General features: G+C 39.6%; 4 protein-coding genes across 10 annotated transcripts in view; 2 read left to right on the top strand and 2 right to left on the bottom strand.

Moving 5' to 3' along the window:
• Positions 1-29,933, bottom strand: part of znf423 (zinc finger protein 423) — a 401,236-nt gene extending 371,303 nt beyond the window's left edge. For 4 of the 7 annotated variants that reach the window (XM_063066903.1, XM_063066904.1, XM_063066905.1 and 1 more), the window contains exon 1: positions 26,942-29,933. In XM_063066903.1, the coding sequence (XP_062922973.1) occupies positions 26,942-26,981 (40 nt within the window). In that variant the 5' untranslated portion in view covers positions 26,982-29,933. Of the gene's footprint in view, positions 1-2,388; positions 2,471-4,354; positions 4,424-26,941 lie in introns of those variants that run through there. The other 3 variants (XM_063066908.1, XM_063066909.1, XM_063066910.1) reach the window with 1 other exon arrangement.
• A 14,144-nt stretch (positions 29,934-44,077) lies between these two features.
• Positions 44,078-63,498, bottom strand: LOC134356186 (nuclear receptor coactivator 5-like). The gene is made up of 10 exons (XM_063066901.1): positions 63,424-63,498; positions 59,770-59,834; positions 59,333-59,380; positions 55,214-55,290; positions 51,324-51,450; positions 49,703-49,902; positions 47,851-48,132; positions 47,015-47,080; positions 46,553-46,744; positions 44,078-44,790 (listed from the first exon to the last, which is right to left on the bottom strand). The coding sequence occupies exons 2-10, from the start codon at positions 59,826-59,828 to the stop codon at positions 44,750-44,752; spliced, it is 1,092 nt and encodes a 363-aa protein (XP_062922971.1). The 5' UTR covers positions 59,829-59,834; positions 63,424-63,498; the 3' UTR covers positions 44,078-44,749.
• Positions 63,499-63,556: 58 nt separating this feature from the next.
• On the top strand, positions 63,557-73,649 carry cnep1r1 (CTD nuclear envelope phosphatase 1 regulatory subunit 1). The gene is made up of 6 exons (XM_063066902.1): positions 63,557-63,671; positions 63,772-63,843; positions 67,441-67,514; positions 68,350-68,459; positions 68,827-68,881; positions 72,494-73,649. The coding sequence occupies exons 1-6, from the start codon at positions 63,647-63,649 to the stop codon at positions 72,533-72,535; spliced, it is 378 nt and encodes a 125-aa protein (XP_062922972.1). The 5' UTR covers positions 63,557-63,646; the 3' UTR covers positions 72,536-73,649.
• Positions 73,650-76,101: 2,452 nt separating this feature from the next.
• heatr3 (HEAT repeat containing 3) lies at positions 76,102-136,412 on the top strand. Its single transcript, XM_063066900.1, has 16 exons — positions 76,102-76,150; positions 76,246-76,519; positions 83,351-83,523; positions 83,845-83,932; positions 84,548-84,660; positions 85,935-86,044; positions 106,831-106,971; positions 107,745-108,037; positions 110,410-110,500; positions 115,040-115,185; positions 122,622-122,704; positions 122,784-122,920; positions 134,180-134,268; positions 134,880-135,026; positions 135,573-135,749; positions 135,927-136,412. The coding sequence occupies exons 2-16, from the start codon at positions 76,382-76,384 to the stop codon at positions 136,038-136,040; spliced, it is 2,040 nt and encodes a 679-aa protein (XP_062922970.1). The 5' UTR covers positions 76,102-76,150; positions 76,246-76,381; the 3' UTR covers positions 136,041-136,412.
• Positions 136,413-144,179: the final 7,767 nt, after the last annotated feature.

Raw genomic sequence — 144,179 nt, 5'->3', positions numbered from 1 at the left:
AGTGTTAAAGGTTTATTGGAATGTGGGGACAGTGATCAGGGGAAGAAATGGTTGTTTAGTTTTTTAAGGGCGACGGGACTGGAAAGACAGCTTTAACGTGAATGGACAATGAAGGGCAATAAATTCTGAAGATGGCAGTAATGCAACAGTGTGGATGCCAACTGCCGTAGAAACTCAAAGAAGAAGAAGAAGAAGAAGGGTGTGGAGACGACATTCCGGGCAAACAGGAGGGATCTGACTGGGAAGGCCCCTCTCAGCGCCAGCCAGGCAAGGTCTTTGTGCCTGTTGGTGAGATCTGGCAATGGGGCATTTTGCCAGATGAACTGGACGGTCTGCTCAGAGGAACCACCCCACTGTGTCCATCTCGTCCTTCTCCTGTAGCACCTGCAGGACCTGCAGGACATTACGTGCTAACCACTGTCTGATAGCCCTGTGGTCAAAAGCGTTGATCTGGAAGAATGTTTCTACGAAGGACAGGTATGGCGGCAATGACCAGCTGACGGGGGTGTTGCGCAGGAAAGGGGCCAGACCCATCCTTCATAGCCAGGGCGACAGGTAGAACCTGGGCACACAGTGGTACTTTGTGCCTATGTATCTGGGATCCACGCACAACCTAATGCAGCCACACACGAAGCTGGCCATCAGGGTGAGGGCGACATTGGGGACGTTCTTGTCCCCATTGTCCAAGGACTTGTGCATGGTGGTCCGTCTGACCCGCTCTATCTTGGATCCCCAGACGAATCTGAAGACGGCGCGGGTGATTTCCGAGCTGCAGGAGCGGGGGACGGGCCACACTTGCGCCAAGTACAACAGACCTGAGAGCACCTCACACCTGATGACCAGGTTCTTGCCCGTTATCGATAGGGAGCGCCCTCCCCACAGTCCCAGTTTCTGGTTCACCTTGGCAGTCCGCTCCTGCCAGTTCTTCCTGCAGGCCTTGGTCCCTCGGATTCAATTGTGATGTGGGGAGGAAATCTCATCGCTGATTGGTCACGTGGCAAACTTCGTGTGTTGTGGTCTGGAACTTTGCCACGCAACCAATCAGCAATCATTCTCCTTCCCACATCACAACTGAGTTTCCAAAATGATAACCAATCAGCTGACTGATAAGTATATGAAGGCAAAGCATTCAGAGGATATACTACAATTAACAGTGCACTGATGATGTCTTCTCGTAAGGTGACGAAACGTTTGCAAGTAAATTGTCAAGGTCGGAGAACAATGCAATCCAACCACAAACAGAAATAGAACGCAAGTTCAATATTAAAGAAAAGTAGAATGAAGATACCCAAAGAAAACCATTTGCTATTATTTGCTGAACTAATCATTCCAAAACAGAGTTTAATCCTTGGCGTCTCCTCAACAATCTCACCTAAAATAGTATTGAGTGCCCTGCACCTACCTTCAGATGAGACACATGTAAAGCCCTCCTGCAGGCAAACAGTTTGAAGGCAATTACTGTCTAGGTTCAGACTTCAAAACTATTCTGAAGAGCTATTACCCCTCCACAATGAAAATAATCTCCAGAAAGATTTAAAATAACCTCCCACTAAGAAATATGACTGCAACACTAAATTCATGCTAATTTTGATTATTAATCAAATTTTTCACAATAGTCCTGTTACTTATGGACAATTTAAGCTAACCTGAAATATAGTAATCAAAAGATTACAAGTGGTCACCTCCAGAATGACACATAGTAGAACTTCACTTTCAAGGTTAAACAGATGTTTCTGTTATTTGAGACACTATTTCAGGAAACAATGATAAACTGAAAAGTGTAGAGAAGTAATTTACTCTCATTTAAAAAAAGAAAACCAGACTGCTTTCACATTGTTAACTGTAACACATGTCCTATGATGGTTTTTTGGAAGTTTTAGGTGGAAATCCTAATATTGAATAGTTTATTCCAAAAGATGACCAATGATTCCTGGCATCTTAAAGTGATAAAATTATTGCTTTATCAATGACTACAATAAAAGGGTGGCATTAGTTTTAGATTCACTCTGGTCTTCCAAAACCCAATTCGGAGCTCCATTTAAACCCAATACCAATCCTGCACCACATGTTAAGCACCAAATTTTCAACATGGCAAAAAGGGATGAGTGAGCCAGCCATGGTTCAGGTGAATTCAACACACTGTCAGAGTTGAAATTAATCTCATCTATGTAGTTAGAAGCTAAATGGGAAAAACAAGCTTGTCAGCAACATCCTTCCAGTGATCTGGGTTTATATTAATCTTTTAGACCGGTTTGCCATATTTTCAGAAAATGCAAATTAAATTCAGTAGAAATTCAGTTTTTAATCATTCTGGTACCACACTCAACTCCAAAGGCAAGCAAGCAACTATAGCCAAATAACCTACACAAGTTTATAAGCTGATCTTACCTGCTGGCAGCATGGTTCAGCTCAGATTTAGCTATAGTATGAAGACACCCCTGAGAAGACTGTTGGTTGTACCCTGAAACGACTATACGTGTGAACACTGTATTAGTAACCCACAGTAATCCGTTCCAGATTCAGCACAAGAAATTCAATAATAATTTATTAGTGGCAAACAAATAAGTTCATAAGTGTGTCAAATGGAATTTAGTAAACTGTACCATCCCAATTCTAAATGAGTAAAATATGAACACAGAAGAATGGCTGTCATATTATGAGGTTTACCATGGCTATCATGGAACAAAAATGCTTCCTGACTTTTGCAATTATTCTAAAACTTCAAACTTAAAGCAAAAGCTTCTAAGAACACTGAATCTTGAAGCAATTATACACAAGCTATTATGTACAATGCCACTGATTGTAAATCCAAATTACCTTTACTGATGCCATCAGATTAACATTAATAATTTAAATCCAAGGTTACAATAATTATATCCATATTTACTTCAAAGTTATTGGTAATAATGAAACCAAAACTTTAGATTAAAACCAAGTAAGAATCCTACAAAGATCAGCCAAAAATCTATGTATTTTGTATAGTAGCCATCAGTAGCAAAACGTGAAGCACAATATAAAACAAAACTAAAATTAAAAATCGGAAAGCTCACCTGCTGAGTCTCTCTAGCACTTTCTACATTTAGTCTAGATATTTAGTATCTGTGGCATTTTCTTTTGCTTTTTAATGGAAGAATACCATTACATGTAGTATGGCTTTTACAAGATAGCTTTAATTTGTTTCTGCATCAGTGTTTCAGATAAAGGAAAGGGGCAGGGAGAACACCCCTGCTGATTGAGTTTCTCCATTCTTGCGTTTACAAAGGATCACCCTCCATGGCTACTCAAACTTCCACACGGCTATTCCACTTAAGAGTTATTGAGCAATGCATGCACGTGCCAATGGGAAAGGGATTGCTTTACACAATGTCCTTTTATCCTTAGGAACATTAAATGGATTCCAGAAGGTTGGAAATAAAAGCTTCCATTCTCTGATCCCTTTAAGATTTTAATGTGAAATTAAGTTTGAAGAGCTTGAACCAGTTCTTTTTGGGCACATACCAAAAGTACAAAACCAGCAATAACTAGACAGCAACAGAAACCGGTGAAATTTGAAGCAAGGCTGAAAGAGTGTGCAGGTGTCCTTTCCTTAGTTTGACTAAGCTCCAGAACCCATTCTCATTTCCATTGTCTTGTCTGACCCAAAGACAAGAAGGTAATAAAGCATTTATTTCTCAGTCAGCAAATAACCTATAAGTTATTTATATGCAAGAATGAGAGACTGAAAATGCTATTCGACACAGATTTGGTCAGTAAGTTGCTCATATGGTATAATAATCAGTGTATTTTAAATCAAGTGAGAATATAACTTCGGGCATTTTAAAATGCTGTAATTTAACTGAAATTCTGGTATCAATCGACTCAAAGGGTGAGGCTTAAATCATGCAATGACAACTCATGAGATCACATTAGCCCAACAGTACACTCATCTTTTCATTTATTTTTGTTTACATCATGACTTCCATTCATCCAACTTCAAATTCTGCACTACCCTTTACAGTATTTCTATTTTCCATACTATCTTTCAGCACTTAGAATAAATTTGCTATCATGCATGTTAAACATGAAAAATCCAGTTTTGTTGGTGTTTTATTTACTGGATTCTAACAGTAAAAATAAACAAATTTACATCAAATTTCACTAGAATGTTTACTGTATTGCCAGTCATGAAGCAGGCTTTTCCTTCAGTGTTAAGCTAGCATTCCAATTAAACAGAGAAAAAATGATTGTCTCCGAACCCTTGAAATGGTTTTAACTTCACAATGTTGGATAAAAATTTTGATGTAGATCTGTTATACAACCAGCAATGTTGCACTTCAGTTTATGACTGCTTTCATTTTAGTCACATTTAATTCACCTGTTCAAGCCAACTTTTCCTGCCGTGCTCCATACTGTGCGTAATTCAGACAACAGGCCTTTTAGTAATGGAAAGTGTTTTCCCTCAGGAAGTTATTCTCGGTTGCATTGTGCAATTGAGATTGATGTCCTGAGGGAAACATTTTCCATTCCAAATTTACCTACACTAAACTGTTTTTTTTAATCAAACGTACCTGAAAATATAACAAAGGGGGAAAAATAATAAAGATTTGGAAGAGCCAAGAATTTCCCTGACTTCTCAACCAGTTTATTCGGCAAGTTACAGAATCAGGAAGATGTTATGTTCAACCACCGACAATAACATTAATTAATCACAGTGAAGGCAGTGAAGATGGTCAGGAAGAACTCTGACAAGTTTGATAATTTGTCATATTAGCACAACGAATCCCTGCAAGGAATCAATGAGGTGTGCAAATGAGGAAGATTCACCGTAAAAGGAAACACGAGATTACTTAGGATATATAGCATACAAACAAGTAACTCAATTCAACCAGTCCACACCTGTGCTCCACTCAAACCACGTCCTGCGTTTGCTCGTCCTAGTTTACCATCGGCATGACTCTCTTTCACCTTATTTGCTTGTCCAACTACCGATGTAACATTCGTTCGAACCATTAATTACAGTAGCAAATTTCACATTCTCATCAGTCTGCGGACAGAAGATTATTCTGAACGCTACACTTCGTGACTATCCCATATTAATTTCTTCTAGTTGTGCACTTCCACACAAGTGGAAACATTCCCTCCATATTCACATTGTGTAAAACTATCAATTCTAAAAGTTTCTATTAGGTCAATCCACATCTTTCTTTTCTAAAGAGGAGAGAGACAGTCTGTTGAACATCTCGTGATGATTATATATTACTTCGCATCTCCGGCATCTTGGTAAAGCTTCTCAACACTCTCCCTCACGTCTGCATATTATATGCTAACAACCACCAACGTTTCATAACAGATTTGGTCTAACTTCCCTTCCTTTCAAATCTATCTGTCCAGAAATTAAGTCTGGCATACTTGCCTCTCCCTCCTCGCTTTCTCCCCCTCTCTCTCCCCTACACGTTGCTTCACACCTTCTCCCTGTCTCACCCACCTCTTTTACCCTCTGTCTTCCCCATTCGCTCTATCTGTCTGCACCCCCACCATTCTTCATTTTCCATCTCATCTCTGTCTCTATCCTGTACAGCGACATTTTAAATAACATACTTCTCCAAATGAACTCCTAGATATTTGCTGCCAAGTGTTGCGAAAGGGCGACTTGGCTGAGAATGACAATGTAAATCAAAAATTCAAGTATGCAGTATCACCTTATTTACCATTACTGGACAGGTCTGACAGCAAAAATATGAGATACCTTTTATTCTTTTAGTTCCTCAGCATGTGTGATTTTGAGTTGCAAGACTATCATTTAAAAGAACACAAAAAGCAGGTATTTTGTTAAGCACTGAATGTTTTTGTCGATGGCTTGCATTACAAACTTAAACAAAATGTTTATATTTTGCCAAAGGTGTTCTAAATATTTCACAAGGAAGGTTAAGCCTAGTTTATGTAATTGGACACTTTCCAAACCCAAGGTCAGAGCTTGTTTATAAAATAGCCCCAGCTTTCAATCATATGCTTCCACTTTTAAACTAGTTTCTGAGAAGTGATTTGACATGGAAGATAGTTGATAAAATGAATTAATTTGCATAATGACAGCAAAATAGCAAATGTAATGGGTGATTAAAACAAACAACATATTTACATATTGTATTTGTTGCAGTACGACTTTTGATACTTTGAAGAAAAAAAATCTTTTTGCTCGAAGTCACTTGACTATCTTCAGTTTTCCAAGGTTTGACTTAAAACTCTTAACTGGTTACCCACTATATGGTATTAAAGTAAATATAATTAAAGATAATTTCGGTAAGCACAATAGGTATTACCTTTTCCAATTGATTGATTTTGCACAGCATTTAAACATTCTCTCCTATGGGTTTTTCTTTCTAACTAGAATTTATATATTTATCCCAATTGGAAGCAGGAGAAAAATTACTTGTGATCATAACTTCACTGTCAGTAAAGATGGAAAAAGCACATTAAGTCGTTATGTTCAAAAGAGAACTGGACAAATACTTGAAGGGGCAAAAATACAAGGCTAAAGGGAATGGGACCAATTGGAGTATAGCACTGAAGCAGTGTCACAGAGTGGTACCTAAGTATTTAAATGCCTTTTCTCTACGTTGTACTATTTATTCAGGTTTCTGAGATGATACTCAAATCCTTGGATTAGCTAGAAGTTAGAATGGTAAATAATACTCAGAAAAACATTCCGCATCTTCCTCAACCAGAAACACTAAATGAACAAGAGATTCACAATCTACTGAGGGCAAGATCTGTGACATTTAGGGCTGGCAATTCAGAGTGATAAAAGTAGTCCAGGTATGGCCTCTGGAAGGTCACTGCAAGAGCAGAGAGGCAGTTCTTACTAAACTGGAATCACCGACAAACGCTCAACAGCATGCCGGGGTTTGCACAATAATACTTCTACAAGGCAAGATCAGTTAGCAGAAGTGACAATGACCCATCACTCCCAGATGAGTTCTATGTCTTTTATGTATGTTTAGATAGAGAGAACTATGACACACCCACACAAGTCTCCACATTTCCTGACGACCCTGTAATCTGCAACTGGATCTTTAGCTTCCTCCTCGGCAGACTTCAATCAGTGGTCTCACCTCACGGACCATTAACTCTGGTGCACATTAAGGCTCAGTGCTTAGCCGCTCCTCTACTCCCTCTACACACAACTGTGTATCTAAGCACTGCTCCAAAAGTATACACAAATTTGACGACAACATCATTCTTGTTGAACAAATCATAGGTGGTGATCAATTGGAATTGGTTTATGTGTCACACATACTGAGATGTAGTGAAAAGCTCGTCTCACATATTGTTCATACAGATCAAACCATAACATGGTGCATTGAGGTAGAATAATGTAAAACAATTAACAGAATGCAGAAAACAAAATGTAACAACTATAGAAAAACTGCAATGCAGGTAGACAATAAGGTGCAAGATCAGAATGAGGTATACCGGGAGATCAAGTATCCATCTTGTCATACTAGGGAAACATCTAATAGTCTTCTTGCAGTGGAGTAGAAGCTATCCCTGGACTTGGTATGTATATTCAGGTTTTTGTATCTTCTGCCCAATGGGAGAATGGAGAAGAGAATGTGTTCTGGGTGAGTGGGATCTTTGATTATATGAGCTGCTTTACTGAGGCAGCAAGAAGCATCGACAGTGTCCCTGGAGAGGAGGCTGGTTTCCCTGATGTGCTAAGCTGTGTTCACAACCCTCTGCAGTTTCTTGCAGTCAAGTGCAGAGAAGTTGCCATACCAAGCCGTTATGCATCCAGATGGGTTACTTTCTATGATGCATATGAGTCAGCGTACAGAAGCACCTGATTGAGTGCTGCCACAACAACAACCTCATAGTCACCATCAGTAAAAGTAAAGAAATGATTGTTGGCTTCAGGAAGGGGAACATGCACCAGTCTGTTTTGGGGGATTGGTGGTGGAGAGGGTAAGCTGCTTTAAATTCCTGGGTGTTAACATATTGGATGACGTATCCTGTGCCAAGCATATCACAAGGATGCAACCACAAGGAAGATGCACCAGTGCCTTCACTTCCTTAGAAAGTTAATGTCACCGAATATTCTTCTACAGATTTGAAAGAATCTTCATGGGCTGCATTGTGGTCTATTATGACAATTCAAATGCATTGGAAAACAAGTAACTGCAAAAAGTGGACTCAGTCGAATATATCAGTTGGATCCCTCCTACCAATGAAAGTATCTCCCTCAAATAGCAACATCTATCATCAAAGATCCCCAGGATCCAGGCCATGCCATCTTCACACAGCTGCCATAATGCAGGAGGTATACAAGCCTGAAGTCTCCATACCACCAGGCTCAAGCAGAGCTACTTCCCTTCAATCATTTGCTTCTTGAACCAACCTGCACAAAGTGAATCATAACCTCAGCAGGCACCATTATGACCACTTTAAAGCCTTTGGGGTTTCTTTTTGCTCAATTTTGCTTTCTTTTATAATCTCGTATAAGATATGTTTAATTTCAGTTTTCCTTGTGAATGCTGTGACATGCTGCAGTAAGTTTCCATTGAACTTGTGCAATTGACAACAAAAGCAACTTTGACTTTGTACAACCTCAAAGGTCCACTTGCCTCTGCTCTGCCCTGTCTCTCTCTCTCTCTCTCTCTCTGTCTATCTCTCTCATACTCTCTCTCACTCACTAACCATACCAAACAACCACTTTGGAGGGAGAAGGGAAAAGGAAAAAGACAAATTATGGAAATTAGGTGCAGCTGAATCTCAGCCAGCATTGACAGTCACAGTGCAGCATCTGAGGGAGCAGGTTTCTGTTTCCATTAAGGCACAAACAGAAGACATCCAAATTCTCAGCAGGGCCTCAAGCTAGTGTTATCAAAGCCTTCCTTCTGTCACCCAGAAGCAAAATGGCATACCTCTACAAAAGAGGTATGCCACTAACAATTCAGCTCCAGAAGAACAAAATACCAGTTAGATTTATAGATTTATACAGTAGGGAAACTATTTTGTTTATTATGTAGTTCACTATTTAATACATTGTGATAAACACTAGAAATACATTTGCATTTCCTTTCCATAAGTTTATGGAACAGGTGCAGGGGTGAACTGAGCTTTTTTGGCAGATATGTACGAGATCGTCAGTATCAAACGATTTTACCAATGTCAGTTACTCATAATGTCAGGTTATCTCAGTTAATGCAATTTCTGCACTTTGATTTTCCTCTGGAGCCGACTCCTTAACGTCACTCAGAGGGTGCACGTGTTGCAGCATCTTTCCTTCACTCACAGCTGCTTTCTGGGTAAGTCAGATAGTCAATAAGGGAGGTCTTGGAATGAAGCCATCCTCATGGTCAGGTGATCAGCAGCATGCCTCAGAGCAACTGGAAAGTATAATCATTTGCATTATGCTAAGCACACATTTTTAGACTTTCTTACTACTCAAAGGTCAAGTCATCATTTCAGTCACACATTAAGAGATCTCTCAAGTGGGTGTTTCAAAGGAAAGAGAAGGCTTCTTTAGCTTTAGTGCAATCTTTGGACCTTTAATTAAAATAAGAAGAGCAATTTCCAAAGCCAGCCCGATATTTGCAAAGTACACTGCAAAAATGGTCTACAGCTTGAAACTCTTTGTCACTCCTTCGACTATTGAAGGCCAAGGTTTTGCCCACTTTCTTATATAATAAACCACAAGTCTATAATATTGCCTTTTATCAAAATGTATCAATTCAATTTTACAATGATAACCAATTAATACAAAATCTCATTCATTTCAAAATAGGGATTTCTCTGGACTCAAAATTATGTCCCTGTGCTAGGAAAATAACATGCAAAAGCAACAGCAGAATCTGTCTTGAAGTCTTAGTGCTTTCATGGCTTGACCAGTACTGAGATAAGACAGTTGTCAGGTTGCACGATAGTCAACCTAATATGGAGACTTCAGTGAGAGTACTTCTCTGTAAGAATCCTCATGGGTACCAGATGAAAGGATTAAATAATTCTTATGGATGTGCTGAGAAATCTTCAGAGACAGAGTTGTTAATTAGATAGGGAAAGGATGCCTTGTTTGTTGCTTTGTTGATGCTTGATGGGTGCCTTGTGAACAATTTATCCTTTTTTAAAAAAGCTGGTCAGCTGTTAGATCCAGACAATGGTCTGGCTTTCAGAAACAATAGTAGGTAAGGTCTATAATAGCTTAAGTATTAAGTCACACTGTAATTATTAGCATCAGACTTTGGTAAATTCAATATAACGGCAAGATAATGTGGAAACTGCCCAATACTTCCCCACTTATTCCATCCACGTCAGGCCACAAAACTTACAGTAACACACACAAAATGCTGGAGGAATGCAGCATGCCAGGCAGCATCAGGCAGGATGGATTTCCAGCATCTGTAGATTTTCTCATCTTTGTGACAAAACTTAAGGTGCAGGAGTCCCAAGAAAATCTCACGGCCCTGTGGTATGTGACTAAATCTCAGCAAATGTGTTTCACCACAATTACCAAGATTTAGTCACATACCACAGGGATCAGTGGTTGATCTCAGCTGTTTACATTACAGCATGTATCGAGATTTGGTAACATGAAAATAGTGGAAATACGAGCAATGAGGATGATGCAAAGAGACTTCAACAATTTAAACAAGATGACTATGGGGACAATTAAATGGCAGATGCAGTATAACACGAGCAATCATTTGTCCAACTTGCTCAGCCTCCACAAACACCAGCTAGAAGACTTCAGGATTGATGACAAAAGTAATGGAAGACAATGAAAAAGTATTCAGTGTTCTCAGGAAAGTACTTCAGGATGCTGCCCAAGTGGTGCTTTGCTATGTTTACCAATATGTCAATTTTAACTGTTTGCTGCACCAATTAGTTTGCTTTCAGTGACTAATTCACAAGGAAACCAAGATCTCTTTGTAAATCAACATTTGACAATCAATGACTATTTAGATAACTCTCCCTTTCTGCTTTCCTACCAAAGTGAATAAATTCCCATTTATCCATGTTATGCAACATCTTCCATACATTTGTCCCTTGAACAACTCATTTAACTTGCCTTGAAATCTCTTTGTATCTTCCTCACAACTCACGATCCTACTAGCTTCAGGCTTCCAGCAAACTGAGAAATACTGTATTCAGTTCTTTCACTGAAATAACATAAATATTATGAATAGCCGGGACCCAAGCATCAGGCCCTGTGGTACTGGGCCAGTTACTACCTGTCACATTAAGAAAGTCCCATTTATTCCTGCTCTATTTCCTGTCAAGCAATGTTCATTCAATGCCATTGTAATACCAGCAATCCTACATACTTTAATTTTGCAAACTAACTTCTAATGTAGTACTTTATGAAAGGGCTTCAGAAAATCCAAATACACTACATTCACAAATGTTCCTCTTCTTTGAGGCTCCGTTGGTCAGTTGCATCCCAGCTGTCTTCATGATACACAAGCTAGGGCAGTTGGAGGGGCAAGCTGTTGCACATGGTGCAGGCTCCACCTTTCCACGCAGCTGACGAAAAGTTTGAAGTTCAAAGTAGAATTTATTCTCAGAGTATGCGGCCATACTTAGCAGCAAATCTATAGAACTGTAACTGTAAATGTCAGGAACTATAAACTGTAAACAAACTGTGCAAATGCAGAACATAAATAAATAGCAACAAATAACAAGAATGAAATAACAATATAACAGTTTTGAAATGAGTCCTGAAATGAGTGTAGCTATCCCCTTTTGTCCAAAAGCTTGGTGGTTGAGGAGTAGTAACTGTTCTTGAACCTAGTGGTGTGAGACCTGAGGCACCTCTACCTTCAAACTGATCGCAATGGCAAGAAAAGAGCATGGCCTGGGTGATGAGGATCTTTGATGACAGATGCTGCTTTTCTATGGCAACCTTTCATACAGATGTGCTGAATGGTTGGGGGAGCTTGACCCACTACCTTTTGCACGATTTTCCACTCAAAAGCATTGGTATTCCCATACCAGGCAGTAATGCAGTCAGTCAGCACACTTTCTACCATACATCTACAGAAGTATTGCAGAGACCAATACAGCTTGGCACCAGTAGCGTCGCAGAGGTTGCCAGCTGGCATTGAACTTAATGTAGGACTGCCTTAGGAACTCCAGCTCCGGATTTTTCCTCAGGGTTTACTCCCGAAGCCTTCCCCATGAGTGCATATAGTCACAAGGCAGCAGAGATTTGAGATCAGAATTGTTCTTCTCCCAGATGAGCTGCCAGCCATGGCTGACAAGCCCCATACACCCAAACTGCTCTTTTTCTCTTGTACAACTTACAGTACATTCTCAAATAACTCCAGAGTTTTGCCTAATATATTTATCAAACAAAATTAATCTATTGCAAGTCAACATTAACTTTCCTTGACATCAGAAAATCTGCAAATGCTGGAAATCCTAAGCAATACACACAAAATGCTGGAGGAACTGAGCAAGCCAAGAGGCATCTATGGAAAAGAGTTAACAGTCGATGTTTTGTTCTTCATCAGGATTCTACTACTACACTGCGAAGTCTCTTCCAGGGATGCCTGCCCTGAAAAAGTTAAATCTTCCCTTCAACGGGAGTTCAGTATACTCTCTCTCACTGCTCTCCCTCAGTGATCTCTGTAGCCCTCCAACTCTTCGACCACGTGCTCACCCAGACCCATTTCTGTCCAGATGAAGGGTCTCGGGCCGAAATGTCACCTGTTTCCTCTTTTCCATAGATGCTGCCAGGCCTGCTGAGATCCCCCAGCATTTTGTGTGTGTTGCTTTTGACTTTCAGTATCTTGTCGATATTGTTTAAGTGTCTAGTTATTAAATCCTTCATAAGGGGGAAAAGCAGTTTTCTTGGTAGTTAGTCCTATCTTACGTGTTTCCTCTCACTTCCCATTTAAATACAGACCATCTTCAGGTCACAAATGTACAATTTATAGACATTTGCACATGCAAACAATTTCCCTATTACCATACTCCAAAGTTCAACACATGTAAATACTTCCAATCCTATGAACTGCACGAGTTTCCTCTCTGTCTCTCTCCACTTTTAGTTACTGCTTTTTTCTAACTCAACCTTATAAGTTTTTGATGTCATTTATTATACTACTATGAAGGTATGGTTAGAAAATATCAAGTGATTTTCATATACTTTCTGATTTAAAAGCCAAAATCACCTTAAAGGCATCCGTCAATATGGAACCTATTTGTTATCCTGGGATGGCTTGTAATGTGGTTACATTTGACACCCTCCAATCTGCGAAGAACATTCCATATCTATGTAATTTTGGAAGAAGACAACCAAAGCCTTTTCTGTATCCATAGCTACCTCTTTTAGTACTCTGGGATACAGATTATAAAACCCTGGGGATATATCAGGTTTCAGTCCTATTAATTTTTTCAACACTATTTTTGTTCTAATATTAATTTTCTTTAATTCCTCCCTTCATTACAACCTTGGTTCCCTGACACTTCTGGGAAGTTATTTTTTCGTCTTTCATGAAAGAGAACAAAAATATCGCTTAATTATTCAGCCATTTCTTTGCTCCCCATTATCCTTTTTCTTACTGTAAAGAACCTACACTTTGGGTCCAATCTTCTTCCTTATACTTGTCAAACTTCAACAGTTCACTTTTATGTTCCTTTTAAATTACTCTTATATTCTATTCTCACTCTCTTAGTCAATCTCCTGGTCCCTTTTGTTGAATTCTAAAGTGCTACTAATCCTGATCCATGTTCATTTTACTTGGAATTAATTATTATTTTTCTATAGATCTAATAGTATCCCTATTAGCCATGGTTGGATTCCTTCCCTTTTAGTGTTTTACCCCAAAAACGACTGTATAACTTCTGCAGCTTTCGCTTTTATTCCTTTAACTCTTTCAGCAAGATTGCATTTTTCATTAGTTCATTAGTTCCTATGGAAACCACAATAAAAAGAATCCTCCTCTTGCAACTAATCGTAAAATGTCCTTAACCTTAGTAGTTTGCAGGGAAGATTTTCAGGGTTCACCTTCATGACAGCAAAAAAAATAAAGGAATATCTGAAATTCCAGAGTTTGTACACACATGTGAATAAGATGTTTCACACATTAGGACAGAGCCAGATGTAGCAGTTCATTTAAGGTAGTGGATGAAATGTTTGTCAGGAAAACATTGGAATAAATACAATTTATCTCTTCATTCTCAAGTTAGCTACCTTCTTAATAAACTCATACACTCCGTGGCCACTTTACTAGATACACCTGTACACATGCTCATTAATGCAAATATCTGATCAGCTAGTCATATGCCAGCAACTCAGTGCAGGTATGGTCAACAGGCTCAGTGTTGCTCAGAATGGGGAAGAAATCTAATCTGAGTGGCATTGACCATGGTGCCAGGGTGGTTTGAGTATCTCAGAAACTGCTGCTCTCTTGGGATTTTCATGCACAGTTTCTAGAATTTACAGAGAATAGCACGAGAAACAAAACATATCCAATGAGTGGCAGTTCTCCGGACAATAAAAACTTGTTAATAAGAAAGATCAGAGTAGAAATACCAAACTGGTTCAAACTGACAGGAAGACAACTGTAACTCAAATAACCACACATTACAACAAAGGTGTGCAGAAAAGCATCTCTGAACACACATCATGTCAAAGCTTGAAGTGGATGGACTACAGCTGAGGAAGCCCACACTGGATTCCACTTCTGCCCCTAATAAAGTGGACAGTGAGGGTATATTCCATGTGATGAAAGTTCTACCACAGTTTTAAGACATGTAGTTTCAAATTGTGAACAACAATAATAAAGAGATGGCAATATGTGTCCAAATCTCAGTGTAAGGAATATTTCAACGTGGTCTTGCTTTGTGCCCCTCAGTCTTTCTCTGCCTGAATTGTACAAATGAAGAATCTGGGAGGTGCATTGTAATTTGGAGGGGTCTTGATATGTGGATGTTACAACAACAGTGCAAAACAGTAGATGGAATAAATATTTAACATGTTTTTTTTGGAGAAAACAGCCATTCACTCAGGACACCCTGCCTCTGACATACACACATCATCACTATAACCGAAATGCTTGGTCCAATTTCAGGTTTCTGATCATTGATAACCTGCAAGTTGTTGAGGATGGGGGGGGAAATACTGTAACTACACTGAACATAAAGTCTGTTTTGATCCCCAGAGATGGACTGCCACTCCCAGTATAAATGTTAGTTACTTGGCACTTATCTGCCCAAGACTGGATGATATTCACATCTTACTCTCCAGTTATCTGGGTGACTCAAATAGTTATGGACACCGTACAACATCAGACAATCTTTATTTCTGACTTTTAAACTAGATAAAATATAATAAATGACACATGGAAAGATAGTGCACTGGACACTCTCCTCACGACCTCATACAGAAATATCCTGGAGCTGAGAAATGGTCTCACATTGTCTTCCTTTCTGTCAAGTTTCAGAGCTTTCTGTCATAAATCCCACTGATGTCAGTTTTACTGGAGTTCTTTTATTCAATAGAAATTTAAAATGCTGAGGTGTTGTCATGATCTTTGCTAGAAGAGAGTTTGTCTCCAATTCAAGACCAAGTTCCCCCAGTACAATAAAAATGCAGCTCCAGGTCAACAACTCCTTGACTGAAGAACATGAAAGCACAGCCCTTATACTAAACATACTAACTAAAGATTATACTGATTGATCTAAGTGGTAAAATAATGGATAGATCTAATATAGGTACCCCAAAGGATGTTGCATTTATGGACTTTCAAAGACAAATCATGAAAGTATGTCATGACAATTTAATTCATTAAATAGGAAAGTATTTGCATTATAATAATGAAAAGAAAGAAACACTGCAGATATTGGAATATTGAAATAGAAAACAAAAACTACTGTTAATATTCTACAGGTCAGGCAGCATTTGTGGAAAGAGAAATGCAGTCAATACTTCAATTGCCAACCTGAAACATTAACTCTGTTTCTCTGTCCACAGATGCCACCTGACCTGCTGAGCATTTCCAATATTTTCCACACTAATAGCTGGAACTTAACATACAAAATTGACTGAGGTATAGGAGGAGCAAAACTATCATAGATATCTGTTGTTCTGATGGGAGAGAATGAGGCAGTGGGATCCCAGTAGTGGGTATTAGGACCATTGCTTTCCTCGTTGCATACAATAATCCTTCGTTATCAGTTTGCCAATGCAGTAAATAGTGAACAGGATAATAGCAGGCAAGCGGGATAAAGACAACCAATGTAATGAATTGACATGTAGGACATATAGGAGATGCTTAATAATGCATATAGACACTAGGTAATGCACTTTGGTAGATATAACATGCATGGCTGCACAATCTAAGACAAAATGATTGTGCTGGCATAGGGTGGGGGGAGTTGGATACAAGAACAGAAGGATCAGAGGAAGCAAGTTCACAGATGTTTGATTGTGGCATGACAAGTTATTAAGATAACAAAGGGGATTTTTGGAAAATAGCAAATTTGAACACAGACGTTAGTCTGTCACTATGGCTCTTTGTAAAGCTTTAGCTAAGCTTATGCTACACTTTTGCACCTGATTCTGGGCACGAACATCAGAGTATACCAAGATCCCTCAACAGAGTACAGAATGACTAATATAAGGACAGAATTAGGCCATTCAACCTATTCCAATCTATTCAGCCATTCCATCACGATGGCTGTTTTAAATCCCATTCACTCACCTTCTCTGCATAACTTTTAACTCCTCCTCCCACCCACCTTAGCAATCAAGAAATTAATATCTCTGCCTTAAACACACCCAATGCCTCCACAGTCCTCCAGGGCAATGAATTCCACAGATTCACCACTCTTTGAAGAAACTCCTCCTCACCTCAATTTTAAAGTGCCATTGTATCCTAGACTCTCCTATGAAAGGAAACTTCCTCTACACGCCCACTCTAGCCAGGTTTTTCAGTGTTCAGTAGGTTTGAATGAGATTCCTCCCTCATCTTTCTGAGCTCCATTGAGTTCAAGCCCAAAGACATCAAGCACTTATCATGTTAGGCCTTTCATTGATGAGAACATTTTTGTGAATCTCCTCTCAACCTTCTCCAAGGTCAGCACATTTTTCCTTAGACATAGGGCTCAAAATTACTCACTATATTCCAAATGTGGTCCTGACCCATGCTAAATCTACATCTTCACTTATATCTTCTAGTCCTCCTGAAATGAATGCGAACATTGCATTTGCTGCCTTCACTACCTACCTGTTCTGAAACCAGGGATAATGGAAGAACTACGATTAGATAGGGATTCCTTTTACATAAGAAAATCAGGAAACAAGAGAGGAGTAGGCCATTTGGCCTTCTGCCATTTAATATGAGCATGTCTTATCTGCCCTATGCTTTACCTCCTCTTCTGGACCAGTCCCATTGCCATCAATTTCCCCCAACTTCCAAAGATTCTCTTCTTCCTCTTTAAATACTCCCAATGATTTAGCCTCAATAATCCTCCAGGGTAGAAAAATCTTAGGATTCTCCACCTTCTCAGAATTGATCCTGTGTAGTTCAAGCTTAAAACTCCCACCCCCTAATCATCAAACTCCTGTCTACTCATTTAAGACTGTCCCATTAATGGAAGTGTCATGCCCCTTTCCCAAATACCTTGAAGCCAAGAAGTTCAAGAGGGAATCAATAAAGCTACATGAATTATAAAGTGTTGACAAAAGCAGAAGAAAACAATTTGCTTTTGCATATGGGTCAGTAACTATGAATCGGAGATCTTAGAGCCTCCCAAATTATTTTACAATTGACCAAGAATCCTTGGAGCATCTTCACATTTACAATTTAGTAAACAGCTAGTAAAGGAACAGAAGTGAAAATGAGGAGAAAGTATTTCACACAGTTACTCAGATCTGGACATTACAACCTGAAAGCGTAGTTCAATGAAATCTCTTAACTTTCAAAAGACAAGTAGATACAAAGAAGACTCATTTGTAAAATAGGGGTGAAGAAAAGCTGGCAACTCAAATTAATTAGAATGGATTTTCAAACCGCTGCCAGGGGTGTGATGAGCCAAATGAGCAACAACATTCCATGATATATATACACAACAGTACTGGAGCTTCATAGGTTGCTCTGTCATTTTCATCTACATTTGTTAAACCAAAACTTGTTTCATGATAGTAGCAATGCTGTAGGTAGATCAGTCTACCAAGGCAGGTTGTTGTTTCCCAGTAAATGGATGCAAAAGGTAAAATCACATTAACAAGCCACCATCTCAACCTCACTTTTCATGAAAACTGAGTGGAAAGAGTACAGGAAGTTTGGCAAATGTCAAATAACCAGTGGATTCAGGATTCTTCAGAGCAGTCCAGTGCACAAGACACATATCTTAGGGCTCATTCTGTTAAGAGTCAGAGCCCACTTCAAAGGCCCCTGTCCACAATTTCATTTCATAGCCAACTATCCAGTTCATCCTCACTCCTAACCCTGACTAACAAAGTCAAAAAGACCATATGCCAGTTACAAAATAAGATGACAGTGGCAGACAGCATCCCTGCTGGAATTCTCAACTTGTTGGTTGTAAGTTCACAACCTCATTTTCCACATCTGAGAAGAGGACATGTAAGAGAATCTCTGGGACACCATAAATATAACAATCTTCATAAAATCCTCCAAATCCATGAGGAAGATACATCTTAGCACGCAGTCCTAGGCCAAGATCCCTAAATACACTCAACTACTAGTCTACCCTCAGATTACCAAAATATACGTTCTACTCTGAGCTTCATTTTCAAAACATTTTATCAGGTAGACAGAGGAAATAGATAAAGAAGGCCTCATTTGAAGAGTAACATCCCCATCAACACATGGAAATGTTTGGTCCTGACAACTCAAAACGGAGCAGCTTTCTGATTTTCCTTGAGAATCCTAGTTTCCCCAGAACCCCAGAATAAATAGCAGAAATAGCACATCTCCCAAATGTCATACTTAGCTGCTCCAGGTAGACTCTACAGATCCCATGGTGACTGTATCAGCCACTTCAGAACCATCACAACTCAAGTACAAAGCAGTCATCATGCATTCTAGGGATTGCCTAAGGGAAGAAGAGCACAGCAGTGGGTATATAATGGACCACAGGTTTGCAGATTCTGGGGATTTATAATCTTGCTGTTGCTGATGGCCCATTGCCTTGTATGATTGCCCAGATTTAAATGTTAAGTGTTATGTGGTGGCAGTACCATATAACAAAACAACGTATTTAATATACTGTATTTTTATGATCTACTGAAAGTAAATTGATACCAAATATGAGGCCTCTCAATCTATTGTTGCTGATAGCTCTTTGGAAGATCTATACAATTAGGCCATCACCTCACTTCTCTTGGAGCATGGTATATGTTTTACCTCCATGTACCAATCCCACTTAAAGAGTAGATACTTGCCACCTAACATATCTTCCTTGTGTCATCTTCTTTGCAATTTACATACAGTAGAACACAGAAAATTATAGCACAGTAAAGGCCCTTCAAACCACAATGTTGTGCCGACGTTTTAAACTAAAAGATAAACCCAACCCTTCCCTCCTACATAGTTCTCCATTTTTCTATCATCCATGCACTTATCTAAGAGTTTCTTAAATGTCCCTAATATAATTGCCTCTACCACCATCTGTGGTAGGGTATTCCAAGTGCTCACCACTGTGCAAAAAAAAACTTACCTCTGACACTCCTCCAAACACCCTTAAAGTTATGCCCCCATTCCATTTCTACCCTGGAAAAAGAGACTCTGGCTATCCACTCAATCTATACCTCTTATTATCTTGTACATTTCTATCAAGTCACTTCTCATCCTCCTCCACTCCAAGGAGAAAAGCCCTAGCTCACTCAACTAAGACATGCTGTCTAATCTAGGCATCATCCTGGTAATTTCCTCTGCACCCTCTTTAAAGCTTCCACATCCTTCCAATAATGAGGCGACCAGAACTGAACACAATATTCCAAGTGCGGTCTAACTCGGGTTTCATAGAGCTGCAACATTACCCCGTGCTCTTGAACTTGAATCCTCTGACTAATGAAAGCCAACACACCATACCTTTCTCAACAACTCTATCAACTTGCATAGTTTGTTCCAAGTCTCCTCAGCCAGGCGAAACATCGTCCCTTCATTTACTGTCAAACCTTTTAATAATTTTGCAAATTTCGACAAGATTTCATCTCATTTTTCCAAACTCTAGAGCAGGGGTTCCCAACCTTTTTAATGCCATGACCTTTCCAGGAATCAAGGGTCCCTGGATCCCAGGTTTGGAACCCCTGCCTGAGAGCAGTGGTCCCCACCCACCAGGCCGCGGACCAGTACCGGGCCGCGAGGAAACGATATGAGTCAGCTGCACCTTTCCTCATTCCCTGTCACGCACTGTTGAACTTGAACATAGGGTTGCCAACTGTCCCATATTTACCGGGACATCCCGTATATTGGGCTAAATTGGTTTGTCCCATACAAGACCGCCCTTATCCCATATTTCCCCCGCTAAGGTACAGCGTTCCTATGAAACCTTTCATGCCGAAATGGCATAAAGCGAAGAAGCAATTACCATTAATTTATATGGGAAAAATTTTTCAGCATGCCCAGACCCAAAAATTAACCTACCAAATCATACCAAATAACACATAAAACCTAAAGTAACACTAATATGTAGTAAAAGCAGAAGTGATATGATAAATACACAGCCTATATAAAGTAGAAATAATGTATGTACAGTGTAGTCTGGAAGATTAAGCCAAAACCAATTTGTGGAAAAAAAATCGGCACGTACACACATGCGCACACAGGTGCCCACACAAGACTTCATGGTCATGGTAGTCTTTCTCGGGGTAAACACAAGTGTCCCGTGTTTGACTGCTACTTTTGTCCCTTATTTGGGAGTGAGAAAGTTGGCAACCCTAACTGTAAAAGACATGTTGAGGTGAGTTTAACCCTACTTGAACCCCCTCCACCCCCCCCGCCCGGTCGGCTGGTCCACAAGAATATTGTCAATATTAAACCGGTCCGTGGTGGAAAAAAGGTTGGGGACCCCTGCCCTAGAGGATACAGTTCCAGCCTAACAGAGAAAATCTGCAGAACTCAGCAGACGAGGCAGCATCTATGGAAGGGTTTTGGCCCGAAACATCAACTGTTCCTCCAGCATTTTGTGTGTTGCTCCTCACAGTTTCAGCCTACTCTATCTCTTTTCACGTGGCAAACTTGCCATCTCTGGAACCAGTTTAATGCCTTTTTGCTGCATTTCTCTCCATGATAGTTATTATCTTAATTAGGTAAAGAGACAAAATGTATACAATATACCACGTATGGTGTCACCAAACTTTTCAGCCCTGGAAAAATTCTAAAATATTGGTCAGCACCATCTATCTCATGGAGGAATGTTACGGCCTCAAACTATGATGGCCATGATTTGGACTTTGCATGTTCAGCAAAGTTTTAGCAAACTTGCTTGCTTTTGTACTCTATCAATCTAACTTGAATATTAATTTACAGAGATAAAATTTAAGCAATGCATATGGTATCATGCTTACTGTAAAACACAAATGTGGTAGCAATCTATTGCAATTTGGTAAAAGATAGGGTAGCTTAATGGACATACAAATGGCAGATGGAATTAATTAAAGAGAAATGTGAGTTGAAGCATTTTGGCAGAAGGGAGAGACAATACAATTTCAAAGAGATGTACAAGATTATGACAGGTTTAAACATAGTGGATAAAGAAAGGCTGTTTCCATCAGCTGCTAATTCAAAGACTAGGGGACAGAGATTTAACATCTTGGCTTAAAGACACAGAGCTAATGTGAGGGAAAAAAAACATCTTTTCTCTGTAGATATTAATAATCCAAAACTTACTGCTTACAAAGAAGTGGAGAAAATTGATGAGTTTACTGGAACAAACATCTGAGGGAAATAAACTTGCACTGACAAAGGAAAGCTGAAGATTGCTGCTAACAGAGCTTCACGGGTCTTGGTGGCCAGAATGCCTATAGATAAAGCTATGTCTTCTCAACTTGTCCCGTCACCTTATAAGATCTGTGCATATGCATCATCCCTCAGGTCCCTCTCTTGCTAAATCTTGGTAATTTACTATCACAATGATACATGTAATCACAGACATGTCATATACAAGTTGGTTATGGTATATTCTATTTCATCACTGCATATAGTTCAGAAGTACTTCATCGATTATAAACCTGCAGTTATGAAAAGCAAAGAATATTAGTCACCTACTAGGTAAATTTCATGTTCAGCAAGTCTGTTCTTTTCATCTGATCATGCTTTACTGCCCTCCTCATCATCTACTGCACTTCTGAGTTTAACTTCACATGAATCAGAGAAGTGGTCAGCGAACTGGTAAAATGTGCCTACTTCTTGAACCAGGTGCTTCAGTGCAGCCATGATAACTGTGTCTGGCTTATAATTTGAAGGCCCACACAGTAAACAGACTAACTGAAGCAGAACCTTGAAAAAGTGCACCCCGTCAACTTCTTCTCAGTCACCAGTTGAATGAGAAAACTTTAAATACTGAGAATACTTGGTAGATCCAGAATTCTGAAGTGAAAAGTAACTTAATGTTTCAGGTCAGCGACATTTCATCAAAACATAAAAGGTTAAGTTGGCTTCTCTTTTCAGAAATGCACTTAATTTGCTAAATCCTACATTTTAAAGCACCAGATCCTTTTCAGATTTTCAGTGTCTACAATGCTGTTTTTGAGTAAGCAGAAAGATGACAAATATTTGCAACTATTCCGAAAGACAACTCTTTCACAGAGCTTCAGATCTCTTGTTGGTCCTACAAAGAGGTGAAGTGGAAACCACTTCTCTAAGGCTGCAACTGACACATCACACCACTGCCAACTTACATAACTTAAAGCTATAGTAAATTAATTCAATAACAACAAACAACTGTAATGACAGTGCAAATAAAACCAAAAATAGATCTTCTGTCAGGGTTGAAAATGTTATCAGGTCACCAAATAAACTGTGTAGTGACAACACTGCATCAGAATGAACACTGTGCAAGAGTTGTGGTGTTGATGGGAGCATTGTTCAGACCACACATCTATACTGGATGAAAAATCCTTCAGATTTTCTCTTTAAAGATGTCACCAGACATTGAGAAATCAACCAGCTACCTACCATTCATGGTCAGGAATATGATCCACATCCGGGAGTGTGTTAATGGAGAGGATAATATGGTGTATTTGTAATAGGGAAATTAGATACCTTTTCTGCGTCAGGTACTACATGGACAGTATGCCATCTTCAAAAAGTTGCCATCTTCAAAATCTTCTCTCCTTGCCTATCATGATCGAACAGACCAGGTCCACAGCCATGCAATCTTCCACCATTTAAATAAAGTGCTTCTTTTTATCCCTGATAAAAGGACAATCTCAGTTTCCAACATTATGCTACATTTCACAGATCTTTCCAAACTCACTTAGCTTATTGATATCTTTTCATTGCCTCAGCTCCTCTTTACAACACATTTTCAAGCCTCTCTGTGTGTTTTCAGCAAATGCTTGAATCTTTTTATTTTAGTACCTACCAACAAGTAATTTATACAAATTGAAAAACATTGACACCTCAGCATTGATCCCTGTGGCACACTATATTATACATCTTGCCACCAGAAAAAGTCTCATTGATACCAACTCTGTTTCCTGTTTCCCAGTCTTCTACCCAGACCAATATAGTACTTCCTACATCATGGGCTTTTATCTTCCGCAATAACCTTTGATGGGGTATCTTATCAAGTGCCTCACGGAAATCCAAGTGTATCACATTCTTTATCAAAGAACTACAACAAATTGATCAAACATGACTTTTTGTTCACAAAAGCAATGCTGACCTTGCCTAATTACGTTCAATATTTCTAAGTGCCTTGCTATAATGAGTCATATTTTCTCATTCAATGGAATTATCTTTGAACCTTCCCCAAATCCTACTTGTTCAATATATACTTATGCCACTGGTTAGGCACATTGAGTTTGTTTGTATGTCTGGAAAAAATTTACCTGCTATTTTATTAAGAATAAAATTTCACTGCTGTATATTGTGACTCTAAATCAATTATATTAGAAACAGAAAAAAAATCAGCAAGCATTGCACTTTAAAGTAAAGAAAATTGTAGAAATTAACCAAAAGACTATAATCTAATGTACATATTTCTTCATCTCCTCCTGATCCTGAGATCATGACATCTAATTCTACCACTCAGAGACATAATGGCCATCATCTATACCTTTAAGCTCTTCAATTAATTTACCTCTCATTCTTCTAATTTCAGGGAAATTAGGCCCATCTTTAGCAGACAATTTCACTGCTACATTTTGTAGTTTTTAAAATTCATGACATTATGTACAAATAATATTCTACACACACTGTATTTTCCTATGGTTAATGTATGAAGTTTTTAATATAGGACAATAAACTAGTAGGCATACTGTACATGAGTTATCCTTACAGTAAACTTAGCAAATTTCAATTTCTCCCTCCTTGTCAGGCAAGTATAACTTACCTGAGGTAAAAAGACCCCAGACTTCAGATATCAAGGACATGATTTTGATTGGTTCAAAAGCAAGGCAGATAATGTCCCATACAGAGAAACATGAGGCAACACATCAGGAATAATTTAAAAATTTGAAAACAGCATAGTATAAATGATTTACAAGGATGTTGCTGGGTCTGGAGAACCTTAGTTACATGGAAATATTGAATAAGTTAGGACTTTATTCCTTGAAACATAGAACATTGAGAGGAGATTTGATAGAGCTATACAAAATAATGAGCGGTGTAGATAGGGTAAATGCAAACAGGTTTTTGCTTCTGAGGTTGGATGGGGCTACAACCAGAGATCATGGGTTAAGGGTGAAAGGTGAAAAGTTTAAAGGGAACAAGAGGGTCATGTTATTATTGCACGAACTGCCAGCACAAGTGGTGCATGCAAGCTCGATTTCATCCATTTAAGCGAAATTTGGATAAGTACATGAATGGTAGGGGTATGGAGGGCTCTGGTCCCAAAGTAGGCCGATGGGAGTAGCCAGCTTAAATGGTTCAACATGGACTAGATGGGCCAAAGGGCCTGTTTCTGTGCTATAACTATGATTTTTTTTAAAAGTATGTGTATTGTGATACTGATGCCCATATGCAGAAATTTTCAAAGCATAGAAAGTTAATAACAAAGCACATGGGTTATTGGGGTCGTAAATGAAAGAACAAAATAGAAAAGTAAAGGCATTGTGTCAGAAGTTTACAAATCATTTGTTCAGCTCACAAAAAACAACCCCAAGTATGACACATCTGGAAAGAGGTAAAGACTTTCAGAAAAGTGCAGAAGACATCCAGCTGGAGGAACCAGAGTGAAGAACTTCACACATGAGCAGTAGAGAGAAAAACTATGATGTCATCCCATGCAGGGAAAGCCCCGACTATTGCAGCATTCTTCTTAAATTTAACATTACTTAAGACACTCTCATATAAATTAAATAATTGTTGAAATTTGGTTGAATATATTCCAATTATTTTGCTAGTCAAAAGAAATAAATTTAACTCTTGAAAAATTACACTGTAAGTACACATATATGCATCGAAAAGTCAAGTGAATACCAGTTCAAATAAACCCAGCTCAGGATCTAAATGGCTGTGAAGCAAACTGTAAACTGGTGGGTTACATGATATTTCATACAGATTGCTTTCTCAATTACAAGCCCAACATTTTCATATTTTATTTAATTCCAATTTCCTTAACAGCTTGATGGAAGTATTGTCCCCAAGACATCCTGTTGATCCAACACCAACATGAAACCAAATGTGGACCACTCAGCTTAATTCAAGATTTGATTGTTCCTTCATTTATTATTAATAGTGGAATTCTCTAAAAGTTAATACCATGTATACCAGGGACTGATGTGATTCAATCTTGCTATGGCCTATCATCACCACCTTCTTTTGGCATTTCTTTTTGTGCAGCTTTTCCAGAATCACTGACAAGACGAATAAGAATAGAGTTCAGGAAATGTAGTCAAAATATTCTACTGACATTACTAAGAAACCTTGTCTTCCAATATTAGCATACTGCAAAATTATTCGCTTTATCTGCAACTTGCAGAGGAATTGATTGAAGACGTTTATCATATGAATTAAACACCTATTTCCCTACTGTCCATTTAACCTGTCCAGTTTGGGCAAACTGAAATGTGTCCATTTTCCTTAAAAGTGTAGTCTGGTTCTTACTAAAATATATTATTTAGATACACTGTATAACGTGGCAGTAACAGGTGGATGGGATTCTGCCGCTCAATTTCAACTGTTGATGTGTTCCCAGTCAATTACCTGCCTAGTTAAATACACTGTAATTGGCATGAAGCTAAACTACATAAGACACTCATTAGATCCTGCAGCGTCTGTGGAGATAGGAGCAAAGTTATCGTTTCAGGTCCACAGCCTTTCAGTTGTGATGAAAAGTCGCGGACCTGAAGTTCGCACTTCAGAATTCAAGCAAAAATGTGTGGTGGGCATAGTTTATAATGGCCAGTGGTGTGAAGCGCCAACTTACTCTGTAGAAAGGGGGTTTGCGGACACCTGGGGCCGCTCCCGGGCCTCCCACCCCCGCGCGCAGCCACTGCTGCCTCCCTTTCTTCAGTTAAAACTGCACATTTCAAAGGTGCCGGCACCTGGGCTTCGCGCCTCCAGCCCCGCCCTTGGCCGCGTGCGTGCATGCGCGCGGATCCCCACACCGCCCCTGCTGGTTGGCGGGCAGTGCGCGCGCACTCTCTTCCCCGCCGCCGCGAGCCTCCTCCAACTGGGCAGCAGCGAAGAGAGCGGCACGGTACGCGCGGAAAAGTCCGTTAACCGCGGCTGTTCCCGCTCCTCCGATTTAAAAATCACTTGCCCCCTTCGTCCCTTCCTCTCTCCCCCTTTCCCCTACCTGTAAAAAAAAACAAGGAGAGGCTCACCTTTAACAGCCCGAGGCTTGGATTGTTTTCGCCTGGACATGTCCAGTCCCTCGCTCTCCTGGAAGAAGCTACTGCCTGGGCGCCGCTGTCCGGGCCAGTGACCGGAGCTCCAAACATCAATCTCCTGTTTCTCTCTCTCTCTCCCTCCTCCTGCCCGTTGCAATGCGGCAACTTCAACCTCTCGGAGTGGACTACGTGTGACGTCTCCTTCGTACTTTTTTTTGTTCGCGGTGGTGCTAAAACTAGATTTCAGTCAAGTGTTTATTCCCCCCCCCCCTTCCTCTTGTTTCCAACACACACACACACACCCACACACAACTTCTTTGCAACTGGTGGATTTGGATGCAGGATCCAGGCTGCCCGCACGAAGACAAGTGATTATTTACGGGACCCGAGAGGAGGAGGGGGCGGAGGTGGAAGGAAGGAGGGAGAGACGGGGGGCTGCTTTTTTTTTTGCAAAAGGCTTATTGCTCGCTGGTGGGGGGTGTGTGAAATGTGCCGCTGCCCTTTTTCCTATTGTTGCGCGAAATCCAGTAAATGATGAAAGCTCCGGCTTTCGAGCAACGCTGGCGACCTCGAGGACTGAGCGAAGAGCACGCAGTATCCTTAGAAACAACCGAAAAGAAAGGAGAAAAGTGAACAAAACAAAACAAGACGCCCGCAAAACCAACAGCCAGCCTGACGTGCAACTCCCTCCGCCACAGCGGCGGCAAAAACTTGGCGGCGGGATCACCTGTTTAGCCAGAAATGTGGTAACGGCGCGGCCAGGCGCCCCTTGTTTTTCTTGCCCCGAGAGTGGCCCGTTCCGCTCTTGCTCGGCACACACATAGAAACAACAAGGTGGCTGTTTGCTTCAGGGGGGCACCGGGCTGCCAGAGGGTGCCGCAGATGTTCAGCAGGGTGTCGGTGGCGGCGGGCAGCAGCTGCCGCCGCTTTGTGCCATGACCGCCGTCCGGCTTTGGCGCCCGGCAGCAGAGCCGGCTCTTTGTGGCGGGAGCGGACGAGCTGGCTTCCTAGGAACTGCGTTAGCGCGCAGTGCAGACACATAATAAGCTGGGAAATTCAAGTAAGGCCCAAACCCATCAGGACCTCTCCACGGGGGAGCTTTCCCGCAGGGAGACGCGCCACACGTAATCACGGAGGAAATCGCTGTCCAAGTGCAGAGCACGCATGGTGAATAATGAAAAATCTGAGTGTGCGATCGTGCCCAAAGCATGGAGCTCTGGACAAACCTGGATTGGACTGCGCACACAATGCCGCTCTCATTGTGCCTCTTCTTACTTATCCTTTAAGCTAAAAGTGCTGCAAACAGCTTTTTCAAGCTTGCAAATACAAGCTTGAAACACTCTCTGAAATTAGCACCCTTGGATCGACTTTATGCAAAATGTTATTTATTTTTCGTTAATATTCTTTTTCCCTTCTTAAAAGAACGGAACAACTACAGCAAACTATTACAGAGCTCCTGAGAGAAACTAATTGGTTTTACAACACACAGATCAACGTTATACGGAAAAGATGGGCGTCATTTATTTAAATAATACAACTTAACAGTCGCCTGCAAACTCCGCTTTTATTTGAGAACAGCTATTTCAAGTCACTGCACTGTTCGCCTAAATATTTAAGTAAATATGAAAATAAAACAAAAACCGAGTCAAAACCATAATACACTGTTGGTGAAAACGGTAATGGCAGTGGAAGGCGCCAGACTCTTGTCCATTTAAGCAAGTCGCTCCAGCTGAACCACAAACTGCTTTAATGTTGCCATTACTGTACATCTCCTTTGATTCGCAGAAGCAATCTCGCACTCAGTTTTTAATAACCTAATTCCTACCGAACAATGGAAATTCTTTAGCTTCCAGCACGTAACTCCCTGCAGGGCACAGTGAATTTCAAAAATATCCGTAATGATACAGTGGAATTAAAAGGGTATTAGTGTTAGTAATTCGTTTACATCTAATTATAAACTGATGGAATTATGCCTATGTGGCTAACAAATATAATCGGTTTGAATTTATTTATGTGAATGTGTGTGTGCTGAGACGTTGTTAGACCACCTCAGTGATTTTAAATACAATTTTGAAATGGGGAGGGGGGAATGAATGAGCAAAGGACAGGTTGGAAGTCTGGCAGATTTTTGAGAAAGGTAATAAATTAGCTCCATTAATTAATAATAACGTTTTCCGATTTATGTGTTGTTTATCTGGGATAAATGTTACGAGTGAACATGAAACCATGCCGAATTTGACATCAAAAATGCAGTAAGTAATGAAAATGTTTCGTTTTAATTTGGCGATTTTATAATCAAATTGTTTTTTGTGTTGGATATTGCGGAGAGCTATTAAATAGTTTTTGTTCTTGCATTCAATATAATGTCGAGCAGAGCTAAATTTTCGTCCCTTTCCCTACTACACGGTTCCTTTTGTCTGGCCAGGAGACTTGCGCCCCCTCCTGGAATTATCTCAAAACTCTAATTATTTCTAATTCGGTAAAACATTGTCGTTTCGTTGCATTCACAATTATTTCGATAATTCCTGTTGACCATGGGGAACATGCTGTAAATACATAATATTTGCTTTTGTTCCAATATGTTCAAAATAGGAATTCTTAACCAAAAACATGCCATATTTTCACAACTAATATTTTTATTTCCAACACTGCCAATTGCAAAACCTGTCTGGAGGATCATCAAAAGTTAAATGCAAAATTATCCAAAAAATATTAATGATTCGCTGCATTAAACAGGCAAAGATGAATTGTCCTTAGTAATAAGTTTGAATCTTCCCATTCGTTTTGAGTCTTTTGTTCATGAAATGATGTCCAGCGGTGTTGGATTGATTTCTGCTACCACTTGCAGTTTAAAGACAGCTTTGAGAAAACCATTTCAATACACTGTTGTTTTTTATATTCAACATTAAACTCAAATGTTTAAGAACCGTATTACTGATTTAAAAAAAATAAATCTTAAAGCAATCTCTGTCATACTCGTTTTCTTTTCAAATGCAGGTGAGCACCGACCTCCGCATCCACAAATTTAAAATGTTCGACAAACTATGTAGCAACATGTAAATATCTACTGGATTCCAAGTATGACGATACATTGATAGGTTTGAGTAAAAATGAACATATTCGACCCATAGAGCGAGAAATAATTACTCTTGATAACTATTTAGTCGTCATTTTTTCTAATATATGGTACGCGACTTTAGTTAAATAATAGATGACCAGTTCTGAATGAAGGAAACGTTTATTTACATCCACATTCAGAAACCTGATATTACCGAATTTACAACATACGAAAAGGTCAAGTAGGAATGCAGTTGATTATGATAGCTTTTACTGCGATTCATACTTCAAAGTGTTGAAAGTTAATTGATGAAAATCAAAATACTTAACAAACTTGGAGAAAGCATATCTTGGCTCTTAGAAAACAAAATCAGTGGTGTTTACATATTGTCAGGTATGGACGCATATGATTTAATCTCGCTTTTTGTTTAGAACTATTTCGATTAGGAACTGATGTGTGTAGTATGGATGAGTTCTCTGAATTGAAAATGTATTAAATTATAGACCCCATCATCTCATTTTACTGTGAACGCTAGCATGTTCAGAAATACTTATGTGGATAAAAAAGAACACTGAATTTTTATATGGTACAGAAACAAAATCCTTCATTCCTACTGCAAAAACAGCTCTCGTTTGGTATGTTTGTCTCTTCACAATGCTGCATGGCCTGCCGAGTATTTCCAGCATTTCCTTGCTGATATTCATGTCATGATTGGTTACAAATGTTCCACATGAAACTTCAACAACAAAATAAAAACGCACTAGCAGCAATACAAATACTGTTGCTGGAAAAAGATGTTTATTCCATGATCCCTAGAAAATAGGACTGATGTTTAATTCAGTGTAATACAGTTCTTTCACTTTTTCCAGACAAAATAAATTAAATCCTCTCTGATGATGCAGCGCACTATATGGAATACTGTATGCTGCTGAGGTTAGCGATTGTATTGAAAAAAAACTCATTTGAATTTGTTAGAATACTGCCATGTATAAAAGTTTGTGAATTTCCATTAAATTGAGTTTATTTTTCAAAGTTAATCTATTAAAATAGGCTGGAATTTTTTAAACTTTCTTTGTGCAACGGGTGATAAAGCGGACGCTGCTCTGTTAATAAACGGACGAATGTTGGATGTGCTCTTTGTAGGGCCAGTTGTGTAAACACAGAACAACCTGTCCAGGAAAATATCGGGATTGGAGTGTACAACCAGAAAGTTTTGCAGTTTATTACATGTCAAAATCTGAATTCAAAGCAAATTTAAACTCAACTAGCTACAAATAATAAATTTATTCTTGACTTTTAGTAATCAGAAGACCATGACAGGGTCTCATCATTCTTACCACAAGAGAAGATTTAAAGAGTTGAAAATATTTTGCAAAACATGACACTTGCCTTTTAGCTGGTCAATATGCTTTCATCAGTTAATTAAAATATTCATTTTTGTAAGTTTTGAAGAGAATACATTTAATTCCATCTGGTTTTCTATAAACAATAAGGCAAAATATTGATCCTGATGTTCACTGCTGTTCCCACAGTCTTATTTTGCAGTTGCCAGTCTTTTACCTCCCCCCCCCCCTCCACTGTGCAAGATCTCAAAACACACTTTGTTCTTATTTAGCTTCCTGGACTTGCTATACCAAATGAGTAATGGGGAAACCAAACATAGAAAGGGTGATCCTTTTTGTGGATCAGCTCTGTTCAGCAACCAAACATGATCCTAAGCTTCCAGTTATTCTTCATGTTCATTTTTGATCTCATTCCCCTGTTTGAATCACTCTGATAACTCTGTTCTTAGCCTCCTACATTCTTTCACTGAAGATCAGTGTTAGCTCAAGGAATATCTACTGACTAAATAATTTATTCATTCCACACTCAAATTTTAGTATTGCAATGTCAGATAATAAGCACTTCATCGATTTTTATTTGACATTTCCAAAACTTACCTGACCTTAGTATTATCTGCATTATACCTTCACCAGACTAATGTTTCATTCTCTAATTTCACCTTCCTTCATCATGCACTATTACCCTCTCCTACATTACATTCTGTTGCATGCCTTTTTTATTCTCTCTTCCTCTCTCCTTTCCCTGCACATTGAAGTTAAATTGCTCCTCGTTCTGATTGAAGGTTGATGACCTGAAATGTTAATATTGCTTCTCTCTCCACAGATGCTGCTTTTGTTTTCCTTTCACTTTGTAATTATACTGCACATTGTAATTTCTCTGCCTGTTTGACTCTGATGATAAGTATTGTACTCTTAATTTGTTAGATATATAATTGAAATTGTGTTTATGTGTGTAATTTCTAATATAGAATTCTACAATTTTTAGATTCATTGTTAATTTGATCACAGTAAAATGCAAAAATTGCAGGCATGTGAGAGGCAAGATATGCTCAGAGATAGCATTGCATAATTGTTAAAAGAGAAAAGTTGGTTTAAAAAAGCTGCATCAAAACACTTATATTTTCCAGTTTTCCACACGATCACGATAAATGCTATTTATGTACTTATCATGTGCATTTTATTGGTTATCCATTGTTATGATGGTCGAACTGTGACATTGTTCAGGGTATGTCATCTCAAGTTCCTCAAACATTCCCTCAGGAACAAAGATGACCTACTTTCATTCCAGATTTGTAGAGTCTAGGGTGACCTATGAGGTCAAGGTGAGAACCACAGAGTCTTGCACAAGTAGGACAGGAAATGCCTGATTGGCAGATGGATGGGTAGTTTGTCAAGTAGTGCACTCTTTCCACTGTACATACAGGCTTATGTGTGTTGCTGGTGCAAGAACTCAATACTATTCTTAACATTTTTTCCACTGTGAACTGTCATAGACCAAAAGCTCACAGGAGTTAGTGGGAATATTACAATTTTACAAGCAGGTTCTCAATACATTTCTGAACAATTTCCTCAGTCTACCCAGTAACTCTAACTGTAACCCTACACAAACCCATTTCATTCTTCCTATATTCCATCAATTTTCTGTAATTCACCCACACACTAGGGACAACTCAGTGATTAATTAGCCTACCAATGTGAACATGCTGTCTATACTTAGAGATCAGAAATGAATCCAGGTTGGTGGATCTGTGAGGCAGCAGCTCCACAGGTTGCATCACTGTGCCTCCCAAACCAGTTCTTTTGCCTTCTTTTGAGGCCTTAAATGCCTTGGAAATACCATGAGTGGATCCTTTCTTTCTTACCTCATGACAACTTGACGACCTCCTTATTTCATGCTGGACCAATTCATCAAACCTGAGGATTTACTCCTTCAATTAAATAACTATCATCTATCCCATCTTATATACTTCTGAGGCTTTCAAAGAATGTAGAGATCATTAACTACCTTTCTATGTCATAATTTCCAAAGGTTAGTTCTAACTGAAAACTGTCCATTATTCTGTTCTCAGATGGTTGTTTTTAACTCTATGACTATCACAGATGACCAAATGTAATTAAAATCTCAATGCTGCAATGTTGGCTTGGGACACCACAATGACATTGGTTGGCTTTGTGTTTTTGTGAATTTAGAGGTTATTGTGGAGATTCTATTGGTAGTATCTTTCCAGTGCCTCGGGGTATTTAGTGTAGGCGATCCAGCTCTCAGAGGCATTGAGGAAGGCATGGAGCACTGCTGCACAATAAACTCCAAGTACCAAAGCAATCACTGACTTGTTCATTAAAACGTATGAAAGTTTGAGCTCACATTAAACACCTGCAGGTCAATGATGCTCAACTACCTTGTTGTACCTCATACCCCCAAAATTAAAGCTTCATGGCAAGGACAGCTTCACATACCTTCTGACAACAAAGGCAGGTACTAATGATCAAATTCACTATTGTCTTTACAGTCTTTGTCAGTTCATGAAGAGTGTATCTGAAAGTTAAGAACTCATGAAATGGTATTTGTAAGACAACAAATAATGATTTGCTGAGATAAGGAACTGACATCGAATGGCAATATAACTAAGTGGATAGTCCAAAAGCTCTAACGTTTAAATTGGTTAGTAACTTATAATGAACAAGAAGATAGAAAACACAGGTCAAGTATGCCATTCAATGTTTCCCCAATATAGCATTCATCAGTTAGCTAACTTAGATAGTTTACTTAGTCAGTTCTTGTAATATTTTGCTTCTTGATGCAAATGAAGATAAATAATTACAAATAACATCTGGGCTAGAATCAAAGTGGAGAAAAAGATGATTCTAATGAGACAGACTTTATCCATTAAATAACAATTAATATTATAAATTTCCCTTAAATATATTTGCAGTTGATTTGGAAATTTTACCTAGGCATGGTATTCTTCGGGAAGGGTCTTGGCCCAAAACGTCAACTGTTTACTCTTTTCCATTGATGTTGCCTGGCCTGCTGAGTTCCTCAATCATTTTGTGTGTTGCTTTTGATTTCCAACATCAGCAGGTTTTTTCATGTTTGTGATTCTACATTGGTGAGTCAGTAATCATAGAGGGTCTGAGCAGCAAAGGACAGTGCAAAGTGGTACACATTTTCTGGGGTCCCATTGTGGATCTTAATTGTAATGGAGTAGTATCAGGATAGGTTGGTAATGCACCTTTGCTTATATTTGTTAGAGCAAAACTGTCCTCCTTTATGGTTTATGGAGTCAATGGTGGTCTACAGCTTAACCTCTAAATATGTATTTTGTCTCAATAATGCAACTTAATTGGAATAATATTGTTTATGGTGTGGAGGTGATCCATTAACACTATAGATTAGCTTCGCTCCAGTGGGAAATACGTGGAAGGCAAGTTACATTGTTGCAGCAAAGAGATCTTGAGAAGAGCCTTAGATGAGTTGAGATTGGCATCCATTGGATAAAAAATGACCATAAGACATAGAAGCAGAGTTAAGCTATTTGGTCCATCAAATCTGCTCTGCCTTCCAACAATGGCTGATTTATTTTCCCTCTCAAACCCATTTTTCTGCCTTTTTCCTGTAACCTTTGATGCCCATACTAATCAAGAATCTATCAACTGTTGCTTTAAACATATCCAATGTCTCAGCCTCAATAGCCACCTGTGGCAATGAATTCTACTGATTCACTGACCTTTGTTCTAAAAAGGTGTCCTTCTGTTCTGGGGCTGTACCCTCCGGTCCTACACTCTCCCACTTTGAAAACATCTTCTCCAAGTCCATTCTATCCAGGCCTTTCAATATTCAGTAGGTTTAATTGAGATTCCACCCCCCCAACCCCACACACGCCTTTTCTGAACTCCAGCAAGTATAGTCCCAGAGCCATCAAATGCTCCTCAAACACTCACCCTTTCACTCCAAGGATCATTCTTGTAAACCTCATCTGCTCCCTCTTCAATACTAGCACATTCATCCTCAGGTATATGGCCGAAAATTGCTCACAATAGTCCAACTGTGGTCAGAACAATGCCCTTTAAATCCTCAGCATTAAATTCTTGCTCTTACATTCCAGTCCTCTCAAAATGAGTGCTAGCATTGCACTTACCTACCTGCTGACTAAACCTACAAGTGAATCTCGAGGGAATCCTGCACAAATTTGCATAAACAGTCTATGCTTTACTCCTTCTACCAAAATGTGTGACCATACTCTTCCTATGCTGTATTCTATTTTCCATTTCTTTGCCTATTCTCCTAATATATCCAATCATTCTACAGACTCCCTGATTCCTCAACACCACCCACTCCTCCATCTATCTTAGTATCATCTACAAACTTGGCCATAAAGTCATCAATTTTATCTTCCAGATCATGAAACTATATCATGAAGAGTAGCAGACCCAACATCGACCCTTGCCAAACACCGATAGTCACTGGCAGCCAACCATAACAGACCCTCTTTATTCCCACTCTTTGACTTCTATCCATTGACTTGCATACTACCATCAAGTAGAAAGCAAAAAAACAAAGGGAACATAGTGATGCCAGCCAGATTTGAAAAGGATTCTCTACAGTGCTTCCTGATTGTTGGCGTCAAAGGCTTCTGCAAGGTTGAAAAAAAACAATGTACAGTTATAGCCTATCTTAGCATTTTTTTTTGCATGATAAAGATCAAGCCCACCATAAGTTTTCCTTCTCCAAGATGAGTTGCCAACCATGGCTGATGAGCCCCATCTGCCCAAAGCGACTGGTTTTAAAGTGCCAGTATCCTGCCTTGGCCTCTCCTCCTGTCCTTAGAAATGGTTCTGCTGGGCTTAGTAGCTGAGCCCCATATGAAGACCAGGAGCTGGACTTTGTTGTCAGAAGCTATTTTTAGAGGCACAACACTGGGAGCATTTCATAGGTAGTGGGAGCTTATCCTTACAACCACCCCCAGCTAGGTCAACCCTAATGAACTGCCATAATAAATACCACCTTCATACATGTAAAACAGATCTAACATAGTAATTGCAAAGAGGCTTACTTCTTGCCTGCTATAATGAAGGTTTTCATCAATGATCTCCTCAACCGGCTTTTCTCAGCGGCTGGAGGGCTGCCGCCTGAATCACAGCATGGATTCCAATCCTCCAGAAACTAAGTGGACAATCTAAGTTAGAGTAGACAATCTACCTCAGAGAATCAAGGGAAGAGAGGACATGAATAGTGCTGTGTGTGTTTATTAATTCATTAGAAAAGACTTTGTGCCAGAAGACTGGCAAATGACTAATGTGACAAGGAGAATAGAACAAGCCCAAGCTATTATTGACCAGTCAGCACAACAGCACTGCCAGGAAAGCTTTATGGAATCCCTTCAAAATAATAGAAAACCTCTAGAGATGTAAAGTGTAACGACGTGATTTTTCAAAACAGAAAATCTTGCCTGGTAAAACTTATTGAATCCAGAAACATTTTGATCTGATACCCCATGATAGACTAACAGATATAGAAAAATGCAGAATCATGGGATGAACAGCAAATAGAATTGATAACTAGCTTAAAGTTGAAAACAAAGTGGGAGCGAAGTAGTTATTCACAGCAGAAATGGTGATCTGCAAAGATCAGTGTTGGGACCTCTGCTGTTCACAAGTTACATCAACACTTTACTGTTTGCAATCAAAAATACATAAAATGGCAAAGTACTTCAGGGTACTGCAACAAATTACAGGAAGATATCATTTGCAGAATGAGAAAATAATTGGTAAATAAAATGACTGATATAGATGCAGATAATACAGATTTCTTATTGTAATTTATAGTTTTTTATTTTCAATGGACTACTGCTGCAGCTGCAAAACATTATACTGTACATCATGACATATGCCAGATATATTAAAACTGATTCTGAATGTGAGGAAAAACTCTGCAGGTCAGGCAACATAGGCATACAGTTATACAGCACAGAAACGGGCCTTCTGTCCCGACAGGTCCATGTTCCTACTTCCTACTAGGACGTCGTAGTTTTTCTGTGTTTAGCCCATAACTCTCCAAGCTCTTCCCCTCCATGTACCTGTCCAAAAGCTTCTTAAATGTGCAATAGTACTCACCTCACTCACTTCATCTGGCAGCTCATTCCAGGTGCTCACTACTCCCTGTGTAAAGCAGTTACCTTTCTAGTCTTCTAAATCTCTCCCATTTTATCTTGTATCTGTGCCCCCTAGTTTTCGGTTCCCCAATGGTGGGAAAATGACTATCACTCTCCACCTTATCCAAACCTTTTGTGATTTTATAAACTTCTATGTCTTTCCAATAGCAGGCTGATCAAAACTGTACACAATACTCCAAATGCAGTCTCACCAGCAATTTATATAACTGTAACATTAAAAAACCTAAACCCAGAGCCCTGACTGATGAAGGCCAGCATGTTGAACACCTTTTTCACCACCCTGTCTACTCATGCAGGCATTTTCTGTGAACTGTGCACTTGCACTGCCAGGCTCCTCTGTTCCACAATGCTTGTCGCTGCCATGCCATTCACTGTAAAAGTCCTACTTTGATTTGAATGTCCAAAATGCATCAGCTCACACAAAGTTGAAATCCTTTTCCCATTTGTCAGCCCAGCTCCCTAAATGATCAAGATTCTTTTGCTTCATAGATTCCTCTTCCACAAAACCATCCTTTCTCTTTTTATATTTTTTCCAAGTGTCCTACTGTAACATCTTTAAATAACAGCTTCTGACATTTTCTCTGTGTCACTGTAGAGGGAATACATGTTGGTAGTAAGAAAGGAAAGAACAAGGGAGATCACAATACTAGGAGAGGTACAGGAACTAAAGGAATCCCATAATGTAAATACTTCAGTGCTCTGCTACAGGTTAGCAAGTCTGGAAGATAAAAACAAACTGAAATTATATCATTCTGGAGGGATAGAACTGAAAACCAGGGAAGTTACACTAATCCTGTATTAAACATTGGCTAGACTACATTTAGGAGAACTGCATGCGGAAATAGCAACACACAAAATTAGATTAGATTATGAGGACACTCAGTCCTCGTTTATTGTCATTTAGAAATGCATGCATTAAGATGCTGGGGAACTCGACGGGTCAAGCAGCATCTATGGAGGGAAATAGACGGTCAACAATTCAGACTGAGACTCTTCATCAGAATTATATAATGATATAGAGGTATGAATAGGAAACAACAACTTCTCCCAGGCCACGAGACAACTGAACTCCTGTCACTATCCAAGTCTCATCATGATTGAAGTGCCAGAAGTGTTAATGCTTACTTTTAACTTGTGTCATAAATAGACCTTATTATTTAAGTTCTTTCTGGTAATATTACTTTGTGTTAGTGTAAGTTACATGTACTGTGTTCTGCACCTTGGTCCGGAGGAACATTGATTTGTTTGGCGGCACAGTTAATGATTGAATGACAATAAACTTGAACTTGTAGCAGAAGGTATGCAGAGATTTATGAGCTGATACTGGAAGTGTATCTTTTTTAAAGACTAAATAATCATTTAAATCGATAAGTACAGACTAAAAGACCCAAACCTTAAAATGCATTGCAAATACAGTATTATATTTGGGGTTCTAACATTTAACTGTCATTCATTCTTTGGGGCATCCCTCTGTTTTCGTGGATGGTTGCAAAGGAAAAGAATTTCAGGATGTATATGGTATACATTTCTCAGACACTAAATGTACCTTTGAAACCTTCGAACTGAACTGAAAGCAAAATTTGAAGCATCATAAGATCAGAAAGTACTATTCACCACTAAAAGGAACATTTTGTTTATGCAACAGGCAAATCATTTAGTTTTTATTTTAATTATTTCCCACTTTTAATAGTCATTGAACACCACAGAACAGAAACACTCCCTTCAGCCCATGCTAAACTATTAATCTGCCTTGTCCCATTGACCTGCACCCAGACCATAGCCCTCCCATCCATGTACCTGTCCAACTTTCTCTTAAATGTTGAAATCAAACCCGCATCCACCACTTCCGCTGGCAGCTCATTCCACACTATCACCTCTTCTGAGTGAAGAGGTTCCCCCTTGTTCCCCTTAAACATTTTACTTTTCACCCATAACTCATGACCTCTAGTTCTAGTCTCAGCCAGGGGAAAAAGCCTGCGTGCATTTACCCTTTCTATACTCCTAATAATTTTGTATCTCTCTTTCATAATCTCTTCATTTTTCTATGCTTTAGGGGATAAAAGACCTAACCTATTCAATCTTTCCATATAGCTCAGGTCCACCACTCCTGGCAATATCCTTGTAAATTTTCTCTGCCCTCTTTCAATCTTATTGACATCTTTCCTGTAGGTTTGTGACCAAAACTGCACATAATACTCCAGATTAGGCTTCGCCAACATCTTAAACAACTTCAATTTAATAACCCAACTCCTGTACTCAGTACTCTGATTTATGAAGGTCAATGTGCCAAAAGCTTTATGACCCTATCTACCTGTGATACCACTTTCAAGGAATTATCGATCTGTATTCCCAGATGCCTCTGTTCTACTGCACTCCTCAGTGCCCTATCACTCACCATGTACATCCTACCCTGGTTTGTCCTCCAAAAGTGCAACACCTGACTCCTGTTTGCAGTAAATCTCTTCTGCCATTTTTCCAGCTGCAAGGTTTGATAATCTTTCTCGCTGTCCACTCCACCCCCAATCTTAGTGTCAGCTGCAGATTTGCCAATCCAGTTTACCATATTATCATCCAGATGCTTGATATAGATGACAAACAATGGACCCGGTGCTGAGCCCTGCGGCACATCACTAGTCACGGGCCTCCAGTCAGAGAATAAACTGTACACTACCACTCTGGCTTCTCACACAGTATGAATGTCTAATCCATTTATTACCTCATCTTGAATGCCAATGAATAAACCTTGATATTTCAGATTTTGCACTTTATCTTTTTAGAAGGGCTTGGAGAGAAATAAAATTTAACGCACACTTTAAGTCCTTAAGTTTTAACTTTCTTACTGGCCTTGAAAGAATTAAAACATGGTTCAGTCAATAAATCAATAACATGGGCTGAGGATTCTCTGAAGCACTAAAACTGTTTAAATAAAATTGTTTAAATATTGCACCCAGCCTTTGTATGCAACTATTTTGTATACACATAGGTATTTTACAAAATCTGTCATCTGGTAACAAAATGGGCTGGATAATGCTCACCATTGGCTATGTCTTCCTCATGGGCCAGCTGGTATCTGACTAAAATGTTTCAATATGTGGGTGCTGAAGTTAAAAGGATCGAATAAGTTCACTAACCTTAAGTAAAAAAGTAAAAAAGTTCCTTACACTTGTTATTAATGTTTGTAATTAATCTCCAGAAGCCCAATAAGTTTACTATTACCCTATGACTTTTTAAATTAAAAAAGTTCTGATAAAGGATTTTGTCCCAAAATGTCTATAAATGCTGCCTGATCTTGTGAGTTCCTCCAGCACTTTGTATGTGTTCCTCAAAATTTCCAGCATCTGCAGAATATCTTATGCTTATCATGAAAAAAATCTTGTTATTTTAAAAAAGGCTATTTACAACTTGTTATCAAACAGACAGTGCATTCATAAAAGACTCCATGCAATCTGGATAAAACATTGGCTAAATACAGAGAGCAATGAATTAAAGACGTGTTTTTGAATTGGTGGTAAATTGAAGAGTCCCCAGATATCAGCATTAGGATCACTACTTTATTAATGATTTTGACTTAGCTATGCAGGGTATGGTTTCCAAATAAGCACTCAGCACATTTCTTGGAAGATGCATGGAAATGTAGACTTCTAGGAAATGTAATAAGCAGGTGGGATGGTTAACAGCCAAAATTTAAAACAGAGAAATGCAGTTTATGTTTTCAACTGAAAGCATAATTCTAAGAACAATGCATAAGCAGAGACCTTTGGGAATAGAGGTGTAAATTTACTGAAAGTGAGAGCAGAATTCATGAACTTTCACAAAGCACTGTTTATACTATAGCCAAAATACTGTGTTTAGTTGCGTTTTTCACAAGATGTGAAGGCTTTGGAAATGGTCAGAAGAGATTTATCATGAAGGATTTTAAGAATTGCAGGGCTTCAATAGCGCAAATTTAAGTTAGTTGGTCATTGTAAATTATCCTGAGATTAGGCTAGGATTAAATCGGGGAATTGAACTAAAAGAGTGTATTCCACACTGTATCTCAATAAAATAAAATAAAAAGACAAAACTGGAGTTCATGTAAGTTGATGTTACTAGGAAATCTCACAGAGGTACTTAAAATTATGAATGGTATGGACAGAATTGATAGCGAGATATTTGTATGTTTTGGAAGAATCAGGTATAAGGATGAATGAAGACAATCAGCACAAAGACCATCTAGTGATCTGAGGCATTTAAAAAAAAACATCGTAATAAACGGCACAGATTAAACTACAACATTCAAAAGACCGCTGACAATTATCTGCAGAAGAATTTGTAGGGCCCTATAGGTCAGAGAATTAGAAGTAAATGGATTGCTCTTGCAAGGACTCTCATGGATGTAGCTTACTAAATAGTCTCCTTTCATGTTCTTATAATTCTGGGGTTCCACATCCTAGAGTTGGGCCTCATAAGTTGGAGGACATTTGAACATGGAAACTTAGTTCACGTCTGGACCACCAAATATCAAACCACACTTCAGTCTTCTTCAGACAATTACTTTAAAGTATCTTTTGCTTCTCTTGACAACAAACAAAATTGAGGTCTTCTGATATGACTAAAATGCAAGATTATTTTAATACATTTGCCCAGTATTTTATCCATTATGTTTATATTTTTTAAAGAGAACTTTGATACTGAGCGATAAATACAATAATCTAATTCCCCATTTCATCTTTTAAGCATGAATTGCAATCATAAACAAGAAATCCTGCAAATGCTGGAAATGCAAAGCAAAACACACAGAATTGTGGAGGAACTCAGCAGGTCTGACAGCATCCAAGGAAATGAACAAGCAGTGAACATTTCAGGCCAAAACCCTTCTTCAGGACTTTCTTATCAGTTAGAATTGCAGTCACACTGGTAAGGAACTTAAGAGTTTTGAAAATTTTCCAATCTCCTATGAATTAAAAAAACTGTACTTGGACACCAGTATTCAAATTATTATCAAAGTTAAGAGCACCTCCGTACTCCTTTAAAGCAATATTTTACAAAATTATGCTTGTCCTTGCTGAAACTTCATTATGATTTCATATTGATCACACAGTGATACAATGGATGGCAACAGTAATTCAAATGTCCTTAATATTTTCTTAACTTTAGGAGTATGGCAAAAAACTATTTTGCTAGTTGATATGTAAACTCTGACATTGTCCTTTTTTTAATTATTGCTGGACAACAACAAAAATTCTAACCACCCAACTTTTATACAGTATATAACAGAATATAGTCATTTACCCATAGGGGTTAAAGCATTCAGTTTGGACAATGATTTTAGCTTTATATTTGTTTAATCCAAGGGGAAAGGATGTTACTTACCTCACTGAAAGGATTTCCTAAAAAACATTGGATCCATATTTTTAAGCATCGAGATTGAGAGTCAGGTGAAAAACCATAAAATGGGACAAGTGGTTAGATAATGTTTAAAAGGAAATTATTTGAAACATGAGAAGCTCAATAATTATGACCAAATAGTATTAAATAGCAGTGAGATAGTACAGTGAGTTTTTAACCACATACTGTATAGGTAACACAGATGGAGCATTTAATGAAACGGGGCTTCCCTTCCACCACCATCAATGCTGCCCTCACCCACGTCTTCATTCTCACACATCGGCATCACCGGCACAACATGGATAGGGTATTCCTTGTCCTTACATATGAGGGGTGATTGATAAGTTCCTGGCCTAAAGTAGAAGCAGTCAATTTTAGAAAACCTAGCATTTATTTTTCCTACATTTACACACTTAGTGCAGTGGTCGTGGGGCATACTTATTCCTTCTTTGTAGAAGTCGGTGTCTTGGACCTCCAGAAGTGGTCCACAGCAGGGGTGATTAATAAGTTCGTGGCCTAAGGTGGAAGGAGACGAGTTATTAACTTCAAACTTTCTGCATTTTCACTCAGAGTTGAACTGCACATGCATGTAACGAGAGCTGTATAACTCATCTGGAAGTCCAAGACACTCTCGTTACCTGCCAGCCTGTACTCCTTCCGCTCCTATCCACCCACCTTCTTATTCTGAAGTCTGCCCCATTTCTTTTGAGTCCTGAATGAGGGTCATGATGCAAAACTTCGACAGTTTATTTCTCTCCGTAGATGCTGCCTGACCTGCTGAGTTCCTCCAGCATTTTGCGTATGTTGCTGCATTAAATACTTAAGCACGTTTGCAACTTTAGAACTCAGGGGAAGAATTTAAAGGATCAACAAAATATTGTTTGTTAATAAAGTGCAAGTGCAAGAAAACAAGAACCAACAGCACTGGATTACAAAAAGATTTTCTTCCTGCTTTAAATAAAACCTCAATGTGTGGCACCAAATAACTTACAGGTTTAAATAAAAGCATTAGGAAGAAAAGTGGAACCTTTATTCCATTTAAATAATGACTTTTTCTTCAGTTGTTACAAAAGACATCCCTTTAAAATAGTCTCACATTGTAACTCTGAAAACTCTGGTTTCTGAAATGGTTCTCTAGTTTCCCCTCTCCAGCAGCCCTTGAAAATAATTAGCAACTTCATTTAAGAGGTGTATTTCAATACATTAAATAAATTTAATTACTTTAATTGGAATCTACTGAACATATTGTTTCTCATCAAATTAATGCAGCACTGTTACAATGCTCAGTACAAAAAAGCAGTCAAGTTAACAGTTGTACAAATCTGGCCAAGATAATATTGTATGGTGATACTTGATCAATTTACTTTCATAGACATACTCACATGGAAGGAGTTTGTGTCCAAAGGCATTGTAGAGTACATTTTATGTCGCCATTTAAAAAAAATCACCATACAATAAAACTTTGTAAAAAGAGATTTTTAACAGAAGGGAAATTTTTGAACAAGCAATCCAACAAATGAAATAATAAACAACCATTGCAAAAGATACATTTATCAAAGGGATTTTCCCAACCTTTTCAAAACTATTCATGGCGACGTTGATAAATTACAAAAAAAATGGTCCTTGTACATGACATTGGCATACACCTTTAAAAGAAATTTGAACTTACAATGGGATCGTTCTAAAATGCTAAAATACTACAGTTTACAATTCACAGTCTGTGACTATTCATCAAAGTATCCCATGGTATTAGTACGGTATGGTGCTGTATACTTCTGGTGCTCTTCAAATAATGTTGTATTGAACATACAAACTCTATTCCAATGCAGTGTGCATTCCAATGCTTTCAAGTCGTTATTCTTTACTGCAACTGGAGTCTAGCACCTAATTTTAATGGATGACCTACAACAGAACAAAAGATGGTGCAAATTACATTAAATCAGTGATTTTCATTTAATCATTAATATGCGATTATAATTTTTTGAGACCCAAGTCTGATCCCTGTAGCATCTATGTCTTGCAATTGCTAACCAGAATATGATTACTGACAATCCTTTTAAACTGAACTCTTACTGTCAGGGAATTTTCTTTAAACTTCTGTAATAATGCTTTCCACTAGATACCTATTGGTTTTCTGTTCATTATTTTAACCTGTTCTTTTTCATATTCCTCTATCCATCCCAAAGAACCAATTTCATTTTAGAATTTTCCCCTGGTTTCACTTCTAATTTTTTAAATTAATCTGATCATAGTCACATCTGTTTAACTATACATTAGTCTTCGGATTTGTATTTGCCTGCGCCCTCTGTCTAACTTCAAAAAAAGCATTGAAAATTTGAAATATGGCTCTTGGCACATGAAGAAACATTCATGTAGTATCTCTAATCACAAGTTATCTGGTCAGTACCACAAACAAGATGGAGTGCAAAAGTAGAGATAGCTGGTGATGACTGTATAGCACTTCTCGTGACAACATATCTGAAGTACTACATGTAGTTAAGGAGACATACACTTGCATTGGAAGCAATTCAGAGAAATTCACTGCATTGTTTTTGGGAATGAAGGTACTGTCTTAGGAAGGAGGTTTATTGGGCTGGGTTTATTTTTGGAATTCAGAGAGACAAGTTGTGGGAATCTGATAAAAGTAGATACTGAAAAGACACTTCCCTTTATGGAGGACATCAGAAAATCTAGAACTAAGCATGCAGATTTGGATAATGGGATACGCCACTTAAAAAAAAAGTTGAAGAAGAACTTATTCTCAGGAGATTTATGAATCTTCAGAATTCCCTACCCCAAAAGTAATAGTGCAGCCCAAGACATTAAATTAAAAATCAAAGCAAAGAGATAGAGATTATTGGCAATTCGAAAGGTAAAAGGGAACAGCAAGAAAATTAAGCTGAAGCCAAAATCAAGTCAGCCACAATCCTTTTCAATAGTAAGCACATCTGAGGGTTTGTTTGGCCTACTTCTGCTTCTCTTAATACTTTTAGTCCAAAGTGTTTAATGATGTACTTGTGAGGAATGCTAGCACATACAGCCATGTATTCATCACAAGACAATTTTCTTTTTGTAAAATCAATTGAGGACCGAGTTTTGGGTACAACACCAGGGGTTTCTCCAGTGGTTTTTAAAGATGCCATGCCAGTATTTAGATGCTCAACAGAGACAAGAGGAGACTGCTTTAAAAATCTCATCTGAATCTGCAGCTGTGCAGTATCAGCAGTACCACAATGGAGTCTCAGCCTACATTTTTATCCTCAAATTTCTGAAGTGGGATGTGGACCCAAAACCTTCTGATTCAGGCTAGTATGCCGCAAAATGAACTGCAAAACTGACTGCAAAAGGGCATTGGTAGAGGAGACATTTCTTATAGAACTGTCTTTAAAAAGAGCTACATATTACAGAGGATATTGCAAAATACAAGAAATTTCACTGTTCCTGAATAAAATTAGCTTTTATTTAACATGCAACCATGAAAGTCATCTCTGCAATGCAAAGTTCAATAACCTGAGAAGTTGTGCTTAGAAAGAGAGATAACAAAGATGAAGCATTTTGAACTCATTTAAAGCTTTTTTTTTTACCATTTTGCAGGCAACTGAGCATTACAAAATAATGAGTGGCAGACTGCTGAATGCATTAAGTTTTGGGGAAAAGTGCTAACCTGGAGCAGGCAGAAGAGCCCTAATTGGACGATCACCCAAAAGAGGCGTTTTTTTCTGAGAAAGAGGAGCATGGCCCAAAAGGGGAGGCCTGACTGGTGTTGGAAGGAGGGGCTTGGGCTTGCTGGAAGTTTGTGAAACACTGCCTACGTCATAGTAACTCTCAGTTCCAGTAGCTTGTTGAACAAGAGATGCTGGAAAATAAAGAAAACAACTTTAAAGCACAAAAATAAGACATACACTTAATTAAATTTTTAACCGCTAAAATTCTACTTCCTATCATCATGATCTTATTTATTCACAATTTCTTTCTTTGTGCACAGACTTCTTTTTGGAATTACTGGCAACACCTGAAGGCAAAGGCCAGTAATTTTATTTATATGTGATAAACAGATAATTTATCACTTGAATAAAATTTGTTAGGGTAGAACACAATATTGAAATCTTGAACTTTGCTCATTTACCTTCATGTGGCCATTGATAGGCTTCAGTTCTCTCTTCTTGATAGTTTTGCCAAGTATTGTTCACCTCTGTCAAGACAAATATATCAGATTAAGAAAGTTACAACTTTAGAGTGCAGGTAAAAAAAAAAGCACAAATCAAGCTCTAGATCACAAAGTAAATGGATTCTTCTGTGTTGCACTACAAATAGAATGTTTAAACTCTGGCCCTGAGGCTACATGTGGTTAAACACTTTGGCATTGACTTCCAAAGATGACAAAACTGAGTATTATTTGTGTTTATATTTCCTGGTTTGTCTGGCTTTATTTTTTTAGACTAGTGTTTTGGTTAAGCACGTCTTTTCATTAAGTAAAATATTAATGTTTAATTAGTTAACAAAACCAACTATCAACTTTAGATGATCCTCGTACAAAATTAATATGTCTTTGACCTGCATGAAAAACCAGATGTTTCATCCGCAGCATTTCACCAATCTCCAATTCACAAGCATGCCTTCACATATAGCAATCTTTTATGCTGATTATGTGTAATGAAACTGAATAAGGAGACCAGAACAACATAAATATTTAATGATATGAACCACAAAGATAGAGGAAGATTTTGAATCTTTTCATACATAAAAATGCAGAATTAGGCAAAAGAGAAGGCATCAAGTTATCCACGTGAGTCATCTATGGAATATTTCCATTAATACCACAATATTAAAAATAAAATAGTTTAAGCTAAGCCATCTTCAACATTAAAACACCCACAGTAAATACTAATTTTAAAAAAGGAAAATTGCTTCTTCAATTACTTCATCAAAATGTCCCATGAAAACAGAAAATAATGAACCAACCAGCTTCAACATCCTCTTTTCGTTTGCTCAAGTACTCAATAACTGCTTGCAGCTCCTCGGCATAAAGATGTTTTCCATCACCAAGCAGAAATAGAAGATGTCGGATGGTGCTTGGCACAACATGACTTTCAGAGTAAGATTCACGATGAAGATAATCATCTGCCAAATTAGCCGCTTTGTGTGCAATTTCAAGTCGTTCTTTTTCCAAAGTTTCACCAAATATACGTTGATGTTCACGTGAAATCAGGTCCAAAGCGTCTTCCAAGGGCATATTACGATGTTCTGTTGAATAGAGGCAACTTTATTTTTGATCAAATATCTTTCTCTTCAGTGTACTTAGTAATAATGCACAACTAAGTTTTCAAGAATAGGCTCAGTTAGGTACAATTAACCACATACCATGACACAGATCATAAGACTCTTACCTAATTGACCATTATCTCATTTGACAAACCTTGCATAAATTATTTTTGAATTTCAGATCATTCATTGTGTGACACTGACTAACCCTAAAGTCAGTTGGCTCTGATCCGTTTACAGAATCCCTACATGGCCTGCAAAGTCACTTCACCTGACTACCAATATCAAGCAAACTTTCAATTACCTGGAACCAGGTTCAACTGATTCATTGGCCTTGCAGTGTTTGTAGTCTCCAGCTCAATAAGTTGCACCAACAAAACAGTCAGCATTTGTCAAAACTGTAGTATGAAATCAAGCAATCTCTTACATATACACTTCAACATGGAGATCTAGATTTCACTGCTGCCTTGCTATTCCACAAATGCAATGATAAAGGTCTTTACTGATCATGGTGAGAATATCCATTGTGAAATGTAGGTCTGCCTGTCTCACCATTAAAATATTTCAAAAACTTTGCTACAATTATATGAAATTAAGGAAATTAAGAATTAGAATACAGGCACTTCAATATTTCAATTTTTAGATATGATGTAAAAATTTAAACTGATTAAAGTCAAACTCATCTTAAAATCTAACTTTAAAAAGACAAACAAAACAGCATATTGACTGTCCTAATTTTTTTACATCCTTTTAGAGCTGCTCGATATGAACGTAATAATTGAACAAATCAATTCATACTCATCTCTCAGGTGAAGTAAATTCCACTAAAATTTTCACCCTGTACCTGGAGAACAATTTCCCACCCTCAAAATAAAAATAAAATATCCATTACTAATCTTAATTCCATCATCAGGTAACCACCTGATTTGACAGTGCACCAAACTCTGGTGACTTGTGACTTGCTAGTTGTGTGCATGTACACAAAAATAAAATACAAGGGATAGAGAATATTATATGGATTTATATCATGTTAGGTGATACGAATTTTCTGGCACTTAGAACCAGCATAGGAAAAGCAAGCCTGTTAATTTGGCTGGAGAAGAACTGCTCTAAAGGTGCAGCATGTATAAGACGATCTACATTCCCCCTCTGTACCCCCACCACAATCATTTGAATTTAGTTTAGTGCTTTGTTTATATTTGTGAATGGTTTAAATAATTTACTTATTAAAATAATTATGACATTCTAAAAAATATTAATTATTTAAATAATTTGTTTTGGATTACCTCTGCAGTTGGTCAATTTTTTTTTAATAAGCATAGCAGATGCACCACCAACAGCAAGCTCTGAGCCAATAGCTTTATGAGAAACTTTGCAACATGGCCCTTTAAAAATATTGGCAATGGACACAACAATTGGATCAAGGGTAAAGCAATCCAGATTAAGAACATCAAGTCACATATGACAAGATTTCAATATAATTTGGCGGCATCACTGGAAATGTACATCTCATGAATGCTAAGTGCATTATTTATAGAAGCTGAAAATGTACCTTTGTGGCCAGCATACAAAATAATCACTGTGCAAGATGAAAGAGTCTGATGTTCTCCACTCACAACAACACAAAACGGGGAACCTTCTTCACGAACATCTTTCAGTGCAGTATCAAGGGCCAACTCTAACTTAAGATATAACAAATCCACGAGAAGGCCCAGTTCTTGTACTCGTCGTCCTACTAGTTTGGCATAATCCCTTAAAAATGAAACAAAATTAATATTTTCTGGTTGGCTAGTCAAACAATGTAATATTGTAGTCTGAAGATGCTATGACTTCTCACACACAAGGTTTGGAAAAGACAGGCATAATCTAATTTTTCACATAATAGATGCAAAAAAAAAAGGATAACTTTAGCACCTACGCAGCAATCTGGATCTTATTCTATGACTAACTAATGAAAAACTGAGAATGAAGAATCCGAGTTTAAAAAAATAAAGCAGAATTTATCAGTTGTGTTAAATAGACACAAAAAATGGAACATTTGTGATAACAATCTTTGTACACCTTTAGAAAAAAGGAGATTTCAATTTTCCACAGAGGATTTTTTTACAATTTTGATCTTGTACACCTGAAACTGGAAAAGATCAGGCTCTACAATTATGCATTTTCACCAACTAACATTCTGCCACCCCACTATCCAATTCAAACCACAAAGCCTCTGGGAAATGTGTGAAGGAAAGAATTGAAATAAATTGAGCTTTGATTTATTTTAATACCTTAAAAGGCTGAAACAATGTATCAAGAATTCTATCCCTTAAAATGGCATGGTGATTTTATTTTGGTGCTCTAATATTCTTACAATCTTAAGACACATATATATAGCTAGAGCGACTAAGACTTTTGCACTACTGTATTTGTCAACAGGGAGTGTGGAACAAGTTTGTAAACCTGGCAGAAGCAAAGGTTGCTGGGCGAGGGTGGAGCACCACAGGAGGGTTGTGGAACAGGTGGCAGAGTGCCAGGGGTGGGGTTGGTGCCAGTGCACACACCCAGCCCTGAAATACCAGGCCGGGTCACTTGATTCCAAACAATTAGTTTATTGATCATTACAGAATGCCTCTCTGGTGCTTCCTGCTCCTTTCCCTCTCCCATCCATGATTTCCCTCTGCCTGCCCCTTGCCCCTCTCAGTCCACAATAGAGACCCACATTAGAATCATGTTTATGGTCACTCATATGTCATGAAATTTGTTTTTTTTTAAGAAACAGCAGCAGTACAGAGCAATACATAAAATCACTACAGTATATGGAAATTTTTATTCATACTCTTTTAGGTTATACCAGTGGTCCCCAACCACCGGGCCACAAGGAAACAAAATGATTTGGCGATATGCACTGATATGAGTCAGCTGCACCTTTCCTCATTCCCTGTCACGCCCACTGTTGAACTTGAATGTACGTGACATCCGCAAGAATATTGTCAATATTAAACCGGTCCACGGTGCGCAAAAGGTTGGGGACCCCTGGGTTATACAATATAATTTGCTCTTAACATGCACATTAAGTTAGCTACATAAACTGCAACCAAGCATGAACTGTATGATGGGTTTGTAATTATTTTTGCCCTTCATCCAACAAAAATGTAAACAAAAGTAAAAAAATTCTGATAAAAAGTTACCCCTGTTGCTTGCTTAAGGCTATGACAACACAGTCAGCATGTTTTTCTTTATTGTAGTCATCTTCTAATTCTTTATAGAACTGTTGATAAAGCTCTTCTCGACGCCCATCATCTGGTCTGCAGGCTTCTTCAATGACCAAGAAAACACAATTACTTATTTTGAATGAGGGATTAAATCATTTTTATTCTATCCAACAATGCTTTAAATATGCTTGCTTACCTCCTGGAGGGAAAAAATAAACTTAGCTTAAATTACTGCCATATTTAATAGTTTGTTATATATTACCTTTGAATAATGTGCTGCATTATTTGTTCAATTTAATTTCATATATAAATCATGAAAAATGTTTCTTCACTAACCTTTTTCAAGCAACTTTAAAGTAACGGTTAATTTCAAAACAACTTGCAATTTATCCGGTCATACATCCTAATGCATTTTCTTCCCAACACAGTCAAGAAGTTTTAATAGAAATATTTAAAACTATGCATAGTCAATCTAAACATATATTGTAATTACATGACTGGACCACCAGGTGGCTCAGTGCGCAGCTTAACAAACCAAAAATTTTTCAGAGAATCAGAACTTTATACAGGCACCTCTGATATAACACCTTTCCACATTATTTACAGAACACAGAACAAGCCCTTCTGAGCCAGAAAGCTGAACCACCCAGTAACACACCTATTTAAAACTAACTTAATCACAGGACAATATACATTGACCAATTAACCTACTAACCAGTAGGTCTTTGGACTGTAGGAGGAAACCAGAGCACCCAGAGGAAACCCATGCACTCATGGGGAGAACATACAAACTCGTTGCAAATGGCACCAGAATCGAACTCCAAATTCTGGAGCTATGATAGCGTTGTGCTAACCACTATGGTACTGTGGCAACTACCTGTATTGCTCTTTGCTTGGGTTCCATTTTTCTTTCATTTTTAATTTTCATATATTTTGTTAAATTAATTTTAACCATTTGTTTGAATTTCCTCAAATAAATTCTTCTCTAAATACTCACTCAAACCATTATTTCTAATTTTATTCGCTGTGAAAAGCCAACACTTGCATCTGCACAGAACACTGTACATATTTCATATTCATGTGCTATCCAACATAAGTATAGCCTTTTCATAGAAAAATAATTTTAAGCAGCATGTAGCAGTGTATAGCTGCTGCATTTAGCTCTAGCGACCCAAGCTCAATTCCAATCTCCATTATGTCCATGTGGACTTTCAGCTTGTGACTGCTGGGGAAGTGATGTGAATATGGGGAGACCAGGTTAAGAGACTGGGTAAGTGAGCTAACCCTGTCTGAAAAGGAGCCATTCAGCTCTTCATAAGGAGATTGAAATAAGGAGGCTCAGCAATCTCAACCAATAGATAAAATGATATCTGCCCCCACCACACTAAATCTTGACTGATAGTGGTGGGACAGTAAAAAGCCACCAGGAGACAGAGGAATTGACACATTCCAACCTCTCTCCCACTCCTGCACCCACAATCCCCAATTGTTGTTTTGGTCAAGATGATTTACTTCGTATGACATCAAGAGTAGCTGAGAAAACTGGATAAAGCTAGACTATGTAATGCCCCAAATGACACCTCACATGCAGAACTCAAGACATTCACTGCAGAGCTAGCCATGCCTCCAGCCAATTCAGTGCAGTTACAACATTGTTACTGTGGAGGATTTTGGTCAACTGGGGGCAGGTGAATACCTCTGTGAGACTACAGAATTGTGTGTCTGTATTGCTTAATGCCTGAATCAGCAGAAAATCCTGGTGCCGCCCTCTAGCCTACTGCTGTAGACATAAGTAACCGTGATGTTGGCTGCTCGGTGTACACCTGTACACCACAAGGCGATGTGACTTCAGTGTTTTCCCTCTAGCTTGCTTAGAGCAGTACCAAATATGGAAAAGTTGAACAAACCATACCCTTCAGAATCAACCATAAAGAGGGTGCGTACACTGATTGTAAGCGGTGTCGCTCTCTCCAGAGGGACTGCTCCCTGTGTCACATAAATAGAGTCTCCTATAACAAATACCTGGGTCTGAGTCTTGTGTGGAAAAGGAAATTCCCAACAGTTACCAACCCAACCAACTGTTCACTAAAGATCAAGAAAAAATTGAATCTAGCCACTTACCACACATTACCACAAAAAAATGAAAGGCGGCAGAGTTATCAAGTAGTATTTATCTATAATTTTCTCAATACGCCCAGCTTAGCTTTTGCAGAACAACTCAGCTGACCTCAAGATAATCCAAGTTCAAAAATGTGCCAGAGCTGAATTCCAGAAGAGAGGCAAGAGCAACTGCCCTTGACATGAGAGCAGCACTTGACAAGTGTGGGAATAAGTCATCTCAAATCTGCATTCAATGTACATCAAGGCAAAAAAAACACCATGGCCGAACTCATGTCTCACCTGAAAGTAAGTTTGGTTGTTGAATGTCCATTCTCTCAGTCTCAGGACTGAGTCTCAGCCTAACCACATGCAGTCGCTTCATTAATGGCTTCTTTTTCCATTACAAGGTCAGAACTGCAGACGTACAGTGCAGATTGTGCATCTCCCCGGCAATGATACAGTACATGCATTCTTACAGCAAGAATTTTGGCAGGGGTTAAAAAGAAGTAATGTTTATGCCAGAAATGTACCAGTCAATTAACTTTATGTGGGTTTCCTTCAGGTGCTCAAGTTTCCTTTCATTGCAAAGATGTACAGGTTAGGATTAGTAAGTTGTAAACATGCTATGTTGGAGTTGGTAGCATGGCGACACTTGACGACTGCCCAAGATTTGTTTTAATGCAAATGATGCATTTCACTGTATGTTTCAAGGCACATGTGACAAATGAAGCTAATCTTTAACCTTTACCCCTGACATTCGATGGCAGTACCAGCAATTCCCCCCACCAATATCCTGAAGGCCACTAGTACCACAGAAACAGGTCAGATGTTTGGAAACCTGGAGCAAATCACTCACCATCTGACAACACAGGGCCTTTACACCATTTATAAGACTCAAGTCAAACGTCTAATGACACTCTCTGAAAAAGGTCAGCTCCAACAATTATGATCAACACCACCCAAAAAACAGCAGCCTGCTCAAACAAAAAATACAACCCACTCTAAACATTCATTCCTTTCATCAACAGCACGGTGTCTATAGAATGTGCCACATACACAGTGCACTGCTGTTACTTGTCTGCATGATTCTGAATGCACTATTTACAATAGTGGAAATGCTTTTGACACGTGGGAATACTAACATATGCAGGCTCACTTTCAAATGACACACTACTCTGACTTCACAATTGTTATTGACTATAAACTTATCCAAGAGTACTTTGGGAGCATCCTCCCCCACCCCATATGAAAAACCATAGTGGTTCAAGGAACACAACTACCATAGTCTCAATGACAGTTAAGTTTTACTAGCAAAACCCAGATTCCGAGAGCAAAATAACTGAATTTCACCTGATCTCTCAAACCCTGAACTTGTATTCAGCCACTAGGTGAATACAGCTTCTGCCATAGCACATCTTTCACCATAATAGGAATACAGTATTAGTACTCTGACCCAAGGTTAATACTTGGCATATTAAAATCTTCTATCTGTAATTATATAACTACTCAAATGCACGTGACCAAGCAGATAAGTGAACACAGAAGATGAGGAGTGGTTACATGGAGAAATTATGAGAGAACATTGGTTTAAGGTGGGGTGTGTTAAATGTAGTAGTAGTATTGATTCCTACATCTTGTTTAAACTACCACCCGACCCTTTCCATCATCCTAATGCCTCCTCCAATTATTCCTTTGCTAATTATTAATTTTCCATCCAATACTTTTAGCATGCTACAAATAGGTAGATGCATAATAGTTAATCGTACCACTCCAGGTGTAGTTGTAATCCTCCGCAGTGTAACCTTCAGGATAACCACCATAATATTCCACAACTTCATTCGTTCTAAAAGAGGACAGAAGTAGGATAAATTCCAGCGCTATAAAATGAGGTTACACTTATCTAATGAAATCAAAAATATGCACAACCTTTTAAGTTAACTAATGATATTGCAAGAAAGCCAATGTAAATAAGAAAGCTGTCAATGCAAGCTTTTCAACAATCTCTAAAGCATTTCCATTCTCTTCAGCAACAAGTGCTTACCATACAGATGAATCTGAAAATTTGAGAGATCAAGGGGGTCAAACATTTGTTTAACTTTTGGATATTTTAAGACTGGAAATGGGTGAAGAGCAGCAGCAAAGAGCAAATACGTTGATCACTATATCTGGGTCCAGAGAAAATCAACCGCAACATACTACAATCAAGAGGGGATATCAATCACATGGCTGTGCACTTCCTCGAACAATTAATCAGAATGAAGAATAATCTCCACAAGTGTTACCTAATCCAGCTGGCATTTCCAGCATTATCTGTTTTATTTTGATTTCCAGAACCTGCAGCTTTTTGTTTTTGAAACCATGAAGTACAAGTTCGTACAGAAAGGGGCATGTGAAACTTTGAGCCAAGAGATAAACAAAATAGCAAATTTACAAAGAATTGGAATGAGTAATGATTCATACAGGGTCATCTGCCAAGTCAACATTTGTCAGGCACCAAGACTTACCAAGTTGTTAAGCGTTAACATGCTACAACAACCTGTGGAGAATTGTGTACAGATCTATGGCATATAAGACCAGTGATCCAGAGCCATTCAAGAAGCCCAGGGACAACCTATTGAAGACTGTCGTGATGGCACAAAGGCAATTCCATGTGAAGTTAGAAGCACAATTGTATGCATGCCAGCTGTGGCAGGGTTTGCATGCCATTACTTCCTACAAGGTAAAACCTAACAATATAATTGGCAGTAATGCTTCTCTAAAGTATGAGCTCAATGCTTTCAGTGCATGCTTTGTATTGGAGAATAAAACTACACTTGTGCAAATGCCTACAGTATCTGGTGATCTCTGTCTCGCAGGAGGAAGTCAAAGCATCCTTCAAGGGGGTGAATCCTCACAAGCCGGTCAGCAGTGGAGAGAGTGAGCGTTTTCAAGTTCCTTGGTGCCAACTTCTCAGAGGATCTATTCCGGACTCACTATATTGTTGCAATGACAATGAAGGCATTCCAGCAGCTGTACTTCACAAGGTGTTTGTGGAGATCTGGTATGTCACATCAAAGATGCTAGCAAATTTCTAAAGATGTACAGTGGAGAGTATTCTGATTGACTCCATCACTGCCTGGTAGAGGTGCCAATCCACAAGATCATATGGGGCTTCAGAGGTTTTTGACAACAACCACAAGCCTCCCCACCATCAAGGATATTTTTCAAAGGCTGTACCTCAAGAAGGTGGCACCAATCATTAAAGACCCAGGACATGCATTTCTCATTGCTACCAACAGGGAGAGGTGCATGAAGCTGAAGACCCCAACTCAACATTTTAGTAACAGCTTCTTTCCCTCTGCCATCAGTCAATGAACACGACCTCACGTTCCTCTTGCAAGCTATATTTATTTTGATTGTAACTTATAGTAATTTGTAATGCCTGCACTGTACTGCTGCCTCAAACAAATTTTGTGCAGTACAGCGCAGGCATAACAATAAGTTTCGCAACTTATTCAGGGACAATAATTCTGCTTCGAGACAATTAAGTTGTAACTTCACCTGACAACCTTGGGAAGCATGATTAGCAATTTCACATTTCATGACTGAGAAAACAACTACACTTAGAGGATCAAGGAAAGTATGACTGTAACCTCATGACTCTATTTATCCCAATGTTGCAATAGCAACCTCAGCTTTAGTTTTAATTAAGGGATAAATTATGGAAAAGATATATTAAGACAAAGACAGTCAGTTCAAACCTGTAAGTATCAACTCAATCAAAGGTAATTGTCTCTTTCTGGATTGTGCTGATGTTGAGAGGGTGCTTTGAAAAACAAACCCTACTTCTTAGGTCAACTGTTTCCATTATTTTAAGTAAGACCAACTGCATGGCAAGTATTAAAAAAAATCTGCTGATGGTGACGTTTTGCCTAACCTAGATAGAAATGATTTGATAATTTTGTTGTCGACCAGTATCTATGCTGTTTTAAGTGCCTGAAACGGATTCTGTCCACAATTTTATAACTGTTATTTCATTTTCTTGCAGAAATTATACTATATTTATTGAAAGATGCTTCAGTTTCTTAACATATCATTAATGGGTTAAACTGCCTTGTTTTATACCAAAAGATAATTGGCTGACAGTGCTAATAATTGAGTAAAACACTAATTATGGATTGCATTGCTTCAGCCACTATTGTGTAAGGGAGGAAAAATGACTCACAGCAATATACTGTAAAGCAGAGTCTGAGAAAACAGTCTATTCAACAAAGCATAGAAAACAGCAGCTACAGCAATTACTCTGAGAGCAAGAGAACTCCATCAAAATGCAGTGAGCAGCAGTTTGCCATGAATTAATTAATATGCATTTTACAAGCTTTAGTCATTTTAGAACAGGGTGTTTATCAATTTTAGATGATGTGAATATTCCAATATTCCCAAACTGATTCAGAATCAGAATAAAGTTTATTCTGACTGTCTTATATGATGTGAAAAATTGCTTTTCATCAGCAATACAATACAAAGACACAAAACTATAAATTTACAAATTAAGTAAGTGCAAGAAAATGAATAGTGAGAGTGTTCATACACCATTCAGAAATCTGATTGTAGAGGGAAAGAAGCTGTTCTTAAATTGTTGAGTATGAGTCTTCACGCTCCTGTATATCTCAAAGTGTTGATACTAATACCAGATCCCTTCGATAAGTATTCATAATGAAGAAATGTCTGGAATTCATGGTATTAATGATATAAAACTATCAACAGTGATCATTATTACTCTGTGAAACTGACATAAGCTTCCAACATGTGTAGAAATTCACATTGCTGAAAAGTTGTCACAACAATGTGCATTACTTCGATTGTTGTTAAGGCAAGCAACACAGAATCAGCGAATAGATGTGAATTTTTTTGTTAAGTTGCCATCCTTGATGTTAAAAGCAAAATGCAATGTTCATGAGGTTACTTGTGATTTTAACAGCATTCTTCAATTAGTAAGCTGTGCTCTCAGACCTGAAAAACTAACATTATATGTGTGGGAATCCCAACTCCTTCCGAACAATAATCTCGATGAGCACACCCCCCCCACACTAGTGCGTCATGCAAGAATGCTTTGATCTGATTGTCTGATCATAGCTTCCACAAAAGGTAACTAACAGTTACATGCAGCAGAAAAGGGAAAATTCATGCCACTCAAGATTGCTGTCCAGATTTTCCTAAGCTTATGGCAAATGTCGTCTCTTTATCAATTGAAAAATCATGGCCAAGATGGCTCTTCACTCCTGATTATTAGGCAGTTTCAGTAGTGATTGACATATTTGCAGGCGTGACAAGCCACAGATTTCTAGCAAAGCACCTGGCATTATTAAAATCAAGTTGTTGAGACTGGAAAATACACAAGGCTTTCCTAACAGGTGCTTACAGAAACAAAATATAATTTGCAGTGCTGTCAAAACTGACTAGAATACAGAAAAAGACTATCTTTTTAGTACCACAATTAGATAAAAATGGATAAACTTTTTGTTAAGCATGAAACTGCAGATTCAAGAAATCCAAAATTAAAAAAAGAAAATATTGGAAATTTCAGGTAGGACTATATTTGGAGTAGGCGTACTCAACCTTTTGTTATGCCATTGACCATACCATTAAGGCCAACCAGTGTATGGAAACAGGGTCAGCAACAAGGTTATTGTTTGGATATTGTTGCAACAATTAGTTATGATGTTCTTATTTGCAGCCAGCACTAATACAAAGGCTCTGGCAAGAAAGAGAAAGATTCACATTCTACTTAGTGGAAATTCAAGATGCCAATTTGATGCAGGAAACCTGTTCTTCCATTTCTACCCCTTGTGTTCCAAATTCAAAATAATCTTTATCCCATTATTTCTTAAGTTGTTTTCACATACCTTTGCAAAGCTTCTCTGGGAACATTGTATTCTGCAGCTACATATGTACTGAGGGAGAGAAGGAAAACAAAATGAGTCAATTTCCAGGACTTGGTCTGAAACGATCTTAATATTCTACGCACTGCCTAAAGGTGTAAAACAAGGGATATGTAAACAACAAAAACTATGCTAAAAATGGTCAATATTTATTTGTCTCTACCCAGTGGATCAGTGGTTTTCAGTCAGAACATCTAATGTACACTTTTACTCCAAAGGAAACTGGCAACATTTTAAATGGTGGGATTTCTATTTTAGGTTGTTCAAGCAACAAGAAGTTTCATTAACTTCTAAAAACTGAAGCAAATAGGCAATTGAAAAAAAACTCCAAAACTAAAGGAATGCAGACTTTTATACACATTTCTCAGGAAAAGTAGGTAATATTTTTAAACCTTCCTTACGTTCCATCTGCGCTGAGTTTGTGTGTTGGGGCCACCCTAGGCTTTATCCAAGTAGCCATCTTAACCTACAAAAAGAAATATCGAGGAAGCATTACTTAAATGTCTTTACTTTAATAGCATCAAGTAATAAATTACCTGTTTGCATATTTTGGTTGGAATTTTTCAGAGTCCCAGATCTTTCCTTTGCCCCTTTACATTCCATCAACACTACAATTCTAAAGAAGAGGTATTTTAAATCAAAAGGAAATGGAGCCATTAGTAGGATGTTAAACAGCGCAATGTTCTCACAAATTTTACAAATTAAACAATACAAAGAAAATTAATTAGCATCACACAAGCTAATCTTCAACACTAACTACAAAAATATAGTAACTGGACTAGCTGATGCTAAAATTTTACAACTCCAAACAGCGCTTTTCAAATAAAAAACTCCATAATTTTGTTACTACAAAGAAAAGCTGAATATCACCGTGCAAATGTTCTGTAACTGTATTCAAATCTGTGAATAATAAATTAATTAAAATTTTCGGTTCCAACTCATCCAGTTGCATTGCTCCAATTTCACACAAAAAAGCCTTGTGCCACATTTCAGCTGGACTATCATTTAAGTTGCCACAGTTCTCTTTAATTACTGACCAAAATTCTTTCCTATTCCAAGTAAATGGAATTTTTTAATATAGGAACAGATTGCTTCTACAACAATGTTGCAAATTCAGTTAGTGACTTTATATGTTGAGCTGACCATATATGATGGAGAAACTGCCTCAGAGCTCCAGGAACTAGGGTTTGATTGGCATTTGTGTGGAGCTTGCACGTCCACCTTGCGATTGTGGATTTCCTGCAGGTGCACCAATTTCTTCCCACATCGTACAGACTAATGGAATGTTTCTGCACAGACTAGAAGGGCTGAATGGCCTGATTTCTGTGCTGTAGTTTTCTGGTTGTATGGTTCTATATGCTGCTCTGGCTACAATAAATACCCTGTAATGTAAGTTCATGGCAAAAGGAATCAAAGGGGAGTTGTGGGCAATTAAAGACTAAAGGGACAAATATGAGCACATGGCCAACAATATTCCAAATCTGTTCCAACTATACCTGTACTCCTTTCAATAATTTTGAAAAGTCTTTCGTTCACCACCTGGTATGATTACTATTTGTTCATGTTCTATGCGTTGCCTGAACCCACGTGTCTGTGATGCTAATATTAGCAAGTTTTTACTGTACCTAACCTCAGCATTCCTGTGCATTTGACAAACTAAACTTGACTTGAAGCAGAGTTCAATTATGTTACAGATGTTGAAATATCTAATGTTCAAGCTAATTTCTTTCATGAACTTGCTGCATATTCCTTCCACTTTCCCAACTTTTATTCCCATTACGCTGCTCCGCACATGAACTCATTGAAGGGTTAGCTGTCAAAAGAGTGAGCAGCTTCAAGTTCCTGGCACTAACATCTCAAATGATCTATCCTGGACCCAACATATCAATAAGAGTGCACATCAGCAGCTGTTCTTCATCAGGAGTATTTGGAGATTTGGTATATCACTAAAGACTCTAAGAAATATGTACAATGGAGAGCATTTTGACTGGTTACGTCACCGCACAGTATGGAGGCTCCAATGCACAGGATCAGAAGAGGTTCCAGAGGGCTGGAGACTCAGCCAGTTCCATCCCGGGCACCAGCCCCCCCACCATCAAGGAAATCCTTCAAAGACCGTGGCTCAGGAACATGGCATCCATGATTAAACATTCAGGGACATGCCCTCTTCTCATTCTTACCATCAGGGAGGTGGTACAGGAGCTCAAATTCATACACTTAACATTTTAGAAACAGCTTCTTTCCCTTTGCCAGATTTCAGAATGATCCATGTACCCACCATTCCTCTTTTGCAGAACTTACTAGTCACAGAAGGATCCTCTTCTTTTTTAGAAGCTTTAGCACGAGACATCATAATACGCCAAGAGTAAGTTTTCAAAGCAGATTGGATTCAGTAATATAAAAAGAATGGAGCTGTTCAAGAAACACGTCTACTCCATGCAATGCCAGTAGGAGGACATTTCTTATTGTAATTTAATATTATTGTACTTTTTATGTCTTGCACTGTAATTTAATATTATTGTACTTTTTATGTCTTGCACTGTACTGCTGCCACAAAACAAATTTCACAACATATGTCAGCGAAAACGAACGTAATTCTGATTTTGTATTTAAATACATATGCGAACATACCACACATATTAGAAGTGGAAGCTATTTTTAAATTAGATGAATAGATCCATTTTAAAAAAGCCCACTAACTGTATAGTAGACCCCATCCAATGTCACAATCCAGTTACTTTGAATGACACAAATGCACAATGGCCACATACAGTCTTCTAAATGATTACTCTCCTCATGCACCTGGGCAGCAAGTGGTGAAGGGGATCCAGCTGCACCCTCATTCCGTTCCCTACCAAAAGACTACCTAGACAATCTATAACGACTCCACAAAAGCAAATAAGAAGATGCAGTAAATCTAAAATAAAAATGGAAAACATTGCAGTACTCAGAACAAATGAAACATTGTAACATCTAGAAAATTACCTCTAAAAGTTTCTCTTCAAAAATGGAAAACCAACAAACTGACATAACAATGTCACGTATACAATATGGTGATTGTGAAATTTGACTCAACAGCACAACTCCAAGGCTGCAAAGTACACTGTCGAAATAAAGTTATGCAACAGCAAATAAAATAACTGCATCCACAAGAGCTCACCTTCTAAAAACCTGAATATGATAACCTTCCCAATCAGTACCCTCAACTCTTCTTAATACTGCTCATAGTGACTTGAGACGATTAAAAGTGATGACAGACAGCTTACCCGTTCTGGCAAATCTGACTGTCCTACTGAAAAGCTAACCATTTTTATTTTAATGACTGTAAATTTTACAGCTATAAAACTCGAAGCATTAGATGGTGCATAATGGGGCCAGCATAGATCAGTATAAACGGTGGGGGCAGGTTTGATGTCCTAGTCATCCTGCAGAACTTCAAAACAATTGCTCCTATTTCACCTGATTTAGTAACTATTCCGGATTTGGTCTCCCAAAGAAAAGTCCCGAACTTGGGAACCTGTTGATATTTATATAAACACTGTCATAAATAGTCTTAAGAAAACCTATTTTTCTAATCCATCTTGATAAAAACAACTAGTTCTAGTTAAGTTTAAAAATGACAGCGGCTGAAAATCGCTATCTCACAACACGGGTTTAGGAAGAGCGACATGTCGCTTGCAGTGAGCAAATTCACTAACATTGAATTAGAGGTCTGACGAAGCAACAAACACCGACGTTGGATAAAGGGCCACGAACAGACTGTGGGGACAGTTTGTGGGCGAGGAAAAGCTGGCCGATCCGACCCGGCGACGTGGGGCCGGGGAGAGTGGGATGCCTCCTACGACGACAAACGATAACAGCAACTAGGCCGCGCCGCCATGTAAAGCAACAAAGGGAGATTCACGGCCCAAGCACAGGTCGAGATCGCGCACAACGAGCCGTGAAGGAACCTAAGCACCCACAGTTCATCAGGTAGGAGGCGGCGACTCCATCCCACGGGCGCTGTTGAAGTAGAAAAGTCCGGAGAGGAGAAGGAAAACCAAACCACAACTCACCTCTCTGAGCTGCCTTTCCCTCGCTGCTAACCTGCACCGGAACCAGAAACACAAGCACGCACTGGCGCTCTCCGCCAATCAGGCTGCCCCTTCCATCGTGGACGCTGCCGCTGCGAGCGACCAATCAGCCGTGGCGTCTGGGAACGAGGAGCGAGGCGAGAGCGGCAGCGGGGCGTGTGGAAGTCGGCGGCGGGTTGAGGGCTGTGAGCGGCCGATTCTGACCATGAACTCCCTGGAGCAAGCGGAAGGTAAGCTGGTGGCGCTCAGCAGGCGGCGAGCTCGGGCTGCGGTCATGTTGTTGCGGCGGAACAGGTGCGACTTGTGCTTGTTTTTTTTTGTGTGTTGCAGACCTGAAAGCTTTCGAGAGGCGACTGACCGAGTACATCTCCTGCTTGCAGCCGGCGACCGGGCGGTGGCGAAGTGAGTGTCCGGGCTCGGGGAGGTGCTTGGTCTTTGTGGGGTTCTGAAAGGGAGGTCACACTTCAAATATCTGGCTGTCCCTAGAACATACCCTGGGACCACAGCAACGGGACCCAGTCTGCCCTGTACTTTTTTTTATTATCTGTGTTAAACTGTCAAAGCCGTATCACCAGGTGAACACTGATCCTGTACAAGTAATTTGTTTTAATTAATGTACAACATCTGAAATACTAGGTCAGTAAGGCAACTGTAAGAAAACGCAAAGCATCAAAAAATTAAGAGGTTACAGTACATGTAACTAGGAGTCTGTAAACACGAGGAATTCTGCAGATGCTGGAAATTCAAGCAACACACATCAAAGTTGCTGGTGAACGCAGCAGGCCAGGCAGCATCTGAGAGATGCTGCCTGGCCTGCTGCATTCACCAGCAACTTTGATCTGTGTAACTAGGAGTCTGAATTTTTTTTATTGTCTATCGTTCTGTTGTGAATATGTTTTTTTGTGTGTGCGAGTTAACTGTATCAATATCGCTAATGATGTCTAAATGCATCACCAAGCGTTAAAGAATTGGTCGCTGTGTACATACATCTACTGATGCTTCTGGACACATCTTCAGTGGTGTTCTTGGAATCATCGGGTATTTCGGGTCTTTCAACATCATACACCCTCCTCCAGGTGACCCAGCCAGGGCTGATCAGACGCCAGTTTGTGTCCAGATGGCTAGCTACTTATGATTCCATGGCTCCCCTCTTTTGAGCCACAGCCGTCTTGACAATCGCTAATAAATTATCCGATTTGAAGATGTCACTGTCGAAATTCTATTTCAGAATCAGGTTTATTATCATTGGCAAGTTGTGAAATTTATTATTTTTCGACAGCAGTACAGTGCCGTTTAAAAGCGGTGCTTTAATTATTGCACAATTAGATTGGCATAATAAGTCATTCAAACATAGTTACAAGTTTCAAAAACTTCTCATGCAGATCATCACATTATAAAGCTACGTTTACACTCATGAACATTTTCCTCACACCTACCCTTCTATTTGCATTCAGTATTTCCCGTCTGCAGTTTAATGTGGAATCTGGCTGCTGTGCCCAATGCAAGGACTTAAAAGCTAACTATAAGAATATAAATTTGTACAATGTTAATATTTTAGACTGTACATATCAGGTGTTTTTTCAATTTTTATAAGTATTTGTATTTTAGTATTTTTTATTTAAAGAAGTACAAAATTTGCCAGTGATTTAGAGAGAGAGAGAGCAATATAATCAGGAAGTACATAAAATAACAGAAATATTGATAAACAGAAGAAATGGAATTTCAGTGTAAATATGTGTAAGATCATCTGTTTTAGATTTGAGAAAGACAGAACACTGCCATTCACTTCATAACTGGGAAAGAGAGACTTTATCTCTACATTGTAATGATCAACAAATCAGAAAATATTTAAAAAAAAAATAGAACAGGGGCTATTGTATGTAAGGAATACAAGGTAAAGGTAAATCTGCGGTTATATGAATTTGACTGGCACCCAATCCAACAGCATCACTATCCAATCACAAACAAGAGAAAATCAGCAGATGCTGGAGATCCAAGCAACACACAAAAAATGCTGGAGGAACAGCAGGCATCAATGGAAAAGAGTACAGCTGGCGTTTCAGGAGTCCTGCCAAAGGGTTTCGGCCCACAATGTCAACTGTAGTCTTTTCCATAGATGCTGCTTGGCCTGCTGAGTTCCTCCAGCATGTTGTGTCTGTTGCCTGTCACTATGGGGGAAGTCCAGAACCAGAGGCCACAGTTTGAGAATAAGGGGTAGGCCATTTAAAACAGAGTTGAGGAAAAACCTTTTCACCCAGAGAGTTGTGGATCTGTGGAATGCTCTGCCTCAGAAGGCAGTGGAGGCCAATTCTCTGGATGCTTTCAAGAAAGAGTTAGATAGAGCTCTTAATGATAGAGGAGTCAAGGGATATGGGGAGAAGGCAGGAACGGGGTACTGATTGTGGATGATCAGTGAATAGCGGTGCTGGCTTGAAGTACCGAATGGCCTACTCCTGCATCTATTGTCTATCCACATTGTGACGAAAAAGAAGGCTCATAGTTTTAAATAATGCATAAAAATAGATCTGGAGTACTGAGGGCCCCTTTGAGATCATCTTCTGTTGTCTTTGAAGTGAGTGCATTTACCAAAATTACTCCTGGATTCAAAGGATTAAATGAAAGGGTAATCAACCTTGAGTTATGTCCTAGAATGCATATGTTTGGAGTATCATTTAATTAAAGTTATCAAATTACAATGGGGAAATAATCAGAGATAATCTATTTAAACTGATTGACTGGATGGCATAATCTAAAAGGTAGATGTGTTTTTTTTCAGGAATAAATTTGGAAATCACTGTCATAGTGGCTAGCAAAGATTAGAGGGGAATTTAGTGGAGAGCTTCTGATGAATTATCTCTCAATCTGTGAATTATCTCTTTTTATGTACACAAGAAAATTGTTTATAAGATCAGTCAGGACAGCATCAGTTTTATCAGACATATTAAAGACCTACTTACTCTGCACACATCTCCCACGAAGAAACTTGCATTTTTTTTGTTATCCCTGAATTGAGGCCTTGTGAAGTAAATTAAAACTTGATTACGTACAATGTATATCTACACTGTTTCAAACAATGAACCTTCTTTTGGGTCATGTTAGAAATAGTATTGCATGAGCCAAACTGGAACAAAACATTTGATTGCAATGTTGTGTTTTGGAGTAGGTACATCTTGCAGGTGGATGATGTGGATAGTGATGGTGTTGGATTGGGTGTTAGCCAAATCCAATGTTTGGATTTTGTCAAGTCTCTTGCATTTTGCAAGAACTGCATTCATCCGATCAATCAGAGATCATCGTTTCACATTCCTGGCCTATTTTTGTGTTGGAATAGCTTTGGGAAGTTAGTCAAGACAGAGACTCGGATCTACTTTTGTAGACACGTAAAAACTATTAATGTGCAATTTTCCCCTTCCCTCCCCCACCCCCAACTATATACAACTATCAACAACACTTTCTAACACAATGGTAATATTGAGGGTAGACTAATAGAGCAGCGCTTACAACACACACACAATGCTGGAGGAACTCCAAAGCCCAGGCAGCATCTATCGAAAAAGTACAGTCGATGTTTTGGGCCAAAAGTCCTGAAGGGTTTCAGCCCGAAATGTCAACAGTACTTTTTTCTATAGATGCTGCCTGGCCTGCTGAGTTCCTCCAGTATTTTGTGTGTGTTGCTTGGATTTCCAGCATCTGCAGATTTTCTCTTGTTAGAGCAGTGCTTAGCCAGAATTGAACAGCTTGGTTGGGATAGAATTACTACAGACGTGATGTTGTCAAAACACACTGACTTTATTGTATTCTGTGCTCTTGCTCTTGCCCTTTCCCTGATCATGTATGGACTGAATTGAATTCACTGAAAGCTGGACTCTAATATGTTTTGAGGTGTATTGAAATAGCTAATGCACATTTCTAAATTTACTCTCTTCATATACATTAATCATTTTTGTGAATCATTTCCATTTAAAATTCAGTAATTTGTATTCTACCCTTTACTTGCAGTGATTCTTATAGTAGTTTCAGTATGTACAGCCACAGGTGCTTGGAACTGGTTAATCGATCCTGAAACACAAAAGGTAATTTTAAGCTTTTACTTTTATATAATTCTCAAAACATTTTGTAGAGAGCAATTGCTTTCCTTTCCTACCATGCTTTAGTGAATTCATTATCAAAAAATGCAGGAAAGCTATTTTCTACCTAGCATTCCTGCATAACTGACACATGAATGGCTTAATGGTGAGGAGAATCTCTTCAAAAGTTGTAGCTGAATCCACCCAAAATGGACAAATTAAAATTCAAATAATTTTTATGAAATGCTATTATCAAAATATTGAGAGGTGATTGTTCAGGTTTTAAAAATACCAGTAACTTGTAGGTAACTCTGTTATGGCAGGATTGAGATTGCAAAGCTATGAACATTGATTTCAGACAGAATTTAGAAATTGCCTTGTGCTCAATGTCATGAAAATTTTAATGCCCTCATTATAAATTTGCAATTAGACTCAAGAAAATGCACCTATTTAGGGAATTGTATTTGAAATATGATTCTAAACTGATGATCAAGCAATTTTCACATTTTACTGGGCTTGAACCTGACAATTAACTTGCTTACTGGCTGTTCCTATGATTTAAGATTATGCAGTAAAGAATTAAAGCTGATTATTTCAAAGAAAATTTGCAACCAGACAGTTATTCCACTTGAGCCTTATTATAAAACATTTTGAAAGGTCAGTCTTTCTCTTCCCAATCACAGCAAAATTTTAAAATGAAGTTAATATGTAGGTGAGTTGTTTTTCATTGATATTTATGTTGCTGACAATTCAGAAAATTGGGGTCTTTTTAACACATGTTAGTTAATTTTTATCTGCTCAAATAGTTTAAAATTATTCAGTTGTTTCTTTGTCATTTTAGGTATCATTTTTCACATCACTATGGAATCATCCATTCTTCACAATCAGCTGTATAACTCTAATTGGTTTATTCTTTGCTGGAATACATAAAAGAGTGGTTGCACCGTCAATGTATCCTTTGTGTGAACTGTTCAAATTGTTAGTGATAAGATTTGCAGAAACAAGAAGGTGTTTGATATATGTAATTAAAACTTACCTTTTTAAATTGATTTTTTTGTGAAAATAAGCCTCATCTTTTTTGAGCATCAATATTTTGTAATATTAAGGGTGTGCAATTATTTAACCAATACAGAACATACTAGAAGTTAACAGTCTTTGCGGTTGTATTAATTAGACTTTACTATACTTTTGGATGAGTTGAGAACATTATCTGCAGTATTTGTACTTTTTGCATGGTACTTCCCAAGGAATGTGAACTATTCTGTAACTAACTAATTTTGATTGGAATTGTTATTTCTTTTACCACATTTGCTTTCAGCATTGCCGCAAGATGTCGAACTGTTTTGGCAGAATACAATATGTCTTGTGATGATGTGAGTATCTGTTTTCAGATACAGAAAACCAAGAAAAAGTGCATAACTAATTCTTGGATTTTAAATGTTGTTCTAAATCAAGTACAGCTATCCACGGGTAATGAATGGGTTCCATTTTCACAGATGTCCATCAGTTGCTTCTGTCTTTATGTGAAAAAATACACAAATTCTCAATTTGGTATGCATAGCTATGGTACCAGCCTTCTGAGTTTTGCGGAAATGTGCCTAAACTGATGCTTATAATGAATTAGACACTGATTAGAAAATCACTTAAGCAACAGGTGAATGACTGAAAATTGGAATTAGAAGTATTGCAGCTTTTCAACACTATATCAGATCATGATTTATGCTTTTGCATCATCCCCTTTTGTAAATGATCCCACCATATCCTCTGATTTCCCCTAATATCCGTAAAAATATCTTTCTGATCTTGCATAGACTCTATGAATGAGAAACAAAAGCCATCTTGGGTGGAAAGTTTTGCAGAATTCTCATTCCCTGTTTAAAAACTATTGCCTCATCTTTCCCGTGAATGGCTGATCAATTACCCTGAGACCATTCCCTTATTTGTAGATTTTTCAGATAAAGTAAATGAGTCTCCTGCCATCCATTGTCAGATTCTCTCAGGATAGAAACATAGAAAACCTACAGCACTATACAGGCCCTTTGGCCCATAATGCTGTGCCGAACATCTACTTTAGAAATTACCTAGGGTTACCCATAGTCCTCTATTTTTCTAAGATCCATGTACCTATCCAAGAGCATCTTAAAAGGCCCTATTATATCTGTCTCCATCACCGTCGCTGGCAACCCATTCCATCCACTCACAACTCTCTGCATTAAAAAGAAACATACCTCTGATATGTCTGTACCTACTTCCAAACACCTTAAAACCGTGCCCTCTCGTGTTAGCCAATTCAGCCCTGGGAAAAAGCCTCTGACTATCCACACAATCAATGCCTCTAATCATCTTATACACCTCTTATCAGGTCACCTGTCATCCTCGGTCGCTCCAAGGAGAAAAGGCCAGGTTCATTCAACCTATTCTCATAAAGCATGCTTGCCAATCCAGGCAACATCCTTGTAAGTCTCCTCTGCACCCTTTCCATAGTTTCCAGGTCCTTTCTGCAGTGAGGTGACCAGAACTGAGCACAGTACGGGTTTCCCCCGCCATCCGAAACTAGAGCGTTCCTATGAAACGGTTCGTAAGCCGGAATGTTGTAAAGTGAAGAAGCAATTACCATTTATTTATATGGGAAAAATTCGTGAGCGTTCGCAGACCCAAAAAGTAACCTACGAAATCATGCCAAATAACACATAAAACCTAAAATAACAGTAACATATAGTAAAAGCGGGAATGATATGATAAATACACAGCCTATATAAAGTAGAAATACATTTCTACAATCATTGCCGCACTGTCCACCATAGTGAAAATCTCACGCAAGCGCTCTTGGCAAAAACTCTCTCCAGTAACCTTTAAGCTATGAAGCTGCCAAATCATACCAAATAACACATAAAAATACACAGCCTATATAAAGTAGAAATAACATATGTACAGTGTAGTATCACTTACCAGAATCGGGAAGACAGCGCCGAGCACACTGATGATGGTGAGTTCGGCTGAGTTGTCGGAGGTTGGGGTGGTGCAGTGGTCCCCGACCGATACCGATCCGCGAAGAATGCAGCGGTGTAGCGGTGGCTGGAACGCACCCAGCACATCTTTAAGAAAAAAGCCGAAATAAACAAGCTAATTAATTAGGTGCCGCCCGGCACGTAAATATCGGCCCAGTCCAAATCACCTCTGATCTGGGCCGATATTTACATGCCGGCGGCACCTAATTAATTAGCTTGTTTATTTCGGCTTTTTTTTTAAAAGATGTGCTGGGTGCGTCCCGGCTACCGCTGCATGCTTCGCAGTCCGGTATCGGTCTGCGGCCCGGAGGTTGGGGTGGTGGGATACTGGGGTGTCATCTCATCGTCGTCTGTTTCCATCAGGGCAGGCAGGTCATCTTCTTCTATGTCTGCCTGCCTCGATGTCAAAGCTCGAGGTTCGTCGTCTGCTGTGGCTTGAAAACCAACAGTATGCTTGACTGTTTAGCCTTGCGCATTTTTATATCATACAGTTCTTTGTAAGCACTCAAATCATCCTGCAAATATGCCCTAAAGCTACGTACCCTTCCAAAATTAAAGTCCTACTTTTCTGCAATCATTGCAGCGAAAATCTCACGCAGTTGCTTCACATTCAGTTCCTGGACGACTTCACTTTCGGTCCGTTCGCTACTGCATTCGGTTTCGATTGTTATCCTTTCCTCTTCCATTTGCATCAGCTCTTCATCTATCAGTTCTTGGTCATGGAATGCCAAAACCTCTTCAACATCATCTTCGTCAACCTCCATAAGCCAAACTCACTTTGTCCTTACTTCGTTCACCAGGATCGAAATGCTTAATTATGTCCAGTTTTATGCTAAGTGTAACACCCTTACGAGCTCTTTTAGGCTTTTCCGATACCTTAGAACTCATCTTGGTAACGGATGCTCAAAATAAATCGAGGTAAAGCACAGATGCTCACAGGCATGTGTTTAAGCAATGTCGGCTAGAATGCAGTTCCGGGGGAGGAGCTTGGCCGCTCGGGGCGCGCGGTCTTTTTTCGTAACAGTGAAAACACCTTCTGTTAGCGAAAACAGGTAACTAATGTAAGTCTTTCATAACAGTGAGATTTCGTAAAGTGAATGTTCGAAAAGCAGGACACAGCTGTACTCCAAGTGGAGTATGACCAGGGTCCTCTATAGCTGTATCATTACCTTTCAGCTCTTGAACCTCTCAGAATCTTAAACATTGCTGAGATTACCTGTCAGTATTTTAGTTCAAGTCATAGGAATTAAACTAGTGAATCAACAACTGCTGACTTTCCATAGTACTCCAAATGAACTTTTACCAAAGGCATGTACGATCTCAGCAAGACATTTTACTCTTGTACTCCTAATCCCTCAAAGAATTCCACTGTAGCATTGCTTTTTATATGATCAGTGATGTTTACTGTCTCTGTCACTTTATTGCAGGATAATAAGTCTATTCCTTAGATTGAAGAAAGGAAGCAGTTTTATCCTTTCCTCTTGATGTTGTCTGTGTTGTGGTTTTTACGTAGATTTATTTTATTTCAAGTCCTGTGAAATCAGCACCCAAAAACTTGGCAAGCAACAACTGAATATTTGGTCATGTCTAGCAAGAGGAGCTTGAGATATTGAGAGTTGTTGGGTTCCATTCAAATAAGTTTAAAAAAATTAAATGAATCCACAAGTTTTTTTACATTTATTGTGGACAGTTTAAGCAACCTTTGAGTAAATATGACAGATATGCTTCTGGCATTTTCATGTGAGTGTAGCATCAGTTGATTTCAGACTTTTTTTATAAAGTTTTTTTTACTGTATGATGACATAGACCTGCATTAACTAGGTATTGAGTCCATGTCCTGTTTTAAATTTTCATTCTGCAGTAAATGTTATATATTTTTACAGTATATACTGTACAAGTGCATGGCACTTTTTTCTGGAAATCCAATTCATTGTTTTTCACTTTAATCATTTTTATCTTTTTTTTCCCCCTTTCTAGACTGGGAAACTAATATTGAAGCCCAGACCTCATGTTCAATGACACCCTACTGACTCCAGTGAAAATACAATGTCTCTGTGAAAAGGTGAAAGTACCCTCAAATGCACAAATTCATGAAAGCAGTGCTTCTTCTGGGGTCAACATCAATATTTCACCTCAAAGTTCCCTAGACAGAAAAATGCTCAGCAACAAAGGTGGATTTTATGAATCTAGCATTGCAGCTGGCAGGTAGTTTTAGGTAACTCGATAGAAAATTCTATTTGGGAAGTATTTAAATATTGCTTAGTCACTTTAATTTATTAAGAAGTTACAGATTTTTGTATCATTTATAAGTTGAATTGCTCATTTTATCACCGATATTCATATAATTAACATCAACGATGTAAAAGCTATGGACTGTTCTCACAGAGAATTGGGCTGAACTGTATCAGGAACTATTCTGATGTGATTGCTAAATTATTGTTGCACACCTTTATGCTTCCAGTCTGTTGTTTTTGCTCTGCAGATATTTCTTTCATATAAGTTATGTGAATATTGCTTTTTATGTTTCATTATTATGATGTATTATGAAACATCAGACTTCTTATTCCATTCAGACTGGAGACAAATTATAAATGGACTACCAGTACTTTGGGTGGCTTTTTGATGTGTTAAATTGTGTAATATTCATAGGAAGAGACTAATGTTTGGCAAACTATTGCATATGAAGATTCAAATTTTACTTAATTGTGAAAAATTGTATAAAATAGGTAGAAATGAACTCTTTCATACTTGCATTTGTTCATTTTCTCTTGTTTTGCTATTCTAAAATGTGTGTTCTACAGTTACCACGTTGCATTTTAAATAACTTGAAGATATAAATTTTTACATTTTAAAAGCATCACAACTTTGTAAGACCATTTTGGCCCACGAGTTTTGTAGGCCTCTGTACATAGCAATAAACAATTTGTATGGAATTTTTTGGAAACATGTTGTGAGTAGTGTGAGTTGATCATGCATCTAATATGTCAGATACCAAGGGATAGGATTTGAATATTTTAAGATGTAAAATGGCAAGTAGCTTGCCTAATACTTTTGTGGAAAAGACAGACTTGTCTCCCATTGGGCATGAAGAATGGCATGCCACTTGCTCTAAAATGTTGACCTCTTACTTGGGATTTCATCAAAGGCACCTGATGTGAGATGTCTTACTAGACAAATTTCTTCAAAAAAGTAGATGTACCCTTTAGAAATATACTCTGAAGTTTGGGCATAATGAACAAAATTACTATTTTAAAGATTTGGGTAGCAGACATGATGTGACTGAAGACTAAACGCAAATAAAATTTGAGTTGTGACTAGACATTTGCAAAAGAAACTCTGGAGATTATTTATTTGGGATCTCAATTTTAAAAGACAATGGTGAGGCCAAGGGTGACAAATGAAATTTGTATACACGGATATGCAGTATATGCTCCTAATAACTCTATCATTCTTAACGCTCTTACTAGAATAAGGTCTGAAGTATATAAGTACAATGATTGGTGTTGTGTCAAACATGCAAAGAATGTTGCATTAACTATGCTCTATTATTAGTGAATCTGCTGATGTCAGCATAGTTTGATTCTGGTTATTGCAATTAATTTGAAGTTCCTGAAGGTCAGCAGGAAATAATTTTGCCATCTGTAGACTCTCACAGAAAAATGTTTACATAAGAACGAAGAGCTTGGTATGCAGTCATTTTCCTTCAATTCCCAAGTTATAAAAGTGGTTGTCAGTATTGTCTATTTCATGTCTGTGAAGTAGCAAAGTTATATTACGCTTTTACTATCACTTGCGATTTATGCTGGCCACACCACCACTGGAGACCTGTTCATATGTTTAATTTTTAATTTAGTCTTTTTTTTCACTACCAGAAAAGACTAACTTTTATGTTCATGTAGGCTGGAAGGATGAGTTGGAGCAGATGTTGAGGGTTATGCTACCATTGACCTCAGACCTACATGTAATCATTTAAGTATCATTCCCTACCAAAGGTTAACAAGCAGCATTTCACTGTTATCAAACCAGCTGAGGTAGGAAGGACTTGTGAAATGGCAATTTTCTGAAGTGAGGCTACTAACAAAGGTGGGAGTATTGCTTGTGTTTCCTACAGTATTTCATGTAGTGCAGTATTTCCTATAGTTAGCTTTGAATTGGAAAACACCTGGTTAATTTCTGTAGGTTCTCCTTTCAAAGCTATGCTCTGAAGACTGCTGATCCTAATCTTCAATAATGCAAACTCCAAGTATAAGGTACCTGAAGTCAGAATGGGCCCCAGACCAGTGATAGCTTCACTACCTGCAATGCCACCCTGCCATCCCTATATCTGGCTGATGCAAATAAAAAAAATGTGTGGCACAAACATGCCAACCTCAAATGATCCTTTGATTTTTTTTTAACCTTTTTCATGACTCTATTAGCCAAGATGATAGAGTCTCCCAGTCATTAATCCCCTTGTATTCTTTTGTGCTGTCATTTTTCAAGTGCCTTTAGAAAATCTAGATATACCTCTGCAATTGATTCCCCCACTTACCCTACTGAAATCTTTACCTGATTTGTTAACCACCATTTCCCTTTGTCACATAATGACTGTCTTATAGATCAGAATCAGGCTTAATATCACTGGCATATGTCATGAAATTCGTCGTTATGTGGCAGTAGTACTTTGCAATACATAATGTAAATTGTAAATTGCAGTAAGAAGTATATAGAAAACCTGCAGCACAATACAGGCCCTTCGGTCCACAAAGTTGTGCCAAACGATTATCAAAGTCCGATGATACCTTAGAAATTACTAGGCTTACCCGTAGCCCTATATTTTTCTAAGCTCCGTATACCTATCCAAGAGTCTCTTAAAGGACCCTATTGTATCTGCCTCCACCGCTGTTGCCGGTAGCCCATTCCACGTATATAACGTTAAATTAAGTAAGTACAGTAGTGGAAAAGAAGAGGTAGTATTCATGGCTTCACTGTTCATTCAGAAATCTGATGGTAGCAATTCGGACAAGCTATGGACCTGGGTGATGGGGTCCGTAATGATTGACGCTGCCTTTTTGAGGCATCGGTCATTGAAGGTGTCCTGGATGCTGAGGAGGCTCCTGCCCGCGATGGAGCTGACTGAGTTCACAACTTCCTGCAGATTATTTCGATGCTGAGCAGTGTCTTCCCCACCCCCGCCCCCATGCCAGATGGTGATGAGGCCAAGGTAACGATTATCAAAGTGCAATGATACTAAATGCTTAATGTCAAATGCTGAGAACTGTCGCCATCATTCAGTGTTTTTGTCTTTATTTCATTTTACCCCATTCCACCTGACAGAATTGGGAAGAGAAAATTGTAAACCCGCTCCTTGGGCACAATCCGCTTGCTTATTCATAATTTGGTAATGTGATCATATTCCTAACAAATTTATCATACCTAATTCCATTGATTTAGACCTGGAACACCGTTATTTAACCTACGGTAAGGTGATAAAAATACATTCTCTCTGATTTCTGCTTGGGGATCCGGCATGGGAGGGAGAAGCCTCGCTTTAAAACCACATCCGGATCGCATTGCTTCTTGGTTTGAAAGTAATTTTCTTCCATAACAGACACTGTGTTGTGACCTGTCAGAACTTATCCATACACTGGCTCGGTAAGGCCGCTTTATTGTGAACTTTATCGACAGGAAAACCATGCCAGCTTTATAAAGCCAACTGTTTCTTTCGCCCTTTTTCTCCTCCCCGGTAGTGACGCGTTCGGGATTGCATGTCCTGGCGGCTGCCGGCGCCGACATGGTCTCTGATCGGGCTATCCGCATTGTATAGCGGTTCGGCCGAGCTGTGCGTCCGTTTTCCAGGTGCCAGCGTCGGCAGGGACCGAGACGATGGGCAAAAGGAAAACCAACAAATTTGCCCGGCCGCATTTTTCCCCAATAGGGCAATCGAATAACATCGGAGGGCTGGAAGAGGAGGAGGAGGTGGATGGAGAGGTTTCCTCGCCAGCCGGGGAATTACTTGAGAAAGTAAGTTTAGAAATTGTATCCCTGTAATTTAACCAGGGTTTCCTAGTCTATAAAGTTTATTTTTCCACCTCGTTCATTTCAAAGTTCAATTTGTTCACTGTCATCTTCCATCCTTGCGCGTAAGCAGGAATCAACAGACAGCAAGCAAATGTTGTTTTTTCAGGAAAATTGTTAAGTTTTCTGCAGCTCTGAATGGTAAATAAGGTAATACTCACCGAGGAACGCCCGGACACGGTACCGGAAGGCATGGCAAAAAGTGTTAATGAAAAGTGCTGAGCTTGGGGTCTGTGTTTCATTCAATATAACTTTTAGATTTGGATTTGATGTTGAGAACGAAAGCCATTTTAAGTTATGGGTAAAATGAAAAAGGAATACAAAACGTTAGAATATCATGGCAGTTACTGTTTGCATTAGACGAATGAAGGAGATCTATGCGTAGTGAGCCTTATCAAGTTCTGTAGATGATTCATTGCAGTTGGGCAGTGGTGAAATCATTCTTAAAATAATCACTAGGAAAGACATCAAAAATGATCAACGATGAACAAGATTCAAAGAAACAATCAATGAACGCATAATATTGCCATGACATTTGTGTTGCAGAGATAGAACTGACCCTTGTCTAGGGCAGTACAGTATCATTGAGGAGGCTAGGCTAGGATATGATGAAGGGTGAATCCAGACTGTGTGCTATGAGGGTAAAGAGAAATGATGTCACTAGAAAGGTACTGTTGAAATTTAGGATTGAATAATTTAGAATATGTAGATAAGCCTACAAGAGGAGAGGCTGTACTTGATCTGGTATTGGGAAATGAACCTGGCCAGGTGTCAGGTCTCTCAGTAGGAGAGTATTTTGGAGATAGTGGTCACAATTCTGTCTCCTTTGCTATAGCATTGGAGAGGGATAGAAACAGGCAAGTTAGAAAACCGTTTAATTGGAGTAAGGGGAAATATGAAGTTATCAGGCAGGAACTTGGAAGCATAAATAGGGAACAAATGTTCTCGGAAATGTACAGAAGAAGTGTGGCAAATATTCAGGGGATATTTGTGTGGTTTTCTGCATAGGTACATTCCAGTGAGACAGAAAGGATGGTAGGGTACAGGAACCATGGTGTATGAAGGCTGTTGAAAATCTAGTCAAGAAGAAAAGAAAAGCTTACGAAAGGTTCAAAAAACTAGGTAATGATAGAGATCTAGAAGATTATAAGGCTAGCAGGAAGGAGCTTAAGAATGAAATTAGGAGAGCCAGAAGGGGCCTTGAGAAGGCTTTGGCAAGCAGGATTAAGGAAAACCCCAAGACATTCTACAAGTAAGTGAAGAACAAGAGGATAAGATGTGAGAAAATAAGGCCAATCAAGTATGACAGTGGAAAAGTATGTATGGAACCGGAGGAAATAGTGGAGGTACTTAATGAATACTTTGCTTCAGTATTCATTATGGAAAAGGACCTTGGCGATTGTAGAGATGACTTATAGTGGACTGAAAAGCTTGAGCATGTAGACATTAAGAAAGAGGATTGTTGGAGCTTTTGGAAAGCATCAAGTTGGATAAGTCACTGGGACCAGACGAGATATATCCCAGGCTATTGTGGGAGGCGAGGGAGGAGATTGCTGAGCCTCTGGCAATGATCTTCGCATCATCAGTGGGGACGAGAGAGATTCTGGAGGATTGGAGGGTTGAAGATGTTGTTCCCTTATTCAAGCAGTGAGTCTTACTTCAGTGATTGGCAAGATGAATGAATGACTGAAAGAAGTTTATTTCGGTCAGTACAAACATGACAAAAAGCATCATTTTCGACGATAATTTCAGAGGACAAAATTACAACAAAAAAAAAGTTGATGGAGAAGATCCTGAAAGGCAGGATTTATGAACATTTGGAGAGACATAATATAATCAGCAATAGTCAGCATGGCTTTGTCAAAGGCAGGTCGTGCCTTACGAGCCTGATTGAATCTTTTGAGGATGTGATTCAACACATTGATGAAGGTAGAGCAGTAGATGTAGTGTATATGGGTTTCATCAAGGCATTTGATAAGATGCCCCATGCAAGGCTTATTGAGAAAGTAAGGATGCATGGGATCCAAGGGGAACTTGCTTTGTGGATCCAGAATTGGTTTGCCTACAGAAGGCAAGGAGTGGTTGTAGATGGGTCATATTCTGCATGAAGGTCAGTGACCAGTGGTGTGCTTCGGGGATCTGTTCTGGGACCCCTTCTCTTCATGATTTTTATAAATGACTTGCATGAGGAAGTGGAGGGATAGGTTAGTAAATTTGCTAACAAAGGTTGGGGGTGTTGTGGATAGTGTGGAGAACTGTCAGAGGTTACAGCGGGACATCAATAGGATGCAAAACTGGGCTGAGAAGTGGCAGATGGAGTTCAACCCTGAGAAGTGTGAGGTGGTTCATTTTGGTAGGTCAGATATGATGGCAGAATATAGTATTAATGGTAAGACTCTTGGCAGTGTGGAGGATCAGAGGGATCTTGGGATCCATGTCCATAGGACCCTCAAAGCTGAAGCGCAGGTTGACTGTGTGGTTACGAAGGCATACAGTGCATTGGCCTTCATCAACCATGGGATTGAGTTCAAGAGACAAGAGGAAATGTTACAGCTGTATAGAAACTATAGAAAGGGTGCAGAGGAGATTTACAAGGATGTTGCCTGGATTGGGGAGCCTGCCTTATGAGAATAGGTTGAATGAACTTGGCCTTTATTGCTTGGAGCGACAGAGGATGAGAGGTGACCTGACAGAGGTGTATAAAATGATGAGAGGCATTGATCGTGTGGATAGTCAGAGGCTTTTTCCCAGGACTGAAATGGTTAACACAAGAGGGCACAGTTTTAAGGTGTTTGGAAGTAGGTACAGAGGGGATGTCAGGGGTAAGTTTTTTTAAGCAGAGAGTGGTGAGTGTGGAATGGGCTGCTGGCAACTGTAGTGGAGGCGGATCCAATAGGGTCTTTTAAGAGGCTCAATAGACAATAGGTGCAGGAGTAGGCCATACGGCCCTTCGAGCCAGCACCGCCATTCACTGTGATCATGTCTGATCATCCACAATCAGTACCTAGTTCCTGCCTTATCCCCATAACCTTTGATTCCGCTATGTTTAAGAGCTCTATCCACCTCTTTCTTGAAAGCATCCAGAGACTTGGCCTCCACAGCCTTCTGGGGCAGAGCATTTCATATATCCACCACTCTCTGGGTGGAAAAGTTTTTCCTCAACTCCGTTCTAAATGGCCTACCCCTAATTCTTAAACTGTGGCCTCTGGTTCTGGACTCACCCATCAGCAGAAACATGCTTCCCGCCTCCAGTGTGTCCAATCCCTTAATAATCTTATATGTTTCAATAAGATCCCCTCTCAGCCTTCTAAATTCCAGAGTATACAAGCCCAGTCGCTCCAACCTTTCGACATATGACAGTCCTGCCATCTCGGGAATTAACCTTGTGAAACTACGCTGCACTCCCTCAATAGTAAGAATGTCCTTCCTCAAATTTGGAGACCAAAACTGCACACAGTACTCCTGGTGTGGTCTCACCAGGGCCCTGTACAGCTGCAGAAGGACCTCTTTGCTTTTATACTCAATTCTCCTTGTTATAAAGGCCAGCATGCCATTAGCTTTCTTCACAGCCTGCTGTACTTGCATGCTTGCTTTTAGTGACTGATGTACAAGAACACCTAGATCTCGTTGTGCTTCCCCTTTTCCTAACTTGACTCCATTTAGATAATAATCTGCCTTCCTGTTCTTAACACCAAAGTGGATAACCTCACATTTATCCACATTAAACTGCATCTGCCCACTCACCCAGCCTGTCCAAGTCACCCTGCGTTCTCCTAACATCCTCCTCACATTTCACACTACCACCCAACTTTGTGTCATTGGCAAATTTGCTAATGTTACTTTTAATTCCCTCATCTAAATCATTAATAAAAATTGTAAACAGCTGCGGTACCCCACTGGTCACCGCCTACCATTCTGAAAGGGACCCATTAATCGCTACTCTTTGTTTTCTGCCAGCCAGCCAATTTTCAATCCATGTCAGTACTCTGCCCCCAATAGCATGTGCCCTAATTTTGCCCACTAATCTCCTATGTGGGACTTTTTATCAAAGGCTTTCTGAAAGTCCAGGTACACTGCATCTTCTGGCTCTCCCTTGTCCATTTTCATAGTTACATCCCCGAAAAATTCCAGATTAGTCAAGCATGATTTCCCCTTCTGGGTAGGCTCCTGGATAGGTACATGGACCTTTGAAAAATAGAGGGCTATGGGTAACCTTAGGTAATTTCTAAAGTAAGTACATGTTCAGCACAGCATTGTAGGCTAAAGGGCCTGTATGTGCTGTAGGTTTTCTATGTTTCTAATAAAGCTACACAGTGTCAATGGGCTGATCCTGAAGTTGCTGGGGTCTGTGTTAGGATGAGGTTGGGCAGAAACATCACAAAGAAGGGTTAAGTTTAAGCAGTGAACTAGAAATCTTTGAGTTACAAGTTGGGGGGAAAATGCAATCAGATAATGTTCTTCTACAAAGCCAAGTTTCCATCAAACTCAATATATAAGTTTGCTGATGACACAACAATTGTAGGTCGTATCTCGGGTAATGATGAGTTTGAGTATAGAGAGGAAATTAAGAACCTGGTGGCATGGTGAGAAGACAATAACCTATCCCTCAACGTCAGCAAGTGGAAGGAATTGGTTGTTGACTTCAGAAGGAGTAGCGGACCGCACAACCCAATTTATATCGGTGGTGCGCAAGTGGATCAGGTCAAAAGCTTTAAGTTCCTCGGGGTCAATATCACAACTGACCTGACTTGGTCCAACCAAGCAGAATTCACTGCCAAGAAGGCCCACCAGCGCCTTTACTTCCTGAGAAAACTAAAGAAATTTGCCCTGTCCCCTAAAGCCCTCACTAATTTTTATAGATGCACCGTAGAAAGCATTCTTCTAGGGTGCATCATAACCTGGTATGGAAGTTGTCCTGTCCAAGACCGAAAGAAGCTGCAGAAGATCATGAACACAGCGCAGCACATCACACAAACCAATCTTCTGTCCTTGGACTCACTTTACACCGCACGCTGTCAGAGCAGGGCTGCCGGGATAATCAAGGACACGACTCGCCCAGCCAACACACTTTTCGTCCCTCTTCCTTCCGGGAAAAGGCTCAGGAGCTTGAAGACTCGTACGGCCAGATTTGGGAACAGCTTCTTTCCAACTGTGATAAGACTGCTGAACGGATTCTGACCCGGATCTGGGCCGTACTCTCCAAATATCTGGACCTGCCTTTCGGTTTTTTTGCACTACCTTACTTTCCATTTTTCTATTTTCTATTTATGATTTATAATTTAAATTTCTATATTTACTGATTTTTACTATTTTTAATATTTAATATTTGTAATCCAGGGAGTGGGAAGCGCAGAATCAAATATCGCTGTGATGATTGTACGTTCTAGTATCAATTGTTTGGCGACAATAAAGTATAAAGTATAATGGATGTCAGTGTGAGCTACAAATAATAAATGCATCTTTAAAGAAGAACTTCTCAGACCTCCATGGTGGAGTTGTTCCAAGTAAACATAACTTGAAATCAAGTTACTGACTGCAGAATAAGGAAAAGCAAAAATAGTGAACACATTTTATTCTGCCAGTTGTTCGTCTTGCCTTAAACAGATTAATTTCTGATTACCCTCTTTTATAATCTGATGAATCAGGGTAAAGGTTTACGTAACAGTTGCCAATTTGCCTTCGTTTTGAAAATGTTTTCACGTTTTCACAATTGGAGTCTCTGAGAAGGGGTGATGGAATAGGAGTAGTGTTGGATAACACGCACCCAGCATCAGTAAAATGCAAGTGTCTAAATTTGGGCATTACTGAAATCCATTAATAGAATAATTGTAATTTTTGGTTTTGAAGATAGAGATAGAAAGTTTTCAATGTGAAGCTTGGCAAGGTGGTGGAAGTTTGTGCTACTGCCTCATAGCTGTGTGCATTCTGGTTCAACCCTGACCTTGAATGCCTTCTTTGTAGAGTTTGCACGTTCCCTCCCTGACCATGTATGTCACTTTTCATCAGACATCCTTGAGTCAAGATAGTTTCATTGACTACTATAATTTACCCTTTAGTGTAAATTAATGGCAAATTATTTGAAGGGAAGTTTATAAGTATGTGTCGGAGAGAATAAGTTGCAGGAGTACAGAAAAATAAGGAGAAGGAAGAAATGGGATTGCACTTAGAATTTATAGGCTCAATGGCTTCATGTTTCACTGTGGAATTAAATTCTGAACATTTTCATCGCCAAATATTTTAAACAATTCAGAGGAGGTGTCTGAGTCTCACACACCAACTCATTTGCAAGTTTACAATGCTGGTACAAACAAACCTTGGTGTTCAGATGATGCTGAGGCAGGGCTGAAAAAAAAATTTAGATTTCTTTTTGATTAATCTAAAGCTACCTCAATTCTTTCTCAACGTTCCTGAGAAGCAAATGCCTAAAAAGTAGATTTAGGGTTTGATGATCTTTTGCAGACTGAGGAGTATTTTGTTAACCTGGTCTACAACACCAAAATTAAAAGAAATCCCGTGTAAAGGTTAATCAATGTTAAGTTGTAATTATATGAATTTATTGCTGTCAGTATGATTTTCATTGAATAGTTTCTTTTAAAAGTGAAGGATTGTTAACTAATACTGGTTTACTTCAGTTTCAAAAGAGGAACAAAACTACTTTGAATATTGGATTAAAAAACATCCAGAGAAAATTCACAATATTTCTATGGATTGTGTAAGCAGCTGTAAAAATAATCTATGGTTTCTGCTGCGCCAACTTAAAATTCCACTTGTGTACAGTTACAGAATGGGTCTGCTGATATTCGGGAATTTGCATGTGCAAGCATTTCAAAACTCGTGCAGGAGAAAAAGGTGATCCCCTCATTTTTGCAAAAAGATGCCATTCGATGTTTGGGACCTATGCTGCTTGATCCTAGTGTTGCTGTCAGGGAGACAGCTGCAGGTGCACTCAGGTTAGTGCTGAACATTTTAATCTTCTTCAAGTATCAGGCAGATTTATTTTGAAAAGGTGATACAATTAAATATTTCATTTAAACTAGTTAGAATGTTAAGATTTTAAGTGAAACAGTTAAAAGTTACAGTTTCTTTCTTCTGAACCATTGGTCAACTTTTTAAATCTTAAAGGAATGATGATTGTCAACTTCATTGCATTCATGCAGTCCATCAGACATGGAGAATTTCCAAAGGGAAGAGGAGAAATATTTTGATTATTGACGAAGTGAAAAGGGTTATAAGCAATAGAGCGCATAACAAGACTTGTTTATTCATGACAGAAATCTTAGTGCTTGTGGAGGATACGATGTTTGTGATGAGATGGTGAAGCAAGATGTTTTGACACCCCTTACTGCGCTGTTGCGGGAGGTAAGCCTTAATGCAAAAAATAAATCCTAATGCGGCAGTTTGTTTTTCTTTTCCTGTAATTTTTTTTCCACGGGGTGGTCTTATTCTGTTGATATTCAAGATACGTTAATCAGGATGTTCAGTGATATTCAAGGGTGCCATGGTTGTGCAGCAGTTGGCAGAGTTCAATTCTGGCATTCTCTGTAAGGAGTCTGTGCGTTCTCCCCGTGGAATGTGTGGATTTTCCCCAGGTGCTTCAGTTTCCTCCCACAGTCTAAAGAGATACCAGTTAGTAGGTTAATTGACCATTGTAAACTGTCCTGTGATTAGATTAGGGTTAATGGGGTTGTGGAGTTGCTGGGGTAGGGTGATTCAAGGGGCTACTCTGCACTCTATTGCCAAATAAATAAATAAAGTTGTAAAGAATGTTAATCAAAATTCATGACAATGCTGCCAGGAAGGTGGCGTTTGTCATGTGTATGCGTTGGGAATGGAAAAGCATTTTGTGGATAACTGTCAGGGAGTTTGTTCTTTGGTTCAAAATATAGTTTAAACCTATTGAAATCATGCTACATTATAAAAGTTTGCTCTGTGCTGTGCAAAACTCTATTAGATTTGTTTTTTTTGTGTTGGCAGTGCTGTACAGAATTAAATTCTAATATGGTAAATCCTCAAAAAATACAAGGTTCTGATAAAAATTATATAGAGGATGTGTCCAATGAGGCTATCCATCTTCTTTGGAATTTGTGGTAAGTTCATTATTTATCTTACACAAGTTTTCTGAGTAACTGCTGTAAACTTTTTAATGCAGAATTGATTGATAATTTAGTCTTGTTATCACTAAATCATTACAGGTAAAAAGTAAAGGTGATTTTGATGTCAGTGATAATATTTGGTGACAATTTTATTTACTGTACGAACATGCACTCTAATAAATTACATGTAGTTCGTAACAACTGCCCTGAAGTGTGTGAACAAAGATATGTATCCAGCAGTGAGAGTGGATCAGAAAATAGTGGGTGCACTGATAATTATTTACCTCCACTTATTGCAACTGATAGAAAATTGTGGGTAGTGTACTCATAGGTTTCACATCTATGTTTTTGCACTGGGCATATTTGAAACAACCCAATGGAATATTTGAGTTGTGGCTGAAGTTAGGCTTTGATGTGTACTGCTCTAACACAGAACCCACAAAGTATTGCTTCCTGACTGGTTGCCAACTGGCTTCTCGCTCTCCTGCTTGGCTGTAGGCCCAGGCCCCAGCGCTCCACATGGGCCTCCTCACTCTATCTCCTCGTCCCCCCCCACCCCTTCACCTCACCCCTATCTCTCTCCTCTAACCTCCCTTCTGCTGACTCCTTTGCCTTTGAAGTCTCCAATTCCTCTCCTCCGACCCCACATTTCACTTTGTCTCTGACCCCTGCTTCACTATTCCCCTGACCCCCTTGGCAGAGACCTCAGCTTGAACCCAAGTACTCGAATCTTGGAGATTTACAGGTTAAGTACTTCTGCTGTCTTTGCCTCCCTGCCTAAGGCTTGTTCACCTCCACTGACAACCTCTTCTCCCATCTCCAGCACTTGTTCATCTCCTTCTGGCCTCTTACCCTCTCTTTCGGGAACTAACTTTCTCCATCCCAGGAGACAAGCAGTTATCGATATCTACTGGGAAAGCTATGTCTGTAGTCTCTTATCCACTGTCAGCCTGCATCCACGGTCTCCTATCCTGCATAATTATCTGTTGGTTCAGCGAGGATTATTGCTTCTGAGATTAGATACTTGCTCCGAAAGTGTCTTTAATTTTTATGAATGTACAAATTATTTTGCTGCACATAATTTTCTGTTGAATTATTTGGCATTTTGTTAGTACAGTTGTGTTATATCAGAAACAAATATGCCTGATGATAAGGTGCGTAATTTTGTAAATCCTGGTTTGATTCGGTGATTGATTTCAATGCAGATACGAAGGAGTCTCAGTTAAATAAATGTAATGTAATCGGACATTTTCCTTTTATCTTTTAAGTGAAAGCAGCAGCAAGGCAGTGTCTGTCTTCAACAAAGAAGGTTTATTGGATATCTGTATTCTATGCTTGAGAAAGTTCAATGACAATATAGAATTGGCCATTTCTGCAGGTGAGCAATCTCTTAAAAATTTAAGTGTGTCTGTGCATGTAGGACTTAAGTTGAATTTTAATTTTTTCATGTTGCATTTCAAATGAACTTTGTGGCTGATGGAACTTAATTCCATAATCTTTAATAAAGATTAAAAGTAAACTCTTTAAAACTTGGAACACTTGTTAACACCTAATTTTACTATTTCCATTGGTAAATTTTGATAACCATTTCAGAAGAATGGAGGTAGTTCAATTAGAACTTGGTGCCATCATAATTTGGATCTAAGTGGGATATAGTTTTTTTTATTTAGAAAAGGAGCATATAACATGAAGAAACTAGTTTAATTTGTTGAGTAATCTGTGACTACAAGTGGAAAATATTTGCATTACATGTATCCCTTCAGTACTTTTTTTTATTATAACCAAGTAGCAATCTAACTCCTAGAAACTTATTTCATGTTTGCCCACTTGTCAGTCATGCATCTGTGCTACATTATTTCTAAGGTTTCATCTGCCTTAAGGAAGCTTAGTACATTGGCCACAAATCATACACAGTTTTTATCATTAATTCAATTTTTGGGGTTGTGTCGCTCAGCTACCAAATTTAATTCATTAGATAGTTTGCTATATCTTTTTCAATATGCTCCCTTCTGTTAAGTATTGCACAGGTGTGCAGACATCTATGTAGAGATTTTCTCAATGCTTTACATTGTCAAACCATAGTTTCTATGGCTTCCTATTCATTGCATAATCCTGTTCACGTGTAGAATCAGCGGTTCTGCAGTATTCTTCTACTGTTAATTCTGTTGATTTTACACTGCTGATATACGATTTTTTAAAGTCTGTCCCAAGCCTGTGGCCCATCAGGCCGGTGCTTATGCCAGTTTCTGTGGCGTGAAATGACTGAGAGTACGAGACTCTTTCTCCCCCACCCACCCCCCCCGCCCCCGGATAGGACACCAGTCTATCGCGAGGTTAACACCCAGCATTTTGCTGGTACCCATTCTCAGGTGGGTAGACTGGAGCAATGTGCGGTTAAGTGTCTTGCTCCAGGACACGCACACTGCCTTGGCCGAGGCTTGAACCCACGACCTTCAGATCGCTAGTCCAACACCCTAACCACTTGGCCCCGCGCCATACATACGATATACAGTGGATTCCATTTATTTGGGCCATTGGTTAATCGGGACAGCCACTTATTTGGGACAACTCTTAAAGAACAAAGACTGATCAAGAATATGGCTGGGACTCCCATGGTTTATTTGGGACACTATGCTGCCTAATTGGGGCAGGAGACTATTGATGAACAGTTTATAACTAGCGTCAGTTGCATGTACTTGCGTGGCCATTAGACACTACACCATGCTTAGAGCAAACAGTTATTAAATTGTGTCAGTTGTGTCTGTGTTCAAAAAGCAGAGATTTTTGTTACTGATAGTTAGCACGAGCTTATCGGTAGGACAATTCAGAACTGTTTGCTCTCTGCGGTTTCAAGCATTCAGGCTTGGAGATGCCAAAAAATGCTGAGAGTGAAAATAAAACAATTTCACTTCTTCAACAAGTTAGGAACTATGAAGATTTTGAAGGTATCGACATTCCTCTTGAGTATTACAATGAAAACGAAGACTTGGAGGATACAATCGTTGAAAGGATTGTATGATCACTGGCTGTGTCAAGAGCCCTGGGGGACTATGATTACAAGTGTGTCGATGGGAAAGGGCCTACAGAGCAGCTGATATCACCAGAACCTGACGTGTATGAGATTCTTGGAGTAGAAGATGAGTTTATTATACTGGCTTATGATGGCATCTGAGATGTGATGTCGAATGAGGAGCTCTGTGAGGTTGCTAGGTCTAGACTTGTGGTAACGGATGACCTTGAAAAAGTCTGCAACTGGGTAGTGGACACCTGCTTACATAAGGTAGCTAATACATATTTTATCAATTTATTAAAATAATCTGAATGTATTGTGGTTTGAAATAAGTATGGTTGTAATGTGCGCTTGAATTGCTGATTTCAGACTTTAGATATTTTTTCATTCAAGTCCATTTTTAACTAATGTACTGTATGTGATGTCATAGCTGTTAATTCACACATATCAAGTTGGTTACTGTCTCTTGATCTTTTACAAACTACTGCTTTTAATGATTCGTTATCATGTATAGTTTAATCCTACATACTTCAGAAATTAATTTAACCCTACATATTTCACGAAATAATTCAGTAGATCTGTACTTGCCATAGATGCAAACAACGTTTGTGTTCTTGGTGCATTATTTGACAAATAGACTGTTTCTCTCTGATGTTTGGGGGGGGGTTAAAAAAACTGGAGGTCTGGCCTCGGTTAATCACAGGAAACACAGCAGAACAGTTGTGTCAGATGGAAGAAAATATAACATGTATTTTGCCTTCACTAATCAATGGCAATTGTCTCTTTTAAAATCTTGTCTCCCATATGTCAATTCATCATTTGGACCATGCACATGCAGAATTTATCCTCATGATGGTGCCTGCGAAAGAAAAAGGGACAAATTTTGAGAAAGGGCAGTTGTGAGAGAAAATGTAGAGTTTTAAAGTTTGAACACTAATTATCTGAGATCTTTTGCAGAGTGGGAACTTGGAAGTAAAAGACTTCTCAGACTAGTTCAGAACTTCCAAAATGGCATTTTTCCAGATTTTCTTTTCTTAGTGCTGTAATTTAGTTCTTCATATTGCAACTGGAATGTGTTAATTTGATCATGTTAAGCGATAGTAGATTAATTAATGCTTTTTTGTACCCTTTATCTAACTTTGTCTACCAAATACCATTGAAATCTTAGTGATGTTCATGTGGTTTTGCAGTAAATATTTATCTTATTTGTCTTTAAGCTCCTGTTCATTTTGAGTTCTGGATTTAAAGTACATTAGATCAAACTTTAGCAGGTTTAATGATGGAAGGACAATGGCTGATGTCCGAGTTGTTTCAATCTAGCACATTAAATGGTGATCTTTTTCACTTAATTTTGAGCAGGAAAGCAGGAGAATGACAGCTATGCAGACCGAGTCATCGGGTATGTTTAAAGTGGAGATAGGTTCCTGATTAGTCAGGACATTGATAATAAATCAGCCAGGATGGAATGGTATAGCAGACTCAATGGGCTGAATGGCATAATTCTGCTTCTGTGTCTTATGCTATAACTGTATATGCTTTGTCATTTTCTGGTATTCCCTCATGATGCAGGAGTCCATTCAACCCATGGAGTCTCTCACAAAGACCCACAAAGCAATCACCTTTCTTCCACTTTTCTTCTCCCCCCCTCTCTCCCCCCCTCCCCCGTCTCTCCCCCCCTCTCTCTCCCCCCCCCACACACCTTGTTTCTCCCACTAGTTCCTTTCACTCAGAGAAATTTACAGTAGGCAATTCACCTAACAATTGACATATCTGGAGATGGAGGAAACTACAGCACCCAGGGTAATATTAATAAGAAGTGAGTAAGTATTTTTGTGTCACTCTTTAAGTGTGGAAGATACCAATGGCATGCCAGAAATGTGAGTGTCAGGGAGCAAAAGTGAGTGCAGTTGCTATTACTGAGGAGAAGATGCTGAGGAAGATAAAGGGTCTCAAGGTAGATAACTTACCTCAGCCAGACAGTCTACAGTGGAGGAGTCTGAAAGAGGTAGCTGAAGAAATTATAGAGGCATGATCAGTGATCTTTCAAGAAACACTCATTTTTTGAAAGACCACTAGATTCACTGGGCTGGTTTCGGAGGACTGGAAAATTGCAAATGTCATTCTACTCTATGAAGGACGGTAGGACTTACCTTTAGAAATTCTTCCTTACCTCTGTTCTAAAAGGCCACAGCTTCAAAATTGAGGGGAGACCTTTCAGAACAGAGGTAAGGAGGAATTTTTTCAGCCAGAGAGTAGTGAATCTGTGCAATGTCTGCTGTAGACTGCGATGGAAGCCAAGTCCATGGGTATATTTAAAGCAGAACTTGATAGTTTCCTAATTGGTCAGGGCATCAAATGATATAGTGAACAGCAGGTGTATGGGGTTGAACAAGATCCAGAATCAGCCATGATGGAATGGTGGTGGAGTGGACTTGATGGGCTGAATGGCCTAATTCTGTTCCTATGTCTTATGGTCTTACGAAAGCAGTCCATTATCTGCACGAGGTGTCTATGCTGATTTTGTTCCTTTATAGTCAAAAGAACAGGATGTGGATGAATTCCTCTACTGATAAGTATTAGGAACTGATACATACTTCTATAGTACTGTAGTAGTATTGGTAGTATTCTAGTATGTTCTGCATTTCATTTAAATAATTTGTTACTCAGTTTGTTTTTTTTACATCTTTTTAACTATTTCTATGAAACGTTGGCTAATTTGGGAGCCATGTATTTGAGTCAAAATATACTAGTCCTGCTGTATCACAAGTAACTTCCAGGGCACCAACATTACAGATGACCCTAACAGCAGCTCTCATTGAAGACAATGGTAAACGTGAAATATTTTTGTTTTAGCCTGCTACGGCTGAGAACCATAACTGCATCTATGATGTCCACAGTTAGAGATGAAGTTCTAATGCAATTGAACGACCTATCACTGCTTAAAACCGACAGAAATAGACCAGACTGTGGTCGCCACACTGCCCATTTAAGAATCTGCCGCAAAAGAGGGGTCGATGTGCTGGTCTGACGAAGTGTTTTAAAAAAAAAGTTTTGGACTCCCAATACCAGCTACCTTGCTGGCAAACGTGCAGCCTCTGGTAAATAAAATTGACGATCTCCGAGCTAGGGTTCTGTATCAGAGGGTCGTTAGGAATGTGTACACCCTTTGTTTTGCAGAATCTTGGTTAACCCCTTCAAGATCTTGGGTGTCAATATTGCTGAGGACCAAACCTGGACAAAACATATTGATACAGCTATAAAGAAGGCAACATAGCAGCTATATTTTATTAGGAGTTTGGGGAGACTTGGGTTGTCAACTAAAACACTCAAACTTACACAAATGTACCACGGGGAGTATTCTGACTGGCTGCATCACTGTCTGCTATGGGGTGGGTCTACTGCACAAGATCGAAATAAGTTGCAGAAACTAGTAAAATTGGTGAGCCCAATCATGGGTACCAGCCTCCATAATATCCAAGATATCTTCAAGAGATGGTGCCTTAGGAAGGTGGGATCCATCATTAAGGATCCCCACCACACAGGCTGTTACTCTTGGGGAGGAAGTACAGAAGCCTGAAGGCACACACCAGCGATTCAGGAACAGCTGCTTTCCCTCTGCCATCTAATTTCTAAATGGACATTGAACCCATGAACACAACCCCACTTTTTTTTTCTGTTATTTTGCACTGCTTAAACCTAGCTATTTATTAGACATACAATATATACGTTTGTATATTTAACGGAACTCAGTTTTTTCCTCTATTTATTTATCATGTATTTCATGGTACTGCTACCGCAAAATTAAAAAATTTGGTGACATATGCCGGTGATACTAAATCTGATTCTGATAACCGGAGTCCACTGTACTTTGCTACATTGAGGACAGAAATCTCAGAAATGACAGGTGCATGCTGAATTATTTTGAAATTACAACATCAATTTTTGGGGTCTGCATGTGTTCATTCTGAAATTTTCTCGTATATATGTAAAAATCATAAGCAAAATTAGTATTGTGGAGCCCCAGTGCTGATCAGCAGCACTGGGGCTCCACAGGGGACTGTCTTGTCTCCCTTTCTCTTCACTGTTTAAAGCTCGGACTTCAACTACTGCACAGAGCCTTGTTATCTTCAGAAGTTTTCTGATGACTCTGCCATAGTTGGATGCATCAGCAAGGGAGATGAGGCGGAGTACAGGGCTACAGTAGGAAACTTTGTCACATGGTGTGAGCAGAATTATCTGCAGCCTAATGTGAAAAAGACTAAGGAGCTGGTGATAGACGTGAGGAGAGCTAAGGTACCGGTGACCCCTGTTTCCATCCAGGGGGTCAGTGTGGACATGGTGGAGGATTACAAATACCTGGGGATACGAATTGACAATAAACTGGACTGGTCAGAGAACACTGAGGCTGTCTACAAGAAGGGTCAGAGCCGTCTCTATTTCCTGAAGAGACTGAGGTCCTTTAACATCTGCCGGACAATGCTGAGGATGTTCTACGAGTCTGTGGTGGCCAGTGCTATCATGTTTGCTGTTGTGTGCTGGGGCAGCAGGCTGAGGGTAGCAGACACCAACAGAATCAACAAACTCATTCGTAAGGCCAGTGATGTTGTGGGGATGGAACTGGACTCTCTCACGGTGGTGTCTGAAAAGAGGATGCTGTCTAAGTTGCATGCCATCTTGGTCAATGTCTCCCATCCACTACATAATGTACTGGGTGGGCACAGGAGTACATTCAGCCAGAGACTCATTCCACCGAGATGCAGCACAGAGCATCATAGGAAGTCATTCCTGCCTGTGGCCATCAAACTTTACAACTCCTCCCTTGGAGGGTCAGACACCCTGAGCCAATAGGCTGGTCCTGGACTTATTTCCTGGCATAATTTACATATTACTATTTTACTATTTATGGTTTTATTACTATTTATTATTTATGGTGCAACTGTAACAAAAACCAATTTCCCCCGGGATAAATAAAGTATGACTATAGTTATAAAACTAGAGAAAAAGACCTTTGAAAAATGTCCCTTTTGTGTAAACAGTAATGTAAGGAGCAAAAGATTACCAGAACGCAAGTGAATCAAATGATCGGTTGATCTGTTAGTTTAGTTGAGACACAATTATTGCCTATCATCTGTTTGTCAATATGAACCACTCACACAGATAGACAAGGACCACCACTTCATCTCAGAAGGAGGAGAAGATGGCGGCGCGACGCAGCTCACTGCGGCCGCTCCGGTGGTGATGTCTGTTAATTTGTCAAGTAGGGTGCTGTGCACAATCCTGATTTGATGGAGATGTACGTGAGAGCACGGAGGAACACCTGGTGAGACTTTTGAAATGCCTGCTTTGCTGCTGCTGCTACTGTGTGGTCCAGAATCTCCGGAGGAGAAGGCCCCGAGTCCTCGGCTTTGCTTGTTGCTCAGTGGCCGGAGCGGGGTCGAAGCGCTTGGCAGAGGATGGTGCTCGGAGAGGAGGTATCGGAGGGGCTGGTCGGAGGCTCAAAGTTTTCAGACGGACTCGGAGTTGGCTGCGGTCGGGTGCTTCCAATGCATCGGCAAGTTGTTGGCGCTTGGAGGTTCATGGCAGGGAGAGTTTGTCCCTTCTGCCACCTGCGTTAGATGATGAGTCGATCGGGACTTTGAGACTTTTTTTTACCGTGCCCATGGTCTGCTCTTTATCAAATTACCGTATTGCTTTGCACTGTTGTAACTATATGTTATAATTATGTGGTTTTGTCAATTTTAGTCTTGGTTTGTCCTGTTTGTTTTGCGATATCATTCTGGAGGAACATTGTATCATTTTTTAATGCATGCATTTCTAAATGACAATAAACGAGGACTGAGTGTCCTCATAATCTAATCTAATCTCAAAACAGTTTGCCTTCAGCACTGCACTAAAATATCCAAACTGCGATTTGGAAACGAATGCTATCTATGGAATCAGTTGACTTATTTTAAATAACATACAGGTATTAAAAGTTTGAGTGACTGATGAATTAATCCTGGCTGATTTATAAAGTGGGAGTGGCAAAATGGGGAAGAGGTTTGGTGGGTTCCATTGTGAAACTGCCTTTAGGATTTTTTCCTAAATCTGTCTGATTGATTACACTGTGCCAAATGCCTTCATTTGAATTGTCAGTGCCCGACGACAGCAGTAATACATCTTCCAGATCCCGTCTTGTGAAAATGAGATGGCTGGCTTAAAAAATGATAATACAATTCTCTGTCACTTCCATTTGTTAAAGTGGGGCAAGGAACTGGCTTTAGATGTTAAAAAAAATTACCGAAAAAGCAGACTATATTTGGTGGAAATAATGTTTACTCTATTGTCCACCAGCAAAGTAAAATGAGCTGTATGCTTGTTTATGAACTGTTTGACTGAAGCTTGGCACAGAAATAGCACTCTGGTTCGTGTGGATTTGAGTCTGATACCAGAATCTTGAATCATTTAATCAGACTGACACTTAACGTGCAGGATTGAGATGCTGGGTGAGACAAAAACTCTGGTTTATGATGCCAGAACTTATCCATCGTCCAGCATAATGAAAACAACTTGCGTCTGGAAAGGACAAAAATATTTGCCCTTCAAAGGATCATGAATTGTTGTGGGATGTTCTGACGGTTCAGAAAATGCTTTGTGAATTTTCAGTTATTTCTTAGAAGTTTCTGTGTCCAAGGCAGATTATATAAATATAAATCACATGATACCAATTATATTCATTCTGAATTTTTCTCAGTGGTAAAGCATGAAGAAAAATTCTCAAAGATCCATTGATTTGCTTTGGTATAGATTCCATGCCAACCTTTCCACCTCTACTGTTAGACCTCAGTGGGGGGAATATCAGGCAGCCAGCAGCTTTACTGTCATTAAGCTGGCTGCACATCACATCAATAATTCCTCATAGAAATAAGATTAGAACATCCATCCACAACAAGATTAGAACATGTGAAATAAGATTGGAACATGCAGAGATAATTAAGGAAAAATCCAAAAACAAAGAATAAAGTTTTCTGAAGTATTCATTATTCATGCTTCTTAATTACAGTTTGCATTAGATGTAGTTTCATGGGCCAGTTATTTGCTGAGCAATAACTTTTGTTTGGCATATCATGAAAAATCTATAGACCTTGTATTACAACTTGGTGGAAGTTCAGAACATTTTAACAGTAAGACGTTTGTAAAAAGCTTAAATGCTTCTCAGATCAATTAATTGTTCATTGGCTATATTTAAGAGGGAGTTAGATATGGCCCTTGTGGTTACGGGGGTCAGGGGGTATGGAGGGAAGGCTGGGGCGGGGTTCTGAGTTGGATGATCAGCCATGATCATAATAAATGGCGGTGCAGGCTCAAAGGGCCGAATGGCCTACTCCTGCACCTATTTTCTATGTTTCTATGTTTCTATAACTTTTGTGGTAGTAATTGGGACAAAGGTGCAGCCTGTGAACTCCCTGGATCATTAACAATTTTGGGATTTGCATGCTGAGCATCACATCACAGCAATAGTTGATGTCACTCTCCAATGTAATGTAAACACCAGATGTTTTATCATTATTTCTGCAAAGTCTAAGCCATGAATTTTATTATTGCTGTAAGTACTGTTCATATATCCGTTCTGTGTTTGGTCATTTTTTTCATTTGTGTATCAGGGAGCTTATATACAGTAATTAAACAATGTCCTTTCTATATCACAAGGCTGACTTCACATTAAAACGTCAGTGCCTTGTACTGCTAATTTTGATTTGATTTGGAGAAGTTTTTTTGCATAATCGTAATGATTCAGTCAGTTAATTAGATTGCACATTTTAATCGTTTTGCGAGATTACAGGAGGTATTATAAAACATTTTTGAAATTGTTAAAAAATTAAGGACAGATATTAGTATTAAATTCTATGTTTAAAGACTTTACGAGGTTAGTTTTTAAAAAATTAATCTCCCATTTTCTTCCTCTGAGTACCCTAAGGCTGGTATACATGTAATTCTCAAAAAGGCAGAACATGACTTTGTGAGCACAGTGTTGTATTTTAGCTTGAAGGAAGTGCACTGCAGTATTGGCACTACAAAACATGGCACCAAATAATTCTTCCATTTTGCTCCTAGTGCTTCTCTATCTTTGTAGAGTGGGATTAGATCTCTTTTTTTTTATGAGTAAATATATAAATGAACAGAATTGCTGGGAGCATCTAGATATCAAAGGAAAATCTTGAAGTATAAATTTTAAAATCCAGTTATTAAATAATTCTGCAAATAATAATAGATTGTAGGCAGAAATTAAACCTGGATTTGGTATTGCTGTGCACAAAACAATACATTTGTTATAAAACCTGTCTGGTTTCCCTTCAGAAAAAGAAATGTGCCGCACTATTGGCCTATACATGATTCGAGGCCCATAATTTGAAACAACCAAGGAAGTCCTTCAGTTCAAGGGTAGTTTCTAGACAATAGATGTAGTCTTGCCAGTGATGTCCACATCCTTCTGTAAATAAATAAAATGGACAAGCATGAAGTATGTTTTGTATTTTATATATCGTCAATATTTGAATTACCTGTAAACTATTTCAAATTCTACTGGATCAATTCTCCTAAATTATTTATTGCCATGAATACTTGCATCATGAGGGTTCTGTTCATTGATGACAGTTAGTTGTTTCAGTAAGAAGCAACTGAACAAATTGGAACAGAAATTAACCAGCTTCTTTTCGAAATGAGGTTGCTCCTAGCATGTGAAGGTGTTTCTAAAGTTCAGTGGATTCTGGTTATTTGGGGCATATCAGGACCAGTACATTCTGGCCCAATTAAGTGGCTGCCAAATTACCTGAAGTTACAAGGAAAAAGTTAAAGTATAAAAAAGACACACTACCATTTAAATGAATAACAAATTATGTACTTGTGTAACCCTCTCACCATAGGCTCGTAATGAGTTAGGCTATTACTATGAATACAAACTAACAGCAACATAATTCAACAGTGCATGGGAATAACGACGAAAAGGCCATTTTTTTTAGATTATTGTCATTTAGAAATGCTTGCATTTAAGAAGTGATACAATGTTCCTCTGGAGTGATATCACAGAAAAAACAGGACAAACCAAAGACTAACACCGACAAGACCACATAATTATAACATATAGTTACAGCAGTGTAAAGCAATACCATAATTTGATAAAGAGCAGACCATGGGCACGGTAAAAATAAATCTCAATTTCCGATCGACTCCCGATGGTCCCGATAGCAGCCAGCAAAAGGGAGAAACTCTCCCTGCCATAAACCTCCAGGCACCGACAACTGCTGATACATTGGTAGCACCTGACCCCAGCCAACCCTGAGTCCGTCTGAAAACTTTGAGCCTCCGACCAGCCCTCTGACACCGAGCACCATCTCTGCCGAACGCTTCGACCCCGCCCCGGCCGCCAAGCAACAAACAAAGCCGAGGACTCGGAGGCCCTTCTCCGGTGATTCTGGATCACACAGTTGCAGCGGCAGCGAAGAAGGCATTTCAGAAGTTTCTCCAGATGTTCCTCTGTGCTCTCACGTCTGTCTCCATCAAATCAGTATTGTGCATGGCACCCTACTTGACAGATAACAGATATCATTCACTGGAGTGTCCGCTGCGCACTGTGTCGCACCGCCATCTTCTCCTCCTCCCCTTCCAATTAGTAAACATGTCTAGGGTAAATATGATTCTGGTCACACAACTTAAGTTTGAAAGTTCCTTCAAGGGAAAGCAGTACTGTTACTTGTGTGGATACTGACACACCCATGCAAATGTATTGTTTGCCAGAAGGCAATAATTTAACTCACACCAGTATAAACCTAGATCAAAATTGTATTGACAAAATATTTTAAACTACAACAAACAAAATAATACAAAGTAAAGAAAAGGGTCCATTATATATTGTGCAGACAATGGTCTCACGGAAAATGCACAGATACCTTTTAGTTAGCTAGTTAGCACATGACTTGAGAAAGTTTGATACTTTTTCCTTGGACGTTGTGTTAGTACTTTTTTTCCTGGGATGGGTTCTTCAATGCAAAGCAGTTTCAATACTGTGAGTAAATGAAGTGAGACAAACTGGTTTGATTACACAACAATGCTCTCCAACGATTATGTGCGCACTGTAGACTGATGTTTCCAATATATACAGTGTACATAAAAAATACGTAAAAATTTATAGTTGCAAGTAAAAGTTCGTGAAACCTTTATAATTACCTAGTTTTCTGCAATAATCACTCATAAAATGTGGTCTGTTCTTCATCTAAGTCATAATAATAGACAAACACAATCTGCCAAAACCAATAAACCACAAACAATTGTACTTCTCATCAACACTGAGTACACCATTTAAACGATCACAGTCTAGGCTCAAAAAAGTATGTGAATCTCTGGGGTAATGCCTTCTACAAAAGCTAGTTGGAGTCAGGTGTTCCAATCAGTGAAATGAGATTGGAGGTGTGGGTTGTAGAGGTGCCCTGTCCCATTAAAAAAAGACATACAAAGTTGGGTTACTGAGAGAACCTGCTCTTCTCAAGAAAGATCTGTTTACATGCACCATGCCTTAATTAAAGCAACTTTCAGAGGACCTTAGAAGAAGAATTGTAGAAATGCATGAAGCTGGAAAAGGCGACAAAGTCTTCAGTAAGAGGAATTCTCTATAAATGGAGGAAATTCAGTACTGTACTACTCTCCCTAGCAGTGGGAATCCTACAAAGATCACAGCAAGAGCAAAATGTTCAATGCTGAAGGTGGTGAAAAGGAACCCAAGGGAAACAGCAAAAGACTTGCAAAAATCTCTAGAACTTACTAAAGTCTATGTTCATATGTCCACTATAAGAGAAACACTGAAGAAGAATGGTATTCATGGAAGGAAACCACTACTCTCCAAAAAAAAAAATTATTGCCCATCTCAACTTTGCAAAAGACCAGCTCGATGTTCCAAAATGCTTCTGGGACAATGTTCTGTAGACAGACTATGCAAAAGTTGAATTTTTGGCAGAAATGCACACTGCTATGTTTGGAGGGAAAAGGGCACTGCACACATCAGCAAAACCTCATCCCAACTGAAGCATGGTGGAAGGAGCATCATGGTTTGAGGCTGCTTTGCTGCCTCGGCCTGGACAGTTTGCAGTCGTTGAGGGAACAATGAATTCAAAATTGTATCAAGGTGTTTTACAGGAGAATGTCAGGTATTTGTCCATCACCTGAAGCTTAATAGAAGTTGGATGATGCAACAAGACAATAATCCGAAATGCAGAACTAAATTAACAACAGGATATTTTAAAAAGAAGAAAATTCATGCTTTGGAATGACCAAGTCGGAATCCAGGAATCCAGACCTTAACCCAATTGAGATGTTGTGGCATGACCTGAAGAGAGCTGTTCATGCAAGGTATCCCAGAGGTTGGGGGTGTTGTGGGTAGTGTGGAGGGCTGTCAGAGGTTACAACAGGACATTGATAGGATGCAAAACTGGGCTGAGTAATGGCAGATGAAGTTCAACCCAGATAAGTGCAAGGTGGTTCATTTTGGTAGCTCAAATATGATGGTAGAATATAGCATTAATGGTAAGACTCTTGGCAGTGTGGAGGATCAGAGGGATCTTGGGGTCCGAGTCCATGGGACACTCAAAGCAGCTGCGCAGGTTTACTCTATGGTTAAGAAGGCGTATGGTGCATTGGCCTTCATCAATTGTGGGACTGAGTTTAAGCACAGAGAGGTAATGTTGCAGCTATCTAGGACCCTGGTCAGACCCCATTTGGAGTACTGTGCTCAGTTCTGGTCACCTCACTACAGGAAGGACATGGAAACCATAGAAAGGGTGCAGAGGAGATTTACAAGGATGTTGCCTGGATTGGAGAGCATGCCTTCTGAGAATAGGTTGAGTGAACTTGGCCTTTTCTCCTTGGAGCGATGGAGGAAGAGAGGTGTACAAGATAATGAGAGGCATTGATGATGTGGATAGTCAGAGGCTTTTCCCCAGGGCTGAAATGGTTAGCACGAGAGGGCATAGTTTTAAGGTGCTTGGAAGCAGGTACGGAGGAGATGTCAGGGGTAATTTTGTTAGCATAGAGTGGTGAGTGTGTGGAATGGGCTGCTGGCGGCAGTGATGGAGGCGGAAACGATAGGGTCTTTTAAGAGACTCCTGGATGGCTACATGGAGCTTAGAAAAATAGAGGGCTATGGGTAAAGCCTAGGTAGTTCTAAGGTAGGGCCATGTTCAGCAGAGCTTTGTGGGCCAAAGGGCCTGTATTGTGCTGTAGGTTTTCTATGTTTCTAAATATTAATGTACTGGAACAGGTTTGTGTGGAGGAATAGTCTAAAATTCCTCCTCACTGTTGTGCAAGTCTGATCAGCAGCTACAGGAAATGTTTGGCGGAGGTTATTGTTGCTAAAGGAGGTTCTACCAGTTATTAAATACAAGGGTTCACATACATTTTTCAGGCTGGACTGTGAATGATTAATATGTGTGTGTGTGTGTGTGTGTCTCTCTCTCTCTCTCTCTATGTGTTTGTACGTGTGCGTGTGTGTGTCCCTCTCTCTCTCTCTCTCTCCCCCCCCCCCCCAAGAATCACTAGGCTTTGAACAGATGCTATTTAAAAACTGTTCAGTTGGAACAGCATAGTGTCTAACATCCACACAAGTGCATGCTACTGATAGTCGTTAGAAACTGTTCGGCAACCGTCTCCTGTCACAATTAAGCGTCCCAAATAAACGAAGGGAATCATGGTTATTTTCTCAATTAGTTTTTGTTCTTTAGCAGTTGTTCCAGATGAGTGGCTGCCCTGATTAACCAATGGCCCAATTAACTGAAATCTATTTTGGCTGTTTGCACTTACAGATACATACTTGAATGGCTTATTGCTAAGCCAATGATAAGCCTGTGGTAAGTCAGATCATTTTTGAACTTAGCATGTTAATTCCGGTCAAATGGATCAAGTTGCTAGCAGATGTTCCATGACTTTTCTACATAGTAATATGATCCTGGAAAATATTTTTTGATGACTGCTAACCATCCATGCACTTTTAAGGCCATGTTCAAATACTCATTATGTGAGTCCAAATAATGTTCACCACTTGTAACTTCTTAAAGTGAACTGGGTTGTTGCTTAAAAAGTATTAAAGTTGGTTTCACTTTTCAAAGTTACTTTGCAAATGTATGATTTTCACTGGTGGATACAAACTTCTATTTGTATATCAGATTGTGTCGCATGCTGATGCTCTCAGAAACATGAGTAAAGTGGAAAATTGGGTAGAATGCTCAATTAAGTTTTTAAAATTTCTCATCAACTATGAAGAATGAACTGAGGCACAGAGGTTGGAGATTGAAATTTATTGCTTGTTTGAGATTTTTAAAAAACATTCTAAATTATACTGTATATTTGAAACAAGCAGAGCATGGTAGTGTTGTGGTTAGCGCAATCGCTTTACAGCGCAATTGGGATTTGATTCCTGCTGCTGTTTGTAAGGAGTTTCTATGTTCTCCCCATGATTACTGGGTTTCCTGGTGCTCCGGTTTCTTCTCACATTATACAGTTGTGCAGTTAGGTTTAGTGAATTGTGGGCGTGCTCTGTTGGCAGTACAAGTGTGGTGAAACTTGCTGCATGGCTGCCCCCAGCACAATCCTGGGGCTGTGATGATCATTGGCGCAAATAAGACTCATTTCGTTGTCTTAATGTACATGTGACAAATAAAGCTAATGTTTTATCAGCAACTCTCAGTGACAGAAATTACTCCTATCTGAACACAGACACATGAAACTGACATTATTTTAAAACTGTTTGCTCTCGGCATGGTGTAGTATCTAATGGCCACACAAGTGCATGTGACTGACACTAGTTAGAAACTGTTCAGCAACAGTGTCCTGTTCCAATTAAGTGGCAGTATCCTAAATAATGTGAATCCCGGTTATTTTCTTAATTAGTTTTTTGTTCCTTAAAATTTGTCCCAAATAAGCGGCTGCCCCGATTGACCAATGGCCCAATTAACCTGAGTCCACTGTATTACCTTTCAAAATTTAAAATATTTTCTAATTTTATGATATTCTGCCTATTGGTTGAAAGTTATCTGGAAAGCATTCAATGTTCCCATATCCAACAACTGATGCTTGATTAATATTTTTAAAAAATGTCTGTGATGTATCATATAGATCAATCTTTGGAATTGCTTTGAAATTTTATATATTTGTGTATATTTTGTGTGTGTGTGTGTAATATATGCTCAATAGTTTGATCCTATTCTTTTTTCAATGCTCTATTATTTTCATAGATTGAAGAGAGATCCTTTGGAGTTGTTGAGTTTCTATTGTTTAGGAAGAATTAACAAGGAATTTTTTCTCTTTCTACTTCAGAGTATTTCTGAATATTTAATCTGTTGAATCATGCAGCTCAAAAGCAGGTCCACTGACAGTCAAGCATCAATCTTGCACTAATCCCACTTTATTCTTTCCACATCCCATCAACTCCCTCAGATTCTTCAACTCAACTATACAGTAAGGGGAATTTATAGAGGTCAAATAACCTACCCATCTGTGCCACTCTGGAATGTGGAAAATGCACACTCCACAGAGACAGCACGAGAAGTCAGAATCCAACCTGGTCCATGGTGATGTGCCACTGTGCTGTCTGCAGTCAAGACCAGACTAATGAATTTACTCCAAAAGGTCATGTATAAGGTACAAGAATGGGATGAAAAGATAACAATTTACATTTTTAATTCAATTGTTTATCTTTGAGCCATAATTTATTACTGAAACCTCTGACGTGGGGAAAAACACTTTTTTTTGCAACCCGCATTGAAAGCTTTCTGCACTTTTCTGGCTCCAAGTCCAGCAGTGAAGGATGAATTTTCTTCTTTTGATCCTCATGTGGGCCCTCCATTAGTGTTCAATATGATGAAATCCCCTGACATTCTAGCCATTTCAAGTCCATGAAAAATTAATCAAGCTATTAAAATCAGATTATTGAAACTTTAAATGTACCAACTGTAAAAAAAAATCTTTAAAAATACAAAAATTCCTTCAGTTCATCCCTTACAATTATTCTCTGTGTTGTAAAGAGTGGATCAGGACTCCGCATACCAGTCTGACCAGGTTTTTCCAAGGAGACTTCTTTGAATTAATTCCATGAGGTTGTTGCTGCTGCTTTAGGACATGGTGGGAAATCACTGGTTCAGTGAGGTTAGTCTGGCTCCTCAGTGGAAAGGAGTTCTGCTGGTTAACTGTTTGCTGGAAGCCATTTTGTCCATTATGTCAGTGAACTTCTGTTATCTCCTGTGTCTTTCTCTGTTTTAAGCAAGGGGAGTAGCAGATCATTTTGCCTCTGATGTTTGAATGACTAGTAAGGAAATTTTTTTGATCCCCTTCCTTTTAGACACCTCCCACATGCTAAAATATACCTACTTGTTTCAGTTCATTTGTAAATTGATTACTGATAGCAGGAGTGGAGTTTTCTGTTCCATTATAAAATAAGTAAAAATCTATAGATCCTGTTGTTTGTTTCTTCATGAATGCAACTAGTTTTGTTTAAATTTGGGGTTATTAAATGGTATGTAAGAAATTGAAGATATGACCTGGTCAAATTTGGAACCACGTGGTAGTATCAAGGGTCCCTGTTTGAAAAGCTGAGGGAACAACTTTTTTCATCCAATAGGTCTGGAAAATTTGGATAGGGATAAAAGTGTAACTAATGGTGGTGCGTCTCAGAAAAGAAAAAGAGAAGCACCATCAGAAATTAATAAGTGTCATATCTCAATCGTTCAAATATAAAGAATAAAATGGACACTCAAAGATTCAAGATTCCAAGTACATTTATTTTCAAAGAATGTATAAATTATACAACCTTGAGATTTGTCGGCTTATAGGCAGTCATAAAGCAAGAAACCTGAAAGAACCCAATTTAAAAAAAAATAAAGATCAACCCATAATGGAGGAGAAGATGATGGCGCGATGCAGCTCGCAGCGGCCACTTCGGTGGTGATGTCTGTTATTTGTCAAGTAGGGTGCCATGCACAATCCTGATTTGATGGAGATGGACGTGAGAGCACGGAGGAACATCTGGTGAAACTTCCGAAATGCCTGCTTCGCTACTGCTGCTGCTGTGTGGTCCGGAATCTCCGGGGGAGAAGGCCTCGAGTCCTCGGCTTTGCTTGTTGCTCGGTGGCCGGGGCAGGGTTGAAGTGCTGGGCAGAGGATGGCGCTTGGAGAGGCTGTGTCGGAGGGGCTGGTCAGGGGCTTGAAGTTTTCGGACAGACTCAGAGTCCGCTGCGGTCGGGTGCTTCCAATGATGCTGCATCAGCGAGTTGGCGGCATTTGGATGTTCATGGCGGGGAGAGTTCCTCCCTTCTGCTGCCTGTGTGAGATGATGAGTCTATCGGGACTTTGAGACTTTTTTTTTTACCGTGTCCATAATCTGCTCTTTATCAAATTATGGTATTGCTTTGCATTGTTGTAACTATATGTTATAATTATGTGGTTTTGTCAGTTTTAGTCTTGGTTTGTCCTTTTTTTTGTGATATCATTCTGGAGGAACATTGTATCATTTTTTAATGCATGCATTTCTAAATGACAATAAACGAGGACTGAGCATCCTAATAATCTATCTAATGCACCTAGGAAGAGCAGACGAAACACAAATCATGCAAACAGTAGAAGCAAGCAACAACAACCACATTCAAAACCAAATTGAGTCCTTAAATCCAAATCCCCAGAGTAGGCCCAAACCCTCTGTATCAGTTCATCATATTAGTGGGGCAAATCGCCGCAAAGTTCACAGATATGAAGCTCAGCAGCCAGCGGCATTCTCTAAGTGTCGCAGAGAGAAGAGTGAACATAGTTGGAGAGTAAGCAAAATCAGCCTGACTCTTGACATCCTGCCTTTCCAGTCTGTTGTTGAAATTGGCCAAATAACAGATCATATCTCGGATTAGAACCCGGGCTCTGCCCCAGTGAATCACTCTGGGCCTAGAAAATGCCATCCAGTGATTCACTTTGGACCGAGATTTCACTGCCGATAAAGCCGTTCTCAACCTCTCCAAATTGCTTGGAGTGATCCAACCTCACACTTGGGATAGTTGGACAGGCATTGAAAGTCCGTTGCCTTAACTTCTCCTCTCCGAATTGTTCACTCCAACTATATCTTTGTCAATTTTGCAGTGCACCAGCACAACTCGTCTCCCGGATTCACTTAGCCTTTGCTCACCTCTTCATTGTTTACAGTGATAGTTTACCACAATTTACTTTAAAAAGAATTGTTATTAGTTATGTTTTTAGATGAATTTCCTTGCTTTGAACTATCAGTAAACTGTTGCACGCCTTCTGTAGCACCATCTTAAAAAAGATTGGCCCTGGTGCAGTCTGCTATCATTACAAAGCATTGAAGAGGTTTGAAAAGAGTAAGTGACTTTGTTGCTTTGTGGAGATTCAGCAGGACATTGCTAACTTGAGCCTTTATTTATCCATTTGAGAACCCTCAGGCTCTGAGAAGAATTGGGAAGGCATCTCTTCCAGTTATCTGGAAACTCAGCAAAACAGCTAGGATGAAGTTGGCCACTTTTGAAGAGTAGTTTATGAAGTATTTTATTACTCAGGTAGAGGGATTCTGTGCTTCCAAGAATTACTATTCAAGATTTTATTGATTATTGATAATAACCCCGGGCATCCTGCATTTTAGTCATTATGCACGGTGTCAACCCAAGATATCAATTATCATGTTGCTAAAATCCCTATGGGTGCTACTCAATACACTTGAGTTCCTCCACTCTTTTTCTATTTTGCTCCGCATTCAAACATCTGTATTTTCTTACGACTGAATTTTTGGTTGTGTTCCTGGCACTGAACACAACAGCAGTTTTCCAGCCAATGGATCAAGGTATAATTGCAGCTTTTAAAACATCTTTTTTCAACCTATTGAAATAACCAAAGCAGCAGAAGGCAAGTTTTTTTTAAAGAGAATTTTGGAAGATATTGTAGATGTTTGGGCTGCAAACAACTTGAAACATGAAATTTACAGAAAATCCAGAGCAACACACACAAAATGCTAGAGGAACTCAGCAGGTCAGGCAGCTATGGAGAGGAATGTACAGTCAACATTTTGGGTTGAAACACTTCAGTCCTGATGAAAGGTTTTGTTCTGAAACATCAACTGTTTATTCCTCTCCATGGATGCTGCCTGACCTGCTGAGTTCCTCCATCCTTTTGTGTGTGTTTCAAACAATTATAAATAGTGTATGGAAGAAACTTTGCCCAAACTTGAATCATGTTTTCCACGATTTTTCTGATAGAAGATATGGAGGGGAAACTGGTGGTTCTTTGCAACCAACTTGAGTTGATGAGAATCTACCACTGATTTTCTTGAATCCCATGCTGAACAGCTGAGTGATGAGGACCTTATGAAACTGTAGAAGCAGCTGTTAGATTAATGAAAATTTGTAGGGATGTCAACACGAGCTGAATACTACGAAGGAAAGGAAACAGCTGTAGATTAATCTTCAGTTTTGTGTATGCATCGGCTTATCTTGCAACCTATGGACAAAATCAACATATTCAAAGTTAAAAGTAAATGTATTATCAAAGTACAGTACGTATATGTTAGCATGAGATTTATTTTCTTGAAGGCACTTACAGGAAAAAGAAATAGAGAATTTTACAGAAAGTTATTCATAAACCAATAAAGACTGACAAACACCAATATGCAAAAGAAGATAAACTATGTAAATGTAAATGTAAATAATACTGAAAACATGGGTTGTAAAGGGTCCTTGGAAGTGAGCCATTTCGGAGTAGAGGTGAACGAAATTATCCACGCTCACTCAGCAAGCCGGTTATTGTAGGGCAGTAACCGTTCCTGAACCTTGAAGTGAGGGACCTAAGACTTCTGTAGCCTCCTACCTAATGGTAGTAACGAGTGTGTTTGTAATCCAGGGTGAAAGCATGTACGTGGAATGCATAGCTCATATACTCACTGAATGCATTTGCTTGGCTAAGGATGCATTTGCTTGACTAAGGATGAATGCGGTAGCTTCAGTACAGGGCTCCAATCCATGCAAGGCAACTGAAATGAGATACAAATCAGTATGATTTGTTGACACAGCACTTTCTTTTCTGTTTATATGGTAACTTGTATGCCAGGTGGAATGCAAATGAATTGGATCTATTGCTTCCTTCCCCAGCTTATTGTTTACAGACAGTTACTGAAGACAATACTGAGCTTTTGGCATCCTTAATTCCCCCGGCCCTGCAAGTATTGGAAATGGTGCTGCTATCCAAAGAAGATACCACAGAACATCTGCTCCTGAGGACCCTCGTAGCAGGTAAGAAGAGTAACTGGAAAGCGATTTGAAATCTCAGTCATTTGTTCAAGCAAAGAAAATACTCCATTTGTTTGTCAGCTACAATATATAATCTTGATATATTTGGAAGTACAAATCTGACAAAAAGCTTGTAATACATTTCTTAATCACCACAAGCCAAAATAAATCAGGACAACATTTGAGAAGTGCCTCATTGAATTACTAATTGGGGAAAATTATACTGTGTCAAAGTGAACATAAAGTTTGTTAGGAATCTTTGTACAATACACAATCTTGATATATTTGGAAGTACAAATCTTTTATTACAAAGATTATCAGTTAATAACTCCTTTTACTAAAACCTGTTTCTCAGAAATGTAAAGGTACACCAGTGAGGAAAAAAGCACGAGTTCAGTTGTAGATTAAAAGGATGCTTAATTTTTATTTGCAGGATTTATGGATTTTCCAGTGGTGAGCTGTCGATTCAATTTCTGAAAAGTGTTAAATTTGGGAAAATAGATTCTAGAAAATTACATTTATAGTGCTAAATATTGCGAAATGGAGAAAAAATATATTATTCATAGCATTTGCATGTTTTGCTGGAGTATATTTTAATTCCCCTAGTCTATGCATTATGAATTGTTATTAAACAAAAAATGTAATTTTATGCAGTACATTGCTCCAGGCAGTGTAATCCTGAGTGATGAGGGACAATGGTGTCTGGTGGTTTGAGTCACTGAAGCATCTTGGTTTATTTCACACTTCTAACGATTGTAACTAACATTTCCCTTTAGGTACAGTATGGAATGTGAAGAACATTGTCCCTTCCAGCAGTCAAGCAGACACAATAAATGCTGTTATAAGGATTCTTGCAGAAGCCTTGGACAAGAATGCAGGCCAGATAATTCTTACACTCAGGCAGGCTGTATGTACAATCCCAAAGGCTGAGGCAGAGATTGAAATGGAAGAGGAAATGAACAATACAGATGAGAATGTTGCTCCCAAACTGGAGGATGGTACACAAAAAATATCTCATCAGACTGAAGCAGAAAATATTGCAAGTGAAGACATTTCAGATTTTCTACCAGTAAGTGAATTGTGAAGATGTACATTTGTTTAATACACCTACTGTACATATCTCCCTTCAAATATATCCCAAGTACTTTTCTGTGATCAGTAATCAAATCAGTAAATGCTGGAAATACTCAGCATGTCCAGTGGCTGCTATGGAGAGAGGAATGGAAGTCAGAGTCAGATGGAGAAATAAAGCGATGTGTAACTAGAATCTCAGAGTCCCCTTTTGGAACAAATTGGCACCCGCATTGTTTAGCTTCTAACCTGAGCACCAAATGCAGTATGCTTTCCATTATCTTTTTTATGAGCAGAAACCCATGTTTCTTTTTGTTCATTTCATGGATGAAAGTTTTTAAAATGACAGAAATGTATTTGCTTTTATTTGACATAGTTGTAGTCTCAAGCCTTTAAGCTTCTTGATTTCCTTTTTTAAAAAAGTCATTTGTTGGAAGTTGGGCACAAAGATATTGTGCAAAGTTTTTTGGTTAAATGATTTTCGATCATTTGGTGCAAGCAAATGTGGATGAACTTCCAGACTACAAAATTCAAATAGATTCAGCTTAAAGATTCAGCTTTTCCTGTTGAGTACACATGAATCTTTTGCAGCTTGCAGTGCTAAACATGTTATGGAGTTATTAGTTAATTTAAATTCCCTTAAGTGTGTTTATCAAAGTAGAATTTGATCATCCTACTAGTTAGTTTAAAATTGAAGTGGTTTACTGTATATAGCAGTATCTCACTTTGGCTGTCTGCCTAAACACCAACCCTTCGAGGAAGGGAATGGAAGGGTTGAACATGTTTATTGATCTTTACTGTCCATGGAAGGCAGAATATTTTCCTTTGCTTTCCTCCTTGTGTTCTCTCCTCTATAGCAAGCTAAAACACTGACCTACGTTTAACTCATAAACACTAATTATGACCTTCGGCACTGAGACTTTAATAAAATGCTAATACCTGCTGTTATAATTAATAATAGACTGATTTACCTTGAGAGTTATTTTATTCTGTAACTATTCAGATGCTATCAAATTGCCAGTAGTTGGTCAAGAATGTAACCTGATATTTTTCAATCAAATGTGCTCTTTCGGGTCATTATCAAGACAATTGATTATGCTATACTTCAAAGCTATTCAAAAAATTAGCTTTTCTTTGTAAATAAGCTGAGGTTTTACTTTAATTGCATAAAGTATCTGCATGGAATCAGGTTTAATATCACTGACATATGTCGCGAAATTTGTTAACTTTGCGGCTACAATACATGATAAATAGAGAAAAAAACTGAATTAGAGAAAGGACATATGTCTATTAAGTAGTTAAATTAAAATAGGTAGTGCAAAATAACAAAAAAAAAGTATGGTAGTGTTCATGGGTTCAATGTCGACTTAGAAATCAGATGGCTGAGGGGAAGAACCTGTTCCAGAATCACTGTGTTTGTGCCTTCAGGCTTCTGTACCTCCGTCCTGATGGTATCAATGATAAGAGGGCATGTCCTGTGTGATGGGAGTCCTTAATGATGAATGCCACCTTTCTGAGCCACTGCCTCTTGAAGATGGCTTTGATACTATGGAGGCTAGTACCCATGATGAAGCCGACTAATTTCACCACTGTCTGCAGTTTACTTCAATCCTGTGCAGTAGGCCCTGCCCATACCAGATGGTGATGCAGCCGGTCAGAATACTCTCCGTGGTACATCTTTAGAAGTTTGAGTCTTTTAGATGATAAATCGAATCTTCACAAACTCCTAATGGAATATAGCTGCTGTCTTGCCGTCTTTATAACTGCATCAATATGTTGAGACCAGGTTAGACACCAGGAATACAAATTTTTTTTCTCTCTCTCTCTCTCTCTCTCTCTCTCTCTCTCTCTCTCTCTCTCTCTCTCTCTCTCTCTCTCTCTCACATCTTTCTTTAAGGTTTGGTTTGTGTTCCTCAATGTGATATCTGAGACATGTGGTACACAATTTCATTCATAGTCTGTATAAATTTCTTACTCAGGATTTTTGCGGTGGTGTTTGGGGGAAGTGTATTCTTGGTTGTAAATACAAATGCATCCAGGACAGGATTAGGCACTTCAAAATCGCAAAGGAAAATCCAAGCTTATTTCTCTTGACATTCATGTAGGTGCAAAGTATTTTTTTTTGCAGACTTGCACAATTACACTTCGGATAGTTTTACATTACTACAGTACTTTGAAGATAATTTATGCCTGATGATTTTTCACTTTGATCTTCCTAATGACACCAATGGAAAAACAAAGTGCCTGCAAAGAATACAGATAGTATTGATTCAAATGATCTTCTTTTTTAGTTGAAAAAGTTTTTAATATCTATGTTTTCAGTGCTAGAAATCTTTGAATCGATTTTTGTTTAAACATGTTTTTCAATAGACCCAGTGCGAGGAGTTGAGGCATGCCACTGCTCTGCTTGATGCTCAACAGACTGCCTTGGAGATCATTGTAAACATGTGTTGTTCTGAAGGTATGAAATCTACTTCCAAAATTGTTTTCATCCACTAATGTTTGGGGTGGCTCTTTGGGCGTGTTGCATTCCTCCAGTGAAGGAAGATCCTTGCTACTTTGTAGGTGAAGTGACTAGAATAACTAGTTTGAATGAGGAACTTACATACAAAAATATACATCAAGAAGTTATTAGTCATTGTAAGTGAATTCACTGGTTAAATTTTCTTTTGACTCCAGGTGGCTAAATTCAGACACCTTTCCTGTCATGGTTTGCTTTGGTCAAAACGCTGCTGCTGTTTTCCTCTGAAATGATGCTGCACCCCTATGGCCAGATTGTTTATTGCATCACCACTTCGTTGTTTCTTAATGACATGTTATCAAGTTACAAAGTAATTGTTCTTTTATACTTTGGAAGATTCCGACAGTAAATAGAAGCAGATATAGGTGATTTCTGTCCCTTGTGCCTGCACTGCCATTCAAAGTTCAAAGTACATATATATCACCATATACAACACTAATATTCATTTTCCTGTGGGCATATCCTCTGATTTGCCCTTTTAGCAACATTATATATAACATATACTTTCCTCTTTCCTGTTGCAGCACAGTATCTGAATTTTGGATTCCAGCTTATTAGCTCCAGCATTTTGTGTGTGTGCTTTGGATTTCCAGCATCTGCAGACTGTTTTCGTGTTTGTGATACATTAACTCAGAGTTGAAGTTTGTGAGCTGTGGACGTGTACTGCACTGGTCCAAGTGGTTTTCATTTACCTCACCAAAGTCTACACTCTGTGGATCTTGCATTCACAAGATACTGTGCTTTTAATTGGGCCATACACTTACTTCCTTGTCTCTCATAACTTTGTGTCACCTGACTTCGATTCACCAGTTCTTGTTGCTTACTCTATTACCTGGAACACTGAAGCCACCTGTTACTTATGATTTAAAACTATGAGCTCCAGGGAATTTAAATGCAAAACTAAATTGCATTTTTAAAATGGAAATAAAATTTCCCCCTCATTTGCCAAGCTCATAAAACTCTGGAGGCCACTGTCTTCTCTGCCTTTTTTTAAGCTAGTAACAGCCTCCCGTGCTGTTTTTAAACTTGTAGGCTTGACCTTTCAGGCTTGCCAAACTCCCTATCCTCTCCAGGTATTTGGTGTATTACATTTTTCTCATCATCCTCTTGACTTGTTAAATCATTGTGGAGAGAAAAACAGCTAGCATGTCACATCTGTGACCCTTCATTGTATTTATTTCTTCTCAATATTGAAAAGGAATGTGGAGCCATTGTTGGTGTCTGTTCTGATAAGAGACATTAGCCTGAAGAGTTAACAATTTCCTTTTATGCAGATACTGTTTGACCTGTGAGAATACTTTTATCCTTTCCTGATTTGAATCCATTTTTCCAATGTCTGAAGTTTCCTTTTTGATTACTGGTGTAAACCATAAATGGAGAATTTGAATGCTTTATTATGCTCCGATTTCTTCGGTCACAATGATGAAGAATAATTTTTTACAGACACTCATTTTATTTCTTTGTTTTAAAGATGCCTTTGGCAGTCTATTCTTTCAATTGAAATGCAATAAGATTGTTTTTATTTGTAACTTTTCAACATGAAACCGAAACCTGAGATTGTTTTGTTGATGATAACCTCAACAAAGGTTTGATATCGGTAGTGCAAATCCTGCTTAGGCTATCACAAAGTTTGTAATTTTGCTCACCTAAGAGTTTAGTTGATGTGCTTTCCAACTGGCTGATTAACATTAAACCAGTTCTGTTGAAGTTCCAGAGTTAGGAGTTTAATACAGCTATTGTTGTACAAGTTGTCTTGAATAAACTCTATATTTTTACATCCTTATAACAACAATTTGGATTTGTATAGCACTAAGCTCTAGAGTCAGAAAGTTAATTTGCAGTTTATGAAACTGTGGTTGGGCCTCACCTGGAGTACAGCATTCATTTCTGGTCACACTTTAATAAGAAGGATATGGAAGCTTGGAGAGGTTGACCAGGATGCTGCTTAGATTAGAGGGCATGTGCTCTGAGAAGAGGTTTGGACAAACGAGGCTTGTTTTCTCTGGAGCGGTGGAGGCTGAGAGAAGACAAAAGCTCAGAATTATAAGAGGGTTAGAGTAGATGGCCAGGATCTTTTCTCTGGGTAGAAATGTCTAAAACTTGAGGGTGTGCAGTTAAGGTGAAGGAAGAATGTTTGAAGAGGTGCAGGGCCAGTTTTTTTACAGAGTGAGTAGTGGGTGCCTGGAATGTGCTGCCAGGGGAAGTGGTGGAGACAGGTACAATAATGTAGATTAAGGGGCTCTTAGACAGGTACAGGAATATACAGAGAATGGAGGGATATGTAAAGTTCTGGGAGAGGAGGTTAGTTTTATACAACATCATGGGCCAAATGCCTGTTCCTGTGCTCTACTGTTGTATGTCTATATCAGTGACCAACAACAACTCAGGCAATGGATTTAAGGAGTGCCTTGAAGGAGAAGTGGAAAATTGGGTGGAGCTCTGGAAGCCAAGGTGTTGGTGTCCTGGTTGCCGAAGGTGTGGCTGCCAATAGTGGTATGAGAAAATCTGGTTGTGTATGAGGCTAAGTTACAGTGCTGAGATATTACACGCAAGGTTCATGCCAGCCTCTGCCGTAAGCTCCATTCTTTGACCACAATTCCATTCTTGCCAGCTACACATCCAGCTGAGCCAGGCTTTATACAACCTTTGCATTCTATTTAACCCCCCAAATGAACTTCTAATCCCTATAATCCTCTCCGATAATAGAACGCCTGCTTGTCCCTACTTAGTGTGTCTGTATCCATCCTGACTTCATTCCAAGCACCTGTCAAAGTTGGACTGCAAGCATGTTTCCCTTTGAGAGTCCACAATTCCTGCCATTAGGAAAAAATACTTTCCTGATAGTACAGCTATGAGATAGCAAACTCCTTAAAGACCAATTTGTAGAATTACTTCAGCATCTTGCCATTAGATAATGGTTGATCTAATTAATTTCTGCACGTTAGCCCTAGTAGATAGTAAGGTTATCCAACCAATGACCAAACACATTATTGAATCTTAAAAGTTAATGTGAAATGCCAGAGGAGTTCTTCACTCTATCTTGAAAAATTTCTTCCCAAGACAATTAATCTGATCAATCGTCCTACTCAGCCACCCCCACTCCATCCATTGATTACCTCAGTCATTGTACTGTAACACTTCAAGCCATTTTTTTATATTGCTGTTGATATTGCAAATACACGCTAGTGTATATATATATATATATATATACACACACACATTTTATTCCATATCTGTATTTTAATTTTTTTATGTAATTCCTTTTTCTTTATAATTGTTGAATGATGTTTTTGTTGCGTGTTGCACCAACACATCACAGCAAATTCCTAACACATGTAAATGTATATGGTGACTAAAGCTGATCATTGATTCCTGAATGCATGGATGCACCCAGTGAAAGTCTATTGAAAGTGAAGCCTCCTTTTCCCAGGTGTCGCTAACAGCCACTAGACTCAGCGGTGAGAAAACCACCTTTCGAAAGCTGTGTACGTCTAGGGTCGGTATGACTTTGCATCCACCAAAACTGGGAAATTGGGATGTCTCGACCACCCGAGCCCTGATCTGTGTGAATACTATGTAAATACTGCCTCCATACAATTAACCGTCGGCAATAAATAATGGATCGTACACTGCATACAATTATAAAGAAAGTATATTTACAAATTTCAGCTTTATCAAACTGTTAGTAGGAAAAAGAAAAGAAAAAAATTAGAAGGCCCATTACAGTTAACCCAGTTCAAATGTGCACATAATTTGGAGCTCACCGTGAAGTTGTGTTTAACTCGCTTGCTGGACCTACAGTCTGTGTGAAAGCACATACCATCTTCTGAATGTTGTTTGAAATCCATCACAAACAAACAGGCTCCCTGTGGAAGTATTGGTCGTTCCTCCTTGAAGCTATTCATCTGTACGAAGTACTTTGTGCAACAGGGACGGCATCCTCAGTCATCTTCCCTCCTGTGTTCTCCAAGTTCCTGCCAATAAAGACCTCGACCCACACCAGTGTACGCCATAAAAACATCTCTGCTCAGCATTCCCTAGAACCTTCTCCCAGTTCCACCATCCTGATTGCCTGAAACAACATTCCTAGGTTGAACAACATAGTCCCTTGTCTTTAGCTCATACCCAAACATGCTGAAAGCACATCAGACTGCTCTTACAGAACTGCTAAAATGGAATACTGACAACATAGCGGTAAAAATCTTAACCAGGGCATTACATAAGTTATCATGAAATTATCTAATGCTTAATATCTCAGAAATTTTCCCAAATGCTGTGTTGTGGGTAAAAAAAAATAATCTTACATTTAAATTGATATCATTCTTCAAGTGAATTTAATTAAACCATAAATATAGGAAATCTGTACATGACCATTACCAAAATGGTGGACAAAATATTTTGATTCGAGTATTAACTTATTCTGCTATTTCTGATTTCCATCAGAATCACCAAAGCCCCTCTTTTTCTGTTTGTCCTCAGATCCTTCTGATGATGAGTGGGAGGAGATGTCAAGCAGCGATGAAAGTGATAATTGTATGGCTGAAGGGTCTGAAACACTTTTCTCTCCTCTCTGCCTGTCTGCAGAGGTTAACTCTGCACTCATTAACTACCTTATTCCAAACAAGGTAATGATCAAATCTCCTTGTCATGATTTTAGTTCTTGGGGTAGTTTCAGCTGTAAATTGAAATAGTATCTTTTCGTTGTCAATGCTTTGTGTACCTGAACACTGCACAGTTGATTTCTGACCGTTATAAGACCATAAGACATGGTGCTGACTTTTGGCCCATCGAATCTGCTCTGTCATTTGATCATGGCTGATCCATTTCCCTCTCAACCCTAATCTGCTGCCTTCTCACTGTAACCTTTCACACCCTGACTTAGAATCTGTCAACCTCTGCCTTAAATACATCCAGTGACCTGCTGCAATGAATTCCACAGATTCACCACCCTCTGGCTATAGAAATTCTAAAAAGACATCCCTCTATTTTGAGGCTGTGCCCTCTGGTCCCAGACTCCCCCACTGTAGAAAACATCCTCTCTAGGCCTTTCAACATTCGATAGGGGTTCAACGAGATCCCCCCTCATTCTTCTAAATTACAGTGAGTAGAGGCCCAGAACCATCAAATGCTTCTCATATGGTAAGCCTTTCATTCCTGAAATCATTTTTGGAAGCCTTTGTTGAACCTTCTCCAATGTTAGCACACTCTTTCTTAGATATGGGGCACAAAACTGCTCGCAATACTCCAAATGAGGTCCCAGCATTACATTCTTGTTTTTATGTTCAAGTCCTCTTGAAACGAATGCTAACATTGCATTTGCCTTTTTCACCCACCAACTCAACCTGTAAGTTAACCTTCAGGAAATCCTGCATGAGGACTTCCAATAATTCCCTTTGTACCTTGGATTTTTAAAAATTTTCTCCACATTTAGAAAATATGCTTTTATTCCTTCTACCAAAGTGCATAACCCAGCACTTCCTGACACTATTCCATTTGGCACTTCTTTACTGATTCTCTCAATCTGTCTCAGTCCTGCAGCCTCCCTGCTTCCTCAACACTACCTGCCACACCGACCCCTGCAGAACACCACTAGTCACCAACAGAGTCAGAGAAGGCTCCCTTTATTCCAACTCCTTCCCTCCTGCCAATCGGCCACTGCTTTTTCCATGCTAGTGTCTTTCCTGTAATACCATGGGCTCTTACCTTGCTAAGCAGCCACGTGTGAGGCACCTTGTCAAAGGCCTACTGAAGTAGGCATCATCCGCCGATTCTCCTTTGTCTATTCTGCTTGTTATTTTCTCAAAGAATTCCAACAGGTTTCTCAGGCAAGATTTACCTTAAGGAAACCATGGCTATTTTGGCCTGTTTTATCATGTGCCTCTAATTGCACTGAAACAACGTCCTTACCAATCAACTCCAACATCTTCCCAACCACTGAGGTCAAGCTAACTGGCCTACAAGTTCCTTTCTTCAGCCTCCCTCCCTTGAAGAGTGGAGTGACATTTGCAATTCTCCAGTCCTCTAGAACTATTCCAAAATCTAGTGAACTTGAAAAATCACTACTAATGCCTCCCCAAGCACCTTCTCCCTTGTAATAGCAACTGCACTCACTTCCGCCCCTGACACTTCTGAACTTCCAGCACTATGCGAGTATCTTTCAAAGTGAAATACTCGTACCGCTTCAGCATCATTTTCCAGCGGTCCTACATCTCCTCTTGCTTCTCTTTTACTCTTAATATATCTGAAACATCTTTTGGTATCCTCTCTGATTTTTTTTTGTTTGGTTTGCTTACCTTCATTTTGCATCTTATCCCTCCTTATGGCTTTTTTTAGTTGCCTTCTGTTGTTTTTTAAACTTCCCAATCTTTTGACTTCCCACTAATTTTTGCTCTATTATATGCCCTCTCCTTTGTTTTTTTTTGTCTTTCTCTTCCATTGCCAGTCACAGTTGCATCATCCTGCCTTTAAAATGCTACTACTTTGGGATGTATCTATCCTACACCTTATATATTGCTTCCAGGAGCTCCAGCCATTGCTGCTGTGCCGTCATTCCTGCTGGTGTCCCCTTCCAATCAGTTTCCACTCCTCTGTCGTTCCCTTTGCTCCACTGTAATACTGATACATTTGACTTTAACTTCTCAAATTGCAGAGTGAATTTGATCATGTTATGATCATTGGCTCCTAAGCTCTCCTTTACAAGCTCCCTTATCAAAACTGGTTCACTACACAACATATTAGATAAAAGCCTTCATGTTTGACTATTAAAAATATTGGTAGAGATATGGAGTCAGATTTTACACTCTATCCTCGTTATATGCGAGGGATATATTCCTTGAAGTTGACGCATAATGTGAATAATTATTTAAATGGAGAAAATAGGTTTGCTTTCCAGAGGGCTTCCTAAATATGTTTTATCTGTAATTTATTCATATATGACACAAAAGCAGTACTACAAGACAACATCTGTATTATATTTCATCAATTTAAGGTAATATTCAATATAAAAAATCATAGAAAGTTAACATCTGAGGGTGTACGGTACTCACCAACAGTGGCAGGTGTGTTCACTCTGGGAAATAAGTAGTTGTGGTGTCAGGCAGCTTTACATAGATAAGGTGGATGGTAGTGGTTGTCAGGATCACATCATGCACAACAAAAGGGTGAAGGAAGCCTTAGAACTGCCGGCAGCAGAAGGTGTTACTGATTTGAATAAAGTGGTGAGGGCTGTTTGCTTGGCAGCATTTCGTTTTTAATTTGCTTGTAGGGAAGAAGGGTTGACGGCAGGGAACGACTGAAATGCTGACTCCGTTCTAAACGTGGGTCCATGTCCATTGCCATTTGTGCCATGTGTTCCGACTTCCACCATTCCCTCACTGTTAGTAAACTCCCGGGATTTTCAAAATCATCTGTTGCTTGCAGCATCGTGGTAAAAAAGTACATACGCCTTGAATATGGATTACACCTTGGTCGAGTGGTTGAATCAGCGACGTTGTGTTAAGTGGCAGGAAACGTACTGTTATGTTAGGATGAATGCTGTCTAAATGTTTAGGATGGGCTGGCGCATTGTCAAGCAACAAAAGAACTTTAAAGGCAAGATTCTGTTCCCGACAGTAGCGTCCCAGAGCTGTGTTACTTTCAGCTGATGCTGCGCTGTTTATAATTTCCAACTTCTTTTCAAGTGTTAAAGCGGTTCTCTGCTGCTCGGCTGACGGCCCAGGACATGACATCGGATGCTTAGGAGGCATAGTTAAATATTTCAAGTGCAGAATCACTGCACCGTAGGTAAAACCAACAGAAGTTTAAGATCGCGCACCCACACCTTGCCAAAACAAATGCGAGAATAGCGGGAGAGAGATTGTGAAGCGTGCGCACCTAACTTGTATTGGCGGGAAAGCAGTGTTCCTCGCATAACTGTGAGTTTTGGACGCATATAACGAGACATTGGTAGAAATAGGTTCCTCGCATGACTGTGAATCCGCATTGTCTGAAGACGCATATAACGAGGATAGGGTGTACTTGAATCCAGTGAGCTAAATTAATGTATGTAAAGCATAATTGAAATATTTTTGGTACCAATAATGCTCCCGGAAGTGACTTTTCTGAATTGTACTGGATCATATTTGTATTTATAGCTATGAAAAAACTGTTAAAATTTCTTGATCTTCAAGTGGAGCTGAAATAAATAGCTTCATCCAGCAGTTTGTGAATTGATTTGAAAGTATAAAACAGCCTTTGACAGGTAGTTGACTTCAGAGCAGTAGATTGTTCCCTTTCCTTTTTTTATAAGCAGTAAAATGTGCAATAGATTAGATTTAGATTAGATTAGAGTATGAGAACATGCAGTCCTCTTTTATTGTCATTTAGTAATGCATGCATTAAGAAATGATACAATATTCCTCTGGTGTGATATCACAGAAACAGAGGACAGACCAAGACTGAAACACTAACAAGAACCACATAATTATAACATATAGTTACAACAGTGCAACAATACCATAACTTGATGAAGAACAGTCCATGAGCACAGTAAAAAAAGTTCAAAGTCTCTCGAATGTCCCACATCTCACGCAGAGGGGAGAAGGAAGAAAACTCTCCCTGCCATGCCCGACCGCAGTCTGACTCTGAGTTCTCTGAAAACTTCGAGCTCTGATCAGCCCTCCAACACCGAGTACCGAGCACCATCTCTATCCGAATGCTTCAACCTCAGCCTCAGTCGCCAGCAGCAGGCAAAGCCGAGGATTTTGGGGCCTTCCCTCCGGAGATTCTCGATCGCACAGTAGCAGCGGCAGCGAACCGGGCATTTCAGAAATTTCTCCAGATATTCCTCTGTGCTTCTCACGTCTGTCCCCATCAAATCAGAATTGTCCACGGCCCCTATTTAACAGATACAATATAATTTCACCGGAGAGCTGCGCGCGCTGTGTTGCGTTGCCATCTTCTCCTCCCGCCCGAGCTACTTATCAGACTTTCCTTTTGGTGTGCGTACAGAAAACTACCCTGCCTGTTTCAAATCCTGAAGTTGCTGGGAAATGTTGGCAGCTGCACTTGCCAGCAGTGTTCTGATACTGGACTCTTCCAGCAGTCCATGCTGAAGGTTAAAGACTGCAATTCTGCACTAACTTGGGGACACTATCTGCTCATCCCAAGGATCCCTTTATTTAGAAGGTTAGCTGCAAGGGACAGTTTAAACCTCCATGAATTACATGACTGTACTTAAATGTCTTTGCTTGGGGTTTTAGCTGTTAAAAATTTAATTGTTGAAATGTTTCACCAATATTTAATAGATTTTGAATGTTGTGAATATCAGAGCCATTTGAAATAGTTAACTGGATTGATCCAGCAATTGAATTTAGCTGGCCATCAGTGTTTTTTGCTGCTTTCTTGGCAAGATTTGGCATTTAGACTTGCTTTTACAACTTTGCCATTTAGGATAGGGACTAATAAACGGGAGGTGTCTTGTCACTGGCTGCGTGTCCTTACCCAATCATTTCAATATTTAAGCAACACACATCAAAGTTGCTGGTGAACGCAGCAGGCCAAGCAGCATCTGTAGGAAGAGGCGCAGTCGACGTTTCAGGCCGAGACCCTTCGTCAGGACTAACTGAAGGGTCTCGGCCTGAAACGTCGACTGCGCCTCTTCCTATAGATGCTGCTTGGCCTGCTGCGTTCACCAGCAACTTTGATGTGTGTTACTTGAATTTCCAGCATCTGCAGAATTCCTGTTGTTTGCATTTCAATATTTAGTCTTGCAGTTCCTGCAAAGTTTTTGGCATTGACAAGTCAACGTGAGAAAAATGTTTAGCAATTAAAACTTCTAGAAAAAAGGTTTAGTAATTTTCCATTATGGACAATATGGCACATCCTCTCCATGACTGACTGAATAAGCAGCAGAGCACCCTTTCGAATGGATTCGTTCTGTTCCGCTTGCACAGTACCGTTTTTGTCAACGTGGAGCAGAGAGCGAATTTGTAAATCTGACAGGAGTATGGATGTTGAGAATGGTGTGGGTGGAGCACCGTGGGAGGGGTGTGGGACACGTGGCAGAGAAGGAGTGCTGGGGTGGGGTTGCTGTGGGTGCAGACACACTCAGCCCTGAGACACCAGGTAAGGTAATTTAATTCCAAACAATTGGTTTATTGATCATTACAGAATATCGCTCTGGTGCTTCCCACTCCCTCCCCATTCCCTTTTCCTTTTCCTGACTGTGATATCTCCTCTCCCTGCCCCCTTCTTCTCACTCCCAGTTCGTAGTAGAGACTCATATCACTCACATAGGTCATGAACTTTGATTTTTTTTGAGGCAGGAGTACAGTGCAATAATAAAATTACTCCAGTACTGTACAAAAGTCTTGGATATCCTTACTATATATAGGTGCGTAAGACTTTTGCACAGTACAGTAGTATTGAAAAATATTTCTGAAAACCAAAGCTTGGAAATTGGAAGATTAGGAGAATTGAACAAGATCTCTGTGTGTAACTGCTGTATGTCAGGAAGTCAGACTAACTGACAATAATGAAGCTATTAACAAGGAGCATTTATTAGTTTGGCAGCACCATCTGTCAGCTTTAGTCACCTTCATTGTTTGCTGATTGATTCAGGAAAAATTTAAGTAAGGATCAAGTTGATGCTGAAGGCTTTTAATGCATCCTCTTTGGTGCCCCAAACATTGCCCTGAATTGTTCAACCTTACCCTGTGTGTAACCCCACGTTAGTTATTGTGCATAACTATGTAGTTGGCATGGGCTGATGTGTTTTTCTTCCCTGGGGTGTATATTCTAGCAGCACAAAAATCAAACTGTTACCTTGTTAGTGTTTCTCACTTTCTGTTCAAGTGTGACTCTCCAAAATCTTCACATGGAGAAGTGTAGAGTTGATGAAGCAAAACTTTCTACTTTAAGATTTTGCAGAATGTGTAAGTATATTGTATATATGAGTTTAATATCTGATACAGTAATGAACCAAGGTCTGGAGCTCTGTCCTTAAAGAATAATCTATTTGATTAGAACCAATGGAGAATTTCATTCTTTGATTAGCTGTGATGCAGAACAGCCAGGTAAGACACCTGGGAAATGGCCTGGTCTGTTTAAAAAGGTCCAGAAACCATCCGTTGTGTTTATCAATGCATCCAGCCAGTTGAAACTAAATGACTGGATTGTTTTGGAGAGTTTCTGGGATGTCAGAGGAAGAAAGTTTCTGCAGGGAGAAGCCCAGCGTTTTCCACAAAAATTATAACTGATTAAATCTCCCAACATCTCGTTTATAGAGAAAAGCATTCCAGAATCAGGCTGAATATCACTGCCATATGTCATGAGGTTTATTGCAGCAGTACAGTGCACTACATAAAAAAAATACTGTGTATATGTACGTGTGTGTCCCTCTTCCCTGAGAGTAGCGATAAGCTGAGGGCATGTCCTGGGTGATGGGGGTCGTTAATGATAGACGTCACCTTTCTGATGCAGGGAAGGCTCATGCCCCTAATGGAGCTGGCTGAATTTGAAACCCTCTGCAGCTTTTTCTGATCCTGTGCAATGTCCCTTCCATACCAGATGGCGACAGAACCAGCTAGAATGCTCTTCCACGGTACATCTGTAGAAATTTGCTCATCTTTGGTGACATACCAAATCTCCTTAGACTCTTAATGAAATACAGTCATTGACGTGTTTTCTTTGTGATTGCATCAACATGTTGAGCCCAGGATACTCAGAGATGTTGGCCCTCAGGAATTTGAAACTGCTCACCCTTTCCACTGCTGATCTCTTGATGAGGACTGGTGCTTGTTCTCTCGTCTTTCCCTTCCTGAAATCCACAATCAATTCCTTGGTCTTAATGATGTTGAGTGCAATGTTGTTGTTCCAACACCATTCAACCAGCTGATCTGTCTCATCCCTGTGCACCTCGTTGTCCCCATATGAGATTCTGCGGTGTAAACTAAGAGTGCTGTGCAAAGATTGGACTGTTCTTTAGTTGCCATTGTTCGTTTCTTGGGGTTTGACAGCACTCTGGGCACTGACAGTTTGCTCTGCTTTTGGATAATGTTTGTTCTAATTGATAAATCCATAGGTTTTGGAGAAGACAAAATTCACGGACAAAGTTACAGTAGATGCATGTATGGAAAGTCCATCTTGGCGATATTTGATTGAAAAGTAAGTAGAAACCTTGCACGTGGGTTAATGCATACAACTGTATTTAGTTAGAAACTTGAACACTGCATTGTTTTTGTAGATTACAGCGAATACAATGTAGAGCCCTGACCTGCCTGCATAATCTTTTATCGGTATTGGATGTGGAGGGGTTTGGCGGACCATCTGCACTTCATTCTCTTTCACAGCATCTTGGAAAACTTGTTTTCTGTCAATCAGGTAAGTTAATTGGGTTATAATAGTTATAAATACTTCAATTTTCATCTTTTCTGTTCTCTATTTTATTATGTGCTGCAAGAACCCCGAGACCTCATCCTTAGTAATATGTTGGAGTCCATTATTAACCACTGAAGTCAGGCTAACTATGTCAATTATAATTTTCTGTCTTTTGCCTCTGGTCCCTTCGTAAAGTGTGGATGACGTTTGCAATTAACTAGTCCTGTGGAAGCATTCCAGAATCCAGTGATTCTTGAAAGAGCACTACTAATGCTTCCACCCTCTCTTCAGCTATCTCTTTCAGAATGTTGGTGTGTAGTCTATTTGATCCAGGTGACTTACCTACCTACAAATCTTTCATCTCCCCAAAGACTTTCTTCTTAGTTAGAGCTACTACACTGACTTCTGCTCCCTGATGCACTCAAATTTCTGGCATGCTGCTGGTCTCTTCCACAGGGAAGATTGGTGCAAAATATTTGTTCAGTTTTTTCATTCTTGCCTCTTATGGCTGTGGAGCGGGAGATCACAGAGAGTGTTGGAGATTGTTCTGTGCTGTGCTGTGACTGTTTTAAAAAGGGGTGCCTGTCAGGACTTGTCTGTGGAATGGGAGATCACAGAGAGTGTTGGAGACAGTTCCTTGTGGAGTTTACACGCCAGTTTTTTAAAAGCAAGTGGGGCATATGGAGTGGGAGATTGCTTGGGTAATTAGTAACTTAGAAAGGGCTAATAAAAAGAAGCGACACATAAGCGAAGCAGCCATTGTATGAGTGGGCCAGTGTTAGTGGTCAGGCTGTGGCTCAACAGGCTTCATTGAGAACATGCAAAGGCCAAGGGTGCTGGGACTTCTGGAGTTGTTTATTTGATTGTACAACTTAAGCTTGAGAATCTAGAACCAAATGTGTAACAAGTGTTGGCAGGATGGTAGCTAGCGGTCTCCCTGATAATTTCATCTGCAGGAAGTGCACCCAGTTTCATCTCCTGACTGACAAGGTCAAGGAACTGGAGCTGGGTGCGCTGAGGATCATCCGGGAGGCTGAATTCCTCATCGATTAAACAAACACACGGACACTGCCAGAGAGCGGGCTTCAGGTTGTAGATGGGTGACCACCAGGAGAAGTAAGGGAAGTAAGCAGTCAGTGCAGGGTTCCTTTGTGGCCATTCCCCTCATCAACAAGTATATCGCTTTGGATACTGCTGGGGAGGATGAGCTATCAGGATGCAGCAGCAGCCAGGCCAGAGGCAGTATGGCTGAATCTGAGGCTCAGGAGGGAGGGCAGAGCAATATTGATAGGAGACTTGATAGTTAAGGGGACAGGCAGTGATGCTATTGCTATGAAAGAGAAGCCAGGATGGTACGTTGCCTCTCCAGTGCTAAGGTGTGGGATGTCTCAGAACAGTTGCAGATTATTCAGCGGATGTTGTTTACTTAGATTTTCAGAAGGCCTTTGAAAAGGAGCCATGCATAAGAACATAGAAATTTACAGCACATTATAGGACCTTCGGTTCAATGTAGTGCCGACCATGTAACCTACTCTAGAAACTGCCTAGAATTTCCCCAGCGCATAGCCCTCTATTTTTCTAAGCTCCATGTACCTATCTAAGAAGCTCTTAAAAGACCCTATTGTATCTGCTTCGACCACCACCTCCAGCAGTGCATTCCTCGCACCCACCACTCTCTGTGTGGAAAAACTTACCCCTGACATCCCCTTGGTCCCTATTTCCAAGCACCTTAAAGCTGTGCCTTCTTGTGTTAGCCATTTCAGCCCTGAGAAAAAGTCTCTGGCTATCCACATAATCAGTACCCCTCATTATCTTATACACCTCTATCAGGTCACCTCTCATCCTCTGTCACTCCAAGGAGAAAAGGCCAAGTACACTCAACCCATTTTCATAAGGTACACCCTCCAATCCAGGCTACATCCTTGTAACATTTCTTCTGCACTCTCTCTATAGTATCCACATCCTTCCTGTAGTGAGGTGACCAGATCTGAACACAGCACTCCAAGTGGGGTCTGACCAAGGTCTTGTATAGCTGTAACATTACCTCACGGCTCTTGAACTCAGTCCTACGGTTGATGAATGCCAACACAGCATACGCCTTCTTAACAACACTGTCAACTTGCACAGCAGCTTTGAGTGCCCTATCGACACAGACCCCCAAGATCTCTCAGATCCTCTACACTGGAAGGGGAGCTGGGGGGGACTTTGGGGTTCTAACATTTAACTGTCATTCATTCTTTGGGGCGCTCCTCTGTTTACATGGATGGTTGCAAAGAAAAAGCATTTCAGGATGTATATTGCATACATTTCTCCGACATTAAATGTACCTTTGAAACTGTCAAGAATCTTACCATTTATAATATAGTCTGTCTTCAAATTGGACCGACCAAAATGAACCACTTCACACTTATTTGTGTGAAGATTGGCTGACTGACAGGAAACAGAGGTGGAAGAAAGAGGGCCTGTTTTGGTTGACTGCTGGTGACTAGTGGTGTTTCGCAGTGGTTGGTATTAGAATCACTTCTTTTCACGTTATGTCAACTATATGGATGACAATTGATGGCTTTGTGGCCAAATGTGCAGCATGATACAAAGGTAGGTAGAGGGGCAGGAAGAGTTCAGGAAGCACGGAGTCTGCAGAAGGACTTGACAGTTTGGGGGAACTAGCAGATGGAATATAGTGTTGGGAAGTGTATGGTCATACAACTTGGTAGAAGGAATAAAGGCATAAATTATTTTCTAAACGGAGAAAATTTGAAAATCAGAGGTCCAAAGGGACTTGGGAGTTGTTGTGCAGGATTCCCTAAAGGTTAACTTGCAGGTTGAGTTGGTGCTAAGGAAGGCGAAATGCAATGTTAGAAACGTAGAAAACATACAGCACAATACAGGGCCCTCAGCCCACAAAGCTGTGCGGAACATGTCCCTACCTCAGAACTACCTAGGCTTTACCCATGCTCTCTCTTTTTCTAAGCTCCATGTAGCAATCCAGGAAACCCTATCGTTTCCGCCTCCACCACCACCACCGGCTGCCCATTCCACGCACTCACCACTCTCTGCGTAAAAAAACTTACGTTAGCATTCATTCTGAGAGAACTAGAATTTAAGAACAAGGATGTGATGCTGAGGCTTTATAAGGCATTGGTCAGACTGCTGGAGTATTGTGAACAGTTTTTGTACCCTCATCTAAGAAAATATATGCTGGCATTGAATCTCCACAGGAGATTCCCAAGAATGATTCTGGAAATGTAAGTGTTAACATGTGAGCAGTGTTTGATGCCTCTGGGCCTGTACTTGCTGGAGTTTAGAAGAATGGGCGGGGGGGGGGGGATCTCATTGAAACCTATTGAATATTGAAAGGCCTAAGTAGTGTGGATGTGGAAAGGATGTTTCTTATTGTGGGTCCATCTAGGACCAGCGTGCGCAGCCTCAGAATCCATTTAGAACAGAGATAAGAAGGAATTTCTTTGGCCAGAAGGTGGTGGATCTGTAAAATTCATTACCACAGCTGGCTGTGGAGGCCAAGTCATTGTGTATATATATAAAGCAGAGGTTATAAGTTCTTGGTTAGTGAGGGTGTTAAAGGTTATGGAGAGAAGGCAGGAGAATAGGGTTGAGAGGGATAATAAATCAGCCATGATGGAATGGCAAAGCAGACTTAATGGACCAAGTAGCCTAATTCTGCTCCTATATCTTATGGTCTTGTATTCTCAAGGGGGAGGGGAGCAGCTGTGTCGTGCACGATGGCAACAATGACATTGTTAGAAAGCAGGAAGAGGTCCTGTGCAGTGAGTATGGGGATTTAGGAAAGAGGCTGCAGGATTTGAAGCTGTTTGGTGTTAGCAGAGCAAGACCTCCAAGATGGTAATCTCTGGATTGCTCCCAGTGCCACTTGCTAGTCAGGGTAGGAAAAGGTTGTTAGTACAGATGAATGAGTGGCTCAGGAACTGGCGCAGGAGGCAGGGTTTCAGGTTCTTAGAACATTGGAACCTCTTCTGGGGCAGGGGTGACCTGTACAAAGTTACCAAAGCTAGAGGGGAACCAATATCCAGGTCAGGAGGTTCGCTACTGCTTCTCAGGAGGGTTTGAGCTGGTTTGGTGGGGTGGGAGGGGATGGGAACCATAGCACCAGGTTAGATTGTGGAGGGATGGAAAGGAAGGTCAATGTCAGGGTCAGTAAAAAAAAACAACAGGCAGGGAAAAATAATGTATAAGATGGATCATTTGACGTGCATATATTTTAATTCATGGAGTGTTATGGGTAAAGATGATGAACTTGGATCATGGGTCAATGCATGGAACTATGCTGTCGTGGCCATTACAGAGACTTGCTTGAGAAAGGAACAGGAGTGGGTGCTTAATGTCCCAGGATTTCAATGTTTCAGAAAAAATAGAGAGGGAGGTAAAAGAGGTGGGGGAGTTGTGCTATAAATTAGGGACAATGTCCCAGCTGCACACAAGTAAGACATAATGGAAGGTTCGTCCACTGTCTCTGTATGAGTAGAATCAAAAAAGGGAAGGATGCAAATCACTCTGATAGGATTGTAGTATAGACTATCCCTGCCCCCAGTAGCCACCAGGACATTAAGGAACAGATATGCAGGCAGATTAAGGAAATGTGTAAAAACAAAAGCATTGTTGTTTTCGGGGACTTCAACTTCCCTGATATAAACTAGGACCTTAGTGCAAGAAGTTTAGATGGGTGCATCCAAGTTCCTTTTTTTAAATGAATACGCAGATAGTCCAACAAGAGGAGGGGTTTTACTGGAGCTGGTGTTGGCTAATGAGCCTGGCTAGGTGACTGACCTTTCAGTGGGTGAGCAGTTGGGGAACAGTGACCATAACTCCTTAAGTTTTAAGATAACTATAAATGAGGATAAATATGGACCTTGTGGGAGAGTATAAAACTGAACCAGGGTCAATTCAAAGTTCAGAGTAAATTTATTATCAAAAGTACACATATGTCACAATATACAACCCTGAGATTCATTTTCTTGTGGGCATACTCAATAAATCCATAATAGAATAATAACCATAATAAAATCAATGAAAGACCAGACCAACTTAGGTGTTTAAGCAGAGTACAAAAGTCGCAAACTGTGCAAATACAAAAGAAAGAAATAATAAATAAATATCAAGAACATGAGATGAAGAGTCCTTGAAAGTGAGTCCTTGGGTTGTGGGAACATTTCAATGATGGGCAAAATGAAGTTGAGTGAAGTTATCCGTTTTGGTTTAAGAGCTTGATGGTTGAAGGGTAGTAACTGTCCCTGAACCCGGTGGTGTGAGTCCTGAGGCTCTTGTACCTTTTTCTGTTTGGCAGCAGCAATAAGAGAGCATGGCCTGGGCGACAGGGTTCCCTGATGATGGATCCTGCTTTCCTGCAACAATGCTTTGTGTAGATGTGCTCAATGGTGGGGAGGGCTTTACCCGTGTGGACTGGGCAGTATGACTACTTTTTGTAGGATTATCTGTTCAAGGGCATTGGAGTTTCCATTCCAGGCTGTGATGCAGCGGGTCTCTCCACCACACAGCTATAGAAGTTTGTCACAGTTCTAGATGTCATTCTGATTCTTTGCAGACTTCTAAGGAAGTAGAGGTGCTGCCATGCTTTCTTCGTAATTGCACTTGCGTGCTAGGCCCATGATGGGCCCTCCAAAATGATAACACTGAGGAATCCAAAGTTGCTGACCCTCTCCACCTCTAATCCTCTGGTGAGGACCGGCTCATGGTCTACTTATTTCCTCCTGTTGGTCAATAATCAGCTTGTAGGTCTTCCTGACATTGAGTAAGAGGTTGTTATGGTGGCGCCACTCAGCCAGATGTTCAATCTCTGTCCTATATACTGATTCATCACCAACTTTGATTTAGCCTACAACAGTGGTGTCATTAGCAAACAAATATGGCATTGGATCTGTGCTTATCCACAGTCTTAAGTGTAAAGTGAGTAGAGCAGGGGACTAAGCACACAGCCTTGTGGTGCACCTGTGCTGATGGAGATTGTGGAGGAGATGTTGCTAATCTGAACTGACTGGGGTCTGCAGGTGTGACTTCCGGATGCAGTGATACAGCTTGATGGGTTCACAATACACCGCCAAGATAGGACTGCTGAGTCTTTCAGAGGCAGAGGAGGGTGGAGTATGTTTTGTGGTCAACTCCTTGTGGTGTGCAGACATTGCAGTGCTGTCCTAATCCTGCTCATCCAATCTCAAACATCTCACGACAAAGTGTCGTCCTGCCATGGGAGATTCCAGCGATCATCTTGGTCTACATCCACCTCAGGTCAGTGTCAAACAGGCTCTGGACAAACTGAGGCATGAAACAGTGCTTCCTGATGCCTTCCCTATCATTTTGGGAGATTTTAACCAGGCCAGCTTGACAAAGTCCCTAAATAATTATTAACAATGATCACTTATAGTATCAGAGGAACCAACACACTGGACCACTGTTGCCCCACCATCAAGAGTGTATACCCTCACTTTGGGAAGTCTGATCTTCTGTACTTGTAGTCCCTGAGAGACTGAATGAGGACTAAGAAGGTATGGGCAGGTGAGGTGCAGGAGTATTTGAATTGGTGGACTGGACAGTATTCAGGGATTCATCTTCAGGTCCGAATGAGTATGCCACAGCTGTCACTGACTTAATTTAAAACCTGTATGGATGAGTGTGTGCCTATGAGAATATACTGTACATACCCAAATTAAAAGCTATGGATGAACCAGGAGATTTGTAGTCTACTGAGGGATAGATCTGTGACATTCAAGTCTGGTGACCCAAGTCTGTACAAGAAAACCAAGTATAACGAGAGCAAAGGAACAATTCTGAATGGGGTTGGAGGCAGAATCAAATGCACATCAACTCTGGCAGGGTTTGCAGGCCGTTACTTCCTTCAAAGTGAAGCTTAGCATCATGAATGACAGTGATGCTTCACTCCCAGATAAGCTCCATGCCTTTTATGCACACTTTGAAAGAGAGAATAAAACTACAGCTACAAGGATCCATGCGGCATCTGGTGATCCTGTGATCTCTGTCTCAGAGACCAGTGCCAGGCTGTCTTTCAAGAGGGTGAACCCTTGCGAGGAGATAGGCCCCAAAGGAGTACCTCGTAGGGCTCTGAAAACCTGTGTCAGCCAACTGGCTGGAGTGTTCAAAGACATTTTCAATTTCTCATTATTGCAATAGGAAGTCCCCACCTGCTTCAAAGGGGCAACAATTATACCCGTGTCTAAGAAGAGCAGGGTGAGCTGCCTTAAAGACTATCATCCAGTAGCGCTCACATCCGTGTTGAAGTGCTTTAAGAGTTGGTTATGGCTAGAATTAACTCCTGTCTCAGCAAGGACTTAGGCCCACTGCAATTTGCTTATCGCCACAATAATGTTTATCGTGATGCAATCTCATTGGTTCTTCATGCAGCTTTGGGTCAAATACCTCCGTCTGGATGCTTTCTATTGTCTACAGTTCAGTGTTTAATGCAATCATTCCTACAGTTCTGATCAAAAAGCTTCAGAACCTGGGCTTCTCTCTGCAACTAGATCCTGGACTTAACCGGAAGGCCACAATCTATGCGGATTGAAAACAACATCTCCACCTTGCCAACAATCAACACTGGCTGTGTGGCTACGCACAGCTCAAATGCCATTTATAAATTTGCTGACAATACATCTATTGTTGGCAGAATTTCAGATGGTGATGAAAGGGTGTACAGGAGCGACATGTATAAGCTAGCTGAGTGGTGTCGCAGCAACAAATGTAGACTTCAGAAAGGGTAAGATGAGGGAACACACACCAGTCCTCATAGAGGGATCGGAAGTGGAAAGAGTGAGCAATTTCAAGTTCCTGGGTGTCAATATTTCTGAGGATCTATCTTGGACGCAACGTATCGCTGCATTTACAAAGAAGGCACGACAGCGGCTAGATTTCATTTGATGTTTGAGGAGATTTGGTATATACTGACAGTAATACAGTTTTATTTTTCTATTATTATGTATTGCATTGTACTGCTGCCACAAACTCGACAAATCTCATGACATATGTCGGTGATATTAAACCTGATTTGCATTCTGAAAATCGAGGATCCAATTGCACAAGGAGGTATTGAGGCCAAGGTCTTGAAGCTTATTGTTTAGTTTTGAGGAGGTGATTGTACTAAATGCTAAGTTGAAGTCAATGAAGAGCATCCTGGTGTATGCATCTTTGCTGTCCAGATGTTCCAGGGTTGAGTGAAGAGCCAATGAGACGGCAGTTGCTAAGGACCTGTGGCTCCAGTAGGCAAATTGTGTTTCATCACCATCATCCTCTCAAAACACTTCATCGCTGTGGATGCAGGGGCTACTGGATGATAGTCATTGAGGCAGGTTGCCATGTTCTCCTTTGGCACCAGTATAAGAGAAGTCTGCTTGAAGTAATTGGGTACCTTAGAAGGCTGAAGCAAGAGGTTAAAGTCCTCAGTGAACACTCCAGCCAGTTAATCAACACAGGTCTTTAGTACTTATCCATGAGAGCATTAGGTAGGAACTGTACAGAGTTAATTGGGAACAGCTGGCTTTGGGCAAGTCCACATCCAACATTTGGAGGTGTTCAAAGACAGAACCCAGGACAGGTATGTTCTGATCAGAACGAAGGACAAGAATGGCAATTTAAGAGAACCTTGGATGTCGGAAGAGGTGATGAATTTAGTCAAGAAGGAAAAGGATAAATATGTAAAGCTAAGAAAGCTAGAATCAAACAGAACCCTTGAGGATTCTAAAGAAACCAGAAAAGACCTCAAGAAGAGAATTAGGAAAGCCAGGAGTGGCCATAAAAAGTCCTTGGCAAGTAGGATTAAAAAGAATCACAGGCATTTTGTACATTCATTGTGCAAGAGGATAATTAGGGAGAGGGTAGGACCACTCAAGGATTACGGGGGGAGCATTTGCTTGAATATGCAGGATGTGGGTGAGATCCTTGATGAGTATTTTAGAATTAGTTACCCTTAACGAGTACATCAATATTTACCAAGGAGAAGGACGTGGAGGATCGGGAGATCAGTGCCAAGTATATTGATATGCTAGGGCATTTCGAGGTAAAAGAGGAGTTTGTGTTGGGTCTCTTCAAGAGTATTAAGGTGTTTAAGTCCTCAGGGCCTGATGGGATATACACTAGATCATTAAGAAAGGCAAAAGAAGAGATTGTCGGGTTCTTGACTGATATTTTCATGGCCTCTCTAGCCACAGGTGAGGTAATTGGTGTTTAGTTAGGCATATGCATGAGAGGAAAATGGAAGGTATGGACATATCATCCCGGCTAGTGTCCACTTCCAATCAACTTTGGCCAGCTCCTTTCTCGTACCTCACTAGTTCCATTTACTCCACATCTGGTTTTTAGCTTCTCCCTTTCAAACTGAAGGGTGAATTCTATCATGTTATGATCACTAGCTCCTAACGTTTCTTTTACCTTAAGCTCCCTAATCAAATCTGGTTCATTACACAACACCCAATCCAGAATTGCCTTTTTCCTAGTGGGCTCGACCACAAGCTGCTCAAAAGAGCCATGTTTAGGGATTTAACTAATTCCTTCTCTTGGGATCCAGCACCAAACTGCATTTTGAATTCCCCCATGATCATGCAAACACGAGGAAATCTGCAGATGCTGGAAATTCAAGCAACACACACAAAATGCTGGTGGAACACAGCAGGCCAGGCAGCATCTATAGGAAGAAGTACGTTTCGGCCAAGACCATTGTATCTTTGCTCTTTTTACATGTGTTCTCTACCTCCTGTTGTAATTTGTACCCAGCATCCTGGCTAGTACTGGAAAGCTTGTATCTAACTCTTTTCAGAATCTTTATACACTTGCAGTTTCCTAACTCTTTTCATAAGGATTCTACAATTTGTAATCCTGTGTCAGTTCTTTCAAAGGATTTGATTTAATTGTATTTACTAACAAAGCTACACACCCTTCTCTGCCTATCTGCCTTTCAATACTTAGCGTATCTTTGGATGTCAAGCTCTTAGCTATGATCTTCTTTCAACCATCTCTCTGTGATGCCCTACCAATTTCTAACTGCACTACAAGATCATTTAACTTACTACATATACTGTGTGCATTTAAATATAACACCTTCTATTCTGTATTCACCATCCTTCTTTTCAATTTTTGCCTCCACGTTGCCTGAAGTTAAATTTTAATTCCTTTCTAGTCTTATTCTTTATTCTGGGGATTTCAGTAACCTCTCTTGTACTCTCCTTTCTTTTTACATTATCCGTAACTTTCCAAGCTGTTGAACTCAACCCTCTCACAAACAAGAGAAAATCTGCAGTTGCTGGAAATCCAACCAACACACAAAATGCTGGAGGAACTCAGCAGGCCAGGCAACAGCTATGGAAAAAAAATTACAGTCGACGTTTCGGGTTAAGATGTCGGCTGTACTTTTTTCCATAGTTGCTGCCTGGCCTGCCGTGTTCCTCCAGCATTTTGTGTATGGTGCTTGAACTCAACCCTCTACTATTTATTTTAAAGCCCTAGTTATGCAATTTGCCAGGACACTGGTCATGGCGTTGTTACATCACTGTTCGTGCACCTCTAGTCAGAATAACATCCTCCACCACTACCTTCTCCTCTGTGCCCAAGCCAATTTTAAACCCATTCTACGAAGATTCCATGGATCCAATGAGCTTTAATTTTTTGGATCAACCTACCATGAGGGACCTTGTTGGAAAGCCTAGTAAAGTACATGTATATATCCACTGCCTCACCTTCCATCAATCATCTTTGTCACCTCCTCAAAAGTTGGGTACAATCACCTCGGCACACATCCACACTGACTATCCCTAGATCCCACCTCAAAGAAATGTCTCCAGTAGTTTCCTTTCCATGAATACAGGGCTCACAGACTTTTTTCCTTGTTTATCCCTACTTTTCTTAAACATAGGAACAATGTTGTCTATTTTCCAGCTCTCTGTGTCCTTGCCTTTGATAACAAAAGGTACACAGATATTTGTCAAAACTGCAGCAATCTCCTCTCTTGCCTCTCTCAATAACCTGGAATAGATTCCATCAGGCTCTGAGAACTTAACCACCTTATTGTTCTTCAAGAGCCAAAACAGCTCTCTCCTGTTATCAACCTGCCTGGGAAGCAAACAAATTCTTGGTCCTAATGTATCTTACTGTATAGCATGAGGTCCATGCTGTAGTGAACTTGAATAGCTCAAATTAATATGTTTAATGTAATTATATTTGTTTGTGTCATATAGTACTGGTTTTGATTTTGTTTAATTTTGTTTGCAGAGATCACAAAAGACTCAGAATTCTTAGAGGCTGTGACAAGTGCTATTAGATCATCGATGCAGATAATGTCTTCCCATAATCTTCCTCAAGTAAGACAGTAGATTTTTGAACAACACTTGAAATTTTAAAGGCAGTCTTCAAAAATTTGTTTCAAAAAATCTGCAAGAGGTTGCAGTTGCCATAAATAGGTGATTGATGTGTGGGTTCTAAACACCCTTTACGATTTTAAACTGATGAATTTTTCATGTCTAAGGTCAGTCCAAAGTGAGGTTTGTCCAAATGAGTATGGACTCTGTTTTCCTTTATTCAAACATTCCTAAAATTTGTACAGGTATGTTCAAATGGAGACAAAAATGATTCTCTGTCATAGTTGGCAAATAAAAGAAAATCCTGGTGCTGAGGTAAAAATCCTGTCCACTGGAATTTGACCTGCTCACACAATGTTATCCAAATCTGTAATGATGAAGCACCAAAGGCTACTATAATAAAGAAATGCACTAAGTTAAGGTGGAAAGATATAGTATATTGTGATGATGTTCGTGAGCTTGTCTCATCTTGGCCAGTAACATTATAGTTGCAGATTAGGCTTTTCAGGTTGAGCACAACTGATAACTCAGAAACATTGATATCCCAGTTAATATTTTTCCTAACTACTTCTCAACAACAGATCTCATTTTAACCTTTCTTTTCCATCATAAAGCAATATATGAGTGCTGAGCAGCTGATGATGATATGTGAAGCAGGAGCCCAATGCGAAAACATCAGTACTCGAGTCAATGTGGTTGCCATGATGGGAATTAGTGGCAATGTACTTTCCAAGGTGGATAACACAGCTGAAACTCTCAAGGTATCAGAAAATAATATACCCTATAAAATATCCTGTTTACATAATTCTGTTCCTGATTTTAAACCAAATTATTAAGGCATCCGTTAGTCTTGTGAGACCATGGATCTGCGCCTGGAAAGTCTTCACTCTCCAGGGCGCAGGCCTGGGCAAGGTTGTATGGAAGACCGGCAGTTGCCCATGCTGCAAGTCTCCCCTCTCCACGACACCAATGTTGTCCAAGGGAAGGGCATTAGGACCCATACAGCTTGGCACCAGTGTCGTCGCAGAGCAATGTGTGATTAAGTGCCTTGCTCAAGGACACAACATGTTGCCTCGGCTGGGGCTCAAACTCACGACCTTCAGGTCGCTAGTCCAATGCCTTAACTACTTGGCCACGTGCCCACAAACCAAATTGTATTGACTTAGTTAATTATATAAACATACAAACACGTAGATCTCTGTTGTAGAAACCATGCACCCACTGTATAGCCGAGTGAAAAATGTCAGTTGTCAACGTCATTGATAAATATTTTATCTTGTTTCATACCAAGTGTTTGTAAATTGCAGATAATGGGTAATTTTTTGCTCGAAGTAGTCACCAAGGATTCTTCACTCGTAGTCGTAGGTGAAGCCCTGGATGCCATCATTGATGTCTTTGCTGATGGAAAAGAGGCAGATAAAGCAGCAGATGAGATGAAACTGGTCCATATTCTGAAGTCTTTCCAGCCAGTCTTCAAGTTGAGGGTAATTGTTGTAAAATACATTGCATTAGCTGTAATTATATACACATAGTATTGAAGGTCTTGTGTTTTTCAGTGAGACTTTGATCCTGATTTGTAAAGTGACAGTTCACCAAATTTTCATAAATATAAAAATTACTTTACATGATCCTGTTTCTCTAATTGTAAACTTTTGTCTTAGATCCAAAAGGAAGTGAAAGATAACCTCACCCCAGATCGACGATTGGTCCTTGACAACGTGAAGCTCAATCTGCGGCGATTTATTGCCTACCGTGAAGCTTTAACGAAAAAATAAGCAGAGATTCACGAAGGCTGGTTTGAAGTTGAGCCACTATTCATATTTTTCACTTGAGAACTTGTTCCAACCTTCAGATGTAAAATGGTTATATCTGGTGATCAGTTTATAAATCAATTTTTATGCATAAAGTATTTTTATTAAATATTCAGTATAGTTTTTAAAAATCGTTTAAATTGGTCATAATAGTTTATGATTACTTAGAAAACAAACTTTTTAATTCTCTTACATTGGTCAAGTTTAAAAGCTCTTTTTGAGTACATAAATTACATCACAAGTGGTTTTGTAACATGACAAGTATTGCATATAGTGCAAACAACTAACGTCAATCTCAAAGGAATCAACTGGAAGAAGATTGATTTTAATAAAGTTTAAATTTTATGTATAAGCATTTATCTTCAACTCTTTCTCAGAACCAGTGGGTTGGCAAATACTCTCGGTGGGAAAATCGTCGGGGAACTGCACATCTTGAGTAGTTAAGTTGCAACTACACTCTCCCATTATGAATTGGAGAGCCCTTCTAACCCTTGAGGGTATAGAGTACTTCAGTCTTTCTGAACCGCGTGGCATCTTTCTCATCAATGATGTCAGAATCCCAAAGTAATGGAGAGAAGAATAAAGCTTAAACTGTACCAAGAATCAACCCTTATACGGTGCACGAGTCTGAAAGCTGTTTACACATCAAATTATCTGGCTTTCGTCCACTACTGTCACTTGCTGTAATGGAAGGATTTTTGTAATCTTTTATAATTGCTGCATTTTTGTGCCTGAAGTGATTCATCACTGAAAATTCGCAGTCCTTTGAAGTTGGTAATAATTTTGCTCCACGGAATACAAACTGATTTGTAGAAGGACAGTCTACTTTGTATCCTCAGCAAAGATAAAGTATTATTCCAAGACCTTAATACAGATTAGGTGCATCAATATCCTGGAATCCTGGCTGTATTTGGATCCTGGGATCTAATCCAGATGGCTGTTTGCCAGCCTGTCAAAGTAGTTGATGGTCTCCAGTCAGGTGCACGGCTAGATTAGGAAATGTCATCAACCAGACTTTGAGGCAAAGTTCTCATAATTACTTATATTGAATAGATGTTGAATGCTTTGCAAAAACAAATCATAGTTGTTACTTCCATCTGTCTGCTCAAGAGCTTTGGATGTAGGAGTGTTTTGAATGAAGAGGGCAAATCATGAATATAGCAAAATAGTGATGAGCTGTTATGCCTTTCAGCCACTATCTTTATTCAAAGTTGAGCAGATGTGATGAGCAGAGTGACCTATTCCTATTTCTATCTATCTTTGTGTGTTCACTTTAAGAAGTTATTTTCATGTCAGCTTGGTAGAATTTTCACAAGCTTCATTTCGAAGTGATGAAAAGTGGCAGCTATTACGTCTTGCCTCCATTCTTCTGTGGACGTTTGTAGTCAATGCGCATATATTTAAGCATTCAAAGATCCTCTTTATTAAAGTACAAGTACATGTCAACAGATTATATTGAATTAGATGGGTTCATGGAAGCAATTTCCAGTGGTACTTGATGGATTAAACCAGGTCCAGCTTGATTGGTTGTAAATAGACACTGAATATGATTAGAAGCATAAGATAGTTGGAACTGTGCTTCTGAGTAATATAAAATGGAACTTGAGTAGTAGCCCATTTGCCATGTACAGAATATTCAGATACTGGGGAAAGGATCTTGCAGATCAGTTTAATAATTGTGCTAACCTAACTTGGAGGAGGAGGTGCAACTTAAACTTGTTTATGCTTCAAATTCCAAATAACTATTTGCCTGAAATATTTTTTATCATAACTGTAGTAGGATGCTTTGCTGAAAAGGAAGATTGTGGCTTCTACATTTTTTGCTTCACAACCCCTGGGGATGCCATGCTGATAAGACATGGGAGCAGAATTAAGCCATTTGGCCCACTAAGTCTTCTCTGCCATTTGATCATAGCTGATTTATTTTCTCTCCTAACCTGTTCACACACAATTTTAGGAACTGGAGATGAAAGAAATAAGGGAATGAATGGTAATTTTAAAGCGCTAATCAATTTAGGGTTGTAAAGAAAGATTTTGGCACATTAGCCTTCATAAATCAATGTACTGAGTACAGGAGTTGGGATGTTATGTTTAAATTGTATAAGATGTTGGTGAGGCCTAATTTGGAGTATTGGAAAGATGTAAATAAGATTGAAAGAATGCAGAGACAATTTATATAGATGTTGCTGAGACTTGAGGACCTGAGTTGTAGGGAAAGGTTGAATAGGTTAGGACTTTTTTTCCCTGGAGCATAGGAGATTGAGGTATACAAAATTATGAGACATATAGATTGTGTAAATACAAGCAGATTTTTTCCACTGATGTTGGTGAGACTGAAACTAGAGGTCATGGGTTAAGGGTGAAAGGTGAAAATGTTTAAGGGGGACTTGAGGATGAACTTTATTCAGAGGGTGGTGAGAGTGTGAAACGAGCTGCTGGCACAAGTGGTGGATGTAGGGTTGAGGTTGATTTCAACATTTAAGAGGAACTTGTATAGGTACATGGATGGGTGGGGGGGTGTGGGGGTGTAGGCCAGGTGCAGGTCAATGGAACTATCTAGTTTGGAACAGACTAGATAGGTCAAAGGGCCTGTTTCTGTTCTGTAGTGTTCTATGACTGACTGATTCAGTACTTGAGAAATATAAGCAACACTTATCTTAAAAAAACAATGCCCAGGGCTCCAGGTCTACTACTGAGTGCCTTAATTCCTCCTTCTGTCCCCGCCACCACTTTCAACATGGGTCTGATGGTGAAGCCCCTCTGTAAGTTGTGAAGTGGTTGTGTTTGCCCTCAATTACCTCATCCCTTGCACAAACAGATTCTCCTTCCCACAGGTTGCCAGTGCCACTGTGCCCTGGCAAAGTTCAGGGGGTCAAGCGAGTTACTGCAGCAGCTGCTCAGGATGTCATCCTTTGTTTGGCTTTAAGTTTTACCCTACCGTACACAACCCCATTCAACACACACAAAATGCTGGAGGAACGCAGCAGGACAGGCAGCATCTAAGGAAATGAATAAACAGTTGATGTTTCAGGCCAAGACCCTTCTTCAGGACTTGAAAGGAAGGGGGAAGACGACAGAACCCCATTCTCTTGCCTTCTCCCTGTAAACTTTGATGCTTTAACTGATCAAGAACCTATCAACTCTGCTTTAAATATACCGACTGGATTGGCTTTCACAGCTGTTTCTGGCAGTGAATTCCACAGGTTCCCCACCCTCTGGTTAAAGAAAATCCTCTTCATTTCTGTTCTAATATGATGTCCTTCAGAAGCTGTGCACTCTGATCCCAGATACTCCCATGATTGAATACTTCTTCTGCATGTCCACTCTATCCAGGCCTTTCAATGTTTGATGGATTTCAGTGAGATCTCCTGTCTATCCTGTCTGCTATTTCTTCAAAGAATTCCAACAGATTTGTCAGACAAGATTTCCCCTTAAAGAAACCATACTGTCTTTGGCCTATTTTATTGTGTGCCTCCAGGTACACTTTCAATATCTTGCCCACCACTGAAGTTACGCTAAATGGCTCATAATTTCCAGTCATTTGTCTCCCTCCTTTCTTAAAGAGTGGAGTGACATTTGCAATTTTCCAGTCCTCTGGAACCATTCCAGAATCTAGTGATTCCTGAAAGACCATTAATATTACTACATCTCTTCAGCTACCTCTTTCAGAACCCTGGGGTGTAGTCCAACAGGTCTACTTTCAGATTTTTCAACTTCCCAGGTGTGTTGTCCTTAGTAATAGTGACTACACTCACTTCTGCCCCCTAACATTTGAATTTCTGGCATGCTGCTGGCATCTTCCACAATGAAGATTGATGTAAAGTTCACCCACCCTTTCATTATTCCCCATTACTACTACCACTACTACGGCATCATTTTCCAGTAGTTTGGTGGCCACTCTTGCATCTCTTTTACTCTCTATATACCTGAAATAACCTTGGTACCCCCTTTTAAACTGTTGTCTAGCTTACCTTTATATTTCATCTTTTTTCTCCTTGCTTTTTCAAATTTCCATCATTGGTTTTTAAAAGCTTCCTAATCCTCCAGCATCCCACAAATTTCTGCTATACTGTATGCCTTCTCTTTTGCTTGTATGCTATTTTTGGTTTCCCTTGTTCAGCCATGGTTGCCTCATCCTCCTTTTAGAATACTGCATCTTCTTTGGGATGAATTAATGCTGTGGCTTCCAAATTGCTTCCAGAATCTTCAGCTATTGCTGCTCTACTGTAATCCATGCTGGTATCCGCTTGACCAGCTCATGCCTTTTGACTGACCTTTATTCATCTATAATAGCAATCCATCTGATTTTAGCCTCTCCCTCTCAAACTGCAGGATGAATTCTATCATATTATGATCACTCTCTCCTAAAGGTTCCTTTACCTCAAGCTCCCTTATTAAATCTGGCTCAGAACACAACACCCAATCCAGAATTGCCTTTTCCCTAGTGGGCTCAACCACAATCTTCTCCAAAGAGGTTTTTGTTTGTGATTGTTATTGCCTTGAATACAAATAATTCCTGTTAATGGGCATAGTTTTCGGAGATATCTTAGTACATTTCCTTATTTTTCAGCTAAAACAAAATGTACAGGACTGATTTTGCTGGCACTCCTTCTACCTTAGCACTAAATGGAGCAGTGCTGCTAGAGTTATATAGCACTGAAAATGTATTCCCAGATTGAGGACTGTGCCAGGAGGCATCATTGTACACCACACTACCTGGCAGAGTCTTGTGCCAACATAAAAGAAGAGAAATCTGAATATAGCTACAGGGCTTCTGGCTACTGAGTTTGGAGGTGGTGGAAGGAAGGACATTGCTGGGTGTTTTTGGACTGTCCGCAGGCCTGTCTGAGGTTGCCAGTGTTACCTACCCCGTAACTGGGTTGCCAAACCAGCAGAAATGGAACGCTCGTTGGAATCTGTGATTACTAGGAACTAATAGAGTTTTATTAAAGAAATAAGTAGTACAGTACACTAATCGCAAGGATATAAATGTAACAGGTTAGCAATGATAATACACACATATACACAGAAATAGGGTAATAGGAATCAACCAAGCTCTATCGCAGTCTAGGGGTAAAATGATCAGTCTTAAGTGAAGCAGAGTTCAGTTCGGTTTAGTGCAGTTCGAAGTAATTGCTGTTGTTGTACCGTTGGAGAGAGAGTGAGAGATGCAGTTGGTTTCGGGCAGACCGTTTGATGTCTTCTGATCCACTGTGGTCACGGACTGTGACCCCTCCGTTCCGGATACGATCGTTCTTCCGTGGTGAACCTGGCACCCAGGGAAGGGCAGATACACACCCCAGGTTCCCACCAATCGTACCTTTATACCCTGTGAGTCTCTGACCGATTCCTGTGAACCGGTCCTCCAAACTCACACCAACTTGTGGGGGCACACTGCTCTTTCCAGGGTCTCATGGCGTGTTGTGCCTTAGCAAGCCTGCTCTTTTTATCCCCCTGCTGGGGTATCACCTGTCCATCAAACTTCAAACAGTTCAGGTTCAAAGCAAACGGTCTGTCAATATCTGAATTGTGTTTCTTTCTTGTTAATCTCTCTCTTCTCTCTTATTAGCATTTTGAATGTTTCTCCATTGTCTTCTGTTATCTCTCTCATTAGCATCATCCGTCCGATAGCTCTGCTTGGCGTCACACATGACACCAGGAATCCAGATGCAGACCAGTTCCACTCAGAGCATAGCAAACTTTATCAGGTACTTAAAGAACGGAGTTTCTTCTTGCGTCTTTTTTTGCATATCTATGATAAATCTCAGCCTATGTCAACACAAGTCTAGTCTCTGAGGAATGACCCAGCATTTTCTGGTGCTTTATATAAAAAAAATCAAAGACCTTGTAAAATGAACATTTTGGGTCACAGAGGAAAAATCAACAGTGTTTTATCACAGCATTTCTAACTGCCTTCTATAATGACAGGACAGCTTACTGATGCCAGATTTATCGTAACCCATCTGTACCACAATGTAAAGCAAGTTATGCATGTAATAGTATAATGTGGCCATTTTTTAAAAAATAGTAACAGACAGAAAATAGCATTTTGATGTTTTTACTTGAAACTCAAATGGAAAAAAAAACAGGGCAAACAATTCTTCTGCCCTAACTTTGAAGCACTGACGTGGTACTGCAGTGGAAACTCAGATTTATTTCCTGCAGTCCAGTTGAAAGATAATTTTCAGTTGTGCTTCTTGCACAAAGCCTGACCTGAAACAGTACTGGGAGATTCCTGCCAGAGAGAGCCAGGGGTTACAGTGAACCTGAGGCTAATGGAAGAGAACATTACATAACCTCATTTGTTTGCTGAAACTCTCAAATACTGGATGCCAGTTCTGGCCTTGAAACACTCATTATTTATGCAACACACAACTCTCACAGCTCACACACACATTAGGCACTTCCATCACAAAAGTGGAATTCTGTTTCTTTTCTCTGAGTCCATTAACACAAGTATTCTATTTTTCTTCTATTCCCAAACATTTTCCCTCTGTACAGCTCTTTTTCTTTTGTATATCTAACTTTACCTTTCCTATCATCTCCCATTGAAAACCCAAAGGCAAAGTTCAAGATTCATTGCTCAACAGCAACAGAAGTGATCCTTTCGTTCCCTGGTGATGAAGCAACAGCTGCACTCCCTGGCATCAGCTTTGCTCAAAATTTCTACTGGGAAAAACATACCCAACACAGAAACATTTGATTCAAACTATAAACTAGGAATCTTCCATCTGCAGTACTACCTGGCTGGCTTTATTTCATGGGTGAGGGAACACTATTAATGAAAAACTGAAGGAGAGCTTGTATCCATCTTATTCCAGACCCTGTTATCTTTGCTGAAATTTATGGTAGGAAAAGGCAATGGCAACCAGTTGTATAGTGGTAACAGTGGCCAACGTGACAGTTTAAAGAAGCTATTTGTAGTTGTTATAGAATCACGGTTGGTTGTTGTAAAGATCATCTAAACAACGACCGAGCCACATCTGTGGCCATCATTGATGCTAGAGGGACAATCCCTGGCTATCTGGTGATATGGTCCATGATTGCAATCAAGTGCAGGAAACCAAGCGAGGGAGGAAGAGATTCCACCAGATCCATATTGTCACAGTCAAGCCATTGCCCAGGGATCTCAAAAGGTGCCAGTGGTTTCACTCCAGTCACGCACATCCTTTCTAAAGCCGTGCCACACAAATTTTTGTACGACCAGTTTCTGTGAGGCCTTCCAGGCCAGATGCAAGAGGCCATGAATGGAGTTAAAAACAGTACACCTCCGGTTTGTGGGTACTTTGGGGCGAGGGCAACTGCTTGGGACACCACACAGGAGAGAAACCCCAGCTTCCCCAAACTTAATGTTCAGTAAGCCTGGACCACTGGGTCAGCCGCTTGGTTGGCTGTCATGTCATGTATGGCCTCAACGCTCAACGGCTGACCGCGAGAGGCAATCAGCCACAGCAGTATTTCCCCCCTTGATGTGCTGTATGTCAGTCTTGAACTCTGATACATGGGCCAGTGATGTTGCAGCTGTGCAGACCAAGGATTTGATATTTTGGCCATTGTGTGCACAAGGGGTTTGTGGTCAATGAATGCGATGAGACGGTAACCCTCTAGTCAAAAATGAAAATGGCAGGCAGCCACATCGAGACCAAGAAGCTTGCAGTCAAACATACTGAAGCTGGGGAACAGCGCTGCCAACTGAAGAAGGTGAGTGGCTGCCACACGTCCCTGACCAGCTGTGGGTGCGCAGTCTGAAGCATCAGTAGTGACGGCTATAGTTTTGATGAGGAGCAGGTGTGCCAGTAGGATCATGTTGGAAAGAGTTCATTTGATGTCATCGTATGCCCTGGTCATGTCCGCTGATCAGTCAGGCACGCCATTAGGGGCATTGCCTTTAAGGGCACTGTACAGGGGGAGCATAAGTTCAGCAGCTCACAGAATGAAGTGGTGACAGAAAACTCATGTAGTTTTTTAGTAGTGAAGGGTGGTGGGAAATCCATAATAGCAGCAACTTCTGATGAAGGTTTTGCACCTTCCGCAAAGATGTGATAGCCAAGAAAGTCAATGGCTGACAACCCAAACTGGTATTTAGCAGGATTAATAATCAAC

Source organism: Mobula hypostoma, chromosome 14, assembly GCF_963921235.1.
Source record: "Mobula hypostoma chromosome 14, sMobHyp1.1, whole genome shotgun sequence".
Lineage (NCBI taxonomy): Eukaryota > Metazoa > Chordata > Chondrichthyes > Myliobatiformes > Myliobatidae > Mobula > Mobula hypostoma.
Note: the sequence above shows the minus strand (reverse complement) of the source record. Positions and strands in the feature narration are given on the sequence as shown.

Excerpts from the sequence above, each read along its gene's own strand:
- LOC134356186 (XM_063066901.1), bottom strand. The coding sequence starts at position 59,828 with ATGGCTACTTGGATAAAGCCTAGGGTGGCCCCAACACACAAACTCAGC. Across the intron at positions 49,903-51,323 it reads GCCTTAAGCAAGCAACAGGG|GGATTATGCCAAACTAGTAG; the intron begins GTAACTTTTTAT and ends TTCATTTTTAAG. Across the intron at positions 46,745-47,014 it reads CTATCAATGGCCACATGAAG|CATCTCTTGTTCAACAAGCT; the intron begins GTAAATGAGCAA and ends TTTATTTTCCAG.
- cnep1r1 (XM_063066902.1), top strand. The coding sequence starts at position 63,647 with ATGAACTCCCTGGAGCAAGCGGAAG. Across the intron at positions 63,844-67,440 it reads GGCGACCGGGCGGTGGCGAA|TGATTCTTATAGTAGTTTCA; the intron begins GTGAGTGTCCGG and ends CTTTACTTGCAG. Across the intron at positions 68,460-68,826 it reads AGAGTGGTTGCACCGTCAAT|CATTGCCGCAAGATGTCGAA; the intron begins GTATCCTTTGTG and ends ATTTGCTTTCAG.
- heatr3 (XM_063066900.1), top strand. The coding sequence starts at position 76,382 with ATGGGCAAAAGGAAAACCAACAAATTTGCCCGGCCGCATTTTTCCCCA. Across the intron at positions 108,038-110,409 it reads ACATTTCAGATTTTCTACCA|ACCCAGTGCGAGGAGTTGAG; the intron begins GTAAGTGAATTG and ends GTTTTTCAATAG. Across the intron at positions 115,186-122,621 it reads ACTACCTTATTCCAAACAAG|GTTTTGGAGAAGACAAAATT; the intron begins GTAATGATCAAA and ends ATAAATCCATAG.